This window comes from Prunus persica, chromosome G1 (genome assembly GCF_000346465.2).
Source record: "Prunus persica cultivar Lovell chromosome G1, Prunus_persica_NCBIv2, whole genome shotgun sequence".
In the NCBI taxonomy this organism is placed as follows: Eukaryota; Viridiplantae; Streptophyta; class Magnoliopsida; order Rosales; family Rosaceae; genus Prunus; species Prunus persica.
This window is the reverse complement of record NC_034009.1, coordinates 42,003,128-42,117,422: the sequence shown is the minus strand read 5'-3', so window position 1 is coordinate 42,117,422 and position 114,295 is coordinate 42,003,128. Positions and strand designations below refer to the sequence as shown.

Below are 114,295 nucleotides of genomic sequence, written 5' to 3'. Positions count from 1 at the left end.
TTCCTTACAGATAAAGAAGATGCAGCTTTCAAATGATAAGGACAAGGGCTTCAACTGCATTAGGAATTAATGTGGTCGTGAGAGGTCAAAAAAGCTGCACAAAAACAAGAATCAAAGGTGGTGTGGCCACTGGGAAGTCGGTCGTGAAGTGCTAAACTCTACAATGTTGGGGGACTGTATTGACCTATGATTGACAGAAAAAGGGACCATGGCCACAAAGTCATATCTAGACCAACCTCCTCCATACAATCTTGTATTCTCTCAGCAGTGGGCACAAGTTCATATATATCCCAACTACATGATGGTGCTGCTGCTTTATTCACATGTCAATGGCCAAGTTCATCGGTTTTCATCCAATTCTTGCTTGTGAAAAGTCCAAATAAGTCCTTGTCCAAGTACCAAAAGGGGAAAATAATTGTGTGTAATCTTTAGATATTAGTATCTAATTATAGACTATTTGTGCTACATTTACCGAGCATTTCATTGACCGAATATCTTATGTAGTTGAGACCAACTACATAGTAGATCTCACCTACATGAGAGATGTCATCAGTAAATGCGGTACATATAACACTATGCTCTCTAATTATCATTGGTGTTTGGGCCTTAGACTGGATGATCTGGTCCTGGTCTAAGCGTGTTGCATGATTGGTAAAAAAGAAAGATATGTACATGATAAGAATCATGTTATATGGAGATGAGAAACACATTAAGCACTTAGGAGGTGATGGTTTTCGGTTTCTGATTGCTTAACTATGGCAGGTTTGTCAAATATGACTGCTGGGTTAACTCTGCAATATCATATGGGGAATCAAATTAAGGGACCATTATGACACCACCATTCACAGTATATATATGCTGCAAATTGGATGGTAGATGTTGATGAAAAGTCGGAGCAAATCAACCTTCTTCAATAATATACCAATATAATTATATAGTATCTACCAAGCCATGGAGCCTAGCAGGCCAATATCTGTCCATTTCTTCTGGGTATTATTATTAGGACTTTCTGGTCATTTGAGGTAGGTATTAGGTCATGAGAAAAGGGTTTTGAGTTGTTCTTGGAGCTCTTGGGGTAGTTTAGCCAAACAATTACAGTGGGAGATATTGTTCAATCTACCTATTTGATCCTTCATGATGAGAAAAATAGATTGTACCTGCATTACTTGTACTATTGTCTCTTGGTCTTTGTACTTTGGGAAAAAACTTTTTCTTTTTTCATCTTTCTAAGACACCATGAGTTATGCCGTGATTCAAAAGATCATGAATCTTTAGAGTTGTAGGTATGAAACAGTACAAGTTTTTTTTTTTTTTTTTTTTTTTTTTTCTGCTGGAAGCTGCTTGCTTTTTCTATGGAGAACACCTGTACTAATAGCTTTCTATGGAGAACATCTGTTCTAACAGCCTGCCATGGGATCATAAACAGACGAACTCCTGTTTGGTCTTATTCAGGAAAACATAAGAGAGTTCACGGGCTAGCTTCTGTTGATTTTAACTACTAAGGTCACAGAGCTTTGTTTTATATGTATAAGCAAATGCTGGTTTGTTGGATAAATTAGAAGAAAAGTAAGGTTCCCATCTAAGAAATTAGCAGTATATATCTGTAATTCAGCTAGATGAGATCATTCAAACCACAATAAGGGTTCTCCTTGTCGTGTCATCGAAAACTCTCCGATGCTTAAGTCAATTCTGCTCAATAAATGAGTGCTTAGTATAACGGTTTACTCTATAGCCATGCTAGTTACCTTCTCACAAACATTATGAATGTAATAAGAATGCTTTAAGTAGAAAATCTAGTGACTTCCCATCATTAATGGGAGTTGATTTTGCTGGGATATGAGATGACTCTTTGCATTATCCACTATACCAGCAATAACTTGGATACTTGCCTATGAGTATTTGAGCTCCAAACCCCAACAAAAACAACATATTAACAATAGTAATATTAAAATACATGTGTCATAAATACCTAGAAATCATAAATCATTATGAATGAGATCATCATCAATTCTGAGGAGTTCAATTTATGAGTACTATGCAAGCTGCAATTAATGTGACATCATCAATATGTATTGACTTCTATGATTCTGTTAAATCTTTCTTAAAGCACTTGTATATATATTTAAATTTAATGACTACATTACAATCACATATCTCTGTCATGGGTTGGTACAAAGCTAGCACTACAGGTACATAATCTGCTACTGAAGAGAGTTCACCCAAACACTTCAAATTAACCACCATGGGTTCTCTGCCAACTGAGGTTTTGAGTGTGGAGCTGCAGCAGCATCCGCATCATGTTGAGGACACTACCGGTCGGGTCGAGAGAGCTCAGTGGTTGCTCAATTCTCCTGAGCCACCAGGTCTATGGCAGCAGCTCCTTCATGGAATCAAAAGCAATGTTTTTCCTCAAGGAAATAACTACTCTTCTAAGCAGAAAACTCCAGCTAGCCGTGTGTTTTCGTTCCTTCGGGGTCTGTTTCCGATTCTTAGCTGGGGAAGGAATTACAAGGCATCAAAGTTTAAAAACGATGTGATGGCCGGCTTAACACTGGCTAGCCTTAGTGTTCCTCAGGTAAGTCTCCTAGCTTAACTTGTACTTAGAAAAACATTATAATTGTCATTCTAATATGATATTCTTCTTCCCTCTTTGTGTCTTTTTATGAATTCTGGCAGAGTATTGGATATGCTAATCTTGCAAAACTTGATCCTCAATATGGCCTGTGTAAGTTGTTTAGTTTGGTTTCTATATCTGCAGATTTCTGTTCATTCTCAGGTATTAATTTTTCTTGTTGTTTGTTTATTTCATTCAGACACAAGCATTGTGCCACCTCTGGTTTATTCTCTAATGGGGAGTTCAAGAGAGCTAGCTATTGGGCCAGTGGCTGTGGTTTCCATGCTGCTGGCCTCCTTGGTTCAGAAAATAGAAGATCCTGTGGCCAATCCTGTTGCTTACAGAAAGCTTATCTTCACTGTGACCTTCTTTGCTGGAATTTTCCAAGCTGCTTTTGGAATCTTTAGGTATGCTTCTTACAGAAAACTTGTTTTCCTTGTGACCTTCTTTGATGGAACCTTTCAATATGTATTTGGATTGTTTAGCTAGTTCTTTTCTGGAACCTTGTTCATCCTAACAAATAGGCCAATTTTTTAATGGTACTTAACAGGTTGGGCTTTCTTGTGGATTTTCTTTCACATGCTGCCATTGTAGGATTCATGGCTGGTGCAGCCATTGTAATTGGTCTCCAACAACTGAAGGGTCTACTTGGGATCAATCACTTCACCACCAACACCGATGTGGTCTCCGTCTTGGAGTCTGTTTTCAATTCAATTGTTCATGAACCAGTAAGTTTTCTACAAGATCCATATACTAGAAAAAAGATTTAGGTACTTCACATGGGTTGTCTCACAAGGAAAGACACTTCCAGCAGTGAGAAAATACTAATTAAGTGTACATAATTCAGTGTTTTTGGTTTTACTCTTGAAGAAAATCGAAAACCATTTCATGTATTTCATATGAAAAATGGCCAAAATATCTAGATTTTTGTTTTCTCAACCTGTTTATGTGCTTTTGTCAATTCACACAAAGTTGACAGATTCTCTCTCTCCTTTGTCATGGCAGTGGTACCCTCTGAATATTGTCTTGGGTTGTGCATTCCTGATTTTCCTGCTACTTACCAGGTTTATTGTAAGTATTGGCAAATTTCTAGTCTCTCAATCTGCCCTTTAGCCAATCTTTTCTGTTTTAGTCATTTAGCCCTCAAAGAACTTTCTTATCTGCAGGGCAAGAGAAACAAAAAGCTCTTCTGGTTGCCAGCTATAGCCCCCCTTATATCAGTTCTATTATCTACTTTGATAGTGTTTTTGACAAAAGCTGATAAGCATGGAGTGAAAATAGTAAAACACATCAAAGGGGGTCTAAATCCAAGTTCAGCTCATCAGTTACAACTCGGTGGCCCACATGTTGGACAAGCAGCCAAAGCAGGACTTATTTCTGCTGTTATTGCTCTTGCTGTGAGTTATCCTTTACTTTCACTATACATTTCTTCTTGATCAAGTTGTAGATTTTAATGATAATTTGAAGTTTTGATTTAATCAGGAGGCCATTGCTGTCGGTCGATCTTTCGCTTCCATCAAAGGGTACCATCTTGATGGGAACAAGGAAATGATAGCCATGGGATGCATGAACATTGCTGGATCTTTAACTTCTTGCTATGTGTCAACTGGTGAGTTAACTCCTACTTGTCAAAGGTGCAGTTCGAAAATCGGCATTAATTAGTAAAAAGCAATTGATTGGCTGTGGCTTCTGCAGGTTCATTTTCAAGAACAGCTGTAAATTTTAGTGCAGGTTGTGAAACTGTGGTATCAAATATAGTTATGGCCCTCACTGTAATTTTATCAGTGGAATTGCTTACTAGGCTCTTGTACTTCACTCCCATTGCCATCCTTGCTTCAATCATCCTATCAGCTCTTCCTGGACTTGTTGATATAACTGGAGCTTACCACATTTGGAAGGTTGACAAATTAGACTTCCTTGCTTGCATTGGTGCATTCTTTGGGGTCTTGTTTGCATCAGCAGAGATTGGTCTTCTTGCTGCGGTAACTTTTCACTCTTGTCACTTTAATGTCCATCAATATGCATTAAATTCTATCTAGGATGGGAAGCTAACTAAAATTAACCAGACAAATTTTTATCTAACTTTTAATGGTAAAATGTATGGACAGAATAATGAGAGGTAATTTTCTGATATGTGAAGCTGAATTTAAACAAGAGGTAGGCTCCATCCATGATTGAGAGTGATAATGTAGTGAGGATCTTGGTAGACTAGTGGGTGCTTATCTTTTCTTTAGTGTGAATTGGGCCTACCAGATGACCCAGGTAGAAGGATGAGGTCAATTTCTTTTGGATATTTTTCACTTTTTTATTATAAAATACAGAATATACTGAGACTTACTGTTGATGAAAATCTAGCATGTAGCAATGTGGGGAATGAGATCATATTGCTCGCCATGTGAAATTCTATAGTGAGGTTGTCATATAAGGACTTCTCATGTGTAGTCATATGATCATTTTATTAAACTAAAGTGAAGTTACTATTCAGAAGAATCATGTAACTAATATGAAAGTTCACATTTATGATCTATATACGACACTCTCACCGTAAAATACTTTGCTCACTATACTTCATGTAACATGAGATCTCATGAGCATCTTGTAAAGGAATCAAATCACCTTCAATTGACAAATCTAAAGTTTCCCATATGAGATTGTTATGCATGTGGGGCCATGTAGGATCCATTTTAGGGTACATGTAGATCTTACATAGTACCATTTCTCTTGTTACCCACTATATATATCACTTGGCCATTAATAGCAGTAGTATATTGCTTGACGCTTCATTTTGTTATATATACTGAGCCCACTGTAGATGATGGAGGGTTTTTTCCTTCATGGATTGATTCTGGTGGAACCTATCAAAATGTCAATTTTTGAATAGCTTGCAAGTATCAAGCCAAATTATTAAGAAGGAATAAGATTGTGAGTTTTTGATGGACTGCAGGTCAGCATCTCCTTTGCAAAGATATTGGTGAATTCACTTAGACCTGGCATAGAAGTTCTAGGGAGACTTCCAAGAACAGACATCTTTTGTAACATCAATCAGTACCCCATGGCCACAAAAACTCCAAGCATCTTGATAATTGGCATCAACTCTTCTCTGCTTTGTTTTGCTAATGCTAACTCTGTTAGAGAAAGGTATGAGTTTAATCAATTAGATTGCCATGATCAAGGGCTCTTGAGGTGACATAATTAATTTCAACTTGCAAATAATTAATGCATTAGGGCTATGTTTATTTTAGGGTAATGAGGTCGGTGACGAAAGAAGAGAATGAGACTGAAGATCAGAAAGAAAAGGGAAGAATTCAACATGTAATCCTTGACATGTCTAGTAAGTTCCTTCTATTTGTAGTTCTAAAGCTTGATAAAAATTTATTAATATGCGAAGCGGTTGTATATGTACTCTTTCTTTCATTTTTATCTATCGAGCGATGCTCATTTGATAAGATGATTGTTAAAGAATGACGTATATATTCCACCTCTCAACAAAGTTGGCTGACTAATGTCAAATTTTTCTTATGATAGATGTGATAAATGTCGACACTTCGGGAATTCTTGCACTAGAAGAAATACACAATAAGTTGTTTTCGTATGGCATAGAAGTGAGGCATCAGTTCAAAATTATTTTTTTTTTTTCATTTTTTTTAATTTTTGGAAGTGTCTGATATATATATGTAAACTTGTTATGGATTTCAATGATTTTGTTTATGTTTGATTGCAGTTAGCTATGGCCAACCCAAGATGGCAAGTGATTCACAGGCTAAAGGTGGCCAAATTGTTAGACAGAATTGGAGGGGAGAGGGTTTTCCTCACTGTTGGTGAAGCTGTAGATGCGTGCCTCAATCCCAAAGTGGCAGGTGGGAGCAGCTGTTGATGGTTTGAGTGGCCTTATTGGATATTAATTACATCAAAAACCATGACTAAACCCTAAAATTATGCATAGCCTTATGTGCTGTGACTGTAAAGTAGGGAATTAAGTAAAGATGTTTGAGTATTTTCTTGTTTTGGCCATATACATGGAGGTTGGTTTAGTCATTAATGTTTACAAAGGTGGGACGGAAAATTGCAATCAAAAGAATTAGAAAATTGGTGTAAAATAAAGACCAGAACTGACCAACCCAAATTGCAAATCCAAGTAAACCGAATTGGCCTAAACCGATCCTATTGGGTTGCTTTATGATTTAGTTAAATCATTACAGACATGATTGATGCCGTTTATAACTTAGGCGCTACACCGAATCATGTTTAAGCCTAAAGGCTTGTTGGACCTCCAAAAAAAAAAAAAAAAGAAAAAAAAAAAGCCTAAAGGCTTGTTGTATTGTAGCTCATTTAAGATATGTATCTTCTATCAATGGAGTTCTAGCTCAGTGAAAAATGGTCTTGACTTATAGACCTGTTATCTTAAGTTCGGACCTTAATAGCACATTGACAATGGACGTGAGAAAATGCCCTCCTCTTCCTAACTTCTTCAACAACAAAAAATTGTATATTCTTATCCCTAACTATGGAGGCTTAGTTAGTCGAACGACACGTCGTTCTCATTAAGTTCGCTTCAACGACACCGAATCAGGAAATTCCCCGCGTCAAAGAGTAACAATAAACTACCTAACGCCGTTATTTTCCATAGTCTCAGACTCTCACACCCTCTGTTTGGAAGGAAGAAAAATCAGAGAAAACGAAAGAGGAAAAAAAAACATGGGAGCAGAAGCGGAAGAGCAAGAAAATAAGCAAGGCGAGAACCCGAGGTCCATGACGAAGGCCCAGTTCCTCGCCTGGAAACGCCAGAAGGTTTTTTTTCTTTTTCTTTTTGCAAATTTCTCTTGCTTTTGATTTTTAGGGCCTAGGGTTTGTTTTTCTCTCATTCTTTCCCTTTTTGTTGTTGAATTGTATCTACATTACATAATTTGGAATTGGAAGCTTCATGTGTGATTAAATACCACTACTTTTTGGGTACAAATACAATATAAGATATTGCTTAGAATATGCAAATAGAGAAAATTTTCTTTCTTTTATGTGTAATTTGTGTGTGATGGATTTCAAGGTTTGTATTGATTGGTAATTGTAGATTTAAGGACTTCCTTGATGTGTAGAATTAGTGTGTTTCTGCTAGCAGCATTGCAAGGTATAAATTGTCACGGTCTTCCCGGCCTTGTAGTAGATTTTAGGTACTGATCACTTGTTATTCTTAAGAATCTAATGTTGTCTTCTATGGTTATAGGCTCTTGCCTGTGCCTCTTTCAGACTTGCAATATCTATTAAGAGTCTTGTTCTTGTTTTTATTTTTTAGTTTTGTTTGGGTTGGTGGAAGTAACGAATGTAACGAATTTATAATATTCTCATATGTATACATGTTTTTGTAGGATGATGATGCATCTGCCAGAAGAGCTGAAGCAGCAAGGAAACGTGCAGAGGACATAGCTTCAGGAACAGTGCAATTGAATGGCCGAGAGCTTTTCGTGCATGAACCTTGGGTTTTTGATAACACTCTTTATTGAGGTTAGTTTTTGTCAAGAGATGGATCTTGTTTTCTTTTTGTTGAATAATTAGAATTAGTGGCCTACTTTTAGAATGTATTAATACTATGTAATCTTGATTTCTGTTATCGGGTGTTTTAAAATGAAAGTAGAGTGAGTAGACAGAACCAAGTTGAGATAATATCAAGGATCTATCCTTTGTCCTGATGCATCTTCTTTTCCTGGGTCTTGTTTGTAAACATTGGATATATTTGTATATCTTTTATTTGTCTACCACACAATAATATGTCAAATTCCATACCAACTAACTTTTGTATCTATTTTTAATTAGAATATTGTGCAAAAAATCTATGTACAGAAGTACAATAGCAGGCTAAAGAGTTGAAAGCCAGCCACAATTAACCAAATTTACATCTTTGCAGCAGAAAACCTTGGAAAACCGAGAAATAAAATCATTTAATTCTTGAAAGTAGAATCAGGAATAATCAAGTCTGAAAATTGAATATGAGTATCCCGAACAACAAACCAGACTACAGATACATAACAGCACTCCTGTATAGAAGAAAACATTTGTTCTTCTGGTTTGCATAACTTCCATGCCATCTGTTATTTCTTTGTTTCTACAAATTGTAAATCAAACCTCCCCAGGCAAGCTTGATTCTTGAGGATTATATGGACGTATGAACCGATTTAAACCTGTTATTCGTTTGTTTCGCAAGGATCTGTGGTCTCACGTCAATTCTATCACCCACCTACCATGTTCATCCTGGCTCCTGCACAGGTTAGCTGTACCTTAATGCAGCAGCTTACTGTGGATAAAAGCCACTTCCCCAAATGAAACACTGCTACACCGCATTTCCCTTCCAATCAATCAGATGTTAAAAGCCAAGAGGCAATTGTTTATTGATCTTCCTATTTTCATAACAAGGAATGTTGTACCAATTATCAGAACTTCTTAATGGAATTTAACCTTTTGGCACCTCCTCTTCCTTACATGTAAGCAGATGATGTGTTCTTATTCAAGGGTTTTTCTTCTTCTTTCTTATTCACATATTTATTACATTTTTTTATTCCATGGTTGCCATGCTTCTCCATTAAAATCTCAAGTCATGATTGTTATATATAGATTTTAAAGTAACATGAGAACTGGAACTAGATAGAAAATTTAAAATATAAATATAAAAACATTTTACAAAATTCATAAAGGAATATGCCCTTAAACAGTTATGATGGACTATAATGTCAGAGTTACACCGTCTATTTATTAGTTGACCTTAATACAGTAAGATATATTATAGCAAGTGTTAACCCTTGCCAGACAAGTTAAAGGTGACCAAAACCCACTATCTCTTCATTGGAGGAATTGCTTGCTTGCTTGAAACATTCGGAGATGGGGGTCAATAGGCTGGCCGATTGCCTCAAACGTTGGGTCATAAAGTCTATTTTTTATTTCCCTGAAATCATAAAAACTGTAATAAGTTGGAAGTTACTAAGAACAAGAAGAACATCATTCAATAAAATTTCGTAGACCTTGCATTAGAAGGAGAGAAAAGGTTAGACAACATATCCATTTCTTTTTCTTGAGATTCAAAAGTACTCCTGTTGACTTCTGTACGACTAGAAGCTGCTGAATTCCTCTGCATTTGATCCGATCAGTAAAAGATGTTTTCATCAGTGATAGTACAATGTCAGTTCTGAAACTCTTGCCCGCAGTTAAGCCTTTGCAAAACCATGGAAGTAATGCAAGGTAATACTGAAATACCTTGGAGCGTTTGGCCAGCGACGATGACTCTCCTAATTGAAGTTGTTTGCCGCGTCGTTTGACAACGTAGTCTTGTTGTTCTGCTGTCCCCTGCTAAAAAACACTTATTTACAAAAGTTACACTAGAAAAAAGAAACTACCTATTGACAGGATTTTTGTCTAATGTGCATAGCAAAAATGTGCGACTAAGAATTCTTAAGTGGATAGGGGAGAGACCCCTAATTTACAAATGTAGAGTTCTATATATATCACTTTGAACTTTCGAAAATCATCGAGTGAGGAGAGGAAGACTCTTACTTGTTCAGTTGGGGAGTTTCGGAATTGAACACTCCTCTGAGAACTGCTATCACTTGGAATAGTAGATTGATTCAGTATGTCATCAAGTTGGACAGGAGCTAACCTACAAAAAGAATTCAGTACGAGCATGAAGATGAAAGCACCAAGAAAACTAAACCCCTTTACATAGGTCCACCAGAAAACTAAACCCTTCTAGATAACTAGCATCTCAACTTGATCTTAAACATGGCACGAAAGCAAGTTAGTTTCTAACTTTTTTTCTTTCAAAAGCAGTTCCTTTATTCCTTGAAAGAATATATAATATAAGCAAATGAGGATCATTTAGGTACCTAAAAGGCATAGGAGCTCTTGAGAGCCCAGAGCTGTGATTCTGAGGATCAGCTATGTTAGATAGCACAGAAGGCCTTGACCTTATATCAGCTACAACATCAGGTATCATCTGCATATGGTCAGGGTTTTTCTGTTGACCACCCATTCCCTGAGGCCTAAGGAAGAAGAAGAAGGAAGAACCTTATTGGAATTCAATAAGCACATACATAGTTGTATGTTCTATAATATCATGGAAATTAAATTATGAAATTGAATAATTGTGTACCCAGATGCGATGATAGGTCCACTAACTATGGAGTCGTGTTGCTGTGGATAAGCTACATTAGATGCCCTTGAATCTTGGTTAGGTTGTTCCTGATGATCTGATACTTGCCCCAGCCTAATTAAATTCCAACAACCCATAATCATAAACGTAATATTTGTTGTGCTTACCATTTTTCCAAATGCTTAAGAAAGTATTTCTCTTTCATATATAGAAGACTTCAAGTTTCTATTTGCTCACCCAGACTGCATGAAAGGATCAGGTTTTATAGAATTAGAATGGTGTGGTGGCACCGCCTGGGTGTGATTATTTTGTGTTTCAGGCAAAGATTGGACCCTAGATTTCAAAATTAAGATTGAACTATATTACAATACTCTGCTCAATGTTATACAACTGTGGTTATATATATTCAATATACTACCTTGCAGCAAACGAAGACTCCAGGATCCAAGGAGTCAGCACATTCTGGCTCTTGGTATGCTTAGGAGGCCTAAACTCAGAAGATATACAATAAGTTCATAGCCTTTGATCAACTGTTAACTTCCATGATCAAACTAATTTAAATTAAGAAAGATTAAAGCTGGATCAGATACCAAAGAGGTGCAGAAAGCCCTGCAGGTCGCCTAGGGTGATGAAACTGTTGTGAACCAAAAGTATTTGGTGGCTGCACTTGGTTCAGCTGTTGTGGCTGGTTCAGTAATTGCTCTGGTCCTTGGGGCCTGAATCAGATACATAAATATAGAGAAGTTAACAATGTGTTCATAAACAATGATTCTGTGTTCACCTTGCAAAATTTGAATTTTGTGTACCCTGTCTGTACAGCTCCATGGGGTATGCAGTTGGTCCATTGTTGGTTACATGCTCCATTAGCTGGCATAACTTGATTATTTTGGGTCCTAAATTCAATTATCACATTGAAATTAAGCATGTCAATGCGTAAGCATAACTGCATACTTGCATACTAAATGTTATAAGAGCAGTCAACTAAGATGGTGATTATGGCAGGTCATGTACCAGAACCCTGATGGGGTCCAAGGCCTTGGAGGATCATTGAGTTGCTGGGGGTACAAAGTGGCTTGCTGCTGGTTGCTCTGGGATGGCCTTTGATCTGCAACTCCTAGCCCGGCCATCATCTGCTTACAGCAAACCAGTTGTGTACAACAGTATTGTGGTCAAATTGCTTGGTGAAATATCATGAAACTGATATCTTTTATTATTATTTTACAACAGGATTTGAAGGGTCAAAACAGAGAACTTACTGTGTTTATGCCATATTGACTGTGACCCAAAGTTAGAGACCTGTGCGTCAAGTAAGATATGTTCGAAATCAGAATGTATGCAGTAGCAAGCTTTTGCAAATGAAAAGTTTCCAAAAGAGTAGTATTTGACATACAGAGGCACTTGCTCCATTTGGGGATGTGACTGAATTGCTACATTTGGTTCTGGTTCTGGATGGTGAGGCTCCACCACACCATCACGGATAGTTACTCCCATATGCATCTGCTCATGATCAAGATGTCAAAGATAGTCGTGGATAATTGTTAGCCGTAGGTGCATATGGATCACATAGTGAATCTTGCATGCTTTGGTAACGGTTTGATTTCTCTTTGCTTAATTTACACAAGTATAAGGCTAAATTGTAGCAATGGTCCTTGAATTGTATCCTGAATTTCAATAATAGTTGGTGTTGTTTTTAAAATTAGGTTTCGCATTGCACTATGGGTCCTAATTTGAGGACGGCAACAACTGTTATTGAAAATGAGGGACGAAAATACAACTCGAGATACAATTCAAGAACCATTACTATAATGTAGCCCAAACATGATAAAAACCATGTTAAATTCTAAATTGGAGGACAGTAAAATGCTTGGGGTATACATACCGGTCTTGGACGATGTGGCTGTATTGGCATGGGCAAATTGAAGTAAAACGGTATTGTTTCCCTGTCGTTTTGAGCAAACATAAGTGGAGGGTTAGAGTACTGATAGCTTGGAAACCCTACAGCTCCCGGCATGAAAATTTGGATGGAATTTGCTTGATTTAGACTGAACCAGTTATTTCCAACTGATGATCCGGGCTCGAGATTATCCTATGTAAGAAGGCAACAAGAATAATCATCAACATCAACTAAACAAAACCTGAAAACATATCAAAAACAATTTTTAGTCTTAGATTGCACAAAAGTGAACCTAATGTGCAATAACATAAACTTGAAGTGAGGTCCGAAAAATGTTCTTTTATCATATAGTCCAATATGTAATGTTGTTAGACTTGCGGTTAAAGTCAGTATGTTCAAATAAAAATTGATGTAATTAATGATTTAAACTGATAATCTCACCACACATATCAGATTATAATATCTATATCAAATTACGTTTTAGTGTCTTACCATTCTTGGAGGATGCGGTTGTGATGCTCCTTCAAGTTCAGGATTAAAGGCCGTTTCCGGTGACGGAAAGTTAGAAACTGAAGGGCCTGACTTTTCCGGATTTGGTTGAGACTCATTACTTTGCAATGCGTGACTGAGTTCTTCAATCTGATCAACATCAATATAAAAAATATGACTAATGCTCCCTTAGAAATGTGATTAACAATGGCATCATCAATGCAAGCATGCTATTTTTTTAAAATTTTAAATTTATAAAAATAAAAAAAACTAAATCGAGAGATACAAAATGAGTTAACGAGGCCAGCTGCATACTGTTATGCGACGGTGGCTTTGCGGCGTCTCAACTAATGGAGTTGAAGATGAAGCCCCCATTGATGCCAAGTTTGCAGGTTGCTCATGGAGAGGATCTGATAGTCCGCTAAAAGGAGTGAAGGCTGACACCGTTACGCTCTCCCTCGACCTTGCCTGATTCATAGGCTGAGAGCTTCCACTACTTGATGATCCTAGATCAACATGTTCCTGCTACAAACATCACATATTATGTCGTAAAATAATTAGCATTAGACGTGCGAAAAAAATAAAACTATTTGTATCATATTTATTGATAATTATTAGTGATATTTTTCTTACAAATGATATCCATCCAAGTAGCATTATTATCACTTACAAAATATATGTCATATATATTTTTGTTGAGAAATGTTAATTAAATTGAAAATGGTAAAGTGTATAAGTTCACCGCAGCCTTATTCTTCTGGTTTGAAGGCATTTGCATGTTGTGATTGGTGACAAAGTGATCATCATCATCGCCGTCGTCGTCGTCAAAAGTGAAGTTAAACTGATCAAAAGGAGCTCCTCCGCCAGCCGACGACTCATTCTCCATCTGATTCTTTCTGATCACAATTTATATATGCTACAAATTAATCAATTTCATAATTTATATTTTTATAAATACAAGACTTGTTAAAGACAAGTCATCAAATTATAAATTTCGTGGCATTTATGGGACTAAATAAATTTTCTATAAAAAATATTATAAAAAATGATTTAAATATATATAACCTATTTAAATACAAAAACAATTAATGGAAGGTCTGTCAATTTTGACTCTTTGACCCAAAAAAAAAAAAAAAATTTAAAATTTTCTTAAAATATTTAAACCTTTTAAAAAATAAATTTAAACTTGAGATGAGTCCTAATATGGGACCCATTAAAAACATCTGACACGCTTTTAATAGAGGGAATAACTTGACTTTGCTGAAAGGGAAGTAAATTTAAGGTCAGTGGATACATGCAACAGCAGGGGCCAAAGGGCCAGATTTTCATTCCAAAAACTCCCCATTTGATAAAACCAAAGAAAACATGAGTTTCCAGCAAGAAAAGAAAAGAGAAGAAAAGAAAAGAATACATGAGTCCGATAACTTGAAAATTTCTTGTTTGGCTTTCTTGGTTTTAGCTTTAATCTTCTATACAATTTTTTTTTCTTGTGAGTACAGAGAAATTATAAAATATTCAATTTAAAGTGACTCTTTGGACATAAATGTTATATAAAAGAGAGATCTAAGACCCAAAAAAACGTGTAGATTAAATCAAACTTGCATAAGCCAAACCAAATCAAAGGGTACTCTTTTTCATATATAAATTCCAAATTAAGTTATTTTCTTTGATTTTCTAGGAGATTCTTGTGAATTACCTGCCAATATGCCTCCTCACACGCCACAGATTGCTAATAAACAAGATAAATAAAAATCCTGTTACTCCTGTACATAATGAAAATGGACACAACAAAGTAGAAAGGGATTACAAAATGTTCTTTTCTGTGTAATTGGAAATGTGAAAACACAACAAAAATACGAAAAAAAATTAAAGAGGGGGATGGGGGATGTGAAATAAAAGGAGAAGGCTGAGGATGGCGAAGGAGAGTAAGGAAGTGAAAGGAAAGTAAATACCAATACCTCTAGTTGTTAATGGGATCGGAAGAGAGGCACAAAAAGATAAAATTAACGAAGTTGTTTGTATCTTCAAATGGCTTAGGAGCTACAGCTAATTTATAGGCAAACAAACCAATATGTGTCACAAAGATAAAGGAGGTCAGCTGGTGAAAAAAAAAAAAAAAGAAGAAGAAGAAGAAAAAAGTAACAATTCCGTACTTGGGAAATGTTTTAAGCATTAGTGTAACCTTTTTTAATTTCAAATTTTATTAATTATTTGGTAATTGGTGAGAGGCTTGTACATTAAGATACTTATAATTAGGCCACAAAAGAGCCTCCTCTGTTTTGTTAAGCATGACAAAAGGGTTTAGTACATATTACTATGAGTGCATGTGTGTTCAAAATATGTGTGTTGTTCGCGCGTTTTCTACCTCTCGTATATACACTCGGTGTAAAAATTGCCGAGAATCTAGGAGCGGAAATAAGACTTTCCTTTGTGTAACTTCATCAAATGATTAATCAACTTCCAATAAGTACACGTGTGCGTAAAACATTTTGTGTATTGGCCAATCAATATATCACATAGATCAAGTACTTCTAGTACTTATGCCAATGAATTTCCTCATAGATTCCTTGTCGGGATCAATTTCCATTACATATGGACAAATACTCTTGTATGCCGATTAGGTTTCCAAGGCAGAAGGAAGACCCGTAGTATAAGTAAGGAGAGGTTTATTCGGCGGTTAACATTTTGTAACTCATCATTTTATCATTAGTATGCTTGAGTTTTGAATGGAAACTGCCTTTAATTTGTCAATTCACACAAGGATTGAATGTGTGTGTGTGTGGTTACTTGGAGAGTGGTGGAGAGCATGAAACTCTTAAAAAAAATGTTAATTAGTCTTCTGCTTCGATATTCAAATTAAAATTTTCCCCCCCTAATTATTCAAATTTTGAGTGAGCAATTCATGCTTATTTGAATTTTCATTTATAATAATTAATCAAATACAAATCAATATTTGAGTGGTAATTTGCATGCATGTACATGTGTAATTTGGCAGAAGTTGAACTTGACTGCAAAATGTCGCTCATGAGCAAGAAGGTGAACCAAACACGATTATTTTCACACCTTCATTTGTTTTACATTTGAAAACAATTAAAATCATCAGATTTTCGTAACTGAAAGAACTCAGACTCTCCTCGTTGGCTTTGCCACGCTACAGGACCTGCCATTGGCTCATGGCCAAACCTTAGTTGTATGCCTGCATGGAAATTTGTCTGCTAATTGTTCTGTTTTGCCACTTGTCGACCAAGTTGTAGGTAAAAAAGATGCCTTCTTCCAGTCAAGGTTATGTAGTTCATAGAGATAAACATGAATGATGTCAGAGGTATATGGGCTATATTTTCTTTTTGGTCTTTAGAAAATAATTTATAGAAATTTATAAAAATTATTTTTGTAGAAAAGTTTACATAAAGTCGAGTGCTTCTTTCAGTCCAGAAAGAAAAGAAAAAAAGTTCAAGTGAGGCTAGGTTTTATGCCAGGCAAATTGGATATATTTCTTCTTTGACCCCCCCAAAAAAAAAACCAGGGAAAAAAAAAAGAAAAAAAAAAGCCTTAGCACCAACTCCAGTCCATTGAAAAAAAGCTCCCCGCATGGAACTTTGGAAGTCTGCTTGCAGCGTGCGTGACTGCTTTGCTATTCTCATCTCTCTACATGAAGGTTAGTAGAAAATGAGGAATTGGTATATGATTTTATAGTAATCTTTGATATATGCTGCTGCTAATGAACTGCTGTTGTTCTTTGGTTATTAATCTGAGAGAGAGAGAGAGAGAGAGAGAGAGAGAGGGAGAGGCTGGTGGGGGGTGGTTTCTGGCATATTCATTTTATCTTGTGTCTTAACACAATTTAAAAATGCCCCTTTCTTTTAAAATTCCTGGATCCGCTGAGGATTCAAAATCGTAATATATATTTCCTTAATTGAAACCATATGGATCAAAATAGAATATCATTCAAACTAGACACACCTTCCAACAAACACTTAAACATCATAATCCAACCAAGCAACCAAAACAGAAAGAAAAATAATAATAATAATAAAACGCAAAAATTTGTCAGTTGTTTTAACAAAGTGGCACCTCATGAGCTGCTTGATTCTCCTACTTACATGTATTGCTACAAATTATAACAGCAAGCTAAGGTTTTATATTATATTTTATATATATATATATATATATATTTATATGCTGCGGCATCACACATTAATGTCCATTAAGCTGAGGGACCTTGTTTTCATGATACTCTGCACCTTCATTGTAAGCTTGAACATTGGGGCTGCCCACTGGGATCTCCACCTGCTCGTGTGGCATTATTTCTGGCATGTTCGAGCCCACCATTGTATGCTGCTTAATTGCACCATCATTCAAATTAATTGACTCAATTAGAACGCCAACCCAAGATTAGAAATAACAAATATATATTCATGGCTCTTACTACTAGAAAAACAGCCTAAACCCACGGTTTTTAGGTCACGACAGGAAAATGTTGGCCTTTTTTGGTCTCACAATCACAAACACTATCTTGTAAAGCGCGGTAATAAATTTTCTCTTATCAAACATTCTAAATATGTTAAGATGTTAAACTGTGAATTTGAATAATTGATTAGGTAAAATTACGTCTGCACACACAGTCTTGACTAACCTAATATGCTAGATATCTGATAAGATCATCACACCTACTTTTGGCAAACCTTATTGACAATATTGAAAGATGAAATAGAGTGTGTATAGAAGGCAGAAATGAACCTGAAATTGTGGCAACAAGCCTGAGGGCATGAGGGTGGAGGGGTGCCCAGAGGAATTAGTGTAAGCCTGAGGCCATGGTGGAAGCTCTCCATCACTGGCATTTGTGACACTCACATGACACTCTCCCATGCTACTTGGATCTGCATTTGAACTTGTTCCTTGTGAAAACGGATCATACAGTGTCGAAGACAAGTTCCTACACATTAAGAAAAAAATTAAGGTATTTCATTATAATTTAATTAATTAATTCACAAACCTTAATTCGATTAATTAGGTACCTAAGTTGATGATCCAAGGGAGCAGATGCATCGTAAATTTGGGCTTGGTTGTGGCCACCGCTAGACAACCAACCTGCAACCTCATTCTCGAAGGAGCCTGGCAACACTTGCTGTATATCCACAAAATTATGAAAAATGACTTAAATTGTTTATAATTTATGCAATTTCAAATGCAGAAAAGCATGAAACCTCTATGCACAGCACATATATAAGAATTCAATTAAAAAATTCAACAAATCATCGAAACCGATTAAAATTATATAAGACTGAATCGGATCCATCAGTTTAAGTTGGTTGCCTTGGATCTTGAAGGCCCCAAGATTACACCACAGTATATATTCATAATAAAAGAGACATCTTATATATATTCAAATATGACATGTAATTACCCCTTCAATACTCGTTTTTAAGCTTCAAGATGAAATTAAGCGGATCTTAACATCTTTAAACATTGATTTACTTACGGGCATTCCAGATGAGTCATAGGAAGAAAGATGATTACTCAGCAAATATTCCTGCAAAATGAAAATAGAGATCATGATCAATTAAGTTATCTTCCTAATAAGAAACCAGAAAATTAAATTTAATTAAATGATGAGGGGGTGTCTCAACCTTTCTCTGCATAACACGCGTCAATGTGTCCATAAGGCTTTTTTCGCAGGATTCAAACTCCGCCATAGATGTGATTTTTAATGGGTCAGGCTCATATATCCTACATAAATTTATCAGCCAAAGAAATATAAATTTTATAGCCTAAAGAAGGAAAATTAAGATGAAATATGTTGGCAAAATGAAGAAAAAATAAATTATATATTTACTTATAGGTTTTTTATTTTATAATTTATACCTTATCTGCTCCTCGGCCATTTGAAGTTGTTGCTGTAGTCCTCCAATTTCCTGTTGAAGTTCCTATAATTAAAGAGGAATTAACCATGTCAAGGTCAAGAATCATAAGAAAAAATAAACATATTTTTTGTTTTCTTCTCAGAAATAAAAAAATTAAAAAACATGTAAAGGTCAAGAATCATAAAAGAACAAAGTAACATAAGCTTACAAAAACAACCTCACACAAGCAGGAAAGTTTGTACCTCAATTTCAGAGCTAACAGCCGTGGGACTACTTCGATTCAAGCATTCAGAGTTGAGGCCGCACAAAGGAAAAAACAAACAAAATCAATCAAGCTATTTATAGAAAAACGTGAAACTATTCGGTGTGGCTGTGGTGTTATCATTCCACCTATTATAACTCATATACATTTATTAATATATATATATATATAAAGCAAAATGTTAAGAATGGTAAAACATTCAAAATACGAGAAAATATCCTTAGTTAATGTAAACATTAAGAATTGAAATTATTAATTAAATGAGGGTAATATATGGTAGATTTATACTTTTTCATATTAAAAAATTTAAAAAAAAAAAAAGAAAATTCAAATAATGGATCCCATTTTTATGAAAAATAACTACCCATTATCTTTTTTTAATTCTAAAATAAATTTTAAAATTTTTTTAAAAAGTTTGTCACAAGCGCGAAAGCGCGTGCGAAGAGGTTAGTATATTATAAAGTATAAACTTGATATCATCACGCGTTATAATTTTGATGGATTGGTAATTCCACCACGTGGTGATGTTACAGGCACACGCAAATATTTCTCATTTCTTCATTGCTTGTATTGAAAAAAATTAAGAGCATGGAGAGGAGGGGACAAACTTGGCAAGTTGTAGAGCAATATCATTTTCACTTCTTAGTTGCTGAAGAGTCCTAAGCAAGTACTGCAAGAAAACAAACAATATGGTATATGTATATATTTATGTGGAGAAAAATGAATATGTAAAACCACAAGAGAAAATACAATTGAGTACATTGCTAGATGTCATGTATCTGACCTCTTTGTTTTGAAGATCACTGCAAAAGGACAATAAAAGATTAAATTATATTCAACAAATTCAGACCCAAATAAAATATTTAACAAAACCAAAATATGACAAAAATGAAGAACTTTGAGACTATTAATTCTAGAGGGGAGAAAGAGCATACGGATGTTTGTTGTGATCAGGGAAAATTATAGCACTGCAATAATTAACCAAATAAATCATAATAAAATAAAATTAGCTGTCTAATTATAAAAAAAAATTTAAAAAAATTTCTGTCTGAATTAACATCAAGTAATTTCTTTAGTTTCAAGAACACGTACTGCTCTCTTTCTTGGTCAGGAAGATTAATGTAGCGGGTGAATACATCCTCAATCCTGATTTCCACAATAAATTTTTTATCAGAGCAGAACTTGAATTGAAATTTAACCAAGAAACACGAACCAAAAGAAAATTAAGAAATAAACCATAAATATATATATATATATATATATTAACTCTAGAGTTAAATACCAAAATGATCCCTGTAATTTAGACCATGTGTTATAGATTTGGTATTTGACCCTTAATTTTAGTTACATTAAGGAAAGAAACACCCGTACATGCATGAAAATTTAAAGTTAACTAGAAGTTGTACGGCTAGTCATATTTATGGAATAAAAAAGAAATTAATGCAAAATGATTGTTTTTGCATTACTTATCATCGTCAACATGCATAAACAACTAGTAATAATAATTCAAATACGTGTGGACAACTGTCGTTAATATTCACTTAATACGTGTGCAAATGATGTTCAACGTACTCTAGTCAGAGATCCTACTCTCAAGGCAAATACCAGAAGAAAAAAAAAATTGAATTCATGAATGGTTTTCTAAATTATCCACTTCTATCTCCAAAAACAATCACAGAGTAAAAGAATTGCTATCATAATCTGTAAAAGCTAAACAAAGTGGAATTTTTTTTTAATAATAATAAAATGTGATATTCTGAAGAAGTTCCCACACATGATCATCAAGTTTAACTATTTGAGAAGAACACAAATCATGCTAATTATACATAAAACAAACTAATATGTTTAAGGTCAATATGGAAAGAAAAGAAACATATATCGTTCTAAAAAGAACAAAAAAAGAACACACAAAAAGCATACAAGAATAGTTACATATGACAAGTGAGAGATTTAGGATGGTAAAACCTTCGCTTGCCGGAAAAATGGCTGAGACGACCGGAGGGAGAGAACATGATAAGAGCAATGTCAATGTCACAAAGGATGGAAAGCTCATAGGCTTTCTTAATGAGTCCATTTCTACGCTTTGAAAATGTAACTTGTCGATTGGTGGTGTTTTCTATTCTCTTTATCTCCAGCTTAACACGACCCATCTTGATCTGTCAAGCTTCTAAATCTATGAGGGGAACAAAAAAAGAAAGAAAATCTAAGAGAAGTTGTTTTAAGAAGGAAAATTTATGAAGTGTATCCTCTAATTCCTATATATGAACAATGCATGGAGAAGAAGAAGCTTAAAAGAAGGGTGGTTGGGTACGAGAGAGAGAGAGAGAGGGGGAGGGAGAGGGGGATTGGTTATAAATGGGTGGGAGGAGAGATAGGAGGAGGACATTGAGAGAGATCAAAGGATTGGATGGTTAATAAACTAATGGGATGATCATTGGTTAATTATGATTAATTCTTTGAATTGGGGCCCTTGCTGGCTTGTTGGATCTTGGGCCTATTTTAAATGCATAGTCATGAGGATCAGCATCACTTTTTCCAATTGGACAAAGTCGCCCACAAAAGAGTTTTCCTTCTTTTTTTCTTTTTTTGATATGTAGCGATATCAGAGAGGGGATTCAAACACAAGACCTCGAGTGTTGAATAACTGCTATTAATCATTTGAGCTACAAGTCCCTTATAATTTATTTTTTTGTTGAACACAAAGGAGTTTTCTATCATATACACTAACTTATTAGTTAAAATTAAAGATCACTATTTACAATAAATTTCCCACACTCCCTCGTACACTTAAATATAATGCAACAACAATTAGTTATTGATTTATAGAATTTCTTTCTTTGTTAATGGGTTTATGTGGTCTCAGGTTCGAACTCGAACTCCCATAGTACAATGACAGTGTGTGTGAGAAAACTATCTCTCCTATTCTAACTTTGACAACAACAAAAAAACATCCTTTCTTTAATATTGAAAGATGTCTACGTGAATTTTTTTATTTAAAAAACATAAGAGATGCAAGAAGATTATTTTAAAGTGTAAAAAGCATGCATCTCCTATTCGAAAACATTAAATTTAACAAACTTTACATATTAGGGCATCTCCAACAGCCTCTTCAAAGGTTTTGGGACACTAAAATAGGTGAGTCGACCACATCAACAAAACCTTTTCCAACAGCCTTGTCAAACTCACTCACCAAATTTGGGACTCCTCTTTCACTCTTCAGAACAAACGAGAGAACTTGACTTTTCAATGTATTTATTAGAGGCTGAAGAAAATCGTGGACAACTTCAATTCAAAACTAATTTGCAATGAGGAAGTAGCCCAATTTCTTATAAACTTAGGTTAAATATCTTAATTTTTTATGTGGAACAAACCTTCTCAACAGATGTTAATTTGAACCCTGTTTTTGGTTCTAATTATTTCTAAATTATTTAGGATTCGAAAGGCCAACCTTGTTTTGTGTAAAAGACAAGGCAAATGAGCTAAGCCCATTGCTAGCTATTTGTCAAAGACTGACTTGTTTTGTTTTGTTTCAACGATTTAAGTGTTAAATGAATTTGGCTGCTGCATGCCCTGCCGCTATTATTCGAATAGCAACTCTATACTAAGCTAACAGTTTCCAAGTTCAATGTGCTTTTGTTTGTTGTTGGCTGGGCCTCCTATAAATTTTTAACTATTTGGCTTCCCAATTAATTAAAAAAGATTAACCCCTTTGAATTCCTTGGGACCATGCATTGCATTTTTTGTTGTTGATATTTGCAGATAAATACCAAGTTCCAAATGTACATTTCTACACGTTCCATTGTCAGGATAATAGAAATACGCATGTGAATTTTGGAAAATAGGAGTACTTTGGACTAGTCGCCTAATAATCCTAATGCCACTCTAGGACGAAATTAAAATCAGTAGAATGTTGGGGCATCTCAGGCCAATTTATAGGAACTAGGAAATGAGAACTTCTTATCCACAGAAGAAAGTTGGTGTCCGGAGTTAAAAAAGGAAAAACGAAAAATTAGGTGTTAGACATAAGAATCTTTATTAACAAGGATTTGATAGCTAGAGTATTTCTGTTTTGGTTTTGATACATAGGAATTAAATTTTCATTGGATTTCGCTAAAGAGGAGGCCCAGATTCGTTGGGCCTGTCTAAATTATAAAGATAAAATACAATTTTACCCTTTTTGTTTAAAAGCCTTCCAAAATCAGATCTCACCCTTTCTTTATCTCTCTATTGGACAAAGACGCTAGACAACGACTGCCTCAAATCATGGCTTCTCAAGCCACTGGCAATGACGATGATGACGACAATGATCTTGAGTTTCATTTCGCTCAGCCACCAAATTCACCTTCTTCTCTGTCCGGCAATGGTTTTAATTAGAGCGTTCGCCGGTCAAATTTGAGTTGAAAAACCAAGCATGGTTGGGAACCTCAAATGCGTGATCGTGGCCGTTGATGGCAGCGAGGAGAGCATGAACGCCTTAAGCTTGGCCCTCGACAACCTCAAGCTCTGATCCTCTGCGCCTGATTCCACAACCTCCACAGTATTCATGTTTTAATGTGAAGCTTAGTTTTCCTGTTGTTGAGGTATGTATATTCTTGATCAAATTGTTATTTGAATTTTCTAGTTATTTTTTGCTTTTTATAAGTTTATTTTTCAACTCTTTGATGTAATTTTTATTTTTTTACTCTGGTTTTTTTTTTAATTATTAGATTTGAGTTTGAGGTGCTATTTGGTTAGAGATTTTTGTATAATTTTCTAGTGCTTTCATCATGGTTTTGACTTTTACTTCCTCACTTATTAGTAGGTGCATTTTTGCCCCGACTTGGTATCGTAGTTTCCGTTTCTGTTTTCGTTGTAGTACTTTCATCATGTTTATATTTTCCCATACTTTGCAGTGCAATTTTTGCTTCTATAAAATTAATTTATGTTTTAGTTGTTGTTTTTGTTTTTGTTTGTAGTTTTTTTTTTTTTACATAATTGATATCTACATTGTATTTTTGTTGCAGTTTCTTGTTTTATTTGCAGTTTTTGAGTGAATATGTGTTGAAATGAATTTTTTTATTATTTTTATTTAAAAAACGTTGATTGTTTATATAAATATTGTGTAATTGAATAAATATTACAAAAACAAGTTTGGTGTAGTGGTTTGTGAGTGAGCCCTCCTCTTTTGAGGGTCAAGGTTCGAGTCCCTTCAATGACATAACTGGCGGTTGGATGACGGTGGCGGTTGGCCAAAAAAAGGATTGCTGGAGGTGGACATGTGGCATAGTCTATTTGCCTTAGAAGAAGTGGCATTGTGTGTAATTACTAATTAGATGGAATTGTATTCTTATCTTCCAAATTAGTAAACTATGTTGTGTTTTAAAACTAAAGCTCCCAAGAAAAAAAAAATTGTATTATAAATTGAGTTAATTACTCCTTGTATTTTGAATTAGATAATCACATTTTGTCATGAAAATTTCATTCAGATTATTTGTATTCGAATAACATACTTTTTTTTTTTTTAATATCATAGAAAAAGAGAGGGTTAGAACCAAAACTTTTAATATAGGTTAAGGGTGGGAAATTTTCTGAAAAACTGACATAAACCAACCGAATCAAACTAGCCTTAAAAAAGAATATGAGGGTTATAATCAAACTTTTAATATAGGTTAAGGGTCAGAAAAATTCTAAAAACCTTACATAACCAGCCGAATCAAACTAGCCCTAAAAACGAAAATGAGGGTTATAATCAAACTTTTAATATAGGTTATGGGTCAGAAAATTTCTGAAAAACTGACGTACTAGTTTGATTAGGTTTTTAATTTTTTTTAAATTTTTTTTAATGTGTTTTGGTAGAATAACCAGCCAGCCCGGTTTAAACTTGACTTCAACGCTCCTGGAATTAGCAGAAATAGAACCAAATTGCTTTTGATCAAGCTAGATTATAACTTTCAATTGTTGGATCCTAACTACCTCAATACATCCATCGACTTCCTATGCAGGGAGATTTAGTAGGCTAGATGCACTAATAATGCTTACCAACATACTAGGGTAAGCACCGTTCGATTTGGCCTGGTTCCACCCCTAAATCGCCACGCAACCACACTTTTGGTGTGGTCCATATCAATTCTAGATAAATAATAGAGAAATCTGAATTAAACTGGGCTTAATTTGTCAGTTAATGTGGCGTTCAGACTCTTTCAATTCGACTTTTGAGCTTTGGTCAACTTTTTTGTGACCTTTTTTTTTGTTAGTGGATTTTGTCTTTTCATTGTTCTGTTTCGCCCTATGGGCTTTTTCCCTCTTTATTTTCTAAGTGAGTTGTCTTGTGCTGTTTTCCTTTGCCTTTGGGCTTCATGAAGGTTTCCATTCAGTGGCGAAACCAAGTTAAAGGCTAACCTGGGACGTAGCCCAGGGATGCTTTTTTTTGTGGAAAAAAAAAAAAATCATACCTATATTTGACTTGTTTTAAATATAGCCCAGTATATATTAATCTATAGAAGTCCAAAAAATACTAATTTTATATGAATTTAGTTGCATGGAAGTAATAAAAATACATAGTAAAATAGGTATACTTTCAATTTCGTTGTTGAACACATTTTTATTTTGATAATATCAGTTTTCTTGTTGCATTTAATATGTATTTGTTTTATGTTAAAATTTATTAAAATTAGTCAATGGAGATATGAATTAGTGTTGTTTATATAATTTAATATATACTTTTATTTCTAAAGAGGCTATAAAAACTATAAATACAACCCAAAAAAAAAAATTATTGGATTTTACCTTAAACACTTTAGCTAACCCACATGTCGAAAAATTCCTAATTCTGCTCTTGTTTCCATTGCCCAAACAATTCTTTAAAAAAATCATATTTATCACCTAGGTATGATATATACACTTAAATTCACACAGGAAACATAGTCAATGTACAAAGACTATAATCTAACCAATAAGAAATTATATAACACGGTATCACCATGTCAGCTGATGATAGTACATGTATAGATATTGTCTTTGTAATGACGACATAGTCAAGAGTAGGTTTCAAAATAAAATAAAAATGGAGTAGGTTTAGAAATTATTTATTTATTTATAGTACATAATTAATTAAGTTTTGTTGTTAGGAAAGTTGTGAACCAAGGTGGCACCATATACGTTGGAATCTTAATTTCTGTTTTTCTCATCCTGCCTGCCTTCAATAAAAAGGCAAAATCGCTTTCATTTCATGAGCTATGTACCTATCAATTCATAGAGTCGTAGACAGACGACGGCTCCCAACATTATAATGCGTTCTCCATAATATATTATTTCTAATTAAAATATTTAAATTACCAAACTTTCCTAGATCTCCCTAGGATTAATTATTGAGATTTATTTCAATAATTTCTTTCTTCCACGTAAACTTTAATTATTTATTATTTATTACCCTTCAGATTGATTAAGAGAGACCAATCAATCTCTTGCCAGTGCCAAAGTAGGAACACTTGAGAAAGCCCCCACGTCACGTACCAACATACAATAAATTTAGGTTAGATTTTAGATATGAGTAGCTGTCTCATAACAACTCACATTAACACCATTGGATCTCAATTCCACAATAACTCGTCTATTGGCATTGAAGTCATGCAATTTATTCTTCAATTTCGGTCACCAATAAATAATATGATACGATTTTTTTGAATGAGGTTTGAAGTGTATTTAAAATATAAATAAATAAAACACTGTCACATCATTTGAGATTTAAACGTTTTGAAATTTGATTTTGCATTGATATCGCTAGCATTACTCTTTGTAACTATTAAAAGCCCTGGCACACTAAATGATATTTGTGTAAATCTCATTCTTCAATTGCTTATCTAAAAAAACAAAAAAGAGAGAATGATTTTCTCCATGGTCAAAACTCTATCTACGAAAACCCTTGCAACATTATCCCATACACCACACAATTAATTCACTAATTCCACTATGTATGCACAAGAGTAAACAACATGTGACATGTTCCTTTTTCGTATATTTATGTTGCACAACTGTGAACCCGGGTCAAAAATCTAGACAAGAATAATCAACATAATTAAAGGACCAGATTCACAGATCTTGCATGATCAAACTCCATGAACAAAAGCCATGTATATATATATCAACCCCGCATACCGCACTAATTCATTAATTAATTCCACTATATATATAACAAAAATAAAAATCTACTACATGACAGAGCAGGCATTTGGGTTGTCATCGCTGAACATGATAGTGTAGCTCTCGTCCACAGCAGTGTCACCGATGGTTGCAGTGTCGGGAACTTTCCTAACCATATTAGGAGGTGCCTTCTTGTCATAGGCTCCAGAAACATATGGATGGGCCACCAGAGTGTATGGAACATAAGGCCACAACTCACACTTCTTCTTAGTCGACTGAGCTGCCTTCAACACCTTCTTTGCCTCTACGTTATATCCAGTCACCGTTGCCTTCTGCTGCTTCAAGTCGATGTCTACAGATTTTGCCCCTAGTGATCATCATCAAATTAAGTTAATTCCGACCGAAACAAATTATATTACAACACGGTATATATCTGGATCATTGATGAAGTTGATTGTTGTCGAAACGTGATTATATGTATACACATGATTGAATACTTTGCATACAAAATATGGAAATTACCTTTTACGCCGGAGAGGACCTTCTTGACCTTGCGGGCACAACCCTCACAGTCCATCCTGATTTTGACGGCTACAGTTTGAATTTGCTTCCTCTTCTTCTTGCCTCTTCTGGCACTGCTTAGTAGATTTGACAAGTACTCCAAAGTGCCTTGAACTCCCATTTTCAGTTTCTTCCAAAAGCCCTAGCTAGCTAGAAAGAGTGATCAATTGTTATTGCCCTTGGACAAGCTTAAACAAATCAAAATGAGGAAGGCTTGAAGGTGTAAGCTTGAGGTTCCAAGAGCTAGCTAATTACTAGAGAAAAGCAAGAGATGGGTTTGAATATACTTGTTGGTTAATTTGTTCCAAATGAGTACACGAAAGGAAATGCATGAAGAGAGCTGTTGAGGAAATAAGGTGAATGAGTGAGTGACTAGAGAGAGGAAATTATACACCAGTCTTGGTCTTGGTCTTGCTGGCTTCTAATCTACGGATTTTATAGTGTGAAAGATCAAAAAGATCATGGCTATCCAAGATAACTTAATAAAATAAACCAAATTATTTAATAAATAAAAGAAAAGGTGGCCTAGCTAGCTAGCTGTGTTCTAGAAACTGTAGGAAGCTGACCCTCAAATCAAACCCTTGTGGATTCCCTTTTGAAACTGATCTGAAAGAGCACGAGAACTCAAAAGAAAATGGTTCTAAAGATGCTGTATAATTGGTGAGGCACTTTAGCTCTTATCTTTATGAGGAGAAATTTTTGTATGTGTCGGGTATTTGACCGCTTTTTTTGTGTGGGCATTTTATTATGTCCAAATGAAAAAGTAGTGGCCCTCTTTTAAAAAAACAACAAAAGACCAAGATACTTTTATGTGTACCTTTGGTTATATTTGGTGCATATGCTTTGATTAAGTAAACTAAGTCTTGCCTGGAAATTGAACCCAGATGCTTTTGAGTTTGAAAAAAGAGGGAGGGAGAGTTCAATGCTTAAGGTACACGAAAGGAGAAAAGTAAACAACGTAGTAAAGTCTGAGAGTAACGCTTGTCAAAACTTTGAATCTCCCTCTCTTTCTCTGCAACATGCATGAGTTCATAAATAAATGCACGACAACTAATCGCATCAGCTGCTGCCACGTTTCATAAGATATGCATGAAACGTGGTCAACCTAGGCATCAATGGCTGATAAGAAGCCACCTGACAGAATCACCGTCAAATGGAGCTGGTGGTTTTTCCTCTACTTGTTCACAAGCAATTGTCGACTTGTGAATTTGTATTGGGTGATTAATGAGGTATGTTTGGGCGGTGCGACTGTTGAAAAAAAAGGGAGTTTAATAAAGAAATATAAAACAAATATTTAAAGCCACAATGGGTCCCACTGCTTTGCCATGTGGCATCTAAGCTGCACTGTGAGTTCATGACTATGAAAGCACCATGCATCTTCTCGGGATTAAATTTAGGGTTTCTTAGCTCCCTCCATCTCCATGAAAACGAAGGTTTTGCTTCTTTCTTTTCTTTTTTTTTAAATCTTTGACGGAGAGAAAATCTAAAGAGATTGGTTTGATGCTTAATTAATTAGGAGTTTGCTCCTAAATCAAGCCAACATATTGGGATTAGATATATGCCCTCGGATTAAATTAAATTGGTCGGTTGCTCTCAGAAGTCTAGCCATTTTGAAAATGCAGGGAAAAAGAAAAATCTTTTGGGGAGATAAGGTAAAATATTGCATGGTCCATGTCTCTCATCCTCATTCAATGGAAGTCAAATTTGGTTATGAAATCAATAAACAAAGGTATTAGGTATACATACAGCATGTGTATGGACTTATTTCATACGAAAGACTAATGTTAGAGATATATTTTAAGATTTCTTTCTGCTAAAATGGGGAAAAAAAAAAATTACCAATATAGTCTACGGTGTTTTTATGGGAGAATTAATGAGATGGGTTGAATAATCTAACTTTTCTGCTAACTTCCTATTTTAATTCTGATTATGAATTAATAAACATGCATTAATGTATTTTTTATAACCATAATTATACTATAAGAGAAATTCTGTTAAAATGTTGAATTTTTACATTGCTTTTAATTATCCCTAAAACAATTTAACATATATTGAAAAAATTTGAGTTCCTTTTTAAGAAAAATCACTAGGGTTTTAAAGGTTGAAGTGTCAATCTCCTATGGCGACAGAGGGCTACAAACATGGGGCCCCTGCCAATTAAAGTACCAAATAGTACTACATCATTGCCTAAAACCTGTCCCATAACCCTAATCCCTAATGAAAATGTGTGTGTCAAATGGTCTCTTCTGATGTCCACCACATATTCCTGTCCTCTTCACCAAAGTTTGTCAACCAAGTATGAGTTTCAGTTTTTCCAAAAAATCCAAACAGGAAGAACTACTTCAGGCGGTATGGCTTTGTTCAAGATATTCAAGATTGCCTCATTGCCACAAGTTTATTATGCCTTCAAGTTTCAGGTCATCTTTATGTATATATACATCCATATATAGAAATTATCCTATGTATATGTCCGAACGTTATTGCCGTGTTGACACTATGTATTTTTTATTATGCCTTTTTACTTTTCTCTCTCTTTACAATAATAGTGGCACGATAATAACGAGCTGACATCCAATAAAATAATTACTATATATCAGAATTCTTACTATGGAGAAGCTCATCTTTATGGTATAAATGCAAAGGAATCTGCCCTACTTTTAAAACTACTTTTTTTGTTTTGTTTTGTTTTGTTTTTGTTGGGTTCATAATTGGTGCTTGGATTGGATTGCATGCATGCATGGCTTAATATGCACAAAAATGTAGTCAAATCAGCTTGACACGAGTCATGATGATATGCCTCCAAAGAGAGAGTATATTTTTATTGCCTCTTTAACAAAGTTGATTGTGGAGCATGGCTTTTTAGGCCCTGTGGAAGATGCACAATCTGAAAGTGGCTAGGCCCCCACTCAACAACGACGCACCAATTATATAAAGTATGAACAGTGTGTGGCAACTTCAATAATTTGAGCACAAGAAACAGGCTAGGCTTCTTTCTAGGTGCAGTGCAACCTAGAAAGTTTTGTGAAAATCTAAACACAGACATCTGCTTGCAAAGCCTCTAATGGAAGTGAGTCTCGTGATACATAAAATCTGTCAGGTAGGGAATGGACTAGAATAGCAGGCGTCATCCATCTGATCATCTTTTTCCTTGGGCAGAAATTATCAATTTACCTTATCCATGACAATGAGCCCCCCGGATGAAGACCCTTCTCCTTTCCGAGAGGGACACGTGTGATCATCATAATATGCCTTATCCTCGAACAACCTATATTAAAAGCAGCATCCACATTCTACCATGCCATGGGATTGAATTCCGACAAACTATATTAAAAACTACGATGTCTCTGTCAATTTTCCAATCTGGATATATTTTTCATCTCCTAAATATTTGCTGGATCTAATCAGTCCGTTGGAAAATTTGTCAACAATATGACAATAATTTGAAAATAAACAAAGACAGAATCAAATCTAAGGAGATCATAATTCATAAACAATTACGTGGTCCATTTAGCAACATTACAAAAAAGGCACACAGTACAGAAACAAGATATCTATGAACTGAAATTAGATACACCAAAACTATAAAGAATTTTATTTACATGTTCCAGAGGTTCAACAAGATAAGATTAATAGACGCATTAGCAATAGTAATGAACTTGTCAAACAGAGCAGGAGAGGGATTTGCCTGGATGCTGCTACAGAGGATTTGGAGGGTGTGTTCCTTGCTGTGGCAGGTGCAACAGCATGAGCGTTAGGGATACTCTGTTGCTCACTGGTTGGCAGTTGGCTTGTTGACCCGTTATTTGACGGTGTGTGATTAACTCTTTTACCATTACCGTTATCTTCACCTGCAGAATCAAAGAGTGACTACAATGTTACTGCAGGTCATTAAAGAGGGGGTTTGATCACAGTTGATATTAAGAACCTTGGTGGAAATTTTTCTAGCATCAACTGATTACAAACACACCATATAGACAAGACTTCCCCATTATCGTCGTACAGGTGAGGGGGAGCAAAAGAGTTTATTGGCAGTGCTAGGTTTAATATGTCTTCAAGAAGGTGATCTAAACATGAAAGGTCCAATCCAAGGGTTGATTTCAAATAATAACGGAGCGCAAAAGCTTCAATAGAGGTTATTAGATAACAGAGATGTCAAGAGCATCTGACCACTGACAGGTTTTGAACAGAAAATGAGGGAAAATCCTGCCTAAACTTGCACTAAGAAAGCCAGGCCAGAGATATTTTCCATCGACATCAATTTTCATGAGCAGCTTAACACATATAATATTAAGCTGTTCCACAATTTGAGGATCATCCACAAAATTCTGTCAATTTGCTACTTTAGATTAAGCTAAATACTGTGTATTATCATATCCAAAGAGTTCTTTAAATGAATCTGCAGATTCTGCATGTTGGAAACACCAGTTGATGTAGATGAGAAGCAAAGTGTGTAGCTTAAGGAATTAAAACTTCCAGTGAGCAGAGCAGTAAACTTTATGTACTTACAATTGGCAATGGACCAACCCAGCTTCAGATTTTCCCAGTCAAAAACCATGCGGTAACCCACCATGAAGTTCTCTGCGACATAAATGTAATTCAGGTCATCAAAATATAATGTATCAGAGAGAGAGATAGAGAAGAGTGGTTCCGGTATACAGGAACAGGCATAGAGATCTACTCACGTCCAATGACACCATAGTCATCATCTGTCCGCAGTAAAGTCAAACAGAATATTGTGTATTTCTGCACCAAAAAATTTCAATATATTTATTATAAGCACATCCTAGATTATAAGCGATCTTTGCACAGAATAAAGCCTAGAAAACAAAATTTACAAAATCTGACCAGTTCTTATCTAAACCAAGTTCTACATATTATCATTTAGTATTTGTCATCAACCGAACGAAATGCCTTAAAAATTTTATGGGCTCAAGTAGAATTACTTGCCTGATTCAGAGACTCAGAAAATACTGGCTTATGGACTAGAAAGCTTTGGTTCAAAGGGAACATGAGTTTGATGGTAGGAATGCTAAGCAACTCCCATGAACTTTGCATCACAAGAAAACAACAGGCATTCAGTTTGGCAGGATTGGAAAAAAGGCTTTAAGAATTTCTCCTCGGGTAAAATATGTACCTGACATTGTAGCAGTACTTCCAAGGAGACTGTTGGATGTTAATTCTAGTAGCATTCACTTGTTTGTCAAACTATAATCATCAAACATTCATTTTTTAGGCCACTGAATAATAAAGCTTATTTTATAAAATTGAAAAATAATTAAACAGCACCTCAAATACAATTTTTTTATAAACTTCAGTTGGAACATATGTAAAAGATGAGCCACTGTCGACCAGAGCTTGGAATCCAGTTTGCTTGAGACAGGAACTCCCAACACAAAAGCGCTCTACTCCAACAAAATAATTAACACTGAAACAATTAACAGAAAAATTATTTATAAAAGAAAAGTACCAACGAAGCTAGAGCAGCTCTAGGGTTACTTAGCTCATATAACCAACAGCAATTGAAGGTTCACATACTATTTTCCCGCCGCAGGCAAGAAAGGAGTATAGTGTTGGGCAAGATTCCCTTGGTCACCAAAGAGAATTCTCCCGGAACCATTGTCATCAAAACAAAGTGAAAATGAATTCTGAATCATTCCTGCTTTTGCAAGTACACTCGGAACTGAAATCTCCCCAGGTCCCAAACCCATGACACCATCAGGAGCAGCTCCTTCCAAATAGCCACCACTTTGCTTCCTACCACAGCTGCATTGTTCACAAAACAGAGAAAAGAAACATCAAATATTAGTAACAACAGCATGATTTATGATATTCCTGCGTATCAGATCCCCAACTCCCAAGATTTACAAGCAGAGCAGCAAAACGAAAACACACCCAAAAACGACCGAAGCCTGCACAGAACTTGGTGTTGAATTTTTGCTGGCTGATGTCAAATGCAAAACATCCTCAATCAGAAACCCAGAACTTGCAGTGTCATCTGACTTGTACTGAACAATGTAAGGGCAAGGCTCCTCTGGACCTTTACAATTGGCGGTCGACTTGCATAACTGGTGACTGCAACTTAGTTGTTTGCCGGTCCTTGATAAAGACGGGCTATACTCATTTAGGTCCCTATCCTGCACCATAGATGCTCCGAAAATGGGGGAGCACCTGCCAATCAATCATTGGAATTAACTGCTAAACCCGTTACCATTCCTAGATGTAATGTCTACAATTTCATGCCACAATATTTTAGCTATTACATTGTTTCCTATAATCCCATTTCTATCATTTCTGTCTTTCTGTGATATGGGATTTCCATAACAATTTAATAATACAGGTTCAAATCAAAATCTATGAACTCGGGGTAGCTAAGCAGTCAAAACGATACTAGAAGTCTAGATTTTAGCTATTCCATTGTTTCTTACCAGACTTAAACAGAGAAGAAGAAACCAGCTATTTCATAGACCAAATAATAATCAAGAAGAACGATACAGTTAATTGGTGGAATTTAATAAAGATGTCAAAATTGAAAATGCCAAGTAGGAAATTAGAACGTAATTAGTGGACAAAAAATAGATACAGTTATAATGGGACCCAAAAAATTAGAGAAGGTAAAGGTACCAAAGTATCATAATAGGAGGCAGACAAAGGAGCACATTGTATGCAATCACATGGGACCCAAAGCAAATCGCTCCCAGCATCCAATGCAACCATAAACGAAACATTCGGTGTACCTATGTCAATCCACGTATAATGTAACCTGAAAAATAAAAAAAAAATAAAAAATGAAATTACCATAATCAGCGGCCGCCATAAAAATTAATTAATTTTCAGGAAAAATACAATTTTATTTTGTTTCCTCCACTTTTTTCTTTTCCTTTGTTTTCTGAGGAACCACACAGGGTGAAGTCCACTCACCAATCGAGCTCATTCCCGAAGAACAAGGTCTGGCTTCCTTCAGACGGAAATAGATGCTCGTACTTGGAGCCGAGCTTCAGTTTCTGCCGCTTCAGATCGCTTTGCAGAAGAAGCTGGAAGTAATTCAAGCTGTTCCTCTTCGGCCATGGCTTCAAGGACGCGTTATCGCCACCTCTCGACTCCCATACTGCCATGGCTTCCTCAGAGAAGCGGTGCACGAGCTTCGACGATAATGTGAGCGAAAGAGAACCGTTTACGAAGAGGCAAGCCCACAGAAGGAATAGAATGGCGCGACCCGCCATGAGAAGCCGCAGAGGAAACTCTAGGGTTTGAAATGTGGAAAGTAATTGGAGGAAGAAGAAGGAGATGGAAGAAAGTTTGAGGCTTTCGGAGTTGAGAGAGTAGTGAACTGCGCAGAGACGAAAGCAGAGAGGTTTGCTAAAGTGCGCGATGGTGCACAGTACGCACTAGCTTCAATAATATTCCCGTGAATTGTTATTGAAAACAAAAAACACGTTTGCCGCTAGTGGGCTTTATCGTCTAGGCCCATTTAACTTGCGGCCCACGAAAAAGAAAACCTAAGTCAGTCACGTGAGTGGCAGGTGCAAGACCATCTCTCAGCGGCATAAAATACTAAAACCCTAGCAGCAAACGGGTCTTCATCTCCTTTAGTTTTGGTTTTTCAGCCGCAAAACGAGAGATCATTTCGAGGGCTAAAAGCGAAGAATCTCAGAAGCTTCAAAAATGGTGGTGCCGAAGAAGACGAAGAAGACCCATGAGAGCATCAACACCAGGCTCGCTCTGGTGATGAAGAGTGGCAAGTACACTCTGGGGTACAAGACAGTCATCGACTCTCTTCGTAACTCCAAAGGTACGATTTAATATCTTTTGGGATTTTCAAATCTTTCTTTTGTATCCATTTTACTATGATTTGGTTTATTTTTATTGGGTTAGTTTCTGATTTTTGAATATGGATTTGTTTTGTTTTGGGGGAAAAAAATTGCAGGGAAGTTGATTATAATTTCTAACAACTGCCCTCCTCTGCGGAAGTCTGAAATCGAATACTACGCTATGCTCGCCAAGGTTGGAGTTCACCACTACAATGGAAGTAAGTGCTCTATTGCCATATTATATGGGTTTGCATCAGATTTGTTATGTATTTAGTATGAAAGTTTGAAATGCTTTTTAGATTTTACCTGTTTGTGCAATTGGAGGAGTTAGTTTTTGTATGTAGTAACATGATTGAAAAAACAATTAAAATTTTTGTTGTAATCTTGGATGGGAAGTGTTTAGCTCAAGTTTAATGGAAGCTTTGATTAAAATAGCTGTTGTTTAGGAAGTGCTAGTTAATGGGATATTTATTGGCTCTTAGAGGTGGTAACTTGTCTCAGCGTGTAGGTTAAACCATCGTGCAAGATTGCCTTAGTCTTAGTTCTTAATCATTTGCTAACATACTTTGTATTGTTGATCCTGCTCTTTGCGTGATCTTGCCGGTTGGATTTTTCATATTAAATGATGCTTCTATGTCCGGATTCTCCATGTTTGGCACATGCATGAAATTTCTTATTGTTCTTCCCTATTTTAAGCGGAAGAGGAATGCCATTTTCACATCTTTTATTTAGGACTTGTGTGCGGGGAAGGATGCTGGGTACTACCGTACTTATATTCATGTACTGCTGATAAAATTTGTCAACAAAGGAAATATTTATCTTTACTATACTTCTACCTTTTCATTTGGCTGACCCTTTTTTCTGTTTTCAGACAATGTTGATCTCGGTACAGCATGTGGAAAGTATTTCCGAGTTTCATGCCTTAGCATCATTGATGCAGGTACTCCATAGTTCTATTATCATTTCAAGCGATTTGTTTACGTCCTAATTGATATCAGAAACTGACTTGTCACTTGTTTTGATAATGTGCAGGTGATTCGGATATTATCAAGACGCTGCCTGGTGGTCAGTGAGCGACTGTAGTTTATCCTCTCTAAATCGAAAGTAGTATTGTTTTTCAAAGATTTTCCTCTCTTTTCACCACCAATGAAGTACTCCTTTTATTCTATGGCGATGCTGTCTTTGTTATCTTTGTAGTGACATGATGCCTGGTGTTTTGAGAATCATTTAAAGTTAATTTTGTTGTACTAGAGAATTCACATTTCGGGGGTTTCCTTTGGTTTTCTCGTATTATTATTCATCGTCTCCAAAGCTTTAACTGAAATGGATGCATATTGCTCAATCATCTCCTCCATTAAATTGTCATCACATATTCAGTATGAAACGTAAAACCCATACAATGGATGTGGATTTACGGTAGGATTTTGTGTGTGATTCTATATGGTTATAATGAGGTGGCCTTTAATAGCCAGCTGATCAATGAAAATGTTACTATCGCATGGCTGGATTGAACTCCTTAACATGCTCCCCCGACTTGTTGGAAGAATGGCTGCCCTGCACCTGACAGGCGAACTTTTGCCCTCAAAAGCCACAGTGCCCATGGGCCTATTTGGGCTTAACTCTCCCTGACTTGTTGCAACAATGGCTGCCCTGCACTTGACAGGCTAACTTTTGCCCTCAAAAGGCAGTGCTCATGAGCCCATTTCGGCTTAACTCTAAGCCTGTAACTTACCTACCCAGGTTGGTTTAGGCCTCTTGATCCGACGGTGCAATTTTGGATTTTGCATACGAGTCTTGGTCAGCTTTGTGGGTTTGTTGTTTTGCATGAGTTGACTCGCTTTATGGCAATGAATCCTGACCCTTCATCTTTGTAATGACCGAAACCAACTTTGATCACTACCGGAACCATAATTCCACATTAAATTTCATTCTCGTCCAAGATAACACATTATAGACCAAAGAAGACATTATAAAATTGTAAATGACAATTAAAACCATTGGATAAATTCATGCATGTATAAATTATTTTAATTATTTTTAGAAAAAATGAATTCTGGCTTTCGTTTTTTTTTTTTTTTGGTTCTGGATTTAATTTTATATCGTTATCTAAGGAGAATAACAACCATGCATGCCAATCTCCTCGATACTGTTTCAATTTTATCGAACATCTCAAAAAGACGTCAGCTATAAACAGCTTGCAAAATTCGTAGCGTGCCAAGCAACATATACAAGAACTTTAATCCAAACATCATAAATGCCAATCGGTATTATTTAACTAGAAATTTAATCCTTTACTATTAAAAAAATGTAATTTAATCCTTGACATTTAAAATTTAAAAAAAGTCTAAATTAACAGAATATTGCGGTCATCGTAATAATCTTTTATGTGTCATGTCATGTTATGTGTGCCCAAATGTGACATTTATCAGATGAGTTTTAAGAACCATTTTAAGTTATGGAAACTTTTGAAATGTATGTGAAGGCATACATGGGCTAGTCAAGTTGGTTAGAGCAGATATGCTCTTTATATGCAGCAGAATTCGAATTTCCCTCCATGTAATTTAAATTAGATTGAAGTAAATTATCGCTTAAAAAAAATTGTGCAGATAATAACTTCTAAAGTTGACAAAAATAAAAGAATTATATCATTTTTTTTATAAAAAAAAACCATCTAAATTTGAGTGGGAAAAATAATAATATGCCGAGTCGTATTCGGTTATCACGGTAATCCCCAAAACGCTGCCTATTTTTAGAACACATCACACATCCTTCTAATTAGACAGAGAAGATAGACTAGGCTAACAAACAAACTCAAACAAACTAGCAAACAAACACTTAAACTACGTGTAAAATAAATAATAATAAAATCAAATAAAACCCAAAAACGACGACACTTTAGCTCCCAAATTTTATGAAGTCTTTGTATTAAGCCAAAAAACAATACGATCTCTTTTGGTGACGGTGCCTCTATCTCTCTCCCTTAATCATTATGAGTAGTGTGCTTCGTACCCTCTTCTTCTCCACCTTGTATATCATCCCTTTTGTGACAACAAACCCACTGATCATCATCTCCACCTTTATTCATTTTCCTCCTGTAAGTTTCAAGTGTTTGTTTCATAGAATGAAATTAACGATTTGTGATATTTTCGATAAATTATATGAGATCGAACTCTCGACCTATCCTAATTCTGAAAACTTTTGCTCTTTTCTTTTAGAGGTTTTATGCTTTATTCTTTAGTGGGTTGCGCTTTGTTTGTCAAATCATTGAATAGTTGCTCACTAATTCATTTCTTTGTAATTGTAATCTTTTTAATATTAATTTCCTTTCTGGGTTATTCTTACTTCTCTCACATTGCCTGAATTCAGTGTTTTTTTTTGTGGATTTAGGTTCTCCTTTTTCTCTTTTAATAAAGATCACAACTCAATGCTTAAAGTTCACATTATTTTTAATATTATTACCATCTCTTTCAGCTTAGCACTACCAAAAGGAAAAAAAACACACACACACACACACAATTGTCAAGATTCATGACTCCCATGAGTCTTCATCTCCGTCTTAAATTCGGGGTCTGACACTAACATGATATTTAATTAATTTATTTGTTTAGTTATATGCAAATTATGATTGAAGCAAAAGGATGAAATTAAGAAACTGAAAAATAGGGTTGAAATTCTGGTTTCCAGGTTTGCATGCTGATACGTTTCCTTTTGTACTTCTCCAATTTTTGCTTCTTGTTTTTATTTACATATTATCATATTCTTCTCGTCGGATAGCAAACAGTAATGCATTTGGACCGTAGATCATGATGATATTAAGTAATCCCATCATCTCAACGGTGTACACATTCAATTTTTGTGGGGTCCCCATACAAGCAACAGTATGGATACATATACACATATATACATGCATGACATGAAAACAACACGTGGTGCCATCTACCAACCCACGTGTAAGTCTAAAGCCAGGGTTTATATTGTGAGATCCTAGATTATTGATATAAATTTTAATGTGTGGTGTTTAAATTCACAATCTGATATGTCATATACGAAATGTTTAAATAATGTGAATTATAGTCTATAATAGCGAAATTTAAATGTGTAATTCAAATTCACAGTCAACGTTATTTTCACAGCCAATTAATTTGTTGTCATCATTCTAGTTTTTTGTTTTTTTTTTTTCCTTCTTATTTGAGCTATTAGCAATATATACCAAATATTCATAGGCCTAACACATTTTGATTTGGTTTCTTGTTTTGAAATTTTCCAGGCAAGTCGCAGTGCTGTACAGCAATATTTACCAGGTTTCTGCCTCCTGAATTAACCCAAATATATTGACATCACAAATCTTAGCTGGCTCTGCTTATCTTTTCTCTCCACCCAACACACTCAACTCTGTGATTTCCAAACCTTCATTGAAACACGCCAAGCTACAGAGAGGCCGATGTCACACTATGCAGCTATATAACTCTATGCATCTCCCCAGTGAGCCTCACCCATGCCAAGCTCAAGCCCCTCTAGAATTTGGTCTCAAGGCCTTAAATCTTGACCTCAAAAAAAACACCCCTCACAAAAACTGCTCCATGATGCTGTCTGATCTTCTCTCTCCAACTTCTTCATCTCTCTTGTCTGGAGACTATATTGGAATGGAGAGCTCTGTGGACGTGCAGAAAGACTGTGAGAAGGACCAGGTGGTGCCAAATGATGATGAGGAGGAGGAGGAGGAGGGTCAAAGTGGTAATTTCAGGCAGAGGCTGATGGGTAGGAGGGAGCAAAAATGGGCAATGAGGAACAAGGAGTTTCCTCCTCCTATACCTTTGTTGGCTCGCACTGAGAACTTGCCTTCTCATATGCCTTGGGTGTTGAAAAGGCATTATACAAGTGATGGGAGGTTGATTTTGACTGAGGAGAAGGTTAGGCACCATGAGTACTTCAGGGCTCATAGGTCTAATGGCAGGCTCACTTTGCAGCTTGTGCCTTTGGATGATGAAGTTTTGATTTCCCCAGTTGCTTGTGATGAGGGAAATAAAGATGGGAATGGGAATGATAATGAGTATGATGATCAGGACCCACAATGTGATGATCATGGTGATCATGATGATGAAGAATATGATGAGGGAAAAAAAGATGGGAATGGAAATGGGAATGAGAATGAGTATGATGATCAGGACCCACAATGTGATGATCATGGTGATCATGATGATGAAGAATATGATGAGGATATTGATGGTGATGATGATGATGGTTATGTTGATGATGATGATCATGTGGTTGAAGATCAATCAATAAGTGGGAATATTGGCGGATCAGCAGCAGGGAAGTGCTTCAATTTCAACAGTGTGGGAACAGGATCACCTTGCATCTTTGGAGTGCCAGTGCCGGCCATCAGGCAGGTTCACAGTTAAAATTTATTTGATGGAGAATGCCACACAAAATTTATGTCAAATTCCACTCCATCACTTGAAATTTTTATTTTGTAGGTCATGTGGCTCATCTGTCCATGCTTCTTCTTGTTCTTCTATGTTGTTAGATTTGTTAGTTGTGTCCCTTCAAATTCCATGTGGGCTATTCATGAGGATTAAGATTTCTTTTGTATAGGTTTTGCAGCACTGTGGAGGATATTTTATTTTATTTTTTTCATTTCTTCAAATTGGTCTATTAGCAATTCTTGTCTGGAGATTGTGATGAGGATTTTTTCATTCATGTTTCATTGCTGTTGGATTGGGATTGGCTAAGTTTTCCATTGTCCATAAAACCAGATGTGTGTTGCTAATCAATATTTGATTCTTTTATGGAGCCTCATATATCATGCTAGCATAGCATTACCCTTTTCACTATATATTATACATCAATACTTTCAAACTGAATAGGAATGACCTGATACGGTTACCCTTGCAAATTTTATTTTTGGCTTGTCTATTATTTGGGAAGGACAAATCGCAATTGTTCTTAGCACAATCAAATTGGCTAGAATGCATCAGTTTTCTATTTGGCTGAAAAATCAGCTATTTTTGGACAATACATTGTTTCACGATTTTTTTTTTCTTTTTTGAAAATCTCATTCTTATATTCATATTTTAAGCATTTTAAGATAAAGAACTTATTTGTAACAGGTTAATGTATCAGTTGCGCCTCATGCGATGTGTATTGTACCTAGCAGATACATGATTTCGGTGTATGGAAGTTTTTATGAGAATAAATAATTCTCTTTTCAATGTTTAAAAATGCTAAGAACGGTATTCAAGAACTACATAATTTTAATTATATTCTAAAGTTTGGGTTCCTATATAGTAATAGGAATCAAAATATATTCTTTCTCTTTTTTTTTTCTTTTTTCCTTTATAGCTTTTCATTCTCATGTAAAAGGTGACGCATTTCAAAACTGTAAACTGCCCACACACCAAATACGAGAATAGATTCTCATACCCATTTCCCAACCTTCATTTTCAAAAACCCAAACACTAACGTAAAGGATGACAGCTCAAGGTCAACAACAACTAGAGATGACCTTATTTAATTAGGGTTTGGATCTTTTGAGATTACAGGCTTCTTCTCATCAAATAGTGGCTTCTTCTTCTCTGTTCACGTATTGCGGTGGATCAGAGCGTGTGTAAAGAGCCAGCCAGCGTCCTAGGGTAACATCACATGCATTCAGAAGGTTAACGCTTACTCGAAAAATATCCAGGTGGTGGGGGTGCATATATATATATATATATATATATATATATATCCAGGTGACATGGTTCAATTTACGAGAAGGGCCGTATTCGTATTCATAATTTTTGGATATTTGATATTGGGGAAGCCAAATGATTGAATGCAACAGATATCACAATGACAATACGATTGTAGAGTGAAGTGAGTACAGCTACCTCCCAATATGACAATTCACAACTATAAGTATTGAATAATTATCAGACATCATCATTGGCCTGTCCTTCATGGCTTGCACTTCCCCACTTACTGCATTATTCACAACTCACACTAATTTCTGCCACCCTGCTGCTGCGTTTATCAATGCCTTTATTATAAGCTATGCCTATGGTTGGCTGTCACCCTAATTGAGATAGTAATATTAACAAGATAGTTCTATGATGTAGTAGTATTAACAAGATAGTTCTATGATATAGTATTAATAATGTATTTTTATGAAGAGTTTCTGGTTGGTTTTTCACAAATTTTTTTTTTTTATAAATAAATTATTTGGGTTTTTTTATAAAAAAAAAAAAAGGGCTAGGCTTGTTTTGGGTTTTTTTGTTGTTGAGTTTTTTGTGTTGGCTTTTTTTAAAGTTAATCAGTGGCAATCATGTAATTTATAGGAACTTCAACACACATTTCTTATGTAGTAAATTGGTTTTGGATGTATTTCTAAAGTACATTCCATGTGGGTTTAAAAAAAAATAATTTCAGCCCCTATTTTGAGTATAATAGTGAAACTCCCTTTAATTTTCACAGTTTAATTGTTTATTATTGATTTTGGGACGGTTTACACAGAGTATACAAAATTACTCAACAAAACGCTTGTTTTATTTAATTTTTTTTTCCTCACAAGGATAAACAAACTGTAAGGAAAATTTTCCATTAAGTATTTTAAAGATAAAAAAACTGTAAAGCATCCTGGATAAAGTCATACCATAGCACACATGTGCATGAAATAAATTACAAGAAGGAAACATCTATGGAGAATCTTTCTTCTGAAAAGAAGACACAGAGAAAGTGAAATGTGAGTAGCAAAGAAGCACGTTTTGATCAGGTAACCAAAGGATCAAGAGCAAGCAATTCACCACATGTCATCATATGTATCGGCTTCGACAAATGCAGCATCGAATTTGAGAGGAAATGAGAAACTTGTTTCATTATTGGACGAGATTTCGGGCTGGAATTCAAGCATGAAAATGCTATCTTCACAAGAGAGACCACTTCATTTGCAACTTGATGCGTCGGAGGGGAAATGCGTTGGTCCAAAACATCCACAATTGGTATTTGATGGGCTGCTAATGCAGATGATGATGAGGAGGAGGAGGATGAAGAGATTGATAAGAAAGACGAGAAAAGATCTCCAGGATGCTTTCCCATAATTATTTCCAATGTGACCACACCAAAGCTATAAACATCGCAGTTCTCATTCACTTCCATTGTGTAAGCAAGCTCTGCTTAGAGAAAACCGCAGAGAAGTGGCATTATTAGTTTATAAACATAACTATTCAGTGGAATTTTAACAAAACTGTATCATGCATAAATCGAATTATTAGTTTATAGTCATATTTTCCAAATCAAAGAAGTGAAAATGTGTTTATGTTAACTGCTCGTAATTATGAAAATGAAGCATTGGTCTAAAACAAAAAAAAAAGGGCTAAATACAGAGAACATGGAATCGCAATATTACCTGGTGCCATGTAGCCATACGTGCCTGCAGCGGCAGTCCAATTAGTTGAGTCTGGATTTAAAAACTTAGCTGTGCCAAAGTCTGAAACACACGCCTCATATTCAGAATCCAACAAAATGTTCTTGCTTGAGATGTCACGATGTACAATCGGTGGCAGGCAATCGTGGTGCATGTAAGACAAGGCATGAGCTAAGCCTTTAACAATATTCACTCTTTTACTCCACCCCAACTCTTTAGCTTCTTCATTTTTGCTCAACATTGCGGCCAAGCTACCTCTTTCTAGATACTCATACACCAAAAACGAGTGTCGTTTATGTGCGCAGAAACCATAGAGCTTCACAATATTCCGATGTCTTATCTCACTGAGTGCCCTTACTTCATTCAAGAACTCCTTCTGAAATTTTGTCTCGCCATCCCATAGCATATGGAGTTTCTTCACGGCCACTACATCTCCAGATGAAAAATTCACCTTGTAGACGCTTCCATGTCCTCCATTCCCAATGCAGTATATGGAATCAAAATCTTCTGTTGCCCTTATGATTTCCTCATACATTGATTTTCCATCAAAATTTAAAACCGAAAAGGAAATTTCTCCATGCATGTGGTTTTGTTTAGTATCTTGATGCTTCTTCCTTCTTTGCATTATTACAAAGACAATTATAAAGAGAGCAGATAGAAGTACAAATACTGCTAGAACAGATATGACCTTGTGGTCCTTTTTTGAGCCATGTGCATTGCAGGGTGGTAGCAGAGCTCCAACTTTGCCACACAATCCTTTGTTCCCTTCCAATCTTTCTGGCGGAGCTTCTTGAAATGCCTTGATGTTGGGAAGGGGACCTTCCAAGTGATTGTAGGATATGTCAACGTACGACAAGCCATGCATCTCTTCGAAACTTGATGGTATGGAACCCGAAAGATTGTTGTGGGAAAGATTGAGAATCATCAAACTCTCCATATTGCTTATTGCTGATGGTATGCTACCTTCAAGAGAGTTATGACTTAAATCCAGCTCGTTCAATTGAACTAACTTCCCCAACTGAAGTGGAATTGCTTGAGATAACTTGTTGTTGCTCAAATTCAGATGGTATAATTTGAGCAAGTCACCTAGAATGCTGGGAATTGAGTCACTGAATTTATTTGTTGACAAGTCAAGATAATCAAGATCAGTCAATGATCCGAATTCAGAGGGTATACGACCTAAAAGTTGATTTCCATTCAACATCAACCTCTCCAAAAAAGTCAGTCTTCCAAATCCCATTGGAATCAACCCAACTAAATGATTTGAAGAGAGATCTAGCTCTTGAATTTGGGTTGCATTGCCTATCTCAGGTGGGATGCTCCCAGTTAGGTTGTTTCCCGCAAGTCGTAGGGTTGTCAACTTTGGGCTTTTTTGCCAATTGTGTGAGATCTCTCCATAAAAGTTGTTATGGCTTACATCCATAAAATGAAGATTCGGATAAATGCCAAAGTCTTCAGATATATTGCCTGTGAATTGGTTCTGGTCAAGACGAAGTCTGAATAAGCTCGTGCAGTTTTTCAAGCTTTTGGGGATTGGACCAGTCAAATGGTTTCTGAATACTGTAAAGTTTGTGAGTTTTCCGCCTTGGCAAATATTGTGGGGCAAATAACCAGAAAATTGGTTTATACTCAACTGCAAATTAGTCAACTTCTTGAGATTCTCTATCTCTTGGGGTATAGGGCCGGAAAGTTGGTTATCAGCTAGGTGGAAGTTTTCCAAGTTGCGCAACTCACCGATTGAAACGGGAAGTGAACCATTGAGTTGATTCTTACCCAAATTTAGTTTTATAAGAGATTTCAAGTTCCCTATCTCCTTGGGAATCAAACCAGAAAGTTGATTGGAATACAAGTGCAAAGTGTTTAGAGATTTCAAGTTCCCTATCTCCTTGGGAATCAAACCAGAAAGTTGATTGGAATACAAGTGCAAAGTGTTTAGGTTTATTAAGTTACCAATATTTGGAGGGATGACACCAGTTAAATTATTGTAGGACAACGATAGATTTACAAGAGATTTCAAGTTCCCTATCTCCTTGGGAATCAAACCAGAAAGTTGATTGGAATACAAGTACAAAGTGTTTAGGTTTATTAAGTTACCAATATTTGGAGGGATGAGACCACTTAAATTGTTGGAGGACAATGCTAGATATACAAGAGATTTCAAGTTCCCTATCTCCTTGGGAATCAAACCAGAAAGTTTATTATCATAGAGATAAAGATAGGTAAGATTTCTTAAGAGACCAATTTCTGGTGGAATTCTCCCAGAAAAGTTATTCCAAGAGAGATCAAGATAGTGGAGTTTGGAGAGGTTACTGATTTGAGGTGGGATGGCATCAAAGAGTTTGTTCAGACTGAGGTTAAGATATTCAAGATTAGGGAAGGACAAGAATGAAAACTCATGTAGCGTACCTTGTAAACCCCTATTGACAAGCTCTATCTTGTTGACACTTCTAGCTGAGTTGCATGAAACACCAGTCCAAGTGCATGGGCTTGTTCTTGGTTTTGGATTGGTGCTGGAAGAATTGGTGGCATTAATATTATGAGTGGGAAGGTCGTACCAGGTGAGGTTATTGAGGGCTTGATTTGGAAAGAAGCTGGCTTTCCATTTGAGAAGAGCCTCTGCCTCAGTATGAGAAGTAGAAGTAGCAGAAGGAAAAGCAACCCAATTTGGTGATGAAACAAACAAGAAGATGACAAGGCAATAAGGGAGGAAGCAAAGTTTAGCGTAAGTGAAAGATGTCATGGTTATTGTTTGTGTGGAATACGTATATTGTATGGGCCGTGCCTTACTAGTTATATATAGTGTGGGTTAGTCCTTGGGGTTCAGTTGAGCATTGAAAAGTCTTTCAGATCTCATCTATAAATTGTACAATAACTAAAGATGAAATTGTCGTTTACTGTACATAGGAATAGGAATGCGTAATTGATGGTTTGTTTTGTCGTTTATTGGATAAATTCATTTGATCATTGTGCTCCTCCGATGGCGCTACCGATAATTAATTGTCAACTTAATTTTTTTATTTGGTTATTTATTAGCTTGCTTGATTTGTAGTTGAATGAAAGCTATTTCTGCAGATGTTTTTATAAAATAAAATAAAAAATCAGTTATTCCCCTTGAATTTGTACATAACATTCATTTTGCCCATTGTTTTTTTATTTGAGAAAATTCAGGATACAAACATTTTTTTAAGTCAATCTCCCCCTAGTGCTATGAGGGCAAATTGTTCGATTTGTATCTTATAAATAATTAAAAACTGAAAAATAAAATAGCATAAAACATATACACAAAAAATAAAATAATTATAATAAAAATAGAGAAAACACTTTCTTTGTTGTTCGGAATACTATTTCTCAATATGTTTTAAATTTGAGTGCTGCTAAACGAACCCTCAAATTAACTAAATACACCCTATGATCTAAGTACACCCTAATATTTAAATCAAAATATAAAATTAACTAAGTACACCCTATTTAACTACCAAAAATACCCTTGGTACACCCTTATACATTCTATCACATAACACCCTAACCAATCCTAAGCCAGGTTTCTCTTTTTACATGAATTCGTGTTCTATTTTTCGATTTTGGGTTTGCAATACTTTTGAGAGAAATTGGTAAGGACTGGATTTGTGCATGAATGAAATTTTGTGTTGATTTGTCAAATTGCGTTGGCTCATCCAAAATTTCAACTGCAACTGTGGCTAAAGATGGGACCTGGTCGATCGAGAAGCCAACACTTCAGAACATGAACAAGCAAGGTGAGCAAGATTGCTTCAGTTTTAACATCACAATATCTGAAGGGGTCCTTTGTAGCATTGTTTATCTAAATGGTGTACATATTGATGATGGTTGTCATGTCGACAGTCGAAACTAGTGTAACACCCCATGACACAACAGGTGGAATGCTAACCAAGATATCTGATGCTGATTGTGAAACTCAAAATCGATGTATAAATTGTAAATAGTTGATGGCCTTGAGTGAAGAATTGAAAGGCAACCTTCCTCATAACTGGCTTGAAACCGCAATCTGGTTTTCCAATAAATGAATTACGATTGCTCTAACAGAGGAGGGAGAGAGATGGAGACAAGGAGCAATAAAACGGAAACATAAAAGTTTTCTCCTAGCTAACAGAGGTGTCAAAAGTATGCATTTGGATAACACCAATAAAGGCATTTGGAGATGATGCTCAACCCAGCAAGATCAGAAAACTGATTGTTAGACGTTATAATAAAATTTTCAGATTCTACGACAGGCAGATGAAACTCATTGTTTGTGTATGTACAAATAGAAAATACATTTTGTATTATTATTAACATATGGTCAATATGTTCTTTTTGGTCATTTTATATTAAGGTAAATTAGTAATTCAATAAATAGTTTGGTAGTAGGGTGTGCTCAGTTAATTTTAGGGTTCATTTAGCAGCACTCTTAAATTTTTGTGAGCTTGGACCACCAAACTACCTAGCTGGAGAAAAATATATTGGAATTACTTAAATGAAAGTGATGGAAAGTGAGAGGTTACTGTATGCTTGCCACTACACTATGTCACATGGTACCCTAGGTAACAGCTTCAACAAATGTAGGCCCCTAATAGAAAGGTGCTGAGAAGAGTTTTTGTCATGAATGGTCCTTGAATTTTTCAAAAGTCCTCATTTGAATTCTCAAACTTTCCAATCAATCAATGTGATCCTTAAACCTCTGTTTCGATGAAGAAATTGAAACCCTGAAAAACAAAGGAAAAAACAATTACATATGTTGTTCAACAAGGATGTGTACTCTCCTTGACGAAACCTAAATGTGAAACCTAACTGTAAAACCTAAATGTGACCCTGACGAAACAAGGATACGTGACCAATTTTAACAAAGTTTTGTTGGAATGCGACAACAAAGACCAAATTGATGTAAGACCAAAATATAAGGGACCTATTGATTAATTTGAACGTTTGTGGACTAAAATAAGAACTTCTAAAACAGAGTACCTATAATAAAAACCAGAAACTTGTTTCATTGTTTGACGAGATTGTGAATTGACATTCATGACAACTTATTATCGTCACCACAAGAGAGAAGACTTCCCCTGCTTCTTGATGCCAAAGCTAGCTACCCATATGTTACTGCAATGGCGACCCAATTAGTTGAGTCCAGTTTCCAGAGACTGAAACACATGCCTCATATAGAATCCAGCAAAATGTTCTTGCTTGATATGTTCCCGGTGTACAAATGTATTCCAACTCCCTATTCCATTTGTTTGGCTGGTCGTCTTCAAGTCGAAAGCTGATCACGAGCCTTCCACTGAAAAGCACAACCTATCGCAAATGTTGATTAATTGTCCTCTAAGTTATGATTTTGTTGTATTTTGAGTGTACGTTCACTATTTTTTTTTATTTTTTTTTGTTGAGGAATCACTATTCTTTACATTAAAACAGAGCACCACGAGTGAAGTTTTAACTGAATGTTTGAGGTTGGGCTAATAGCAACATATTCATAATATTTAGGTGGCAAAATGAGACATACATATATACATTACAAAACACATTTCTAAATACTAATAACCCTTATTAAAGCGAGAGCCAAAAGACAGAAGTGGACATGAAATTTATATATACTAAAACTCAATCCAACTAGACACTATTCCCAAGCACATTGTAATGACAGAAATGCCCCCCTGTTTATCCCTTTTATTTTCCAGCAGTACAGTCAAATGAGCATTGAAAAGTCTCTCGAATCTCATCTATAATCAGTTTTCTTTTGAGTAAAGGTCTCAGTCTTTCATTCTCTAAATTTAAATGCCAATTTTGTGTTTTCTGAATGAAATAATGAAATGAAATGAAAATGATGGAGGTGAGGATAACCATATGCTTGGCACATTATTTTTTTTATTTTTTATTTTTTCTTGGTGCATGGCTATTCTCAGTTGCTGAATCATTAGGCAATTGAGAAATCATACTCACTTGCCTTTCACGTGGCTATTCTCAGTTGCTGAATCGTTAGGCAACTGAGAAATCAAACTCACTTGCCTTTCACGTGGCTATTCTCAGTTGCCTTCTCAGTTGCCGAATTGTTAGGCAATTGAGCTATTTATATAAATAAATCAATAAATTAAAAAAAGACCCGCCTAGCGATTCAGCACCACATGTCAAAAACCGTAGTATAGGTGTGTGGCTATACTGTTTAAGTATATTATATTTAAAAGACGTATAGCCACACGGCTATACTATTTATTAAAAAATAAAAATAAACTACCCAAGTAAAGCCGCGGCTATAGTTGTTTAAAAAAAATATCAAGTATAGGCTATACTATTTACATATATATATAAACGGGTATTGTAAAATAGTGTTATTTCCTTTCACACAAATATTTTTCCATTTGGACAGTTTGATGATCCAAATTTAATGAAAAATATTATTTTCCTTCATCGTCAAAAAGCAATAACCAGTTGTTGAGTTGATATAATCATGTTTGATTGACATTGAATTGGACCCTATTTGATTGATGTTGATGTTGAGATTGCAAAATTACTTAACCAACGTTGGATTGGATTGAATATATTTTTTGTCAAAATAATCCAATTGGTTCAAACTCATGAACGTTTACTAACTATATACATAACTATGCTTCTGTGGTTCTATACATAAGTAACTAAATTTTAGTTGGTTAGAGCAGCTCACGTGTAAAATCATGTGTATGCTATATCTACATTTCTTGTGATCGGAAATTGCTTCAGTGTTAGATGCAAAGGAATGCAAATATAATATATATGAACTTAGTCAAATTAATTAGAACAGATATGCTCCTTATTCTGCATTCAAATTCGAATTCTCTCCCCATAATTTAGATTAAATTAAAATATAATGTGATTTGTATATATAAAAAAAGAGAGAAATGGAATGCAAATATAATATACAATAGCTGCCCGAGAAGGATAAAATGATGGAAAATTAGAGAAACTAGAGGGAACTCGGGCACCACGCGCGACAGTTGCCGGATATTTGTGATAGGCGGGCTCCTCGTTGGCTGAGAGGACTCATGACGTCAGCCCACTAATTCTACAGCTGCAACGGTTTCTTTTTAGCCAAAAAACACAATTTGAAGGCTCAGATTTCATTCAATCTGGTTTCCACTTGTAACGGCTACATTAACCAAATGTCCAGATTTCTTTCCGCTTTTGCTTTTCAAATCGGACGGCCAGATCAGCTCCCACAGGCCAAAGGCTGCATTAACCCAAAAGGCCCAAACAAATTATATTAAACACGCACACACACAAATCATGGAATGGTTCAAAAAATTCGAAAACACATCTAAATATTCATAAAGTCACCATTTTCTTTATAATCTAACTGTTCATATTGGATAAAATCATGCATTCTTGAAATTTTTAAAAATTTCAGTCGATTTGTTTGAAAAAGCCAAATAAACATAACACAAAATAAAAACACACAAAAACAAACTCATACAAGAAAATTAAACTTATATCCTCGGATTACATCCACTCTATTTGGAGTAAAAACCACATTTACATCCCGAAGGTGCAAAATGGGATGTAAATGTGGCTCTACAGCCCCAAACTTACATATGTCCACCGAAGATGCTCTTAAAGCTAGTATTCATAATCTTTACAACCTTTTGTTTTCAGGGAAATGTTTTTTTTTTTTACAATATGTGCTATTTATAATGTTAGGAAATCATGTGCTTGATTTGTAAAACAAATAAGTGCATAACAATATAAACGTGACCATAACAACGACATAAGAATTTGACAAAGTTCACTCAATACAAATTATGTCTCATAATTGTTAAAGATATTCATATTATTGAACAAGAATGAGAACAATTGCAAGCACCCAAAAAGTTTGATGATACTAAGTGATCCAACCGCTAAGTGAATATCATTTATGGATATAAATGCTAAGTAATAGTTACATCACTAAAATTGTTAGTAGTCCATGTCCCCTATTTCCCAAGAAAAATCAATCTCTTTAAAGATTTATTTATTTATTTTTAATGTTGTACAAAAGAAGGCTCAAAGTCCAAACCAGGCTTTTTATTTTAAATGTGACCTTGTTTTCTGCCCAATTGAATTGGGTTACAATATATTATCTCACATTGAAAAAAAACTAGCCCATTGATCAAGATTCAAAATTCAAACGATCAAGATTCAAAAGTCAAAACCCCTTTTTCAAGATGGCAAAGAAGGATAGGAATCCCTAACCTCTAGTCTCGTCGTCTCCTCTGCCAAAGTCTCTCGTATCAACTTTCCCTAACAATATAGAAGGGTTTGAAGCTTGGTTGAAGGCATGAGCCGATCCTATTGTTGCAAGGGTGCCCCTTCCCCTGTTCCCACCTTCTTAGCCCAAACCTTTCTTTACATAGCTCAATCCGCGACATTTGATTCTAGCACAGTGTCCCTAACTGCTAGTGCCTCGTCCCCTCTGTTAAAGCCTCCCGTATCATCTTTTCCCTACAATATAGAAGGATTTGAAGCTTGGCTGAAGGCATGAGCCGATTGTATTGCTGCAAGGGTGCCCATTCCCCCCTCCACCTCCTCAGCCCAAGCTTCCCTTTACATGGTTCAATCCGTGATATTTAACTCTAGCACAGTGTCCTCAACCTCCAGTGTCGCCGTCTCCTTCGTCGAAGCCTCCTATATCATCTTTCCCTAACAATATAGAACTATTTGAAGCTTGGCTGAAGACAAGAGCAAATCTTATTGTTGCAAGATTGTCCTTTCCCCCTCTCTCACCTCCTCAGTCCAAGCCTCTCTTTACATGGCTCAATCCGCAACATTTTGACTATAGTACAGCGTTCCCAACCTCCAATGCCATCATCTCCTCTGCTGAAACCTCTCTCTATCATATTTCCCTAATAATATAGGATTTGAAGCTTGGCTAAAGGCAGGAGCAAATCCTATAGATGTAAGGGTTCCCCTTCCCTCACTCCTACCTCCTTAACCGAAGCCTCCCTTTACATGGCGCAATCCGCGACATTTAACTCTAGCACAACATCCCCAACCTCCAGTGTTGTCGTTTCTTCCTCTGAAGCCTCCCATATCATCTTTCCCTAACAATATAAAACAATTTGAAGCTTGGCTAAAGGCAGGAGTCGATCCTATTACTGCAAGGGTCCTGCTCCCAACTCTTCAGCCCAAGGCTCCCTTTATATGGCTCAATCTGCGAGATTTGAATCTAGCATAGCATCCCCAACCTCCAGTGTCGTCGTCTCCTTCGCCGAAGCCTCTCGTATTGTCTTTCCCTAACAATATAGAATGATTTGATATAAATGCTAAGTAATAGTTATATCACTAAAATTGTTAGTAGTATGTGTCCCCTATTCCCCAAGAAAAATCAATCACTTCAAAGATTTTTTTTTTAATTTTTAATTTTGTACAAAATATGGCTCAAAAGTCCAAACCAGGCTTTTTATTGCAAATGTGACCTTGTTTCCTGCCCAATTGAACTGGGCTACAATATATTATCTCACATGGAAAACAAATTGGCTCATATTCAAATGTACCAAAGCTACAAGAAAAATCAATCTCTTCGATAAATACACCAAGCGATAGAAAATCTTTTAGAGGGAAATCGATCAAGATTCAAAATTTAAACAATCAAGATTCAAAAGTTAAAACCCATTTTTAAGATGGCAGAGAAGGATAAGAATCCCTAACCTCTAGTACCGTCGTCCCCTCCACCAAAGCATCTTGTATTATCATTCTCTAACAATATGGAAGGATTTGAAGCTTGGCTGAAGGCATGAGCCGATTGTATTGCTGCTAGGGTGCCCCTTCCCCCGCTCCCACTTCCTCAGCCCAAGCCTCCTTTTACAAGGCTCAATCTGCGACATTTAACTTTAACAAAGCATCCTCAACCTCCAGTGCCGTCATCTCCTCCGTCGAAGCCTTTCGTATCATCTTTCCTTACCAATATAGAAGAATTTGAAGCTTGGGAGAAGACATGAGTAAAGATTTTGAGAATAGTTGCTCTTTAGAGAGCACAGTACGATGAAAGTTGTACGCTGTGTTCGGGGGGGGGGGGGGGGGGGGGGAGTTATTGTTTATCTTATTGCTGCAAGAGTGCCCTTTCCCCCACTCCCACATTCTCAGCCCACGCCTCTCTTTACATGGCTCAATCCGTGACATTTGACTCTAGCACAACATCCCCAACCTCTAGTGCCGTCGTCTCCTCCTTTGAAGCCTCCTATATCATCTTTCCCTGACAATATAGAAGGATTTGAGATAAATGCTAAGTAATAGAACTAAAATTGTTAGTAATGCATGTCCTTTATTTCTCAAGAAAAATCATTCTCTTCAAAGATTTTTTTATTTATTTTTAATTTTGTACAAAAGATGGCTCATAGTCTAAATCGGGTTTTTTACTTTAAATGTGACCTTGTTTCCTGCCCAATTGAATTGGGTTACAGTATATTATCTCACATTGAAAACAAACTGGCTCATCTTCATATGTACCAAGGCTATATGAAAAATCAATCTCTTCAATAAATACACCAAGTGATACAAAATTTTTTAGAGGGAAATTGATCAAGATTGAAAAGTCAAAACTCCTTTTCCAGATGGCAGAGAATGATAGGAATCCTCAACCTCTAATGTCATCATCTCCTCCGTCAAAGCCTCTAGTATCATCATTCCCTAACAATATAGAAGGATTTAAAGCTTGGTTGAAAGTAGAAGCTGATCCTATTGTTGCAAGGGTGACCCGTCCCCCGCTCCTACCTCCTCAGCCCAACCCTCCTTTTACATGGCTCAATCCGCGACATTTGTCTCTAACACAGCGTCCCCGATCTCTAATGTTTTCGTCCCCTCCGCCGATACCTCCCATATCATCTTTCCCTAATAATATATAAGGATTTGAAGCTTGGTTGAAGGCAAGAGCCGATCATATTGCTGTAAGGGTGCCTTTCCCCTGCTTCCACCTCCTTAGCCCAAGCTTCCCTTTACATCTCTCAATCCGCAATATTTGACTCTAACACAGCGTCCCTAACCTTCAGTGTCGTCATCTTCTTCGCCGAAGCCTCTTGTTATATTTTTCCTTTACAATATAGAAGGATTTGAAGCTTGGCTGAAGGCATGAGCTAATCCTATTGCTGCAAGAGTGCCTTTCCCCTGCTCCCACATCCTCAACCCAAGCCTCAATTTTCATGGCTTAATCCACGTCGTTTAGCACAGCATTCGGTGCCATCTTCGGATATGCCGTGGCCACCAATGCGATCTTGGGATCCTACGCCGCCTTTAGTGCTATCTTCACCTCCGCTATAGCCTTCACAATCATCCACTCCACCATAGCCTCTACTATCTTCGACTCTGCCACAGACTCACGTTGGATCTTCGGTTGCACCACCAGCTCTGGCGCTATCTTCGACTTCACCAGTTGGATCTTTGGCTTAGTTACGGGCTCTGGCGCAATCTTCGACTCTAGAGTAATCTTGGGCTCCTCCATGAACTCCAGTTGTATCTTAGGCTCCAACGCCTCTTCTGGTGCAATCTTTACTTTGGCCATAGTCTCCACGACTGTCGCGTTCGCTACAAACACAAGTTGGATCTCGGTCTCCGCCTAGGGCTCCGTCGCAATCTTTGGCTCAAGCATAAGCCCCAATGAAATCTTTTGCTCTTCCACCCCCATAAACTCTAGTGTGATCTTGGGCTCCGCCATGAATCCTAGTTGGATCTTGGGCTCCCCACGTGCTTCGGCACTATTTTTAGCTTTGCCACAAGCTCCAGTTAGATCTTCGGCTTTGCCACAGGCTCCACCACAAAATCTAGTTGGAACTCAAGTTGGATCTTCTCCTCCGCCACACGCTTCGCAATGGCGTTCTTGTGCTTGATTGGCCTTCGTCTATGAAGGGCTTCAATGACTGGATTGAGGTAGAGGAGAATAATAGTGCAACTTCTTACCAAGATATTCAATTGGCAAGTGAGCTTCTTGAAGATGCTTAGAATGCGTTTATGGCAGCACAACCGAGAAAGCAACTTATGTTTATCTGGTTTGCCATTGAGCCGGACGAAGCAACCATAAAACAAGAATCCGCCGCTGTAACTATAGCTATAGCTGATGCAATAAAATATGCCGAAGTCACCGTCATTTGCCGTAACAAAGCCACAATCGAGCTGTTACGTCTGTGCAAGTTTGCCAAACGTCAATTTCTGGCGGTAAAGCTTGGTTTACCGATTTGTTTGTATTGGGTGGTGGAGTCTAATATCACTCAATTCATCTCCTGGAACAATGCTGACAGCTTTGTGAGTAACAATGAAAACATTCTGAATAAGTTTATCAAAGATGGTTATTTTGGCGATGTATGGAGCTTGCAGGAATTGAAGAACAACCTGTTAGTTCGTGTGGGTATCTGTTTCAATTTAAACATTTTATTTATTTGGATTTATGTAGAGTTCTAATATTTGTGCAATACTTTTTTGTATGGTTTCACTGCTGTTGGTAACATTTACACGCACATTTTTGGGAAATTCGTCGAGGGCATCCCGAATTGCCAAAAGAGATTAAACATGCTTAACGATAATTGCCTTCGCTTAAATTTCATGGTTTTTGAGGATATTGTCTTTGAAAAAAAGGTTGTAATGATGAACTGGTTTTGTACTTGTATATGAAAATTTATCGTTCATCTCAGCTAATCCCATACTCGAATATTTACTTATTATTTGTGAATGACTAGCTCAGACATCAACGACCCTAGTAACCACCCTAAAGAAAACCAGGATAGAAATTTTCTTTTGAATAGTCTAAAGTGAAATGTAAAACTGAAGTAAAAGAGATCATCCAACACAACATGATAGTTTCACTCGACATTTCCTTGAATCTACCCCGTTTTCACCAGGCTTACTTGATTGATAGACAACTCGGCTTTGTAGGAATTGGATTTAAGACTGTCACTCCTCTATTCGAAAATAAAGAATATTCCTGAATCACAGTGCTTGAATTGAACGAAATAAAATAAAAATACTGAAAAAATTGGTTAAAATACATTACCCTTATACCCCAAAAAAAAAGAAAAAAAAAAGAAGTAGTAATCTTACAAGTTTACAAGATATAAATAAAACTTTATCATTATAAACTAATCCAACTTCTCGGATTTCGTCTTTGTTTGGCCCACTAATTAATTTATAAAAAAAAAAACAAAATAGGCGAGGGAAGAGCAAACCACCGCTCAGTGAGTAGATTATGTAATATGCTAGTCAAGCAATGTCATTTTACATATTCTAGAAAATATAATAAAAAGATACAAAATCCAAATCATGTCACATCATTACTTCAAATATTGGTTATCCTTCACAAATTGTACCCAACACTTTACCCTTATCGGCCTCATTGCCCTATGTCTCCGTCTGGTACGTTTATCCTTCGGATACCTTGTCACTGAAGTTTTCATGTTCCATGAATAGTACGTACTTCATAAAAACTCCAAATAATATATATTGTGTGAAATATTGCACAAATTAGACATGCTTGACTTGAAAATAGAGAGAGATTTGTAAATAGAATAAATCCATGATTTTCACATTTATCACAAAATAAGAACTTTTAGAACACATTACATAACCAACTCACCATGACAAGTATGAAATATTGCAAGACAAACAAACACGTTCTTCATCTTGTTTCTCTCTCTCTCTCTCTCTCTCTCTCTCTCTTAAACACTACTTCATGGTGGAAAAATCTATTCTAAATAATTGGAATGAATGATTGAAGTAAGGAATGATGATACTTATAAGAGAAGCTACGGATGCAACCAAATAATATTTATATATATAATATTTTAAATCACCAAAAGATAAGGGAATATTGTGACTCATCCCCCTTTGGCCAATGATATCACAACATCACTTGTTACTAGCATGCAAGGTGATATGGCAATGATGATTAGAATAATGTGATTCATCCCCCTTTGGCTAATGATATCACAACACCACTTGTTACTAGCATACAAGGTGGCATGGCAATGATGACTTGATTAAAACCAATTACAAATCTCTACACGTGGAAAACAAGAATGGTACCATCTTTCAACTAAAGGAATAATCTCATACTAGGTTTAAGATTTAATAACATATAAGTCTTCACAATAAATATTTAAATAAGAAAAATTCATAAATAATTAATATGTAGTATGTACAATAATTTATATAGTTTAAAAATAAATAAAAAAGGTTTTCACAATCTACCCTCCTTAAAAAAAAATTGCGTCCTCAAAATTTACTGAGATTAAATCACATTTCTTCCCCAGGGGTATCTAATCCATGGGCTCTGATACCATTTGTCACGCCCCGATCCGAAAATAAAGAATTTTCATGAATCAGGGTGCGTGAATTGAACGAAATAAAATAAAATACTGAAAAATTGGTTAAAATACATTACCTTTATATATATATAAAATAATAGTAATCTTACAAGTATACAAGATATAAATAAAACTTTATCACTCTAAACTAATCCAACTTCTCTGATTTCATCTTTGTTTGGCCCACTAATTAATCTGAGAAAACAAAATATGTGAGGGATGAGCAAACCACCGCTCAATGAGTAGATTATGTAATATGCAAGTCAAGCAATGTCATTTTACACTCTCGAAAATATAATAAAAAGATACACAATCCAAATCATGTCACATCATTATTTCATATCTTGATTATCCTTCAAAAATTGTACCCAGTACGTAATCCCTATCGGCCTCACTGCCCTATGTCCCCATCTGGTACATTTATCCTTCGGATACCCCATCACTAATGTTTTCATTTTCCATACCCCTAATATGTTCTGTTTTGTGTTCAACTATTTTGTTTCCATCTTATTTTTGTTATGGCGATATACGCGGGACTGTGAATTTAAGTCGTTCCGTATACACCCCATTTACTACTTAAAGCAGAAATTTTCAGTAAATTTCTTGAGACTCATGAGCTTGATCTACCCAAAAATACCCTAATATGTAATCGAGTTTAACTCCTGTGCTCAAAAGATTCACATTTCACGGTTTGATGGGAAAGTCAGTTGTGGTAGCGACATATAATGACTTAGTTTTATGCTGCACAACAAGCAAGGATTATCAACGTGATTACTACATCTGCAATGCATATACCATGCAATGGGTTGATCTTCTCCCACCCCAAGTCGACGTCACGAGAGGGTCCGAGTGGGTTTCATCTGCAATGTTCCTAACTATAAATGTGAGGAAGACTATTGGAAAGGAAACAACATCCAGCTTAATGTTGAGTGTACGTACACGGTTGTGAGAATTCTTCGAACTGTTGAATTTGCAAATCATGATTCAGATGATGAAGAGAAATGTGATACCTTCAAATTAAATGTGGCGATCTTCTCTTCCGAGACACTGGTAAGTGGAAAAAATCAATTGTCTCGTCCTGACACCACTTTTATTTACTTTGCCTCCGTGAGTCCTTTGCATTCATGTCATGTTTATTAATCCGTAATCGAATTAGGAGAAATTGAATTGAGGAGGAGTTAGATTACGGATTCCTATTGAAGTTGTTTACCAAACTAGATTGATGAGACTTAGATTCAGGATTTTAGATTTCTACTGAAGTTGTTTACTAAATCATATGGAATTGTAGTAGGAGTGGTGCTAATTACTAAAATGTCCTCGTTGTTGGGTTAAAGTAGATGGAAATTTTGAAAATTTTAAAATTGTGTGAGGATATTATAGGTAAAAAAGATGAATTCTTAATGAGTTACTTCTCCATGAATTAGAATACCACCTCCCACCCAAGAATTGAATTCCTCCAAAATTAGCAATTCAATTCCTAATTTTGTATGGGGCCCATTTACTTTTTAATTCTCTGATGTGAAGTAAACATACAAATTCTCCATAATTTAAATTCAATTCCTGATTCGAATTCGAATTCCTAATTAGTAAACACAACGTCAATGGAATATTATATTGGCAACAGACTGCGACCTTATTGTTATTGGTTTGGGTCCATTCTACGACAATGATGGAACTAACAACAGCATTAATGGTGATGATAATATTGACCAAAAACTGGGAGGAGCCTTAGGAGAGAGGTCTTACGATTGACTATGTAGGTGTGTGAGGAGGATATGTGCGAATATGCGGCTTTATTTTCAAAAAAGAAAAAAGAAGAGATATTTAGTTATATATCTATTCTTAGCACAAATGATATAGATAAACCCTATACCATTTAATTTCTATAAACAAACTCAAAAAATCCCCAAAAATGACAGCTGATCATATTGAATTTAATTTTGATTATTAAATTACTTTGATACCCTATTGAGTGTTTTGAATTTTTTTTTATGAGGTTTCGAGGTTGAGCTTGTTTTAAGAAATCAATGATAGTTTTGTAATTTATATGAAGTTCAAAGCCTCTTTATTATGTTGTAAATAAGTTTTGTGTGTGTTTTTAAAGTCCATTTCATGTGGGGGGTTTTTTTAAATTTATATATTTTAAATTTGGGCCCCTATATTGGGTACAATAGTGAATCTCCAAAAATATATATATATATATATTTACTATGATAAATTGTATACAAAATTAGTGAAATACCCATTTCTAGACATGAAACTATAAATATACCCTATACCATTTAATCTTTATAAATATACCCAAAAGAAACCCAAAAATAAACAATTGTATATTTTTTAATTTAATTAATAAGATGAAATACCTTTATAACCCTTTTTAGCATTAAATTAGTTTTGGATATGCAGAGAAGATAATTAGACAAAACCACTCCTGAGGTTTGAAGCAAGCCCCTCTCCTCCTTCAAACCCTCGCATCTCCTCTGTTCTCTCCCTTCTCTCTCTCTGCCTTCAAAGTAAGCCAAACAGTCTCAGAGCTATGGACCAACACAAGACCAACGAAAATCCTCCCTCGTCACACCGTTGACAATCTCCGTTACGTTGGTGGGCTCAAATGTGTTCTCATAAGCGATGCCTCCATTTCCTTTGCAGGTTTGTTCCATCTGCTTCAATTCGTTAAGTTCCTTTTTATTTTTGCTTAATTTACTTGAATTTCGACTTGATTTCAGTTTCTTCGTTGAATTTGGTGCTAATTTTCATTTTTTATATGAACAGAGCTAATGGTTAAGCTCGCGGAATTCTTTGGCTACTACTGTAGATTTGAGGTGTCAATTACCGGATGAAGGTGTTCAGAACGCCGACGCCGGTGGTGATTGCGAGAAGAACGAAGATGAAGACGATTTCTCTTTCGCACCCGACGGATCGTCGATTTCCACCGACGATATATTCCAAAATGGCCAGATTCGTCCGGTGTTCTCGATTTTCAACCGGAATCTCCTATTCTCCGATGCCGACGACGACGAAGCTTCCAGAACCAAAGGGGCTGCCCCTTCATCTTCCTATCTGCGACCGTCATTGAATAAGCTTTTCTTTGAAGAGCGGGATACATCAACCTCGGCAACGTCGTTTTACAACTCAGGAGGTGGACTCGGGTCGTGATCTATGAGATCAACCAGCTTCTAAGTTTGATCATCAACACCTTCTACAACAAGAAGGAAACCTTTCTATGTGAGCTCATTAGTAATGCCTCTGATGTACGTATTTTCACCTTTTTATTCTTATCCTGATTTATCATTTCAGTATTTATTGTATGAATCTTTGTGTTTTCTTTTTGTGTTTGGCGTGTGAACGTTTTAAATTCAACGATTTAGTTGGTATGCTTAGGTTAGAAATCTAAACATGTTAACTTTTTATGCTGTGGTTTATGATTGTTTCAATATTGAAGGAAACTAATTTATTTGTTCTTTAGTCATCGTTACTTTTTTAGTTAAAAGTTTGAGAATATTGGGGGTTTTTGACTTAGTTGTTCTCTTATGGCTTAGAAACACTAGATGAGGTTTGCTGGATACATTTTATGGAGTTTAGAGAAGAATCTAGATAAGGTTTTTTAATCGTTTCCTTTTGTTTTAATTTTTGAAGGATAGTAGCCTCTGGTCATGCTTAGGGCTACGAAATTACAGTTAAGTTGAATTAATTATACGATGGTTCCATTTTGTGCCTATGATCCACCAATTGTGGGAAACAATTTATACTGGTGCAAGTCCTTTAGGCAATGATTTAGATGATGTTCTTGTGTTTACTGGAAATATGACAGTTGTAAGACGAACATCACTATTCTTTCTTAACATGTGCTTTCCATAGAGAGGAAACAGAAATTTTGAATATAGCATGGGTCCCTTTTTCGCTTATTTATATTTTTGTTTAGTCGTGTTTTTTAGGCTAAAATTTGAGTTCCCTGATGTTGAGCAATTCAAGAGCTACTTGGCCAATAATGCTTCTGTGGCAAATCAGAATTTATAATATGACTGCTAGTGATACACAAACTTGCAAAGTGCAACATAAGACCAACTATATCATCTTTTGGTTTGAGTGGAGTTTTTGTTTAGGTTGGCCTGCTGTCATGCTTGCATTAGTTATGAACGAACGATTCTATTATTTCTATTGTTGTAAATTGTCTTATGGGCTGGGGCATAATTTTCATTGACTTGGCATGTTACCCTTGGATGTAAGCAAGATGTTAGGTTAAAACATTCCTTGTTTACTTTTATTAGTGATTCCAAAGTGAGAGGTAGATAAGTCTCAGCAGAAGAACAAGTTCTCATTTTCTTGAAGTCTTTTCTGAATGCTCAAATTTTGCAGTTTTGATGAGCGTCTTGCTGCACAGAGAAAAGAGAAAGAAATGGCAACAGCCGAACTTGGGTTTAAAAAGCCATTGAGCAAGGAGGAAAAGATAGTAAACAAGAAGGAAAGGCTAGCTGCAATTGGTAATTCACCTGGTTTAAAATTTAGCATCCATGATACGGCACTATACCTGACTATAGTTATGGAATTTCGCAACCAACTATTTGATTTGGAGTCTCAACTCAGTTTGCAATCAATAGCATGATAGGCATTAGAGTTTAAGTCAAGCCCTGCGTTTAAAGACATTTTTTTGCGGATAGAAATAATTGTATATTCCTTTAACGTGTCCAGCTTCTTGTTTAGTTTAGTAATAAGAACCTGACAGCTTTCTCATGGCTGATCATTTATACTGGGAACAGTTCATTGCATGTCGAGTTTGAGACAAAGTCAGGAAAGTCTCTAGGATTAACAAGTAGTTTAAAAGACTTCTAAGTCCATATGTATGTATGAGTTAGTATGTAATGTGGCCCTCTTACTTTATTTGGTTTACAATTGAATATGTAAATTAACGAACACTGGATCCTCTATTCATATCTCAAATATTTTCTGATTTGGTTAGACTTTATTTGGTTTATCATACCTATGATGCAAATGAAATGATGTTGTTATTGACTTCCAATAAGTGGTATGAACAGTTGTTATACTGTTCATACCTTGAAACTGAGTTGATTTCTATGACATAGTATTAACAGTGTACGTCTATGACATAGCATTAACAGAATTTCAGTAACAAAGCATGCTCTATAATTTGCTATATATATAGTTGTGCACTTGAAGTTTATGATATGTAGAATGTGATTTTTACTAGGAAGATAGTTCTATGACATGGTATTAAGATAGTTCTATGACATGGTATTAACAGTATACATTTTTTTTTTTTTGTAGAGGTATCTTGTTATTACTAGTATTCTTCGCTGCTGGGGTTGGCAAGACAATGCTTATCAGTGATGCTGAGAAAGTTTATGCCTTTGGAAAGGACTCAAGATGGTTCTATGACATAGTAATAACAAGATAGTTCTATGACATAGTATAAACAATGTACTTCTATGAAATGGTATTAACAATGTTTTTCTATGAAATGATATTAACAATGTACTTCTATGACATGGTATTAACAATGTACTTCTATGACATGGTATTAACATTGTACTTTTATGGAATGGTATTAACAATATACTTCTATGGAATGGTATTAACAATATACTTCTATGACATGGTATTAACATTGTACTTTTATGACATGGTATTAACAATGTTATGGAATACGAGATGGTATTAACATTGTACTTTTACGGTTTACTTTTTTTTTTGGGCCGAAAGTTATGGAATACGAGATGGTACAATGTTTGGGCTTGTTTATAAATTTGGGCTGGGTTTGTTTTGGGTGTTTTTTGAGTTTTTTTCTGTTGGGCTTGATAGTGGCAGTGCTGTAATTTATTGGAACTTCAACACTAATTTGTTATTTAATAAATGGATTTTGGGTGTGTTTATGAAGTGTTTTCCATGTGGGGTTTGTTTATAATTTCAACTCCTATTTTGGGTATATTAGTGAAGATCCCTAAATTGTAACTATAGTTGACTTCATTTTCAAACATGAAAAGAGTAGCTTACTTTCCTTTCCTTTTTCCTTGGTGACCAAGCAAGAATACACATAGACCAAACCTTCCAACCAGAAGCAGCAGCCAGCCACCAATTTTTTATTTGCCCGCGAACTTCAAAAGTCCAAGAGAAGTTATTTTGTCAACATTGTCACATCATCTTTGTGCGCGCTGCAAGTATGCATGCTTGCTTCCCAAGCCAGCACAAATGTTATAAGAAACTACTCATCGCCCTCTCAATGCCCCATCAATTACAATACCCCATTTCTTCTTTAAAATTGAACACCAAAAAAAATCACTTGCTTTTTTTTTTTTAAACCAAAAATAAAAATAAAAATAGGCCATGTCTGCTGGTTATAGTCTTGCTGAAGCACATGTGCTGAGATGCCTCCACAAGAAGAAAATGAAGATGGAAGAAGAAGAAGAAGAAGAAGAAAGAGGCAAGTTGGGCACAGCTAATGGCGAAACGGTTCGCTCAAGTACTAGTTGTTTCTTCTGGATGTACTTGAAGAAGAAAGTGCTTTCAAGAAATGCTCAGAGTCAGGGGACTTGTTCAGCTCAAACTTCAGAAGTTGAGACTTTGGACCATAAAGTTTGACCCTGCTCAAGCTCATGCTAATTATCAGCTGTTGCTTTTATTATTGTCCATTGTTCTGTTTTAGCTGTTTGATATGTCTGAAGACATTTGTTTTTTACTGAATGTCTGAAGACATTGATACAAGTTGTAAAAGTTGTGGCAATAAAGTTGTTATATATGGGCTAACATTTCTATATTGGATGAGGCTTCAAGAAGGTTAAACAATCTTTTTTAACTGAAATTATTTGGTGCTCAGCATGGGCATATATAGAGGACCCATGGCCTTTGTTAGGAAAATTCAGTTGGTAATAAGATTTGGATACTTCTTCAACCTGCAAATCACGGTTTGACATATGTGCAAAAATAATTTATCAAAAACACACCCAAAAAAAACTTCTATATACACATGTCAAAATGTCATTGTTAGAAATGTATGAGTAACTACTTATAGAGGAAGGAGGGAAGTATTTTCCATGAGATTTATTGAATGCAAAAATTAATGTAATTTACACTACTTAACCCAAAAAAGAAGTAATGATACAACAAATTCGAAAAGAATGATGGGAGATCAAAATCACCGACTTGGTTCGTATAGAGACTCGGGTAATGGTGTAATATATAAAGAGTATAGCCGCTTGGTTACACTAATTATTAAAAAATAATAATTAAAAAGAGCCCCGCGTAAAGCCGGGCGGCCATACTATTTTTTAAAAAAAACTAGAAAAAAACCGAGTATAGCCGTTTTGCTATACTATTTCTTTTTCTTTTTAAACATAAAAAACCGAGTATGGGCGCCAAGCTTTACTATTTTTTCCAACAAATTTAAAAAAACCGAGTATCGCCGCCCGGCTATACTATTTCTATGAAAAAGTTAGAACAACCGCGTCTAGCCGCCCGGCTATACTATTTCTTTTTTAAAAGAAATTAAAAAAAAGGGTATAACCGCGCGGCTATACTATTTCTTTTTTAAAAGAAATTAAAAAAAGGGGTATAACCGCGCGGCTATACTATTTCTTTTGAAAAAAAATAGGGAAACCCGAGAATAGCCGACCGGCTATACTATTTCTTTAAAAAAAAAATTAAAACCAGAGTAGCCGCCGGCTATACTATTTCTTTATAAAAAAAATAGAAAAACCGAGTATAGCCGCACGGCCCTACTATTTATTTAACCAAAAAAAAAAAAAAGAGACCCGCCTGGCGCTAGGCGCCCACTTAAGAAAACCGTAGTATAGCCGCGCGGCTATACTATTTAAAAAAAAAATTAAGAAAAAGAACCTTCCTATTTGCATTAGTTTATTCGGCTATAGGAATAAAATATGTACATATTTTTTCGGCAAAATTTTAACATATTACAGCTTAAAAGTTCAGCCACTATATAATATTTTAATAGATTTTATTTAATTTTATTTAAATATTTTATTTAAAAATTTTCATATATTTTATTTGTATTCAATAATATGTTAGAATTATATGTATTTTACGTGAATTTTTTTTGTGTATTATTGAAAATTTTGTAAAAAATACGTGTATTAAATATGAAAATACGTACGTGCATGTTCAATACAAGTATTGTATGTTTGCTTTTTAAAAAACGTGAATTTTACCAAGTCTTTAAAACGTATATAAAACACGAATGTATTATTGAAAAATAGGTACATACGTGTATAATATAGTATTAAACGTGAAAGTACTAAATTCTTTGTACGAGTAATAACTCTGAAAAAGTGAAAAATCAAATGGGGACAATAGATTTGTAGACGGAGAGTTCGCCCCTTCCGCAAGAAAGCTTATCCTTGCATATATAGAATTCAGAAGCAAAGTTGAGGCGTGGGTGTATCTCTCCAAGAGACATAATAATACACCTATAAAAAAACAGCCGCAGTTCATCGACTATTGTTCTGATACCTGAATTTATTTATTAGTTTTTTCCAAACTTAATATCTCTCGGTTGTTCTTCTCTTACGGCTGAATCGGAAAACCTCCTCCTCAATGAAGTCTGTGCTGCCGACACTGGCGCCACCACCGCACACAGTCCCGCTTGCCACGAATTCACTTCAAGGGCCCCGGCCCCCCTCCTGTGCCGGCCACCAACGCCGACCAATGCTTGAAACCGACCCTTAATGCTTGTAAAAGCTTCAATTGGAACAGAATTGCGGACACTACTCTATGCAGGTTTCTTTCTATTCCTAGGTTTGAAAACAGATTAGAATTCTCAGTTGTCATGGCTTCTAGGGATAAATATTTATTGTAACATTCCTATGATCTATGCCTTATTTTACTAAGACTTTTCGAAAACGAAAAAAGTAATTTAGTGACCCGGAAAACCATGTTAATTAGTGTACATATTCTCCTATACTATACCCTATGGTAGTTGGCTTTTGATAAGCTAGCATTATAACCATCCAGAAACAAGATAAACAAGTTTTACCTCTTTTTTCTTTCTCAAGCAAACAATGCGGTGGAAAAGACCTTTCTTTCAGCCAAATTAGGTTCCTAAGTCTTAGTTTTTCCATACAACTTAGAGTTTCACTGTGATCAACCACAAACCATATTGGCTTGCGATAACATATATGATATGTATTAATTATGTAGTTTAATTGAGAGGTTGTGTCTGTCCAAATTCGTACGGTTTAGTTAACGAATCATATGTCGATCCACGAAACATTTTTCTTAGAGGCCATACAGTATGTGTATAATATATTTCATGGCGCAGGTGGGTGGGATGCCATACTGCTACCAAAGTAAGGAAGAGACCCAATTGTCTCTAGGATTGCTAAAGTTATGGGGTAAATGGATAATTAGGTACAAGTTCAGGGCAATTCGGTGAAATAATCAAAAAATAATTCCCCACCCGCCAATTGTATCGATCCCTACCAGTTTTACCGTTCTCGAATCCCTATCTCTATCTGTCTCCTCTCTTCCTCAAATCCCTTGTCAATATGGAATTGAATTGCAGTATGTGTGTATACACGAAGCTAATAGGAACCCTCAACCATAATAAAAGCCTTACCAGCCGTGAGAATCACTATTCCATTGTTCCGATATCTAATTTTTTTTTTTTCAAACTCAATCTTATCTCTCGGCATTTCTTCTCTCATGGCTGAATTGGAAAATCCCCTCCTCAATGAATTCTGTGCTGCCGACACTGGTGTTGCCGCCGTCCAGTCAAGCCAAGGGTCCGCCCCCAACGCCGACCAATGCCTGAAACAGAGCCTTAATGGTTGCAAAAGGTTCAATCGGAACAGAATTGCCGACAATGGTAAATAACTTTTTAATTTTTCTCCTGTGGAATTTAGGTGCCTTTTTGAATTAATGGTTAAGGTGTCTTATTGGAAATCTGGTACTCATGGTGAAGAAGCAACTGTCAGTGGAACTAATATGTTTATTGCTTGATGCTTTTCCATTAGACTGATGCTTGAATTGTTAGAACCATTGGTATCTTGGTGGTCAATGTAATTAGACTCTTGTTTTATGATTCTTGCAGGAATTCAGAAATCTAGCGATCCTAAACAAGTTGCCAGATCTGCAAAGATACCAGAGCTGACCACCAATACTCTTATGAGCTCTAAAGGCTCCATGAAGCTTCCATCTGGATTTGTTGAGCAGAAGCAATTCAAGGCGAACACGAGTCATTGCAGGTTTCTTTCTTATTACTCAATTTCTATTCCTAACGTTGAAATCTCACTTCTCTATGGCTTCTAGGGATAAATATTTATTGTAACATTCCTATGATCTATGCCTCATTTCTTTATCAATTTTACTGTCACTCATACTTCCGTACCTTGTAATCTCCACTATGCCTTCACATTTTATAAAAACAGCTAAAACTTTTTGGAAACTTAAGAGGATGAGAAAACAGTATTTAGTGAACAAGGATGTTTCAATTCAACCCGGAAAGCCGTGTTAATAATCAGTGTACATAACTTCCTATACCCCATGGTAGTTGGCTTTTGATGAGCTAACATCATCACCATATCTAGAAACAAGGATAAACAAGTTTTACCACTTTTTTTCTTTCTCAAGCAAACAATGCAGTGGATTAAAAGGTATTTCTTTCAGGCACATTAGGTTCCTAAGTCTTAGTTTTCCCATACAACACTGTGATTAAGCACAACCATATTGGCTTGCCATCACATATATGATTTATATTATGTAGTTTACTTGGGAGGTTGTGTTTGTACAAATTCATTTTAGTTAACGATCCATTCAACGTTTTTCTTAGCGGGCATAAATTATGTGTATAATATATTGCATGGCGCAGGTTTATGAGATGCGATACTGCCACCAAAGCAAGGAAGAGAACCCAATTGTCTCTTGGATTGCCGACCTCTAGTAAGTTAAAAAGATCAAGGAGATCATCATCAACAGAAAGAAGAACATCAATTGATGATCTATCTGACGTTATATTGGCTGAAATCCTTTGCCGACTTCCATGCAATAAATTTGTTTTTCAATGCAAGTCTGTGTCTAAGCATTGGTGCACTCTCATCGCAGATCCTTATTTTATTGGCCGCTTTGTAAATATCCAAAGTTATAAGAGAACTCCAAAGATACGCACTTTGATAAACAAAAGAGTGGTGGAATTCCCTCCTAAAGTGTCGCTGTCACCTAATCTACTAACACAGTCGCTCGAAAGAATCATTTGTTTCCACCGTTTCGTAGGAAATCCAGTTGTGGTAGCGACATATAATGACTTACTTTTGTGCTGCACAAGCATGGATTATCAACGCAATTACTACATCTGCAATGCATACACCATGCAATGGGTTGGTCTTCCTCCCACCCCAAGTCGATGTCACAAGCGTGTACGAGTGGGATTCATCTGCAATGTTCCTGACTATAAATGTGAGGAAGACAATTGGAAAGGAAATAACAGCCAGCTTAATGTTGAGTGTAGGTCCATGGTTGTGAGAATTCTGCCTCCTGTTGAATATGCAAATGATGAGAAAAAATGTGATACCTTCAAATTAAACGTGGAGATCTTCTCTTCTGAAACTGGCGAGTGGAAAGAATCAGTTGTCTCGTCCCCACGCAACTTCAATTTTCGTGGCCTCAATGAGTTCTCCTTTGCATACAACGGAATGTTATATTGGCCAACAGACCGCGGACTTAGTGTTATTGGTTTGGGTCCATTCTATGACAATGATGGAACTAGTAGCAGCAGCAGCAGCAGCAATGGTGATGGTAATATTGATCATAAACTAGGTTTCACTATATTTGAGGAACCTCTAGACAGAGGTTTTAGTGTTCAGTACTTAGGTGTGTGCGGAGGATATGTGCGAATGTGCAACATGAGCTTGATGACCAGACGTCTGTATGTATATGAGTTGAAAGAGTCACAAGATGGAGATGCTGCTGGCAAAAGGCTGTGTTTGAGTGAACGCAGGGTTTATTCCTTGGACCGTCAAATGTTTCCAGACCTGTCGCGTTGCATACTGAATGCTTTTGACCCAAATAATAAGGATATTTTGTATCTGCGTGTGAACGCCGATATTATCAAGTGGAACATTCACACAGGAGAGTGGTCAAAGATAGTTAAAGACTGTGAAACAGATCGTTTCTATTACACAGTTGTTCTCCCATTGTGGCCGACGCCAGTTCCTAGACTAGCGTAGCAGCAGCATGCGGCATGCCCATCCATGGTGGAGGTACTAGCAGCTTTTAGATAGCAAGAATTATATAGTAAACTTTTATTTGGTTTAGTTGGATTATTTGTATTTGATATACTCAGCAATATAACACTTTTAATTGCTGATAAATACCCTAATATGTTCTGTTTTGTGTTCAACTGTTTTTTTCCATCTTATTGTTGTTATGGCGATATACGGAGGACTGTGAATTTATGTCGTTCTGTATATGCCCACTTTACTACTTAAAGCAGAAATTTTCAAGAAATTTCTTGAGACTCATGAGCTTGATCTACCATGCTTTAGTTTTCAGAAATATTATGATAGCAAGAAATTTCTGTTGAATGTTGCAGTTGCGTTCAAAGAGAGCAAGAATGACCAGAGTCAAAGGACTTTGTTCAGCTGAAACTTGAGAAGTTGTGACTTTGGACCATAAAGTTTGGCTCTGCTCAATCTCATCCTAATTTTTAGCTGGTTACAGTAATTGGTTGTGCATATTAATTAAGTCCAATTAGAGCTTTGTGTAATTTGCTACTAGGTTGTTGCTTTTATTATTTTGCACTTTTCTGTTTTAGCTATGTCTCAAGACTTCTTTTTCTTTGATTGAATGTCTGAGATCCGACGTGAAGGGGTGTTTACATCCCCAGGGTGTAAACCAATTTTTTTTCGTGCTTAAACAAGCTCTCAGTCTGTTTTCGAAGATGTTCTAAAAGAAAATCTAGTCGCTCGCAGAGAAAAGAACTTCTCTTATAAGGAAGTCCTCAGACAAGCCCTACCATCACTTGGCGACAGAAAAATTAGCGTTTAAGCCGCTTGATATGAGTCAAAGAGCAATAAGCATTTCTTCTTGTTGAAGGGGCAAATTGATAAAGAAAGTTGTTTAAGCCCTTTGCTTTGAGAAAGTTAGGTAAGCCCCTTGATCAATCTGAAGACATTGATAGGATTCAAAAATACCCTAATATATAATCGAGTTTTACTCCGGTGCTCAAAAGATTCACATTCCACGGTTTGATGGGTAAGTCAGTTGCGGTAGCGACATATAATGACTTAGTTTTGTGCTGCACAAGCAAGGATTATCAACGTGATTGCTACATCTGCAATGCATGCACCATGCAATGGGTTGCTCTTCCTCCAACCCCAAGTTGATGTCACGAGTGGGATTCACTGACTTGGGTTGTATAGAGACTTGGGTAATGACCTAATATATATAAAGAGTATAGCCGCTCGGCTACACTATTTATTAAAAAAAAAAAAAAGATCCGCGTACAACTGCACGGCTATACTTTTTTTTATTTTTTGTGTGGAAAAACCGAGTATAGCCAGTTGGCTAAACTATTCTTTTAAACAAATTTGAAACACCTTAGTATAGCCGAGTGTCGATACTATTTTTTAAAAAAAAAATAAAGAAAAAACCGAGTATATGGGAAATTTGCATAAATACCACATGAACTTTTAGGTCAGTGCGAAATTACCACAAGAACTTTTAATTTTTACTATGAGCCACATGAACTTTCAGTTAACTATAAGGGCATTTCTGTCAATTTGCTAGAACTTATAAATTAAAATTTTAAAACTAACATAATTATCACACCAAAATAAAAAAAACACTAACCTAATTATTGTTATCGCATGACCACCACCACCCCTTCCAACCCTCTCCCCCACCATCGGCATAAGCTGTAACCTCTTGCACGCAATGATCCATGATCCATGAAATCCATATCTCTAAGTTTATCTTGACAAAAAAAAAAAAAAAAAATTATCTCAGGTTTATCAAAATTCAAAATAAATACATACTCTCTGGCAGGTGAAGCTTTCACTCAGATTTCAATTGTGCCATCATTTAATTTGTTTATAGTTGTTCGCACTAGTCTTCGCTCATACTCAAAGGCTTGGCCTTCAATTCAATGAAAGCCTTCATATTCCTCCAATTGAATGAAACAAGAGAAACATTTTTCTTTCTCAACCAAACAATGCGGTGGAATAGGCCTTTCTTTCACCCAAATTATATATATACTAAAACTGAATAAAATCACTGTTCCTAGACTATTTATATATATACTAAAAAATCACTGTTCCTAGACTATTTATATTATATACTAAAACTGAATAAAATTACTGTTCCTAGACTATTCATTCGCAATAGTGGAATGACGTTTGTGCCCCTGCTTAATTGGTTGCCCTCTTAATTATGTTCAGTAAAATGGCATTTTTGCCCTAATGCATAGCGACATAACCCTTTTGTCTGGTCGCTTCTTTTTGGAGAAAACCAAAGCCGCTTCATCGAAGAGAAGTGAGAGAGAGAGAGAGGCCTCAGAGATCATAGTCGTCTTCTCCAACTCTCTCTCCGTCTCTTTCCCTTTCTCTCTGCCGCCGCCGCCGTCATCATCACAAGCACCGACTCTCCGCCACCGTCTCCGATGCCCTCCAGCCCTGTTCTCATCTCTTCGTGGGAACCGAAATTCCCACTTTTGGCTGGCTCTTTCTCCCATGAGAGCTTCACTATTGAAGCTTGATCTGGCTTTCTTGCGGCCGTTGATTTCATTTGTGGCTGCTATGGTGCGAATTGGTTCGTTCATTTGGTCCTCTACTTCATTAGATAACCTTCTTTTCATTTGTTCTCCTGTTTGTCTCATATCGCATTCTTCCTCTTTCGTTGGGTTTCCTTCAATTTTTCAGATATGTCTCCTTTTCTGTTCTTCTTTTTAATCGCGTCTTCTTTTGATGTTTTGTAGGTAGTGTTTCGACGGACGGTTCTGATGCCTCACCTGTTGGATCTCCCGATCACGCCTCCTCCGAGATTCAACGACAGCCATCCGACGATGGCATGATCCATTGTCTGGGACCGGCGGTCTCTCCGAGGATCTCAAACAAAAAATTATTAAACAGGCAAGATCTCTTTGTATCTCTCTATTTGAACATGTAGAGAATGAACCGTAGGAGCTTAATATATGTTTGTATCTAAAAGGAAATATGGTTGGTTCGATATAAGATCATTCAAACAAAAAATCTGATTTAACACTCTATAAAATATGTAGAAACCTACTTACCCTCTATTTGTTTGCTAAGAAAATGCAAGAAAAAAACAGAAAATTTCATCTTTTTAAACATCAAACTGTTGTTTTGTGGGTAGGAGTTCAATAATTATGCTTATAAGGGCGTTTGAGGTCACCCACTTAATAACATTAGTACTTTTTATTGAAAGCAAAAGTTTGAGTCTTTGTTCTATAATTATGTTGGATTGAAAATTTGGTGCCTTTGTTCTTTCTTGCATGTGCTTGGAATTACAATGAAAATTTTCTTTCATTGTTTTTTTGTTGTTGAAGGGTTTGGGCACGAGGACAAAGGTGATTTTGCAACTTCACCAAAGTATTTCAGGTAAGAACCATATCCTTGAATTGCTCTTTTGGACCAAAATTAGGCCTTTTCTGTGATGGTTTATCATCTGATTGGGTTATATGTTTGAGCTTATGGATTGGTTCATGGTGGATTTGAATTGACACGCGGAGTTGCTTGGGTGAAGTTGATGACTGTGTGCATTGCAGGACTACAACAACAAAATGGTGCAATTACATCTAATTGTGACTTTGAAATAGAAAAAAGGTTTGCATCGTTTAATTGCCTCCGCTGTATTTTAATTTCTTTCCCTTTTATTAATTTTGATTGTATTACTTCCCAATGATGGGATTGAACAGGCTTTTGAATTGGTAATGGGAGGTGACTATTTGTGCGTGAATAAAGGCTTGCCATTGCCATTGCCGCTGTTGTGGGACAGAGCCAATGTATATGTACAGAAGTTGTGGTATACATTGTTCTCTCTCCCTCTCTTTAATTTCAGTTTTTTTTCCTTTAATAGAATTTCGTCAAATATTTTGGTTCTGGACTTTTTGTGTTGAAGAAATTTACAATAAAGGTATTTTATGATGTTCTGTGTTCATAAATATCTTTTGTAGAACAACACAGAATGTTGACTGACTTTGAAGGTGCTACAAGAAGAAGCGAAGTAGGGTTCCGCATTTGGACTAGCAAAGAGGTTTGTCAATCGTTCTCTCATCCTCTGTTTTTTTTCTTTCAATAACTCGATTACATCTCAGCCTTAAATTCACTGTTTTTTTTATATTTCAGTTTAATTTAATGGGACAATTTCTGTTACAGAATTCTAAATTATGCATTTTTTAAACTAGGATGCTTGGGGGGTTTTTTAATTTTCTTTTCCTCTGCATATTATAACTTAGATGGGTATGCTTCAAGAAGGTTGGTTTTATTCTTGAAGAATACCCATTTGGTTTTATACATAGTTTATTTAGTTAAACATAAGGCTACTGGTGAAATGGATTAGCCAAATTCTTAGCATTGTTGTAAACAGTCAGTTTAAGTGGAGGTTTGTTGTATGAAATTTGGTAAACAAATATCTAGAAAATTATCTTCATAGTTTCTTAGGTTCCATTTAATTTGGTATTTGTTTGTGTGATATATTTTTCTTAGGGCATGTCAAATGGTAAAGCTGCAATTAATGGTGTCGTTTTTGTATTGCAGTTCCACCAGTACCAGGTTGTTGGGAGGAAGCTCCCTACAGCATCTGATGAGCACCCCAAGACTTACCGAATGAAGCTTTGGGCCACCAATGAGGTTCGCCCAAGTCCAAGTTCTGGTATAATCCTTAGCATTAGCTTGGCTTTTATGATCCAAATGTTCATTGGTGAATTTTGGGTTAAACTTAATTGTGTTGGTTGATTTGTTTGGATTAGGTATTTCCTGAGGAAGCTGAAGAAGGTCAAGAAGAGCAATGGCTAAGTGCTTGCCATTAATGAGGTTTGTTCTCTCTGCCATTTATACTTTACTTTTTTCTAATTAATAAATTTGTACCCATTTTGATTATTTGTCAGTGTCTAATGTAGTAAATGTTGTTTTGCAGTGGGGAAGTGGTTCCTCCTCAACTCTCCTCCTGGCGAAATCCAATTTGTTGCCAAAGGTCTCACCTTTTACCCCCAAAGCGTCACTCTTTTATCACTTTTATTTCGCTTTTCTAATTTTGTTTCAATCATTTGAATCGCATTTTGCATTTGATGTTTGGCTTTGGTGGCAGATGTGAAGGAGGCTGCGCCATAGGCATCCCCTCGAAATGTCCGGTTGAATTGGAGACGTATGTTTTCTTTTCTTTTTTTCCCTTCAAAATTGAAGCCTCCTCTTTGCTGAATAAAGGCTCCTCTTGGTTTTAGTGTCTCATTTCGATGAATTTTGGGCTCTCAAATGTGTCTGCAAAATTGCAAACCTTTCTTTTGTATTGGGGTTCCAATTTTCCGGGTGATAAGTCTTTCCTCTTTTTTTTAAATATTTACTCTCATGTCTCTGTCCAAAACATTTTTTTTATAGTACGTTTTGTGCAATGTACAAATATATTATAGGAATAGAAGATGAATCTGTCTTTTCAACAAACAGCAAGAGTTACATATTCTGCGAGTACTTTACTCCACCAGTTTTAGAATGAATTTTTTTATAAAAACATTATCTCTTTAAACTCAACATTTAATTTTGAATTTTCCAATGAAAATGACACAATTTTTGGTACAGTTTTCTTCCGATAATTGGAGTAGGCAAGTAGCAAAGGTAAACTATCAAAATCGTAGGTAGGTTACAGGAACCCAAATTATTGTAAAATTTGATTGGTAAAGATTTAAAAGTATGTTAGATTGACAATAAAAAAGTGAAAGATCAATTACAGAGAAATGGGTGGCGCGAGTGGTCTTAATTGTTGCATGTCTTCCTTATATGTGCATATTCTGTCTATTATTCTCTATTTCATGATTGATTTGATTATCTGTTTTTATCCTCTAGGTTTGTTGGGATGTTAATAAGGTTTTGTGCTTTTGCAAAATATTGGTTCATCCTTTCAATTTATATTATATGAATGTGTCCTGTAGTATGCATATTTTAGATTTCTTATTTGACGATTTATGAGCTGAAATGGGATGTGCCACAATTTGGTACATACATGCCGCTACTAAGCTGTGGTTTGATTTGATATTTGTGGAAGTTTTGCAACATTTATAGATTCGTACATACGGACTTTTAAGAATGAAAATTTCCTTTTATGGCAACCCATAACAAATACCAATGTAGCTTGCAGGGCTTGGATTGTGCATCGAGCACTGAAGAGCTTGGATTGTGCTTCAAATACTGAAGTTGTTGTGGCACTGGAACACCAAGGAGTTTGTAAGTGAAAGGAGCTGCCAGCAAAGGGCTAATCTTCTACAAGTGGTGACTCATATTTTTGTTTTTTGTATGCTCAATGATTCTTTGGCACTTCTTACTTTGGCATTGAATTAACTACCATACATTTGATTTGTGGTGATATTTGGCTGATTCTGTTTATTTGCTTTCTCGGGAAACAGAGGAAGAGGAAGAAAAAGTAAAAATGGGCATCCAACATTCAAAAACTTTTATGCTCTTATTCTCTGTTTTAGAAACACTTGCTTTGGTCTCTATCAAAAGCAATCAATTCCTCAATTGTTGTTAGGGTCACCCTACATTGTGTAATGATCTGTTGTTAATATTTGCTTTTTTATTAATTTTTTGTCTTCATGTGTTTTTATACTGATTTTGTGTAATATTTATTGATTTGGTGATGTCATGTTAGAGATGTTCAAAGTTTAAAGACTACCTCCATTATCTGAATTCTAATTCCGAATTTTAATCCTTCTCTCTTTCTAAGTTTGAACGCTACCTCTATTATTTGGAATTGATTAAGATTCTTTTTAGCTAATGTAGTTTGGCTAATTTTTTCTTTAGGAGTATTAGACTTGCAAAACAAAGATGCCACTATTTAGATCTCCATGTCTATATAAATAGTACCATCTTGCCTACATATTTTCACAACTATGTATACATTTCACACGGTTTTAAAACCCGCAGCATCGTGCGGGCACCATTACTAGTTAGGTTCCTAAGTCTTAGTTTTTCCATACAACTTAGAGTTTCACTGTGATCAACCACAAACCATATTAGCTTGCCATAACATATATGATATATATATATATATATATATATGTAGTTTATTGATTGAGAGGTTGTCTGTCCAAATTCCTACGTTTTAGTTAACGAACCATATGTCGATTCCACGAAACATTTTTCTTAGAGGCCATACAGTATGTGTATGATATATTTCATGGCGCAGGTGGATGGGATGCCATACTGCTACCAAAGTAAGGAAGAGAACCCAATTGTCTCTAGGTTTTACTATATTTGAGGAGCCTCTAGACTAGGTTTTAGTGTTCAGTACTTAGGTGTGTGTGGCGGATACATGCGAATGTGCAACTTGTGCATGACGACCGGAAGTCTCTATGTGTATGAGTTGAAAGAATCACAAGATGCAGCTGCTGGCAAAAAGTTTTGTTTGAGTAAACGCTGGATTTATTCCTTGGACCCTGAAATGTTTGGGAACCGTCAATCGTGTTGTGTACTGCATGCTTTTGACCCAAACAATGAGGATATTTTGTATCTGCGTGTGTATGCAGATATTATCAAGTGCAACATTCGCACAGGAAAGTGGTCAAATATAGTTAAAAACTGTGAAGCACATCGTTACTATTACAAGGTTGTGCTCCCATGGTGGCCGACGCCAGTTCCTAGACTAGCTCAGCTAGTTGATAGCAAGAATTAAAGTACTAACTTTTATCTGTTGATTATTTGTATTGCGTTGTTCATACCATCTAATTTCTTTCTTGTTATAGTTTCCTGCTCTCTCTCTCTCTCTCTCTCTAGATTTACAAAACTTACAAATTCTATAACTTCCAGTGCATTGGAACACAATACTGATATTTCAACTGAGATGATCTTCACAAAAAAAAAAAGTATATGTAGTCTGATAAAGTGTATGTAACTATAGTTGACTTCATTGTCAAACATGAAAAGAGAATCTTACTTTCCTTTTTTTCCTTGGTAACCAAGCAAGCATACACATAGACGAAACCTTCCACCCAGAAGCGTCAGCCACCTGCACCCAATCTAGCAGTCAACATTCAACTAAAAAGTGAAGCTTTTTTTTGTCAACATTGCCACATCATCTTTGTGTGCGCTGCAAGTATGCATGCTTGCTTCCCAAGCCAGCACAAATGTTATAAGAAACTACTCATCGCCCTCTCAATGCCCCATCAATTACAATACCTCATTTCTTCTTTAAAATTGAACACCAAAAAAAATCACTTGCTTATTTTTTTTTAAACCAACAATAAAATAAAAATAGGCCATGTCCACTGCTGGTTATAGTCTTGCTGAAGCACATGTGCTGAGATGCCTCCACAAGAAGAAAATGAAGATGGAAGAAGAAGCAGAAAGAGGCAAGTTGGGCACAGCTAAGGGTGAAACGGTTCGCCCAAGTACTAGTTGTTTCTTCTGGATGTACTTGAAGAAGAAAGTACATCCAAGAAATGCTCAGAGTCAGGGGACTTGCTCAGCTCAAACGTCAGAAGTTAGGACTTTGGACCATAAAGTTTGACCCTGCTCAAGCTCGCTAATTATCAGCTGCTTATAGTAATTGGGTTGGGTTGTCCATATTAATGAAGTTAATGAAGTCCAATTAGAGCTTTGTGTAATTTGCTACTAGGTTGTTGCCTTTATTATTTTCCATTGTTTTGTTTTAGCTATATCTGAAATGTCTCGAGACATTTGTTTTTGACTAAATGTCTCAAAACATTGATACAAGTTGTTGCAATAAAGTTGTTATATCTGGGCTAACATTTCTGTGCCACCGAGAAATTACATTCTAGGTGGGGAATTGAGCCTCTACAATTGGAGTTTACGCATTTACTCGCATTTCGCAAAATCTTGACCATCCTAATAATCTAACTGTTTAAAACAAGACACATCATCAAATCTTAAAAAATTAATTAAAAAAATATAATAACTTTAAATATTTAAAATTTTAATTTAAAACTAAAAAAATAAGATAAAATCACATAAACTAAAAATTAAAAAACCAGAGATGCAACTTTCCCTCCCCACTCTTATCCCCTAACACACCCAAGCAGACATAACACCACCATCTCTCTCCACACACACCCCAACACAACACCACCCAAGCCGCTACACATACCATTCACCATCTCTCTCTCTGTATTGCTCGCAACCCCCTTCCCCTTTTGATAATCTCTCTCTATATTCCTTACAGGGCCCCCTTAACTACCCCTCACCTTTCAAAAAACCTATATTCCTCCCCCTCACCTTCCCTGGAAAGGGCGGAGTGGATTTTTTATATTTATTTATGTTTTTTTTGTTTAAACAATTAAATAATTGTTAAATTTAAATAATTTTATGATGAAAAGGAAAATTAAATATTTATGTTGTTAATATGTTATCTCTTTAAACGGTTACATTATTAGAATGGTCAAGATTTTGCCAACTGCGGATAAATACGTAAACTGTAAATGCATAGGCTTAAAGAATCAAAGAAGGTTAAAAAAAAATATAACTAAAATTATTTGGTGCTGACAAAGAAGGGGATGCAGCATGGGCATATAGAGGAATCGCAGATAGAACGGTGAACTTCATTCTCTCTGGCAGATAGAACCCTAAATTTGGGTTTTTGTTTTATCACAAAAATTATAATGTAAATCATATAGATAGTAGGACAAGAAACCTAAATTACTAAGGATTCCGAATTGCTTCTACCGTGTGTCAAGGATTTATTGATTTGTTTTTTTCAAGCAACAAATTTGTTTTTCAATGCAAGTCTGTGTCCAAGCGTTGGTGCACCCTCATCGCAGATCCTTATTTTATTGGCCGCTTTGTGAGTATCAAAAGTTATAAGAGAACTCCAAAGATATGCACTTTGATAACCAAAAGTGCATTGGAATTCCCTCTTTTATTGTCGTCCCCACCCATTAATCTACTAACTCCGGTGCTCAAAGGATTCCCGGGTGTCCACCGTTTGATGGAAAAGCCAGTTGTTGTAGCGATATATAATGACTTAGTTTTGTTTTGCATAACCGAGGATTATCAACGCGATTACTACATTTGCAATGCATACACCATGCAATATGCTGAACTTCCTCCCACCCCAAGTCAATGTCACAAGAGTGTGCGGGTAGGAATCATCTGCAATGTTGTTCCTGACTATAAATTTGAGGAAGATGATTGGAAAGGAAACAACATCCATCTTAATGTTGAGTGTAGGTTCACGGTTGTGAGAATTCTTCCTCCTGTTGAATATGCAAATGATGAGAAGAAAGGTGATATATGTTCAAATTAGACGTGGAGATCTTCTCCTCTGACACTGGTGAGTGGAGAGAATCAGTCGTCTCGTCCCCTCGACATTTCAATTTTGGTGACCTCAATGTGTTCTCCTTTGCATACAATGGAATGTTATATTGGCCAACAGACCGCGGCCTTAGTGTTATTGGTTTGGGTCCATTCTATGACAATGATGGAACTAGTAGCAGCAGCAGTAATAATGGTGATTGTATGATTGATCATAAACTGCGTTTCACCGTATTTGAGGAGACTCTAGACTTAGGTTTTAGTGTTCAGTACTTAGGTGTCTGCGGAGGATATGTGCTAATGTGCAACATGAACAGGACGACCCGAAGTCTGTATGTATATGAGTTGAAACAAACACAAGATGGAGCTGCTGCTGGCAAAAATTTGTGTTTGAGTAAACGCGGGGTTTATTCCTTCGATCCTGAAATGATTCCGATCAACGCGTATTGCGTAATGATTGCTTTTGATCCAAATAGTAAGGATATTTTTTATCTGCATGTGCGGAGAGATATTATCAAGTGGAACATTCGCACAGGAGAGTGGTCAAAGTTATTTGAACACTGGGCAACACATCGTTACTATTACACAGTTGTGCTCCCGTGGTGGCCGACGCCAGTTCCTAGACTAGCGCAGCAGCATGCGCATCGATCCGTGGCGGAGGAAGTAGCAGCAGCTAGTAGATAGCAAGAACTAGAGTAGTAAACTTTTATTTGTATTTGATATTCAATTCAATGTTGCAATGAAGACCAAATTACCCATACAATTTCAATGAAGACATGCCGACGCCGACAGAAATTACAATGGATACGTAGTCTGAAATTTAATAGAGATTTTTCTTGCAAAAAATAAACAAAGAAAAATAAAGATTGAGATTTGTAATCCATTGAACAGAATAGCCTCACTTATAAATGATTATTAGTAAACACGTCTCTCATGTACATACGTCATTTTTGTTTCTCTACAAATTCAGCTCGGAGAATTTGGTTGTTGTTTTAGTTCCAAATTTGGCAATTGGTGTGTGGCGTCATGTTTAATTGAGTAATTTTTTGGCGGCATTGCTATACCGTCACGTGATGTTACAGTCCACTCATGATACAATATGCTCATTAATAATATATGCTAGATTGAGAAAGTATCAATCATGTCACCCATCTATATTAACACGTGGGATAAGGGATATGTAACGGTGTGATGGCTGCGCTCAAGTATTGTCGCAACTAGAGATAGTTGGCCTTGCTATTTTTAATTGTTTTTCAAATTTAAAAATAATAGGAAATATCAGCCTATCGCGATATAATATTATTTTGAAATTTGCTAGCGATTGGAAATTCAGTGACCGGAATACCCTCGATGATAATGAGTATGTAGTACACGAAATCCTTTTGTGTACATTACTTACACGTGTGAGGCATGTGCCACTTGGTGGACGCAATGAATGAGATTTAAAATCGATTCCCATTTGGCTTTGACCTTATTTTCTCAACTACTCGATGTGAAAGAAGATCCCCATTTTGCTCTGACCTAATTTGCTCAACTACTTGATGCGAAAAAGAGAGAAAGAAACTTTAATTGATGAAAAAAAATTCATTCAGCCATCAAATGCAAAAGAAGAGCCCTAAATTCTTCCTTGCAAACCCCCTACTATACAGGTATATTGCCTTTGCAATTTACACAATCTTCTTTTGTAGGGTTTCTATGTAAGAGACTCATATGATTTTGTACGTATTTGGGGCTTTCCTTTTTTCTAGTGGATTTCTTTCGCTTGTATTAACTTCTTCTTCTTCTTTTTTGTCTTAATTTGAAACTTAAGAACACTAGAATATGAAAAGACAAGAAAACCAAAAGCAGGATGCAAGACTTGGTCTCGGTTGAGAGTTTACTTTCTTTGCAGGAGGAACGTTTGCAAAATGGGGGGCATGAAAAGGGAGAGATCTCTTTTGCCCCGTGCTAAACGATGGTGTGCAAGCCAAAGAATTTGATGTGCATATGGCGATTTTCTTTTTCATCCGGGTGATCAGGTAATCAGGTAACAGGGATGGGGTTAGGATTAGCCCCAAAAATGGAAGGGGATTAGGATTAGAATTAATGAGTAATGCTTTCTTTCTTTTTTTAGAGATATGAGTATAGTTAAATGAACTTTTTTTTTAAGGGAGATTCACTATTATACCCAATATAGGAGTCCAAATTATAATAATAAAAACCTATATGAAATGGACTTTAAAAACACACTCAAAGGCTTCTAACTTCTTCTAAATTACAAAACTGTCATCGATTTCTTAAAACAAGCATAATCCCAAAACCTCATATATAAAAAAACTCAAAACACTAAATAGGGCATGAAAGTAATTTAATAATCAAAATTAAATTCAATAGAGTCAGCTGTCAATTTTTAGGTTTTATTTTTTGTTTGTCTATAGAAATTATATGGTGTAGGGTTGATCTATATCATTAATGCTAAGAATTGGTATATGACTAAATATCTTTTTTTTTAAGGACTTTTTTAATTGAGAGGTGTGATAACATACTGAACTCACACACGGATGCTAGAACTGGAGCCCATGACCTTTCAAACGAGAATAAATGCTTCAAACTACTGCACTAGTGAGTCCTTTGCAGAATGAATTGTATTTTAAAACCACATTATGTAACCAATAATTATCAGTTGGTCATGATAATTGATATATAACACTCGAACAATTACAGTGTTTCACTTAAAAAAAAAGGTGTGAAAATTGTGGCATTCGGCATTAACTACTTGTTTGGAACATCTCTTCAAAAATAAGCCAAATGAAAACTGCTTAACAATTTGATCATTATAGTGAATATTTTCATTGTACATAAAAAATATCGTATTCATCTTTTCATTCTATCACAATTAGACAACTCAATGTTGTCTAATTTGACTAATTTCTTGTAATGCTTATTGTTAAGGGAGTGTTGACTTAGAAGGGTAACGGTTCTTATCATGAAATGAGATGACATTGTAGAATGAACCAGAGATACAATTTATATGTCACACATGCGCAAGCATTGCACTCGAGAGTTACAACTTACATGAATTCATGGAAGCCAGAGATACAACACCAGACAAGGCCTCTCTCTCTCTCTCTCTCTCTCTCTCTCTCTCTCTCTCTCTCTCTCTCTCTCTCTCTACGTGTCTAATAAGCTGGCTGCTGAACAAGAAAGGAGCAGACCTGGCATCAAAAATGGAAGCCAGAGAATACCAAACCAGACAAATTCAGTTCATCCATGCCCCACTCCATGATCACTTGTGCAACCCCCTCCCTGCTCTCACCAAGCCCCCACCAATCACATTCTACACGACACTGGGATCAGACTCAAAACGCGCCACTTCTGGTGCCGGTTACAGCAATCGCAGGCCATGCCGGTTCCAGACGAGCCAAGCCCCTCGCCGATCCCGCAAAAAATGCAGCCGTTTCTTGGTGAGTGTGAAATGACGTTTGCGACCTTTAATATTGCTTGTGTGAGTCACGGTGCCAGGAGGGTCCTCTCTGTGCAATTAAGGTAATCCAGCTCAGTTAAGGTTTTTCCTATATATAAAGGGTTTAGCAAAAACACTCGAGAAATGGTTGCTCTCTCTCTTCTCATTTGGTCTCTCTGTCCACTGTTTCTTCTCTCTTTCTCTGCCACAGGGAAAATGTACTAAATATAATGCACCAGTGCCATTGATAAAGTAAGTACAAAATTATTATGCTTTCTCTCTCTCATATATATATATATATATATATTTCATGTAATCTGCATTTGAATTTGTGTTTTGATTAGCTTGTTAATTTCACTAATTTGAATCTCTTAATTGTGTTTTATATATCGATCTATGCCAAATGTTTTTGCTTTCTATAGGCTAGATATATATTTGTTCGACTTGATCTGTTTTGTTTTTGTTAATATATAATGTATATTTGAAATCTCGACGGTACGAGGGAAGGGAAAATAGTTGTATTTGAACTAGTCTTGATCCACTTGAAGCCAAATTTTCAGACTGATACCTTATAGGTTAATCTGTTATTGTTTCTAAGGATTGTGCATTCATCACCAGACACAGTTGTTTCTTTCTTTTTTCTTTAACTTAATTGTCCTAAATTATTGGCTTAATTTATAGAAATGAATAATAATTTGATTTATGGTCTATTGTTGCATACATAGTAAACGGCATATATTTTTGGCAATTGAATCTTCATAATCTCCATTTATTTATTTACGCCCTTACAAAATCTGCACGAGATGATGTGATTTTGTTTCCTCCATGGACTTGGACTGTATTTTTATTCTATTAAAGTTTTTGTTTATGCAAATAATATTAGAATTCCTCATCCAGCCTCTTGCATTCAAAATGAATTATTATTTTTCTATATATATATATATATATAAAGTTATATTTCTTAATTAATCTTCTTAAGATTAACAGGAAGAGAAAAATCCAACCAGTAGAGAGAGAAACGTTTGATGAAAGCAGACAAAATGCAGTTAAGAGGTAAAAGCAATTGATTCCACCAAAAGAGTTTGTTCTTATCCAATTGGATAAAACTTCATATATAATAATTAAATTTATAATTAAAATACCCGATTTGTTATTATAGCCACATTATTCTGATATCTTCTTCTTTAATTACTTGCAGGTTAATGACTGGGTAGGTAGGTTTTTTTTTTTTTTCAAAAGGGTTGGTAGGTTAATTTCTAGAAAACCACAAGTATCCTACATAAGCTGGCCATTAAACTAGCTAGCCCCTTTTGTTATCTTGACTGTGGAACCATGGATTCTTTGAGTAGTGATCCAAGCTATTTTGGTAGAGCTAAATCCATAATTTCCTCCCTTTTTGGGATTTTCCTGTGGGCAACCAGGTTACCATTTGCAATGCAAATGGTAAAAGCATTCCCAACCCATCATCATCTTGAACTAGGGCTCAAAACCCTAAATTTTTCGGAAGCAGCTAGAAACCCTCAAATTTTAGATCATCACCACCCCCACATTATTCACAACCATAAGGTTTCACCAGCACCATCATCATCATCATCATCCGGATCGTCTTCACTCACTTCTTCTTGTATGTTGGATAGCTCTTTATCTTGGTCGTCCTCTGCAATGGACGACCTGATTGGTACGGACAGCGGCGTCCCAATCATGCTAACCAAGGAACAAGAGAAATTAGGATTTTTGAAAAATACAGTAGAATTTAGCATGAGTCGTAGGAATGAAGCTAAGAGCACCCGGAGTACTACTACTCGAAGGAGTGAAAAGATCAAGAGAGAATATCCACCACCAATACCATTGCTTGCACAGACTGGGAACTTGCAAGGTCGTATGCCCTGGATTTTTACCAAGCATTATGATCACTCTAATGGAAGGCTTGTCCTTAAAGGAGAGAGAGTGAAGCACCATGAGTACTTCGAAGCCCGCCGGGAGGACGGTCGCCTTATTTTGAACCTTGTACCTCTGGACAATGCCTTAGCATGTTTTGACAGTGCCCTAACATGTTGTGATGAAGAAAATGAAGAAGAGCTTGAAATGGACGAAGACCTCCAAACCGTCGATGAGGATGTTGGCGAGGTTGAGGAGGATGACGATGATGAATGTGATGAGAACAAGGTGAATGAGAATCACCAGGATGTGGAGAAGAAAGCAATGGATGTGATATCAGGTTATAATTCGGTGCCTCAGTCACATTTGAAGATGAGTATATTTGAAAGGTATCGAATTCGAAGTCTACCCAATTTGAAAAATGCAGGTAAGAACAATATGGTGGAGTTTGGTTCAACTTCATTTTATGATGTTTCTAAAAATATCCATGAGCACCCGCAGAGTTGCTTAGGCCACCCTGCTTCAGCTCCTCTTCGTCCAATGACTCCTGTCATGTAAGCATTGGGTGTTGTAAGCAATATATAGGTGCCTGGAGTTAGCAGTATATGTAGTCATAGAGAGCACATTAGTACACAGTAGCTAGGAAAACTTTCGTGCAAAGCTTTCCTTCCAAAATTAAAAGCGTAGCATCTTTTGCTATTTGTTTGTTCTTTTGTTTTTGTTTTTTTCCAAAATATAGAATATTTAAAGATATACTTTACCACGGGCTAATGCATTCATACATAACAAAGCTAATATTTACGTAACGCATTGGGACAAGTCACAATTAAGTATCAAACTCATGACAAGTACATATACTTGAATACCAAATGCTGTCATCTTTTTTTATTTATTTTAAAGGACACAACAATATAAGCGAGGATATATATGATCAAGATTTCTCAGAAGAATATAAATGTATGATCAATGCTATGAATATATAGGCAAATACATAGCATAATCATAGTAATCAATATATAGGTAGATTGTAATTCTACTTTTCCAAGATATTATGTATTTTTGTTGGGCAGATATACAACATAATGAAGGTCCCCCGATTTTTTAGGTAATTTCCTATGTATAGCCTCATTCTCAAGCAAACCACCAAATTAAAACTCTTGATATAGGAACTAGTATGTTAGTAACTAATTATGACGGCCACGATATCCGGGGATTGTACATATCTTATTTTTGCATAAATCGTGTAATTAAGGATAAAGATTTATATTTTATATTTTTATTATTTAAGTTTCGTACAAGTTCTCAAAATCTCAAAACCGGCCCGTTGATGAAACATCAAAGATTCATAATATTCCTTCAGAAGTTGACCAGTAAAGTATCCCAAAAAACACTAAAGTTTATCTGTCAAAACTAAAAACCAAAGGAAGCACACCAAAAAAAAAAAAAAAAAAAAAAAAAACTAAACACCAAGGGAAGCCTCTTGGAGACTTCCAACAAGCACGTGTTGTATAACAGTGCATAATGCATCATGGATCAACGAGTGCCACGCAGCCGTGGTATTTTGATTTTTTTCTTCTTCCTTCTTCATGAAGGATTAATATATCCTTTTAAATCCCTTGGGAGTGAATGAATTACAACTTTCACGAGATATTATTTTCCAACATTAAATCATAGTTTCTCCATTCACCTCACTTTTTGAAAAAATATGTCGAGTTGGACACCGTCATGCGATATTATCAATTTATTAATATTATAATAAAATTATGATACGATTTTATATTATAATAAAACCATTGTCATGTTAGTTTACTAGTCCTTCCCACCCCAATTGCTAGTTTACATTCTAAATTCTGGTCTTCCAAATAATGAAGTGACGTTTCATTTGTTTATATCTAGCACATGATGTGTACATTATTTAATGAGTTAAACTGTTGGTGGTTGGATTTTTACGAAGCTTACTATTATTTTCTCTTTCGAAAGCGACTATTTAACCTCATTATGATTGAATTGACCATAGTCCTTTGGGCCCAAAAATAAAAATATTAAATATAAAGGAAACAATAAAAAATTCTACTTGGACAATGTGATAAATAACAACACAACACGTGTCGTTATCCAGTAAACTCAAATAGTCTTCCTTTTTCAGAGACACCGCACCGTTTCATTACCATAATTGCATGAAGCAGATCAAGCTTCAATAAAAAGAAGCATCTTCATTCTCAAATCTACATGTACTGGGATTTTTACCTACCAAATCTAAGGGCTTCTCACTGTTTCCTCTGAACAGGTACAAACGGGTGCATACCCAATTTCTCTTTTGCTTTTGTTTTGGCTGAAAAACTCAATTATTTATTACTCTGTAATCTTAGAAGTTAGAACTATGTACGTGTGCTCAGAATTTTGCTGCAATTTGGTGGTTCCGGTGGAAAATTTAATTTTTTTTTATAAATATTATTGCTCTGTTTTGTGATTTTGATTGTGGGATTTTCCAGTTTCTTTGGTTATGAAGTTTTAGAAGCTGGATTATATGTAATTTCCTTTTCAATTATCCGAGTTTGAAATTCCTGATGTTAAATTTTTGCTGGGTTTTTGAGTAGCTTGTTGGTGAGCTGTTAAAAATTGAATTTTGCTATAAATATTGGTGATCATTTTTTGTGGAGATGAAAATGAAGTTTATGATCTGTTTGTTGAGGAGAGAGAAGGTAATCTTTGGGAAGAGGGGTGTGTGTGTGTGTGTGTGTGTTCATTTAGCTTTTGCATCGATGAACTGAAAGTAGAACGAATAATTTTGCAGCACTTGGACTAAAGCATTTAGCTTCTGCATTGATGAACTGAAAGTAGAATGAATAATTTTGCAGCACTTGGACTAAAGCAAAAAAGGTGTCAATTTTTCAGTTTGGCTGGTCCAAGTCGGCTGCTGTGTGTGTGGTCAAATTAGCTTTGGCATTGATGAACTGAAAGTAGAATGAATAGTTATGCAGCCCTGGGGCTAAATTCAAATATGGGGTTGTTTTTTAGTTTGACTGGTTCCAAGTCTGGGACTAACAAGTTTCATGATGTCTCTCAGATTTACTTAACTTTCTGGTTTCTCAATGGGGGGTATTTTGAGTTTGGTTGGTCCCAGATCTCGGACAAACGAGTACCATGAAGTCTCTCCGAATGATACCTGTAAGAGGCAAAGATTATCATCATGTACTTTCGAGGAGAGACAAAGATTAATTCCCAATCTTCCTGATGAGATATCAATCCAAATTATTGCTAGACTTCCTAGAATTTGCTACTTTGATATCAGGCTGGTTTCACGGAAGTGGAAGGAAACTGTTAGGAGCTCTGAACTTTTTAAATTGCGAAAAGAACTTGGTGGAACTGAAGAATGGCTATACATGTTGACTAAAATTGAAGAGGATAAACTTTCCTGGCATGCTTTTGACCCCCTGTCAAAAAAGTGGCTGAGGCTACCTCAGATGCCCAATGTAGTTTATGAAGAAGAATCTAGTAAGGGTTTGTCTTGGTTTTGGATGTTGAATATGGTGGGCCCAACCATCAAAATTGCTGATACTATTAGAGGCTGGCTAGGGAGAAAGAATTCATTTGATCAAATGCCATTTTGTGGTTGTGCCATTGGTGCTGTTGATGGATGCCTCTATGTTCTAGGTGGATTTTATAGATCTACGACCATGAGGTGCGTCTGGAGATTTGATCCTATTCAGAATGCATGGAGTGAAGTGAGAGCCATGTCCGCAAGTAGGGCCTATTGTAAGACAGGCATTCTGAATAACAAGCTCTATGTTGTTGGAGGGGTTAGTCGAGGACGAGGTGGATTGATCCCTCTTCAGTCTGCCGAAGTTTTTGAGCCCTCCACTGGTACATGGTCCCAAGTACCAAGCATGCCATTTGCAAGAGCTCAAGCCTTGCCGACTGCCTTTTTGACTGACATGCTAAGGCCAATTGCCACTGGGTTGACTTCATACATGGGAAGGTTATGTGTATCCCAGAGTCTCTACTCATGGCCCTTTTTTGTTGATGTTGGGGGAGAAACTTATGATCCTGAGACAAATTCATGGGATGATATGCCAATTGGCATGGGAGAGGGTTGGCCTGCTCGGCAGGCGGGTACAAAGTTGAGCGTTGTGGTTGATGGTGAATTGTATGCATTTGATCCTTCGAGTTCTTTGGATAGTGGTAAGATCAAGGTGTATGATCAAGGAGAAGATGCTTGGAAAGTTGTTATAGGAAAAGTCCCTATTCACGACTTTGCTGGTTCAGAATCTCCATATTTACTTGCTGGTTTTCATGGAAAGCTTCATGTCATCACAAAAGATGTAAATCATGAAATCACAGTTCTGCGGGCTGACCTGTGCAGTAATTTGGGGCCTTTGTCACCAAGCTCACCTTCTCTCTTACCTGGCTCCTCACTTGATCATTTTGACTCAGTGGCAGAATCAGATGCAGTTGTGTGGAAGTCCATTGGCACAAGGGATTTTGGGTCAGTTGAATTGGTTGGTTGTCAAGTCATTGACGTTTAGCATATGGCTGAGAATCCATGTTATTCAATGGGCTCTTTGAATCTATATGAGTGAGCTGTATGGCGCGGAGATTGATTTCATAGTTTAGAAGGAGCTCAGCACCTGGGAAACAGTTCTGGTAGGCTATAGTTATAGTATATATGTATAAGCAATTCTAAGAATAATGTAGCTTCAAGATTTGATTATCTTATTTAGATGTCCATTGGCTCGATCATATATCTCGGTTGAAAGGAAAGTTAATATATCATGTAAGTGTGATTAAACATAGTTGTATTGTATACATATTATTTGTAAAAATGAAAATCAAATAAGACAATTGCTGCACTTGCTTGGTGTATCACTTCTGAGCATATTTTCTATTTGTGATTTCTTTGTCTACCACTTCAGTACTAGTAATGAGCAACTATATTTGCGAAATTAAAATTGAGTTTCTTCTGTTGAAAGAAAATGGGTTTTCAAAGAAGATATAATTGGTTCAATTTTAACAGGGGAACAGTGACTGGTTAAATAAAAATGGGAAAAAGAGAAGAAAAGGTTTTGGGGCAGCAAACCATGTGAGCAGATCATTTTCATACTGTACCTGTGCAATTATGCATAAGATTTGGTTCCCTGAGACTATAATGCAAAAATTGAATATGGAAACAGATATTTTGAGCAGACATCTGCTTCCAATAAAATCACAGGGAATTGCTTTGTGATTAAAGCCAACGTACAAGTTGTCTGGTTGACATTTCATTTGTGAGGGTGATAATACTGATTCTACACAACATCATAAAATTGAGAGGTGGTGAAATTCAAGAGTCCGGACTCCATTGGTGAGCACTACTTCTTGTTCTTCTAATGCTTGATATCCGTACTGCCTTCTTTTTGTGTTTCCTGTTTTCTTATCTCACTCCTCATCGTCACATTTGTGCTTATCTCACTCCTTTGTGCATGTCTTACCCCTCGTAGGAGGAATGAGATAGACACAGAAGTTATTCCCTTAGTATTTCACCACATGAAGAATGAGATAGGCACGAGGATGCATATGGAAGTTATTTCCTTGAGCATTACACCTTTTGTAGTGCTAGCGCTAACTGCAATCAAATCAGTTGGATATGAACATTGTCCTACTAGCAATATAGCCTAGGATGAGAAGATTCTAAGCAAATCCTAAACAGAAAAAGTACTTATAGATTGTATTAAACTTGTTAATCTTACATTAGTATCAAATGTAATATGAAATATGGATTAAATTAACGACTTCTTCACCTGGAATTAGTCATATTAACTATCAATTTCAAGTCCTAGTCATTTGTTACCTTAATGAATGTTTCAAAATGGTAGCTGCCCTAGAAAACTTTTCTTCTTTTTTCTTTCTTCTCTTTTTTGGGTGGTGGATGTTTTTGTTTGTTACAAATTAATCCTGGTGAATGCCTTTCATGTCGGTACAGTAGTGTGACCAATTCAAAAACAGCACGACAAAAAAGGTGTAGCAAAATTAAATTAGATGCTTCCATTAACCAAGTCATATCTAGAAAATTCTATGCTTATTATTTTCTTCAAAATAATGCATGATTCTAATTCCCCATTATCAAAAATTTCCATCATCTCCTTTTTTATATTATATTATATATAATTAAAAGTGGAGGCAGATTCATCTACATCAAATTAATGAAATGAGGAATCATAGTTTCTTAAAACATGTTTAAAAAAGATGGTGCCATGCCAAGTTGCCAACCCATAGAGTTAATTATGTTTGAAAACAGACCTAGGCACACACTAACATCCAAACCAACCAGACAAACCATGCTCAGCAGGAGCAAGTGGCCTGCTTTTGTACCACCACCACCACCACCTTCAACTTACAAATAAATATACACCTAATAAAAGGACATTAAAGGAAAAAAAAAATTATAACAGGATTAATAAAAGAGATATTTAGTCATATATCCATTATTAGCACTAATGATATAAATATACCATACACCATTTAATTTCTATAAACAAACCCAAAAAATGACAGTGAACCTTATTGAATTTAATTTTGATTATTAAATTACTTTGATGCCTTATTAAGTGTTTTGGGTTTTTTTATAAGGTTTTGGAGTTGGGCTTGTTTTAAGAAATTAATGACAGTTTTGTAATTTATAAGAAGTTAAAAGCATCTTTGTTATGTTGTAAATGAGATTTGAATGTGTTTCTAAAGTCTATTTCATATAGGTTTTTTTATATATAATTTGAGTCCCTATATTGAGTATAATAATGAATCTCCTTTAATAAAATTCCAAACTTGACATGCAGGCATTATATTTCTCATTAATCTAAGAAATTCTTGAACTTTCTATTATTTTATTTCTCATTATCTAAGTATGCATAGCAATTCGTAAACTTTCTAATGGCTAAGGAGAAGAATCTACACTTTTGGGTGTATCTAGCCAGGAAAAATATTGGTGGAAAAGCGAATGCATTATTTTCTTAGGTATCATCCTTTCAATATGTTAATAATAAATCTAAAGTTGAACATCTTAATTAATTTATGATTATAATATTGAAAAATGTTCTAAATTCGAATCAAGTCGTTAACAAAAAGAAGTTTTAAAAAATCTTAAGATCTAATTATTTTGAAGTTTTTTTTTTTTTTTTTTACCAAAAGAGTACTTTGTTAGTTTAACTTCATAATTACATATTTGTCCACAAAAAAACTTCATAATTACATAATTCTTACATCATTATTAGCCATCATATACAGACGTAAAGGGGACAAATATTGTCATTATCTATTTCTTATTATCTTTTCTTCTAGGTCATGACAACTATTATTTGCCAAAAGCCAAAGATAAGTCATAAAAATGTCTTTGTAATTTCGTTAATATGATTATAGGCCATGGGCAATTATGTAATCACATTCTTTACGGCTGGAAATTTCTGTTAATTCAGGTGAAAAATCTCACTCAGATCGTTTTGGGTACACTTTTTCTACTTTCTTAATTTCTACATCAAGCAATAAAAAGGAGCTGTCCTCTTCTCTCCTTGGATTGTCTTCTTCTCTCTTTGGATGGATTTTATAGATTTATAATCAGTCACTGTTTTTGGGTTTCCATAACAAGACTTTGGATCTTTTTCAGTGTAAACTCCAAGTTCAATACAAACCTTTTGGATAGAGCTTGATTCTTTCATGGGTATACGAGCTCTTTGCTCTTCTGGGTTCTAAGTTTGAATCTTTACCAGATTTCATCTGGGTTTTATTTGGTTTTCTCTGTTGTGGAACTCAATCTGATTTTTGGAGAGTGTTATGCGAATTTGAGGTGGGTTTTTGCTGGAAGGTTCATCAATGGCAGCAGGTCAAGATTTGATTGAGCTCAAATTCAGGCTATCTGATGGCACCGACATAGGTCCACACAAGTATAGCCCATCTACCACTGTACAATCACTTAAAGAGAAAATACTTGCACAATGGCCTAAAGGTTTTATTTCTTTTCAGCTTGCTCTTCTGTTGAAGTTCTGTTTTTTTTTTCTCGTCATATTTTTGCAAAACTTATATATGTTATTGAGGTTCTTTTGCTTTTTATATGATTAGGTTGGCTTCTTGAGAGCTTTTTGCATCAAGCTTTCTCATTAAGCTTATCAGAGCTTTAGGTGGTGTTGTGTACTTTGAATCTTCTTAGACCATTTTAGCAATTTTGATTGGAAACAATGTATTGGACACTGTACGAATTGAAGTCCAATTTTATGGGTTTGAGTATTGAAAATTCTGTTAGTAAATTTTTCGTTGCTCTTATCATTATCTGTAGTACCTTGTCCATGTAAGTTGAGGCTCCCACTCTGTCCTTCATTGTAGATATAGTCTGAAGATGCCGAAAATGAATTATGACACAGTTCTGAGTCATTCTCGAGAAGTGTATGCTCAAGTTAGTCACACATGTAGGAATAATGTTATCAATGTAATTGTTTATGGTACTGCATTAGAACCCTTGTTTCATATGCGTTGCTGATGTTGGCACCAATCAAAACAGAATATTGAAAGAGGACAAAGCCTATATTTTGACGAAAATAATGATACTTAGTTTGCTCCATGATCACACCATTGTGCTTTGGTTTGAAATTGACTTATGTTTTCTCATGCTATGCAATATCTATTTGATAGAGAAAGAAAATGGTCCAAGGACAATAAATGATTTGAAGCTTATTAATGCGGGAAAGATACTGGAAAACAACAGGACCCTAGCTGATTCCAGACTTCCAGTCGGTGAACTACCAGGAGGTCTCATCACTATGCATGTGGTTGTGCGTCCTCCTATTGCAGACAAAAAGAATGGTAATTATGTTTCTATTTACTAGACATATGTTGCATATATCTTATAGAACAACATGCTCTTTGGCTAATTCGTTGTTTTTATTAGTCTCTACCCCGAGGTATTAAACATCTTTGGCTCTTTTGATGAACCTTTGCCCCTGAATTCCCAATATATTTTAGTTAAGAGGCATGGTTCTTATGCATCAATCTCTTATGATTCCATCCCCTTCTGAGCAATAAGCAGCAAGGTCTTCTTGCTTCTGATTGCCTCACCATATCTTGACCCTCAGCACGCATGCTAAAAATCTGGATTCAGTGTTGAGCCAAAATTAATCTTCCATGCTAGTTCTCAGAAGTACAACTTTTAATAACATTGCAATATAATAGGGAGCTGAAAGCATTAGATCAAGTCTTTTGTAATAGCTCCATCCTGTAAAGCATAAGAGGCTCTTATTTATTTTTTCTTTATTTGTATATTTATTTTGTATGCTTGTTCCTTATCAGAATTTCTGGTCCTTCTCTCCCTTGAAATTGGCTTTGTATATAGTCCATTCTTAAGTTTTCCCTGTGTTCTATATCATTCTTTCGTTAGAAGCTCTGACTTTCAAAGAAAACTGTATTGTCCCTTCTTTTCAATCATTATTAGGAGATGACATTATGGAACTTGAAATTGTGGGTAGCAAAAAAACTATGAAAGTCACAATATAAGACACTTTCACATTTACGTTATATAATGCTTATGTTAAAGTTATGTTACCCAAACAGAGGAAAGCAGTTTCAGACGCAAGGAACTAATGGTTGCATTTTCCACAGATAAATTGCTGAATGATTCTCCAGAGAAGCCTCGATGTTCATGTTCAATATTGTAGCTTCTCTTAACAAGCTTGAGAAAGCTTCCTCAGTCTGTTAGTGTCATTCTGTGTCTTTTCATTTGTTGCCGACGATGAGATGCTGTTAACAATCTAAGTTCCCTTTCACAAGTGGCAGCAAGAAGTTCATGGATCCATCAGCCAGACTTTTGTTACTTTGAATCTTGTTGTCCCCCTCCGTATGTAAAACTGCTTATAGTTCCTTATTGCATATGATTTGTTAATGAGAAAAGGACCACATTGTTGCGTTGGGAGCCTCTGATTTATTTTCATGAATGAATACAAGTGTAAAAGAAAACCTTAATTAATTTGATTGATTTGCGAGTTTATTGTAAGCAGAATTTCTCTTTCTTTATTATTATTATTATTTAAATTGGTAGAAGAATACGTGTTATTATTACCGTATATTTTCTTGGTCTGCATATTATTGCAAGCGCCCAATTTCACCATAGGCCTTTTAAACCATAAAATGATGAAAGAGCACAGGGCTTGGACAAACCTTTCCAACACCCAAGCACCAGGAGAACAAGATGAAATTGCAAAATTCCAACTAACTGAAATTGGAAGTTAGAAGCGATGTATGGGAAGAAGTTATATATTTTTTTCCTTGAGGATATTAAATATAAATTACAAAAAAGAATTTGATTTACTATACAGCAGAACAGCTGACAACAATTCACCCCCACCCCCCTCAACCCCAAAAAAAGGGTCAATTATGTACTTGTGAAACTATTGACCAGAGAGTTTATATACACTGCTGCTGCTTAGCTTTTGATACTGCATTCCAGCATTGTAAAGTTTCACCACTAGCAGCTAAGTGGCCCATGCATAATTCACCTTGGACATACATGATGACATGAGGCAGCATGGCATGTTGGACCATCAATTTCTTAACCTGGTAAATGGCTATTTCTTCGTCTTCGTGCACAAGATAGAATGGCCCGGTGACTATTATGAAGGGTCCAGAAATGGGGATGTTGAGGAGCGATTTAAGTATTGGGCTTTCTTTGACGCTCGAACATTCTTGAGAGTCATCATTAGCTTTTGTCTCTCTCCTTCAACCTCTGCAAATTGAAGGCTTAACTGAGAGTAACGATCATGCATCTCTTTCAGTTCTGTTTCCACAGTAGCATATCTTCCCTTAAGGTCCAGCATGTCTTTAATTAGCTCATTGATGTCTCTAAAGCTGTGAAACACTGCTTCCTCATCACTATGTTGTTTCACGAAAGAACTGGAACACAGGAGGATTTCAAGTTAATTGTTAACCTCATAAGAAATTGGTTTGTTCTACTAATTTTTAAAGTGAACCACCAGTTTCCCTTAAAAGTAACACATGTTTTAAAATTACCGCAGCCAAGTTTCAGGAGGAGAGATCAAAAGAGACAATATGTTGTCTTGTCCCCAGAATGCCCACATAATGCCAATTTGAAAGGGTCAGTCAGAGTTGTATAAGATGTACCTCTGAAACTGGAAAGTTGATTTCTTCTTTGCCTGCAATGCTTCAGCGAGTTCAACTTCCAACGCGAGCACCCTCTCTAGTGCATTGCCACTGCAAGAAAATTCGTTGAATAAGGGAAATATACTTCCCAATTCTTCATTTACCTAATCAAAAAGCCAAATATGATGTCAGTTCAAGGACACGCTTATATTGTAAGGTGTAAGCATCATAAAGTTATTTACCTTATTTAATTGCATCAGCTCTCTTTGTACACCAGAAAAATTTGGGTCAAAATGATGATCATCTAGGGGAAGAAGCAAATTTTCATGTTTCATCCTTTCCAACTGCAAGAAGATAACACGGGTTAGAAAAGATCTGTTATGAAAAAAAAAGTTTATGTCAGGACCTAGATTCTCTAACCGACGATGATGATAACTTTTAATCCATAGTCCCTGTTCCCCAACCATAGATAATGATACAGTAGCAATACCAAAGAATCTGCTCACTTGTCTTTATATGAAATACGTACCTCCTTATTTAAGTTGTCCATGCTAGACTTTAAGCTTTGGGCCTTAAAATGCTCATTGGCAAGAACCAAATGCTTCATGTCACTATTAAGAACATCCTTTTGCTTTGAAGGTACAACACTAGGGATACCATTTACGCCTCTGGATACAAGATCATCCTGTCCAATGAAGCACATTGATTGTCAGATACCAAAATTTCAAGATGGAGAATAAAAGAGTACATACCTTGGAAAAATGAAATAAAGTAAACCTTTTCTTTGACAATTGTGAACAATCCTATTCCCCTGCTAAAGGAATAGGATGAACTTTCAAGTTTTGAAAATACAAGCTACAAAAGATAACGCATTCACCACCACTTGTGTGGTCATACTCCATAGATCAAACTTATATTATTTTGATTGACTTATTATAGGATTTCTTCTGTACTTAGATTTCAGCAGTTTTTCATGGAAAAGTTGACAACATTAATGGTGAACAAGGAGTTTAAACCCCAGTAACTGGTAGTACCAACCAAATATATTAGCCACTGTCTACTGCTTTGAGTTTCACTCTAGTGGTGGTACTTCCCAGGAAACTTGTTTAACGTGATAGCAGGGGGGTCGGTATTGCGTAAGCAAAGGCTAGCACTATGAAATAGATATGCTAATAAGTTTGGTAATATTTGGAGCAGCAACTCAGTAAGGTACTGTCAAGTTGTCAACTAGTATAGGAACTATACCCTTTAGGAGCACCATCAAACTCTCTATGATGGGAAAAAGCACAAAAGTATAGCAAACTAAAAGCACCTTTTTCGCTGAGGGCAGTATGAAAAAGGAATTCTTGTTCACTTTTCCAGAATCTTAATCGAGAAGAGTGAAATATCCAGAACGTGTATAAGCTAACATAAGCATGCTGATGCTAAATAGTTGCACAAATTAGAGTATCAATGGAGTAACTTTCTCTATATAGAGATTAAAACAGTTAAGTACCTGCTCAGAGTGTATATTGATGAGTCCATTTGATTGGTCTACTTCATCAATGGAATTCAAGCATTCAGGATCAGCTGCTTCATAATTCGCTAAATCTAGCTCAGAAAACTTAGCTAACGGGTCCTCTCTTACTATGCTGCTTTGCACGCCAGATGTCAATTTCTTGTGGCGAACTTTTTCAACAACTGGATCATCAGATATGTAATCTGCTTTGTGTAAACTGCCATTGCCTTCCCCCTGATTATTTATAGAAGCTGAAGAACTCTCAAGCAAATCCTTCGTTGAGGTGAGTTCTAAAGCAATTTTAGCCATTTCCTCATTGCACTTTTGCAAAGACGCTTCAAGTTGTTGTTTTTCTTCCTTACAGCACTCAAGGCTTATTAATGAGCATTCCTTTTCAGCCTTCATCAGGTCATAGGCTTTCATTATTTCACGCTTTTCAGAAAGCGCTGAATGTAGGTCAGACTCCAATTCCAAGATCCTCATTCCTAGCTCTTCATTTCTCTTTACATGAGTAGCTTCAGATCTCTTCCTGTTCTCAACTTCATTGATTGCATCTTGTAATTTCATGAGCATCTCCTCACTATGCTTCTTGCACATAGCAAGCTGTTGTTTCAGTTCTTGCAGCTTGGTTTCATACTGCTCTTTGATGAATGCAATTCTTAAGGACTCTTGCATAGCAACTGGCGGCCCTTCTGGTTCTCTTTTATCATGTGCATGGAGACCCTCAGCATAAGCCTTGTCTTTAAGCTCCTTAAAATGGATGGACAAGTTCTTAAACTCTTCTGTCTTCAAAACCTGTTCGGCAAGCCTCTGTGTAAGCTCGCTACATTTATTGCGCAACATTATCAATTCATCTTTATATCCTTCCAGCAAGGTTATCTGAGCGCACTGTTCATCCAACTTGGCTTTGAGTACTAAAACTTTGACTTCTAGTGCTTCCTTGGAGAATATCAGGTTATCAATCTCTTCTTCAGAAGTCATCAAAGTATACTCCAGCCTTTCAATCTCAAGAACAGACTGACTGTTATCCACGTGGACAACACCCTCCACATTTTCTGCTCTTTCCTTGTATTCCTCAAGTTCAGTCCTCATGGCACTGTTTGTATCAAGAAGTATCCTATTTTGAGCACTGGAGGCTTCCAACTCAGATTTAAGGGAACTGAGACTTGCCATCAATTTGGTGTTCTCTTCAAGGTAATGCCTTTCGCTAGCAAGACATTTATTAAGCATATTCTCTACATTGAGGTGATCGTTACGAAGCTCGGAAACATGGCTATCTGAAAACTGAAGTTTCTGACCAAGCTCTTCGATCATGGCCCTATATTGAGTCTTTGCAAAAGTGAATCCAACATCAGCAGCTATTGAAAATTCATGCATTTCAGATAACTGAGCTTCCAAAGCTGATATGGAAGAGCATTCTTCACGAACATCTTTCAGACATTCCTCAGAATCCAACAGGAGACGGAGAACTCTGGATTTCTCAAGCTCCAGGTCTGATACCAATTGTTTGAGGTGGACCAGCTCAGCCTTCTGGTGATCAAAATCTAGTAACTGGTTGTTCTTCTCGTTCAATTGGTAAGTGAGATCTGTAATTGTACCCTCTAACTTATCTCTGAGATTTCTCTCAATTTGCAACTCGTCATGCAAAGAGAACAAACTTCCTTGCAAACTATTAAGCTTCAGAACAAGCTTGGAAGATTCTTCGGTTTTATCATGTAAGGACACCATCAAAGCTTCTTTCTCCTCTGACAATGCTGCTATGGTCAGGTTACACCTTCCTAGTTCTTCAATCCTGGTCTCAAATTGAGTTTTTGTGAAAGTGAGTCCAACATCAGCAGCTATTGAAAACTCATGCATTTCAGACAATTGAGCTTCCAGAGCAGATATGAAGGAACATTCTCGACGGGCATCTTTTAGACATTCCTCAGAGTCAAACAAGAGACGGGAAACTCTTGATTTCTCTAGTTCTAGATCGGATACCAATTGTTTGAGATGGACAAGCTCAGCATTTTGCTGATCAAAACCAAGCAGCTGGCAATGCTTCTCGTTCAATTGGGAAGTGAGATCTGTAATTGCACTCTCTAACTTATCTCTGAGATTTCTCTCAATTTGCAACTCATCATGCAAAGAGAGCAAACTTCCTTGCAAATATTTAAGCTCTAGAGCAAGCTTGGAAGATTCTTCAGTTTTATCCTGTAAGGACGTCATCAAAGCTTCTTTTTCCTCTGACAATGCTGCTATGGTCATGTTACACCTTCCTATTTCTTCAATCCTGGTCTCATATTGAGTTTTTGTGAAAGTAAGTCCAACATCAGCAGCTATTGAAAATTCATGCATTTCAGACAATTGACCTTCCAAAGCAGATACGGAAGAACATTCTTCACGGACATCTTTTAGACATTCTTCAGAGTCCAATAAGAGACCGGAAACTCTTGATTTCTCTAGTTCTAGATCAGATAACAATTGTTTGAGATAGACAACCTCAGCCTTCTGCCCATCAAAACCTAGCAACTGGCAATTCTTCTCGTTCAACTGGGAAGTGAGATCTGTAATTGTACTCTCTAACTTATCTCCGAGATTTCTCTCAGTTTGCAAATCATCATGCAAGGAGAGCAAACTTCCTTGCAAACTATTAAGCTCCTGAGCAAGCTTGGAAGATTCTTCAGTTTTGTCCTGTAAGGAAATTATCAAAGCTTCTTTTTCCTCTGACATTGCTGCCATGGACAGTTTACACCTTCCCAGTTCTTCAGTTACCTTCTCAAACTCCATAATTTGACCAGCAAGGTCCTGGTTTTTAGAAGTAAGTTGCTGCAGCTCCATTTCTAACTGATTAAGATCAGAAAAAAGTTCTCTGTACTGTTGTGCATAATTCTCTTCGGCTACAGAACTAATCTCAGGTCTGTTTGCAAGGGCCTCAACTTGTAACTGGAGCTTTCGCACCAGGGCGTTTGAAAGTTCTAGTTTATCCATTATACCTCGTAGATCATGTTCAAATTGCCTTTTTATGATCAGATTATCAGATTCTGCTGCGCTTAAAGACTCCCGAGCTATATCTCTTTCTTGTGCTATGTCTTTCTTCTCCTCCATAAGCTGGACAATCTTCTCATATGCATTGTGCTGAAGCTGTTCTATTTGCAACACTACACCTGTTAAATCTTTGGATTCCAAGTCCTGACTGACACATCCAATGCAGAGATCCATGCCTTTATACTTTTGGTCATAAGATGCCAACAGATTCCATAACTTACCCTGTAGAAAGTTCACAATATTCTGCAGATTTTCCTTCACATAAGTCAGCTCATCAAAGTCAGTTCTGACATATTTCAACTCTTCCTGCAAAGATGAAAGTCTATTTTGAAGAGTGTCATTTTCTAGGGTTTCCTTTTTCAACAAATTTTCCAGCTGTAATTTTTCAGTAGTGCAGGCTTTGTATTTGCTCTCATAAGTTTCATATTCTTTTATCATATCTTTCCATTCAGCAATCTTCTGGATAAGAAGATCATTTTCACTAGTGGCGTTTTGTAAATCTGCTTCCAAAACTTGGTTCCTCAGAGCCAAGTCATTGCAGTTCGAATTGCAAGTATCCTTGTACTCATTCAGGAAGCGAATCTCATCCAGTGCAGTCTGCAGCCTCCGCATCAATAACTCATTGGACTCAGTTGAAAGCTCCAGCTGTTGTGAAAGGTCATGCACTTTCTCTTTAGTCAATCCAAAGTCAGCACTTGCTTCAACCAAAGTAACCTGTAAAGTCTTTGAGAAGACATCCAAATACACATTCACCAGATGCACTTCATAAAGTTCTTCTTCAACCTTTTGGTAAAGCCCCTTCTGAAAGAGGAGAGATTTTCTCAAATCCTCTGATAATATATTCCCATCTAAATGCTGTTTGTTTATCCCAGAGAACTGATTCTGACACTGCAAGTGTTCTGCAGAATGAGATTCCTCTGAATCCAACTTCTGATTCTGCAGGGTTTCTTCACATGCAGGTAAGCTTGGAAGCAAAGAATCTGCAAAAGCCTGTTTAATGAGGTTCTCATTATTCTCATACATGGACTGAACCTGAAAAGAAAGCAATTCAAGGTCCTTCTGTAACTGGTTCACAGCAATGGAGTAATTCATGCGTGCCCTTTTAAGTGCTGCTTCTGCTGTAGTAGCCCTTCTTTCAAGCTCCTTGTTCAGAGAATCGAAATCACACTTTTCTTTGGAAAATATTATTCTCTCATTGTTCATGTCTTGCTGGATTCTCTCCATCTCAGCTTTAGTGGATGAAATTGTGTACAGGCAAGTAGAATGCTCATTTCTGAGATTCTGCAATTCTCCCATCATCTGTCTCTGGTTTTCCTCAAGTTCCTGAATGAGAGCTTCATAGTAGCACTCCATCTGGTCTGCTTTCTTTGCAAGGCTTTCTCGTTCAGCTTTCAACTCATTCACCTCTCTTAAAAGCTCAAAGACTTCTCCTTTCATTGCATTGGCAGCATCTACAGAATCAAAGTCTTGCAACACTGGGCCAGGTATGCTTAGACAATGAAGCACACCTTCTGGTTGATAAAAATCTGCATCAAACCTGGTTCCTATTACTAATTGCTCACGTTTATGTAAACTCATTTCATCGGCCTGCTTTACGCTTGTCAAGTTCAGCCCTGAACTTGCCTGTCCAGTTTCTTGTTTGAGAACTTGCAGAACACCAAGCAATCCCTCGAAATCCGAAAGAAAGGATGCGAAGTCCATTTCATGTATTCCAAAGCATGCCTTTCTCTGAAGCTCTCTTATTTTATCATCCATGTCTGAAAGCCCTTTAAACCACCTGAGCTGTAACTCATGAAAAAGGTAATCCTGGCCTATCTCAATAGTTTCTCTGCTTAATTTGGAACTTTTTTGCTCCTCAAGATCTTCTTTCAACTTTGAACATTCTGATCTCAGTACGGAAACTTCTTTTGCTAATCGTTCTCCAGAAGCAATTTCAGCATCAAGTTGAACGGAAAATTTTTGTGCTTCAATGCCTATTTCATCAGCATGACTCTGTAGAGTGCTCACCTCCTGCTTAAGCTCAAGAATAGATGATTCAGCTGCTTCCAAGCTTCCTCTAAGTCTACTATTTTCCTCATAAGAATTTGGCAGGCCAGCGTCTGCAGAAAAGTCAGAACCCCAGCCATGAGCCCACTCATTGGTCCCCTGTGCCAAGAACTGCTGATCAGAGGGGTCTCCTTTCTCTTGTCCAGGACTTTGACTAAGGGACAATCCACCTAAATCACCAGAGGTAGTACTCTTAAGACTATCAATCTCATGGGTGCTGGACGTATCATGTTTTTCAGCATATATACTTTCCGAAGTATTGGAAGAACCATCAAATCCAACAGTTGAATCTGCATACTCTTCATTCAGCCCAACCTCCTCTTCAAGGGGAGAGAGTTCTTTAAATTTAACTCTCGCATTCATCTGTAAAAAGAAGAAAAAATTTATTGGAAACATATATTATGACAACAGATCAGAACGCCTATCACAAAGATAATAACTCCATCCAGTAAAAGAACTCATATAATGGAAAGTTTTTAAATTTGTACAATAAAACGCAACATTACAAGTACAAGAAAACGCAAGGGTTATCATTCTCAGAATTTGTGAGAGACGTCAAGTTTCTCAGTAACTGACTCATGGAAATTGTTCAAAGGGGACGGATATGTTGAGAGTGTTTGTCCCACATTGAAATGTTAAGGGACCTAGCCTAGGTTTATAAGGAGTTGGGCTACTCTCCCCATTGCCTATTGGTTTTGGGGTGGAACCTCAACTTCCTTCATGGTATCAGAGCAAGGCTTCACGTGTTTGGCCCAACGGCCACACGTGCTCCCACGTCACCCAATATGTGTTGTCCACGTGTTAGGCTTGAAAGTTCGCCACATGTGCGGGGGCATGTTGGGAGTGTTTGTCCCACATTGAAATGTTAAGGGACCTAGCCTAGGTTTATAAGGAGTTGGGCTACTCCTCCCATTGCCAATTGGTTTTGGGGTGGAACCTCAACTTCCTTCAAGATATACCCATAAACTCTGCAAAAGCAGGCCTATCTTTCTCATCAGATACAGAAGTATACTATATTTCAAAGTGAATTAGAATCCCTTGCTTCATCTTTATGTCTTTAAAATCATAGCAGCAACAGTGAGCCTAATTTCATCTTTGATAGCACAAACGTGTTCTGAGAAAGGTGTTTGTTTTGTCTGAATCTATATTTATCTTCCATACATGCCAGACATGCCTCAGAGGATTACTAGTTTTAAGTTAGATCATGTAATAAAAAGACATGCGACCAGCATATACCAGACAAAAGAGATAGAGATAGATCATCGATGTGCTATCAATAAGAAAAACTGAACTGAAATAATATTTATCGTACAGGCACATCCCCTATTGTATTGTGTGCTCTGGAGTTTCGGGATGTTCCATTTAGCAATATTTATCTTGATTTGTCTGAAATGTTGTATTGAGTGTGGTTTTCCTTGTATTATGTTTTTAGTTGTTATTGCCTAGGTGGACTGCTTGTCCATCTCCTATTGCATGTTTTGCTCCTTTTCCCAATAAACTTTTATTTCGTATTTAAACAAAACAAATAAAAGAGTGAAATAATAAAATAGAAATGATTTATGCAAAGATGGACAAAATTCTGAAATATTTGTTTCAAGGAGCTTATGTTTTTCAAAAAGTTCAATAGAAATATAAATGCAGACTCCAAGACAGTGAACCATCATATACTCCATGGAACGAACAGTGACAGAAGAAAAAGACTGACCTTATCCATCTGATCATTCACTGTATCTTCAGAAGATGATATTCTTCTAGCTGTGGATACATCATTTCTGTTCTGGTCAGAGGTTGTTCGTAGACCACTCTCTCTGAGCTCCCTCTGCTGCTCAAACTCTCTGAAAGGAAAAGAAGTACAGATTAACTACTGAAATTAGATAAAGCAAGAGATTAACATGTTTTAATGCCTACCTGAAGCCAGTTTTAGAAGTTAGCAGCTGTACAGTAACCTGACGTGGATTAAGACAAAAAACAATTGTCGAAAAGAAGTAAATTATAGTTAATAACCAGCATTGAAGAACAACTAACAGTGTTTACTGGAAGTTAAAAAAAGAAGAAAACTAGCTTTCCTAGGAACATTTTGTCTACTTTGAACTTCAGAGATTCTCACATGTAAAACAGTTCCAGAATCACACCCGTGGAGAGGCAGTGCAACAGAAGAAGGCTTTGACGCATCAGCATAATCAGCAAGGTTGATATTAGCCTCACCCAGGACACTAGACCGTGAAGAACCCTGATGTCAGTTAGATTTAGGCCAAAAACAAAGTTAAACTCAGTTTAAACAAGGTAATGGCTGCAGTCTGCAGTCAGCTGCTCCAATGGTGATTAGGGACTAGAGAAAAGTTAGTTCATGAATCAACCGAATTTTAAATCAGAAACATTATTTTTAATGAATAAGACTTCTGAAGGAATACTACCATGGTTACCACGAGTTTGTAAAGCTTCTCATCATATTGTTTTGTTTTAGTGTCTTGTAGAAGTCTTGTAGTTTCATAGATAGGATCTCCCCATTTGCAGGTCCCATTCCTCACATTTGCCTTGGTTGTTTTTGCAGTTGCCTTTCCGGAATCAGCAGGTATAAAAGATATAAACAACTTATCCCATCCGGTTTGTGGAACCTGGACCATGCAGAAAGAAACATTGTATTCAGTCGTAGCATAGATTGTAGCTGCTACATATAACACCATGTTTTCCAATCATGCTATAGGAGAGAAAAGACTCCTAGTGGCTCCCCATAATTAAATGTTGCTTTACTTTAATAATATTTTAAAACTTTTATTAATGTTGACTATTTTTGTTATTATTTTATAAAGAGAGAGAGCAATTATGCTCAATTAGAAAAGAATGAAAACATTTATGACTCCTAACCTATGGAGTATTCAGACCCAAAAAGAAAAACCTATGGAGTATGGTTGGAGTTGAAATTTATAGAGAGCTCCTAAAATAGTTTTCTAGTGTTTTTAGCTCAATTTTAACTAAAAGACAGGGACAAAGATTGTAGATGCTCTAAGCCATTAGCCATAAGAAACTAGAATTAAATAACACGTCAACTAATGGGAGCAACAGGGCCACATTACTTGCGTTAAGTTTACAGTCCATTTTAGATTATCTTACACATCATATGACACAATAGAATACCAGATTCAGGCAATTACCAGGAAAATGTTAGTAGCGATATAGAAGCAGCAAACATAAAAGTCACAAGACAAAGCCTATTTTCCACAAACTGGTGAATCTAAATTGGCAGCTTAGAAGATTTATTCAACACTGATTTTTGCATCAACAACAGTTACAGGCCAGAAGTTTATGCATGGGTTTCATAAGAAGTGAATACAAATGGGAAAGTATTAAAATTATCAACAGAAAACAAAACAAAAAATATTGATCCTCTGAAAAGCCAATTGAGGAATCTAAAAAACAAATTTACAATAAAATTAATAAGATAGAATTTCAGCAGTAAATTCTAAGAAGTTAGAACTTACATGTGTAGCATTAAATTGTAGCCTGAAAACCACTTTTACTTTTGTCTTCTCAAGCTTCCACTTAGTGATCCTCGACATTACTGGATAATCTATCTATAGTCAACTGTGTAACATCAAGGTTCCAAATCCATTCTCCTGCACCATTGTAAATCAATTAAGAGTGATTGCATTATTTCCACAACAAATGGAATGAAATTTGAGACTGCTCATGCAAATTAGAAGTTACATCTCTTGGATGATAAACAATATGCCAGAAAAGCAAAGCCATATTTTAGTCCTCACAAATGCTTATGAACCATGTAGGAAAAACAAGAAGTTAGAGAGAGTGATCCCCTTTCCCCCTTCCAAAATGAAATGGGTATATAAACAAATTGGCTCAAAATGCAGATACAAGTCAGATGGGTCAGATCACGCTGCACTACGAAATACTCTAGTGCGTCCATGTAGAAAAACATGACATTATTTTGAACATTAACTTAAAATTCAAAGTAAAACTAAAACCAACACTTACAAGCCTAACATTACTATTTGGTCTGATCAGATTTAGCTACATCCATCTATATAATCCAAGATTTTCTTTTCCAATCAGTTTTCTCCGTAATTCTCAGCAGCCAAACAGAAGGTAATGTAAGAAAGTTAAAAGGGAACCAGTTTGGGAAGATAAGTAAATCTAAATTGGAGCACAAACCTTGTAGGACTAGGCACAGACTTGCCCAAAAGGGAAAACCCAGAAACAAATTCAAAATCCCAGTTGAGGATACGCCGGATCCAAGCTCGGGAAAAAAGCAGGGGATTCAGATGCCAGCTCCAGCAAACCGACAAAAGCAAGACCCAGAAGAAGAAGAACCTCAGAAAACAAACGCAAGGCCGCTGCTGCTACAAGACTGACAAAATAGCCAATACGACTGTGTTCGAGACAAATCCAACTTCCCAGACCGGAAATGCCTAGCCAAATGTGGAAACTTCAAAAACCGAAATCACTGTTTGTCTAGAACACATCGTCAAAAACCCATTATTTGGAATAACAAGTAAATACCACATGCAGCAAACAACAGTCCAATGTCCCAAAATTCAAACCCAATTATCAGAAACGCCAAAAGAATCCAATGGCACCACACAGCTTCACAAATGCTGTGCTGGTGTGAAGAGAATAGGGGCAGCAAGTAAAACTAGTAAAGTTGACACCTTGACACTCAAAATTCAAAACCCATAAATAAAATATAAATTATATAATGTGTATAGTTATAAAAAATTAGACTTTGTTGTCTAATATTATAATGGCAATGAGGATGATGCAGTGCGGGTAGGTACCTAGCTGTGGATCTGTAGGTGCTTAAGGTGGAAGGAACAGCAAGTAATCTTGGTTAAGAAGGTTCTAAGAGACTCGGAGAGAGAGAGAGAGAGAGTGCTACTGTTTGTCTCTGTGTATGTGTGGTTATGGGTGGGTGGCGTAAATAAGCAGTAAATGGAAGGGTTAAGAGCATTAATAAGGTAAGATAGAGCTGGGTTTTCAGCTCAAATATCAACTTCAGATTCTGGAAACCCGCCAAAGCCTGCATTTGTCTGTCTCTTAAATCTTTTTTATTTTTGTATTTATTATTTATTTTGTTTTCTACTTTTTTCTTATAATGGGTGGTGTGCGTGGTGATGTCATTGTCTGTTTGTCTGTGACTCTGGGTTTTGCCTTTCACTTCTCATTGGAGTGGTTGGAACTTTACTGCAATACCCCTCCCTTGTTTTTTCACCACTTTGGCACTAATTTGGCCCTTAATGATGGGGGCTAAATTGGTAGTATTTTTAATTGTTTAGCAGTGAATCATATTAAAGAATTACATGAAATATGAATAAAAGATTATAATTTAGAATTATGGATTTCATTATAATTTGGGTAGATTACTGGGGCTAATAATTCAAACCTGGAAATCATAAATCATGCTTCTTTGCTTGCAAGTTACAAAGTCACTTGTACTCCTTCAAAAGTGAAAAGGAAATGAAGACATACCACAATCACCTAATTAAAACTCACGAGAAACCTATGGGAAAATCTGTTGTCAAAAAGTGCATATTGGAAGTAGTATTCACAAATTGAAAATCATAAAGACTTTGAGCAATAATCTTCTCTTGACATATTTGTGCTGCTAGATTGTAAATTTTGAACCACACATTTAAACAAGAATCAATGTAATTAACACTTTCAATTCACAGTCAGACATATTGTCAAACTTTATGACAAAATAACATTTCTTAAACCCTAAGAATTTTACCTTAAAGAGTAATTTGGTGACTAGATTACATTTTTGGAAATATTTTTGCTCATCATTTTAACTCAAGTTGTACGCTCATCACTATTCTTAATACTTGACACGTGTCTATAAGCATAACAATAGTTGATTTTTTACTTTGATTTATGTAACCATAATTATAATTATCGACACGTGTCAAATATTGAGATGAATGGTGAGCATACACCTTGAGTTAAAATGATAAGCAAAATTGTTCCATCAACAATAAGAATGAAACAATGGCAGTATCTAAGTTAGATTTGGCCAAATTTACAATTTACAGAAATCAAAAGTACACTGGGAGAACACAAAAGGACACTAATACACAGCCAAGACACATAAAAAAGTGGAGCTGCAATATGATGATTGATCTGAATTCTGAGGTCCAGGAATGAAGAAGAACCCATGAATTTTGGGCTTGCAGGAATGGGAATGGGAATCGTGGGACCATCACCACCACTACTGACCATGCACATGGGTTTGGTGCGGTAGGGCACTATTTTTTTTTCTTTCAAATGCACAAAAAAAAAAAAAAAGAGTCAAGAGGGTGAGATATATCTTCACAGCAAAACCCAAGTTAATCACGTGACATCACGTGCATTTTGCACGTGATACTATCTGGAAACACGTGCACCTGGAGTACCTTTTCTTTTTATGTTGAGATGATTTTTTGTGAATTTAATTATAATTTGATGAATATCATGAGTGGATGGGAAATTAGTAAAAAGTGAAAAAGTGGTTTTGCATAATACATGTGATTTGATTTTACATGAGAAAATGACATCTTTTAGGTCCTACTAATTTTGGTAATATACTTAATTAATCAAATAGTAATCAATCAATGTGTGTGTGCAAAAGTCAATTTGATGATGCCATTCCAAATTCATGAGCGTATAAATCACTAATTACAAATACATTACTATCTTCACCCACAAGCTCAAACGTCACACATAGGCTATAGGCCTCAGTCTCCTAGTTCTTCTTAGAAGTGACTGAGAGAGATTGTGAGAATAATTTTAGGCTTAATTATTGATATAGTCGTATAGATATGGCCCTTAAAATTCTGTTTTATTTTCAGTCTCATTTCGCCCTCTAACATTCAATTTGTCTTATCTAATTATCCAAACTTGAATTTAGTGTCTCATTTTGCACTAACTCTTGTCAAAAAAATCTAATAAATAATTCGACGTGACATGAGTACAGTACGAGGCATATCAATAATTAAGCCCTAGATGTTACTTGTTTGACAAACAAGAACAAAAGGTGGAGGATCAAAATGATATTCTCACTATATATGATAAGGCCGAGTCATTAGGTCCCACATTGGGGGCAGATAAGTGTGCATTATGCTATATCAACATCATTATGTTTGTAGGCTGGCTTTGAAAAACCACATTAAATCGTTCGTGTTCTTGAAAAAGTATTCATTGAACCAATTTTTGGGCCATCAACAAAACAAAGTTAAATGTGTAATGAGTATGCTTAAGTGCATCAAAATAAATTATAATGATAATATAAACAAATAAAAAAACAATTGCTGTCATAATAATACAAACTGGGCCCGGAATTTGGACTGAAACCAATAGATCCAACCCATTAAAAAGTCTTAGGGTAAAAGCATGACTCAGCCCAAACAGAGACTTTATCAGAACAATTTTTTTTTTTTGCACAACCCATTTTACAGAAAGCTGCTACAAATGTCATGAGCCTGAGCTCTATCTTACTTTCTGGTTCAAAGCCCCAACTTCTCCAGTTTCATCTGTTTCAGCTGAACAAGCCCTTTGACTCTGACCATTGCTTGGATGGACTTTCTTCATCACCCGAAACAAACAACCACTAGGCTGAGCCATTTCAGATTCAGCTCCACCCAGCTTGGCTCTTTCTTCTTCTTGCTCCATCTTCAGCTTCTTCTTGTGGAGGCCTCTGAGCACATATGCCTCAGCAAAACCATAACCTACCGTCGACATGGCCTAAAATATATAGGTTTTTTTGGTGTTCAAGTGAAGGAAGAAATGGGGTTTTTTCTAATTTGATGTGGTTTGGGGCTTGAGAAGTGAAGCATTTGGGTTTTCAGAGGGTGATGAGTGGTATTTATAAAGGTTTGGGTTGGCTCGGGGAGCAAGCAGACACGCTTTGCTTATGCCGGAAGGAAAGCTAACGTGATGTGACGAATATTGACAGTTTAGGTTTCTTTTTCGGTTGGCCGTTGAATTTTATCTGTTTGTTTGGTGAGGCCTTTGGACTCCGTGGAGGCAAAAGAAAAAATTGGTTTCTAGGCGGCAGAGGTATGGCGTTGATGCGTGCGTGGTCGCCACATGTCCCACAAAGTATAGCGGGCGGCTATACTATTTATAAATAAAAAAAGAGGACCGGCTGCACCCATTGTAAAACAAATTGTATAGCCGTGCGGGACCACCGCTTGGCCCCTAGGGCCCGCTTCGCTGGAGGGGATCCGATGTCCCTATTTTTCATGTTCTTGTATAATTTGTTTATACGTGTCCATTCACTTAACTGTAATAGTAATTAACTTTCAATAAAATAAAAATTAAAAGAAATTAAACCCTAAGCAAAGCAAACAGCAGTCACAAAGTTCCCCAGCCAAGTATCGAACCTCTCCAGCCCCAAACCTCGCTGGTTCCAGCCCCTTCACCTAAGCCACACACAACCTCCACCCTGTTGGCCCCTTATCTTCTATTACCACCTCCTCCTCTTCTTCCCGATCTCCCCTCAAATTTGGGTTTCATAATTGGAAGGGTTTCAATTTTGATGGTCTTTCAATTGTGCTTCTGGGACTCATGCACCCAAAAAAAAAAAAAAAGCTTGAATCGGTTATTGAATGAATTGAAGGGTCTTGAGGTAGTTTGCATTCGGAGGGAATTTCAAGGACGGGAAGAGGTGGGTGCTGCTGCGGAGGGAGGAGGTCAGCGAAGGGGAAGAAAGATATATTGGGTTTCTGGGATTTTTTACTGGTATATGGTTTTCCTTCATGATCTTTCAACTGGGTTTCTGGATTCAATTCTATACTGGTTTTTCAATTGGGTTTCTCAATTGAAAGTACTGTATATGGTGATTTTGTTCATTCCTGAGAGTTGGATGTAGTATAGCCGCGCGGCTATACTATTTTTATTATAAAAAAATTCAAGAATGAGGCGATGCTATTTTTATTATAAAAAAATCCAGGTATAGGCTAAGTTAAGCACGTGACATCACGTGCATCTTGCACGTGATATATCAGGAAACACGAGCACCTGGAGCACCTTTTCTTTTAATGTTGAGATGATTTTTGTGAATTTAATTATAATTTGATGAATATCATGAGTGGATGGGAAATTAGTAAAAAGTGAAAAAGTGGTTTTGCATAATGCACGTGATTTGATTTTACATGAGAAAATGACATCTTTTAGGTCCTACTAATTTTAGTAATATACTTAATTAACCAAATAGTAATCAATCAACGTGTGTGTGCAAAAGTCAATTTGATGATGCCATTCCAAATTCATGAGCATATAAATCACTAATTACAAATACATTACTATCTTTACCCATAAGCTCAAGAGTCACTTATAGGCTATAGACCTCACTCTCCTAGTTCTTCTTAGAAGTGACTGAGAGAGACTGTGAGAATAATTTTAGGTTAATTATTGATATAGTTGTATAGATATGACCTTTAAAATTTCATTTCATTTCATTCTCTAAATTTTAATTTATCTTATTTAATCCTCCAAACTTGAATTTAGTGTCTCATTTTACATTAACTCTTATTTAAAAAATCTAATAAATATTCCGACGTAACATGAATACAGTCCGAGGCATATTAATAATTAAACCCCAGATGTTACTTTTTTGACGAACAAGAACAAAAGGTGGAGGATCAAAATGAGATTTTCTCACAATATGTGATAAGGCCTAGTCATTGGGTCCCACATTGGGGGCAGATAAGTATGCATGCATTAATATATCAACATCATTATGTATGTAGGCTGGCTTTGAAAAACCACATTAAATCGTTGGTGTTCTTGAAAGTCTTCAAAATAAATGAGTATGCTTAAGTGCATCAAAATAAATTATAATGATAATCTAAACAAATAAAAAAACAATTGCTGTCATAATAATACAAACTGGGCCTGGAATTTGGACTGAAACCAATAGATCCAACCCATTAAAAAGTCTTAAGCTAAAGGCATGACTTAGCCTAAACATACACTTTTTCAGAAGAATATTTTTTTATGCACAACCCATTTTACTGTAAGCAGCGACAAATGTCATGAGCCTGAGCTCTATCTAACTTTCTGGTTCAAAGCCCTAACTTCAGCAGTTTCTTCTGTTTCAGCTGAACAAGCCCTTTGACTCTGAGCATTGCTTGGATGGACTTTCTTCATCACCCGAAACAAACAACCACTGGGCTGACCAATTTCAGATTCAGCTCTGCCCAGCTTGACTCTTTCTTCTTCTTGCTCCATCTTCAGCTTCTTCTTGTGGAGGCCTCTGAGCACATATGCTTCAGCAAAACCATAACCTACCGTCGACATGGCCTAAAATATATAGGTTTTTTCGGTGTTCAAGTGAAGGAAGAAATGGGTTTTTTGTAATTTGATGTGGTTTGGGGCTTTGGGAAGCATTTGGGTTTTCAGAGGGTGATGAGTG

General features: G+C 36.2%; 13 protein-coding genes and 1 long non-coding RNA gene across 27 annotated transcripts; 8 read left to right on the top strand and 6 right to left on the bottom strand.

The window, feature by feature from the left end:
- Positions 2,126-6,934, top strand: LOC18790370 (low affinity sulfate transporter 3). Of its 2 annotated transcripts, XM_007226906.2 has the most exons (12): positions 2,129-2,575; positions 2,677-2,725; positions 2,814-3,021; positions 3,165-3,342; positions 3,620-3,685; positions 3,781-4,011; positions 4,097-4,223; positions 4,310-4,596; positions 5,559-5,752; positions 5,857-5,945; positions 6,140-6,216; positions 6,336-6,934. In XM_007226906.2, exons 1-12 carry the CDS (start codon positions 2,243-2,245, stop codon positions 6,486-6,488), a joined length of 1,992 nt encoding a protein of 663 aa, XP_007226968.1. In that variant the 5' UTR covers positions 2,129-2,242; the 3' UTR covers positions 6,489-6,934. The 2 variants fall into 2 exon arrangements, with proteins under 2 accessions (XP_020409792.1, XP_007226968.1); XM_020554203.1 differs by lacking the exon at positions 6,140-6,216 and having other exon boundaries at positions 2,126-2,575.
- LOC18788721 lies at positions 7,232-12,133 on the top strand. 3 transcript variants are annotated; one of them, XM_007223899.2, is made up of 3 exons: positions 7,232-7,402; positions 7,975-8,110; positions 11,745-12,133. In XM_007223899.2, the coding sequence occupies exons 1-2, from the start codon at positions 7,310-7,312 to the stop codon at positions 8,107-8,109; spliced, it is 228 nt and encodes a 75-aa protein (XP_007223961.1). In that variant the 5' UTR covers positions 7,232-7,309; the 3' UTR covers position 8,110; positions 11,745-12,133. The 3 variants fall into 3 exon arrangements, with proteins under 3 accessions (XP_007223961.1, XP_020409794.1, XP_020409793.1); XM_020554205.1 differs by lacking the exon at positions 11,745-12,133 and adding an exon at positions 8,808-9,133; XM_020554204.1 differs by lacking the exon at positions 11,745-12,133 and having other exon boundaries at positions 7,233-7,402; positions 7,975-8,392.
- On the bottom strand, positions 9,293-15,091 carry LOC109946441. Its single transcript, XM_020554202.1, has 19 exons — positions 15,084-15,091; positions 14,822-14,885; positions 13,868-14,021; positions 13,441-13,647; positions 13,129-13,275; positions 12,622-12,828; positions 12,133-12,239; positions 11,999-12,038; positions 11,754-11,872; positions 11,549-11,635; positions 11,333-11,458; positions 11,161-11,229; positions 10,980-11,075; positions 10,743-10,856; positions 10,477-10,632; positions 10,148-10,250; positions 9,851-9,940; positions 9,619-9,725; positions 9,293-9,542 (listed from the first exon to the last, which is right to left on the bottom strand). Exons 3-19 carry the CDS (start codon positions 14,009-14,011, stop codon positions 9,440-9,442), a joined length of 2,022 nt encoding a protein of 673 aa, XP_020409791.1. The 5' UTR covers positions 14,012-14,021; positions 14,822-14,885; positions 15,084-15,091; the 3' UTR covers positions 9,293-9,439.
- On the bottom strand, positions 16,339-21,992 carry LOC18790093 (agamous-like MADS-box protein AGL104). Of its 3 annotated transcripts, none has more exons than XM_007222149.2 (12): positions 21,214-21,992; positions 20,341-20,394; positions 20,184-20,216; positions 20,009-20,051; positions 19,857-19,918; positions 19,229-19,256; positions 18,988-19,049; positions 18,753-18,852; positions 18,605-18,655; positions 18,141-18,250; positions 17,863-18,058; positions 16,339-17,460 (listed from the first exon to the last, which is right to left on the bottom strand). In XM_007222149.2, the coding sequence occupies exons 1-12, from the start codon at positions 21,396-21,398 to the stop codon at positions 17,320-17,322; spliced, it is 1,065 nt and encodes a 354-aa protein (XP_007222211.1). In that variant the 5' UTR covers positions 21,399-21,992; the 3' UTR covers positions 16,339-17,319. The 3 variants fall into 3 exon arrangements, with proteins under 3 accessions (XP_007222211.1, XP_020410351.1, XP_020410352.1); XM_020554762.1 differs by having other exon boundaries at positions 20,033-20,051; XM_020554763.1 differs by lacking the exon at positions 20,184-20,216 and having other exon boundaries at positions 20,033-20,051.
- LOC18789701 (heavy metal-associated isoprenylated plant protein 24) lies at positions 27,138-28,560 on the bottom strand. The gene is made up of 2 exons (XM_007223608.2): positions 27,889-28,560; positions 27,138-27,733 (listed from the first exon to the last, which is right to left on the bottom strand). The coding sequence occupies exons 1-2, from the start codon at positions 28,046-28,048 to the stop codon at positions 27,435-27,437; spliced, it is 459 nt and encodes a 152-aa protein (XP_007223670.1). The 5' UTR covers positions 28,049-28,560; the 3' UTR covers positions 27,138-27,434.
- On the bottom strand, positions 31,392-35,417 carry LOC18792257 (aspartic proteinase-like protein 1). Of its 2 annotated transcripts, none has more exons than XM_020554389.1 (10): positions 34,846-35,025; positions 34,549-34,687; positions 33,820-34,095; positions 33,463-33,690; positions 33,214-33,352; positions 33,062-33,132; positions 32,875-32,974; positions 32,610-32,670; positions 32,434-32,505; positions 31,392-31,775 (listed from the first exon to the last, which is right to left on the bottom strand). In XM_020554389.1, the coding sequence occupies exons 2-10, from the start codon at positions 34,650-34,652 to the stop codon at positions 31,540-31,542; spliced, it is 1,287 nt and encodes a 428-aa protein (XP_020409978.1). In that variant the 5' UTR covers positions 34,653-34,687; positions 34,846-35,025; the 3' UTR covers positions 31,392-31,539. The 2 variants fall into 2 exon arrangements, with proteins under 2 accessions (XP_020409978.1, XP_020409977.1); XM_020554388.1 differs by having other exon boundaries at positions 31,397-31,775; positions 33,820-34,061; positions 34,846-35,417.
- Positions 35,496-37,073, top strand: LOC18793743 (60S ribosomal protein L30). Its single transcript, XM_007225835.2, has 4 exons — positions 35,496-35,716; positions 35,852-35,953; positions 36,607-36,675; positions 36,768-37,073. Exons 1-4 carry the CDS (start codon positions 35,590-35,592, stop codon positions 36,806-36,808), a joined length of 339 nt encoding a protein of 112 aa, XP_007225897.1. The 5' UTR covers positions 35,496-35,589; the 3' UTR covers positions 36,809-37,073.
- On the top strand, positions 39,727-41,137 carry LOC18792598 (sarcoplasmic reticulum histidine-rich calcium-binding protein). The gene has a single exon (XM_007227340.2). The coding sequence runs from the start codon at positions 40,187-40,189 to the stop codon at positions 41,135-41,137; it is 951 nt and encodes a 316-aa protein (XP_007227402.1). The 5' UTR covers positions 39,727-40,186.
- On the bottom strand, positions 43,041-46,887 carry LOC18793185 (MDIS1-interacting receptor like kinase 2). The gene is made up of 2 exons (XM_020562702.1): positions 44,119-46,887; positions 43,041-43,882 (listed from the first exon to the last, which is right to left on the bottom strand). Exons 1-2 carry the CDS (start codon positions 46,874-46,876, stop codon positions 43,482-43,484), a joined length of 3,159 nt encoding a protein of 1,052 aa, XP_020418291.1. The 5' UTR covers positions 46,877-46,887; the 3' UTR covers positions 43,041-43,481.
- LOC18793563 lies at positions 67,890-71,056 on the top strand. 2 transcript variants are annotated; one of them, XM_020554889.1, is made up of 4 exons: positions 67,890-68,268; positions 68,494-68,647; positions 69,271-70,657; positions 70,990-71,056. In XM_020554889.1, the coding sequence occupies exons 1-3, from the start codon at positions 68,106-68,108 to the stop codon at positions 70,622-70,624; spliced, it is 1,671 nt and encodes a 556-aa protein (XP_020410478.1). In that variant the 5' UTR covers positions 67,890-68,105; the 3' UTR covers positions 70,625-70,657; positions 70,990-71,056. The 2 variants fall into 2 exon arrangements, with proteins under 2 accessions (XP_020410478.1, XP_020410477.1); XM_020554888.1 differs by lacking the exon at positions 70,990-71,056 and having other exon boundaries at positions 69,271-70,873.
- Positions 73,958-77,311, top strand: LOC18790014. 6 transcript variants are annotated; one of them, XR_002269831.1, is made up of 9 exons: positions 73,958-74,014; positions 74,182-74,239; positions 74,332-74,438; positions 74,590-74,669; positions 75,173-75,287; positions 75,385-75,448; positions 75,552-75,608; positions 75,723-75,779; positions 76,757-77,311. It is a non-coding gene; the product is annotated as an uncharacterized LOC18790014 (long non-coding RNA). The 6 variants fall into 6 exon arrangements; XR_002269829.1 differs by having other exon boundaries at positions 73,961-74,014; positions 74,104-74,239; XR_002269832.1 differs by lacking the exon at positions 73,958-74,014 and having other exon boundaries at positions 74,021-74,239; positions 76,757-76,916; positions 77,029-77,311.
- On the top strand, positions 88,344-91,076 carry LOC18792214 (F-box/kelch-repeat protein At1g22040). Its single transcript, XM_007222760.2, has 2 exons — positions 88,344-88,497; positions 89,278-91,076. The coding sequence occupies exon 2, from the start codon at positions 89,303-89,305 to the stop codon at positions 90,734-90,736; it is 1,434 nt and encodes a 477-aa protein (XP_007222822.1). The 5' UTR covers positions 88,344-88,497; positions 89,278-89,302; the 3' UTR covers positions 90,737-91,076.
- Positions 93,644-96,222, top strand: LOC18791875 (membrane-anchored ubiquitin-fold protein 6). The gene is made up of 3 exons (XM_007225786.2): positions 93,644-94,182; positions 94,863-95,033; positions 95,826-96,222. Exons 1-3 carry the CDS (start codon positions 94,050-94,052, stop codon positions 95,879-95,881), a joined length of 360 nt encoding a protein of 119 aa, XP_007225848.1. The 5' UTR covers positions 93,644-94,049; the 3' UTR covers positions 95,882-96,222.
- LOC18790893 (early endosome antigen 1) lies at positions 96,461-109,239 on the bottom strand. 2 transcript variants are annotated; one of them, XM_020555460.1, is made up of 12 exons: positions 108,681-109,239; positions 108,058-108,314; positions 107,370-107,504; positions 106,305-106,505; positions 105,998-106,120; positions 105,799-105,836; positions 105,596-105,725; positions 98,815-104,253; positions 97,849-98,004; positions 97,562-97,663; positions 97,341-97,483; positions 96,461-97,112 (listed from the first exon to the last, which is right to left on the bottom strand). In XM_020555460.1, exons 3-12 carry the CDS (start codon positions 107,445-107,447, stop codon positions 96,833-96,835), a joined length of 6,690 nt encoding a protein of 2,229 aa, XP_020411049.1. In that variant the 5' UTR covers positions 107,448-107,504; positions 108,058-108,314; positions 108,681-109,239; the 3' UTR covers positions 96,461-96,832. The 2 variants fall into 2 exon arrangements, with proteins under 2 accessions (XP_020411049.1, XP_020411050.1); XM_020555461.1 differs by having other exon boundaries at positions 108,058-108,253.

What these genes read in the sequence shown, in the direction of transcription:
- LOC18790370 (XM_007226906.2), top strand. Translation starts at nt 2,243, where the DNA reads ATGGGTTCTCTGCCAACTGAGGTTTTGAGTGTGGAGCTGCAGCAGCAT. An exon ending in TGATCCTCAATATGGCCTGT is followed by an intron (nt 2,726 to 2,813) that starts GTAAGTTGTTTA and finishes TATTTCATTCAG; the next exon opens with ACACAAGCATTGTGCCACCT. An exon ending in CTGCTGTTATTGCTCTTGCT is followed by an intron (nt 4,012 to 4,096) that starts GTGAGTTATCCT and finishes TGATTTAATCAG; the next exon opens with GAGGCCATTGCTGTCGGTCG.
- LOC18788721 (XM_007223899.2), top strand. Translation starts at nt 7,310, where the DNA reads ATGGGAGCAGAAGCGGAAGAGCAAGAAAATAAGCAAGGCGAGAACCCG. An exon ending in TCGCCTGGAAACGCCAGAAG is followed by an intron (nt 7,403 to 7,974) that starts GTTTTTTTTCTT and finishes ATGTTTTTGTAG; the next exon opens with GATGATGATGCATCTGCCAG.
- LOC109946441 (XM_020554202.1), bottom strand. Translation starts at nt 14,011, where the DNA reads ATGGAGAATGAGTCGTCGGCTGGCGGAGGAGCTCCTTTTGATCAGTTT. An exon ending in TGGACCCCATCAGGGTTCTG is followed by an intron (nt 11,636 to 11,753) that starts GTACATGACCTG and finishes AATTGAATTTAG; the next exon opens with GACCCAAAATAATCAAGTTA. An exon ending in CGCTGGCCAAACGCTCCAAG is followed by an intron (nt 9,726 to 9,850) that starts GTATTTCAGTAT and finishes GATCAAATGCAG; the next exon opens with AGGAATTCAGCAGCTTCTAG.
- LOC18790093 (XM_007222149.2), bottom strand. Translation starts at nt 21,398, where the DNA reads ATGGGTCGTGTTAAGCTGGAGATAAAGAGAATAGAAAACACCACCAAT. An exon ending in GATACATGACATCTAGCAAT is followed by an intron (nt 19,919 to 20,008) that starts GTACTCAATTGT and finishes GTTTTCTTGCAG; the next exon opens with TACTTGCTTAGGACTCTTCA. An exon ending in ATGGCCGAGGAGCAGATAAG is followed by an intron (nt 18,853 to 18,987) that starts GTATAAATTATA and finishes AAATTTATGTAG; the next exon opens with GATATATGAGCCTGACCCAT.
- LOC18789701 (XM_007223608.2), bottom strand. Translation starts at nt 28,048, where the DNA reads ATGGGAGTTCAAGGCACTTTGGAGTACTTGTCAAATCTACTAAGCAGT. An exon ending in GGTCCTCTCCGGCGTAAAAG is followed by an intron (nt 27,734 to 27,888) that starts GTAATTTCCATA and finishes GATGATCACTAG; the next exon opens with GGGCAAAATCTGTAGACATC.
- LOC18792257 (XM_020554388.1), bottom strand. Translation starts at nt 35,147, where the DNA reads ATGGCGGGTCGCGCCATTCTATTCCTTCTGTGGGCTTGCCTCTTCGTA. An exon ending in CCTCCTATTATGATACTTTG is followed by an intron (nt 34,062 to 34,548) that starts GTACCTTTACCT and finishes TCTATGGTGCAG; the next exon opens with GATAGGGACCTAAATGAGTA. An exon ending in AAGTACTGCTACAATGTCAG is followed by an intron (nt 32,975 to 33,061) that starts GTACATATTTTA and finishes TGTGATGCAAAG; the next exon opens with TTCATGGGAGTTGCTTAGCA.
- LOC18793743 (XM_007225835.2), top strand. Translation starts at nt 35,590, where the DNA reads ATGGTGGTGCCGAAGAAGACGAAGAAGACCCATGAGAGCATCAACACC. An exon ending in CTCTCTTCGTAACTCCAAAG is followed by an intron (nt 35,717 to 35,851) that starts GTACGATTTAAT and finishes AAAAAATTGCAG; the next exon opens with GGAAGTTGATTATAATTTCT. An exon ending in AGTTCACCACTACAATGGAA is followed by an intron (nt 35,954 to 36,606) that starts GTAAGTGCTCTA and finishes TTCTGTTTTCAG; the next exon opens with ACAATGTTGATCTCGGTACA.
- LOC18792598 (XM_007227340.2), top strand. Translation starts at nt 40,187, where the DNA reads ATGCAGCTATATAACTCTATGCATCTCCCCAGTGAGCCTCACCCATGC.
- LOC18793185 (XM_020562702.1), bottom strand. Translation starts at nt 46,876, where the DNA reads ATGACATCTTTCACTTACGCTAAACTTTGCTTCCTCCCTTATTGCCTT. An exon ending in GTATGGCTACATGGCACCAG is followed by an intron (nt 43,883 to 44,118) that starts GTAATATTGCGA and finishes TTCTCTAAGCAG; the next exon opens with AGCTTGCTTACACAATGGAA.
- LOC18793563 (XM_020554889.1), top strand. Translation starts at nt 68,106, where the DNA reads ATGGCTGAATTGGAAAATCCCCTCCTCAATGAATTCTGTGCTGCCGAC. An exon ending in GAACAGAATTGCCGACAATG is followed by an intron (nt 68,269 to 68,493) that starts GTAAATAACTTT and finishes TGATTCTTGCAG; the next exon opens with GAATTCAGAAATCTAGCGAT. An exon ending in GCGAACACGAGTCATTGCAG is followed by an intron (nt 68,648 to 69,270) that starts GTTTCTTTCTTA and finishes TGCATGGCGCAG; the next exon opens with GTTTATGAGATGCGATACTG.
- LOC18792214 (XM_007222760.2), top strand. Translation starts at nt 89,303, where the DNA reads ATGGGGGGTATTTTGAGTTTGGTTGGTCCCAGATCTCGGACAAACGAG.
- LOC18791875 (XM_007225786.2), top strand. Translation starts at nt 94,050, where the DNA reads ATGGCAGCAGGTCAAGATTTGATTGAGCTCAAATTCAGGCTATCTGAT. An exon ending in ACTTGCACAATGGCCTAAAG is followed by an intron (nt 94,183 to 94,862) that starts GTTTTATTTCTT and finishes TCTATTTGATAG; the next exon opens with AGAAAGAAAATGGTCCAAGG. An exon ending in TATTGCAGACAAAAAGAATG is followed by an intron (nt 95,034 to 95,825) that starts GTAATTATGTTT and finishes CATTTTCCACAG; the next exon opens with ATAAATTGCTGAATGATTCT.
- LOC18790893 (XM_020555460.1), bottom strand. Translation starts at nt 107,447, where the DNA reads ATGTCGAGGATCACTAAGTGGAAGCTTGAGAAGACAAAAGTAAAAGTG. An exon ending in TACAATTTAATGCTACACAT is followed by an intron (nt 106,506 to 107,369) that starts GTAAGTTCTAAC and finishes TGCATGGTCCAG; the next exon opens with GTTCCACAAACCGGATGGGA. An exon ending in ACTTCTAAAACTGGCTTCAG is followed by an intron (nt 105,726 to 105,798) that starts GTAGGCATTAAA and finishes TTTTCCTTTCAG; the next exon opens with AGAGTTTGAGCAGCAGAGGG.